This window comes from Lampetra fluviatilis, chromosome 28 (assembly GCF_964198595.1).
Source record: "Lampetra fluviatilis chromosome 28, kcLamFluv1.1, whole genome shotgun sequence".
In the NCBI taxonomy this organism is placed as follows: Eukaryota; Metazoa; Chordata; class Hyperoartia; order Petromyzontiformes; family Petromyzontidae; genus Lampetra; species Lampetra fluviatilis.
Window position 1 is genome coordinate 6,732,651 of NC_136302.1, and position 144,179 is coordinate 6,876,829.

Genomic DNA, 144,179 nt, shown 5'->3' on the forward strand with positions numbered 1-144,179 from the left:
CATTTCTTTGTCAGTGGGCAAACGTACAAAATCAGCAGGGGATCAAATACTTTTTTCTCTCACTGTGCCTGGTAAAAATATTTTTTTTATTTTCTTTGTTGATTGAATACGGAGCTTTCATGGTGAAATAGTAAGCACACCGGACTTGCAATGCAGAGGTTGCCGATTCGATTTCCCGGCGTGGCAGGTTGATAGACATTTCGTTACCCCTCCTCGTGCTGTACTGCTTAGCACAGCGGACTTGCAACCCAGAGGTTCGCCCGTTCGATTCGTACTCCCGGGCAAGGCAGTGGCAACAATGGGTCATTTTTATTGAAAACCCCCCCCATTGGATACAACCACAGTTAGTCCGTCAGCTTGCTCGTGTGTGGTAAGTCGAAGTGAGTGCACTGCCAGCTCTGGCAAGACGTCGCGACAATCCCGGGACTCCCTCTTGTGGAGGCTCTTCCGCCAGCAGTGGCGCGAGAAGGGAATTGCAGGGCTGCTCCTGTACCTTTTGATTAAACAGCGCTCGATGTTGAACATTCAAAAATGCACCCGTAAATAACACAGAATATGCACGAATCTTTATGCAGTGCATTTAATGACATTCTCTGGGAATATACAATGATTGTAATTGTAAAGGTTCACACACACACACTCAACGATCGATGATGTTTTATTCATTAGCAATTTACATTTTTTAAAATCAGTAGCACATGTCCAATAATTAACCGCATTTATTCATGATTTAAAACTATAATGGTGCTCAGTGAGATGAATGACATGTGGGGATTTTTCTATTCGCTCGTGGGCAAGTGAACCACTGCCTTCAACATCTGCCAGAGGAATGGTAGGAACCGTCCGTTTGCGAGAATAATGGCTGGAACGGTGAGTGTAATGAAATGCTCGATTGGTTCACACTAATAATACAAACGCTCATGATGAGTGCACGGTTACAGCCACCAACATCGATCATCTCTGGGGCATGGCCCGTGGCAATGCTGGAGCCGCCTGCTTGCCCATGAATGTGAACACCAGCTCGCCGCACATGCTGGAATATTTGAACTGAAATGCAACTGAATATTGTGAGGACGTAAAATGAAAGTCAATATGAACTGCATAGAGCAGTAACATAATTACACTATGAGCAGTCATGAAATAACCGATGCAATACTGTTCTATGTTTGGGCCTATTCAATTCACTTCGAAGTGACTGCTCGCTAGAGACGTCTATTGACGGATGACTGAATTACAATCCGGAATCTGTAAAAATCACCATCATCGTCATCGTCGTACTCATATTTACGCGTGGAAAGATGTGCGTTTGTCATTTCGTTTTATCTCAAGAAGCGCCAATAGGAGAACGAGACTCTGTGTACACGGTCGCCTTCCTGCAGTGGCAAGACGGTGCCATCGCAGTCGATGTAGAGTAGTCACATCACATGGACAATTCTATTCCAGCAAACAGTACGACGGACACAAAAAACGGATTACAGTTACCGCAGTTTTCACTTTGTGGCAGCACGTGCAACGCACACTTTAAATATTTTTTTTAAATTTGTTACAAGCGTCAAATCAACACGGCCGTGCGTTGGTGGAGTTTCCATCAGGCTACCTAGCTACGCCCGCCGCTTTCGACCCCAATTTCATGACCTTGGTGACCGGCGAGCCGATGCCAATCGGCACGGCGCTGCCACTGATGCTGCTGACTACCACGCGCCTGCCACTCTGCGGTTTCGACCGCCTGTTGCCGGGGTACACGGCCGAGGTGTGGAACGCGTGGTAGCTGTCGCAATGCTCCTCCAGACGGTGGCTCACGCACAACAACGCCAGGAGCATGGCGCCACACGACATCGCCGCTGTGGGCCACATCATCCACTGCAGCAGGGCCGTGGAGTCGATGGCCGTGCGGTTGAGGAGCGCGTCGTCCTGATGCACGCGGGCGTTGTAGAAGCATCGGAAGGGCGTGTGGTTGAGGGCCTTGAAGGACGACCTCAGCGGGTCGATCACGGCGTGAGCATCGACCTGGTCCCGGTAGCAACTGGGCAGGAAGTAGCACTGCGGGATGAGGAGGAGGAGGAGATGGTTTAGCGTGGGAAGAGAATGACACCGAAGGAGAGTACGCGTTGGACGTTTGATTTGTCCTCTTAATAATAATTGTAATAATTTTAATTTTATTTTTAGGTAATTAAAATTAATAATAATAAAAAAATGTTTAGGTAAAAATAAAATTAAAAATTTAAATGTTTAAATTAAAATTAATAATTGTAATTTTCTTTTTTGCCTACGTGACTTTACAGAAAAACCTAAGAGTATGAATCCTTGCAGTCACGAAAGCTTCAAATCTAGAATTAGTTTGATTTGTCCGTTTAAACGTTCGCGACGAAAGCACTGAGCCACGCCGTTCCATCTTAGAATAGGGTGGTGATAAAATGTTGCATCGCTGGTTTTGCTGAAAATCCCACGGAAAAAAAATCTTAACGGACGCTATACCGCTTTTAATCCTATTAAGACGATTTGCTCTAACACACTTCCATCCAATTCCAGTTGGAATGGATGTCGCTAAGGGGTTTCTTTGCGAATGTCAAACAGATTTTTCAAAACGTCCAAACAACTTTGCTTCGGTAGCGATAAAAGTGTCGGTTAGTCAGTAATCCGGCTGTTCATCATTGAGCTGTACCGATGTGTGTCCAGTATGGTGAACTTCTTTCGCACCGTACGTAGCCAATCGGAGGTGCGCTGCGCTTTCAGGTCGTCGCGCGTGTGAGTTTTTGGAATGATTTCCGACGTTTCGCCCCATGTGACGGGAAGCTATTTCAGGAACTGTGCTACTTACTGCCCAGGAACTGAAATAGCTTATTTGTGGCAGCTTCCCTCGTGAAATAAATGTTCTTGAAGCTCCCCCGGCGCTCGGGTAAAAAAATATTGGGGACATTGTGCCAAACAACACGTGGCAGCACAACCGGGAAATACATCCTGGTGGAGCCACCGCCATCAACACGGCACACTCAACACAAGCTCACAAATCGTGCATTGGTGAATAAAGCCTCAACACATTCATCAATACAGACTGCGTTCAGAGTAAAAGTACACGATGGCCGACGTTTCGGGGGCGATGGCACTTCTTCACAGCACACAGGCCAGAGAGGTAGAAAGGCCAGAGAGGTAAATCATATGGTTGGAGGAGGAAGGGGGGGGGGGGGAAGTAAAGTCGAATGAATATTTTTTTAAAGCATTCAAATATTACTACGTGACTTTACCGAAATAACCAAAGAGTATGGATTCCCGCAGTCACGAAAGCTTAAAATCAAGATTCAATCAAATATTGTTTTTTTTTTGTCGAGAAGGAGGCTAACCTGTTGGCGATGATGATTAACGAATCCACGCAGGCCTCCTTGGAACCTCAACCTTGAAAGTGTGTGTATTTGTGGTCGACTTAGCCTTAAAACGAGTACCTGCTGCGTTGTGTAAACATCGCCACGCGGGAGACAAAGGCGACCTGACGTGGTGCTGGCCACCCACCCACCCCCTCGTGTGCCGTACCGGCCATCATCGGTGCTCGCCAACAGCACTTGCCCCAACAGTTTGTTACGGTATTCTTGGTTATTTCGGTAAAGGCACGTAGATAGAAAAAACAATTAAAATTGAAAGTTTTTTTTCTCTCCGCCTGATGAAGACCGCTTGTGTTGCGATCAAAACATCGTGGGTTTTTTGCTTTTATTATTTTTAATTAATTGTAATTTCATTTTTATTTTCTATCTACGTGACTTTACCGAAAGAACCAAGAATATGAATTCCTGCAGTCACGAAAGTTTTAAGTCAAAATGTATGTTACGGCTATACGGAGGGGTTATTTGTCTTTTGTCTCTTTGAATTTCCATCCTGGGCTATTAAACGTCGTGAGTCGGTGTGGCCCTTTGGCAGCCCCCTTGCCATTTAGTCCGCTCCTCTTGAGCGAGGGTGGCGCGCGCACCTGCGAGCTGGAGGATATGGACTGCTCGTCGCGATGCAGCAGGACTTTGCGTCCCCACGGCGTCACGTTGACGTAGACCTGCAGGCACGGGTAGGTAGAACGGCCCTTGCAGTAGGGGCCGCACTCGAAGGCGCAGTCAATCCACTTAGAGATCTCGGCCGAGATCACCGTGCAGTTCGCCTCCTCGCTGCCCTGGCTGCGGAGGAAATCGGGAGCACAGCGTTGGCACGCAATGGTCCGACCGTGTCCGTCCATTATGAAGATCGCACTCGTTACGCACGCACAAGGTGCTTGCCACGAATGAAAAACCACAGTGACTTGCCGATCTCGTCAAAGGAGCACGAAACATCACGCGAACTCATCACTGCATCGTGCGCTTTCAGATGCGCTTCTGCGGCAGTCTGGAGCGCTCTTCCTTCCGATATTAGGAAGCCACTGGAGCAATGCACTTTTAAATCATCTAGAAATTGAAAGCTAATTTATTTAGAACTGCTTTTTGTGTGTGTTTAGTTTATTGTACTTCCCCCGCACCTCTTAATTAGCACCACCCCCGGTTAGTATCGCTCTCTCCCTCGGTGTCCTCTCCTGCCTGGGAGGGCAGCCCTTCTCCTGAACGGGCACGGGTGGCCAGCTTGGTGACCGGGGGCCTGGCTACGTCCAGTGCGAAAGAAGTTCAACATACGTCCATAACATACAAGGCTCCCTGTTGAATTTCCGGACCGCAACCAAGGCACGTGTCTCAAGTCGCTACGAAGGAGACACGTTCCGAACTGACCACGATGGGAAAATAAATTCAACACATTTGTCAATAATTGCCTCAAAAGGAGATAAATAAACGCATGTGACATTTAAGGCAAATGGTGCATCTTCAGTGCACGCTTGTGTGTGCTTCGTAAGAGGGGCAATTGCCTGAAATGTAAACTATTGATTTGAAGCTTGCGTGACTGCAGGAATCCATACTCTTTGGTTCTTTCGGTAAAGTCACGTAGGTAGAAAAATCATAGATCACGACGTTTCGATCGCAACACAAGCGGTCGTCATCAGGTGGGACAACCACAGCACGATTGCTTGTGTTGCGATCGAAACTTCGTGATCTATGATTTTTCTACCTACGTGACTTTACCGAAAGAACCAAAAAGTATGTCAACTATTCTATACATACTTATACATCTTCCCTCCCCTTTTATGGTAGCGTTGTTGACAAACGTGCCCGATTGTTGCTGTTTGTGCTTGTCCAGCACTAACCAATGCAGCTTTACCAAATAATTTGACCGAAATAGGTTCCATCTGCTTCTACGCATATACAGGTGTGTTAAGGCTCGTTGCCGCCGTGTTAATGGCCAGCACAGTGAGTGGGCTTGCAACCCAGAAGTCGCGCCTGTTCGATTCTTTCTCCCGGCATGGCAGTTGCAACAATTTTGGCACCTTTCATGAGTGACCTCCCGCCTCTGTCCGCCCACCCAGCAGTATAAATGGGAACAGCCCACAATGAAGTCCAGCAGCAACAGCAGCAGGGTCGTGTGTGGTGGGGGTGAAGTGTGGGCACCGCCACCTCTTCAAAAACGTCTGACCAGCGTGATAAAGTAGATCGACCCTACTCTCCCCAAGGGGCTCTCGAAAAGTTCCTTCTCGTGGGGGCGCCCTTCCGCCAGCAGTGGCGCGAGCAAGCAATTGCGGGGCTGCGCCATTACCTCCTCGCCGATTACGAGGAACGCACGGGTGACGTAATGGATTAAAAATGACACGGTTATAACCTTAATATGAATTTCAAGGGGCACTACATTCTCTGTTTAACCAGGGCCCACAATTTACGATAAGGACAGCCCCTCCCCCCTTAAATGCATGATTCAATGCACGTATCATGAGCGTAAAAATACGTTTTAATCAACAACTTGCTTAATTATTCACAGGATATAAAAAACACATTTTAGTTGTCTTCATGTGCAGGAATTTGGTGATTGGAGACACCTACGTGGTACACTTGAAACCCCAGTTTAACCATGGCCAACTGCCCAGATTTGAACACATGATCTCTCAACGGTGCTGATGGAATGCTTGGACATGGGCATGCAACATAGCAACGTCATCCTAGGACCCCAATGCGCAATGCATGGTAAGCAAGAAACAAAAAGAAAACCAGGACAACTGACCACTCTAAAGAGGTAAGGCCACTTTAAAGAGATGCTGCATCGTTATGAGCTACAGTTGTAATTGTTGTTGTAATATCTACATAGACTATGCATGTACATGCGTAAAGACAGTGCGTCAACTAGGAGACGAGTGGTGACAGCAGGATAGGGAGAGTGAAGGGATAATTGCAAGCTCCAGAAAGGTTCGGGAACTTGCCGGAGAGTTCGAGAAGGAAAGGCGACCACAAGGGCGGGGGTTGGTCACGCCGGAGATAAAAGAGGGGCGAGGAACGAGGTTCGGGGCTGTCTGGTGCGGACTTGGGACCGTCGTCGCTGTCTTCTCGTGCTGACTGTCTTCTCGTCCTGACTGTCTTATTGTCCTGACTGTCTTATTGTCCGGACTGTCTTCACCGTCTCCACATCGGCACTTTCGTGCTGCCGCCCTCCTAAGCCACGTTAAAGTTCCATAAAAATAACCCTCTACAGTTCGAGTCTGAAGTCTTTACACTTGCACAAGAGTGAGATGGATTGTGGCATCACGGGACAGTGAGCGATAGCGATTGGGTCAGAAGTATTTTCATCCAGTAGTGGCTAAACAATGGCTGACAATAATGATGATGATTATTATGTGAATGACCACAAGGGCGGGGGTTGGTCACGCCGGAGATAAAAGAGGGGCGAGGAACGAGGTTCGGGGCTGTCTGGTGCGGACTTGGGACCGTCGTCGCTGTCTTCTCGTGCTGACTGTCTTCTCGTCCTGACTGTCTTATTGTCCTGACTGTCTTATTGTCCGGACTGTCTTCACCGTCTCCACATCGGCACTTTCGTGCTGCCGCCCTCCTAAGCCACGTTAAAGTTCCATAAAAATAACCCTCTACAGTTCGAGTCTGAAGTCTTTACACTTGCACAAGAGTGAGATGGATTGTGGCATCACGGGACAGTGAGCGATAGCGATTGGGTCAGAAGTATTTTCATCCAGTAGTGGCTAAACAATGGCTGACAATAATGATGATGATTATTATGTGAATGTATTTGTATGATGTTGGAAATGTGTGTGCGTGATACGGTAAAATAAAACACACCCTGAAATAAGGTGACCGAATTTATTGAAGGGCTCGAATTTATCGAAGGACACCCGGTGAGCTGGCAGCCCCTCCCACTTTTACATAACCACGCCCAGGCAACCGCCTAGCACCTCCCACACAGTGAGCGGATTCGCTCCTTCTGCTGGCGGCCCCAAACACTACAGCTCGTCTCATAATAATAACAAAAAAATGTCAACTTGTAGCAACCCAGTTTTCACACTCAATCTTTCAAGACAGGGAACGTGACTCGGAGGCACGAAAAACTACAGACAAGCGGCAAGGCAGCCAGCCAGGCGGTGCCAACAATTGGGTCGAAGTCTGCGGGCCGGAATAATATGAAAGCGTTATCGGCCAATGAATGCGTGTTTACATGTGGGAGTAAACCGTAGCACCCGGAGGAAACGAACTGGAACAGGTGGAGCCCACATTTGCCGGTTCATAATCTCCTGGAAAACCAGGATATGGCACCTTCTCGATGCCCATTGGAAGAAAGTTTCACAGCATTTGTGCGATCCAACAAACCTCGCCTACACGGTGCTGAATTACAGATGTGCACCACCATCAGGTAGCCCCACCCACTACTCAGGTAGCCCCACCCACTACTCAGGTAGCCCCACCCACTACTCAGGTAGCCCCACCCACTACTCAGGTAGCTCCACCCACTACTTAGGTAGCCCCACCCACTACTCATGTAGCTCCACCCACTACTCAGGTAGCTCCACCCACTACTCAGGTAGCCCCACCCACTATTCAGGTAGCCCCACCCACTACTCATGTAGCTCCACCCACTACTCAGGTAGCTCCACCCACTACTCAGGTAGCCCCACCCACTACTCATGTAGCTCCACCCACTACTCATGAGTCGAGCATGAAGGCATACAAATACTGAACTCGGGACAACATCCCAATTCTCACAAATATTTCATGGGGACCAGGGACAACGTTTCTGAAACCACCGGGCCTGTCCCGACGAAAGCAAACAATTTAGAAGCATGAATCCCTGAAACGTTCCTGCTTATCGATCGACCAACATCGTAACAGACGCACCCGTTCATTATGGGCCGGAGTACCAAGGTCCCCACGATGAAGTACATGATAATTGAGATCGCCACCATGATGAGTCCCAGCAGCATGGTACGCATCTCAGCGGCGGTCATCTGCTCCTTGATGGGAGCCTTGACCCTGGGGGCGACTCTCTCCATCTGTTGCTCCTGTACCAGCTGATTGATCTTCATGCTGTGTGGAGAGCATCATAAGAAGAGACATGATATTCATCTTCTTGGTTCTTTCGGTAAAGTCACGTAGAAGGGAAGTAATAAAATAATACAAATAAAACATAATAAAATTATTCTCACGACGTTTCGGCCACAACGCAAGCAGCCGTCCGTTTTTTTTTCATGCTTCACCTGAGGACGGCTGCTTGCGTTGTGGCCGAAACGTCGTGAGAATTATTTTATTATGTTTTATTTTTATTATTTTATTACTTCCCTTCTACGTGACTTTACCAAAAGAACCAAGAAGATAAATCCCTGCAGTCACGAAAGCTTTAAATCGAAAAATACATGATATTGTTATTATGAATATAAAACACATGCGAACAGCCATTGGGCGAAAGCAACACGTCACGTATGGTGCTGGTCACATCACCCACTCGTACATCACGCCGACCTTAATACGTGCTCGCTAACAGCAATTTCCCCATGGCTATAGTGTGGATCTTCGTCTTTGGGTGAATGTGAACCCTTCGGTGATCCTCCTAGTGGCGTTTGGCTAAGCATCGAACAAAGACGGGCACTGCATCGGGCGCTTTCAGATGCGCTTCTGCGGCCGTCTGGAACGCTCTTCCTTCCGAAATTAGGAAGCTACTGGAGCTATGCTCTTTTAAATCATCTAAATTGAAAACTCGTTTCTTTACAACTGCTTTGTGTTTGGTTTGTTGTCCTTCCCCCACACACCCGATTAGCATGGTTGGCTGCGTACATTGCGAAAGTAGTTCAACATACATACATATATACATGAGAGTGCTTGTTTGTCTTTGTCGAGGCTTGCATCGTGTGTATGTTGAACTTCTTTACGTAGCCAACCATGCTAATAGGAGGTGCGGTAAGGTATGCCAGAAGACCCGAGTAGAGGGCGCTGTGAGAGAGAATAGCGACCTTGAACCTGATCCGGGCAGTGACCGGGACATAATTGAGTGATTTGAGTGCATATCACGTCAACACGCCCACTAACATCTGTTGCTGGAGGCACTTCAGTTTTCCACTTAGTATATCGGGAAGCCATTGAGTTGATCGTCAAACTGGTTGTCCCATTGTGAGCTTTCCCCGTCACATGACAGACGAGGTGAGTCGGCGTGTCCGTGCTCGCGACAGTGCACAACAAATGGTTCCGCAGTCGCTTAAAGTTTGTCGACTTTCTTTGTTGCTGTCCGCATGAGTATGGCGTTAAAGTAGGGTGCTACGGTGGCGAGATGTTAACTGGCTCACCCTGGTATGCAGGAGGTCGTGGGTTCTATCCCAACCCTGACACCTGCTGGGTGGAGAGGGGAGGGTGGGGAGGGGCTGGGTGGGGAGGGGAGGGTGGGGCTAGGTGGGGGGGGTGGGAGGGGTGGGGCTGGGTGGGGAGGGGCTGGTCACCCCGTGGTGCCCTTATAAAACTCATCGTTTAACCTACTCACGCCGGCTTGTGCCCGCCCTCACAGGCGGGCATATTTGCGAAATACACCACGCCGCCGTTGACCCTGGCCATTGACCGAGCAACCAAACGTTCCTACCTGCTCCCTCCGCAGGAATGTGTTTGTAAAACATGAATAAATGGTCCATCCCATGTGTTAGTGAATTTTTTAAATATTTTAGGCAGGAAATGAGTTTTCAAATTTTTATTTTTTTTCTGGGTTGGGACCCCCAGACCCCCTGGAAGATTTGGTCCCCCCCCCAATGTTTACTCCATGGCTATGGCCTTGGTAGAAGCCAGCGATGGACAACGCTTGGCTAAGTGTGGTGGAATTCAATCGTTGCCCAGTCGGAGTACTTTGGATGTACATGAGTTTAAAAGAAGATCATTGGACCAGAACCAGCGCTCCAGTTTAGAGGTGCAAACTTCCCGGGTTCTGTATATTTGGAGCAGCAATTATGACTGCGAAGAGCTGAGTATTACCGGAAATAGGTGCGGCATTGGACAGTGAAGCGGTCAATGCGGCGGTCGAATGGCAAAAGATACGCAGCAAAAGAGCATAGATATGACAGCGGTCAACGTGGAAACAGAAGATGAGGAGGTTCCAACCGATACAACAACTTCCACCTTTTTATATATATAAATATATCACACCAAACCAATATGCCGTGGTACTCCGCACTCCTAGTAAATGATAATTCTGCCCAATGTGTTTGAAGAACGTTACCAACAATGCATCATTGAGATAAAAAAAACACATTCCTGCGGAGGGAGCTGGTAGGAACGTTGGGTTGCTCAGTCAATGGCCAGGGTCAACGGCGGCGTGGTGTATTCCGCAAATATGCCCGACTGTGAGGGCGGGCACAAGCCGTCGTGAGTAGGTTAAACGTTGAGTTTTATCAGGGCACCACGGGGTGACCAGCCCCTCCCCTCCCCACCCAGCCCCACCCGTCCCACCCTCCACCTAGCCCCACCCTCACTTCCCTACCCAGCCCCTCCCCACCCTCTCCTCTCCACCCAGCCCCACCTCTCCCATTTTTGGATGCACGGACGGACACAACAATCCCCTGTGGGCTGGTGTAACCAGGAGGTTGCTACCAGTATAACCGCTCTTGTATACTCGTCTGCATTCTATGCCACTATCTTGCACACACATCCATCACTTGTTCAGACTGTGTTATGTCTACATAATGTATAGCACAATGTGCTATAAATTATTATACACAAATAATATTACACACACAAATACAATATTACATACAAATAATGTGAAACACAAATAATATCGATTAGTTGGTAATGGTGGTGCGTCGGCAGTGATGCAAAAGTACAATATTTCTTGCCACATGTACCTGCATAGTTTAACACGCAGGCTTTCGCGACCAAAATCATCCACAATAAGAGGTTTTTTTCGGTTAGATCGCGCAAAAATATAAATGTGTCGTTAAAACCCGCCACCACCCGACACAGCCAACTAGTAAGGGTTGTCACGTAAACAGAACGTGCCAATTCGTCACGAGTACAGCACGCCGGTGTGTTGGAGAGCCACATTTATATATTTACGCGCTCTAACCCAAACAAACTCTATTATACCTGCATAATTGATCATCTGCAGCATAGTTGTAACTGTCAACAACACATCATAGCACATATATTTAAGTGTAAAATAGCTAGAGTTCTATTCGTGCAAAAGCTTATTTGAGATTAGGCTGTGTTATACTCTCATATAATTGAATACAGTACAGTATTAACAAAGTAATATAATATATCTGTGATCACTCACACATAGACGTAGTGACGTACATTTAAATAATGTTGTCATTAATAGACGACACAATACCACAGAACTGAAAAAAATTATTTCACAACAAACAACTGCTGAAAATAACCCCCTATTAATTACAAACGTGTTCATATGTGAACTCTGCCGATTAGAATATATCCATTGCCTCGCATAAAAATACATCCCTTTGTCAATCCACTGCTGAAGCACTTAGCACACGATTACAATAAATTAATCAATATAAATGAGGACAAATACTTTGGTTCAACACGTAGGCTTTCGCGACCAATAGTATTAATAATTAAGGTTTTTGGGTGTGATCGCGTAAGTATAAATGTGCCGTAAACCTCCAACACCCGACACAGCCAGGAAGGTTTGTCACGTAAACAAACGTGGCAATTAGTTACTACTTCAGCCCACCGGCGTGTTGGAGAGTAAATCCACAACATTTACAATTTGAGTTAACGACGTTTTGCTGGAAATTACATCCAGCATCATCGGGCGATATGCAAATCGCCCGAAACACCGGTGGGCTGAAGTAGTAACTAATTATCGCGTTGTTTACGTGACAAACCTTACCGGCTCTGTCGGGTGGTGGAGGGTTACGACACATTTATACTTACACGATCTAACCCACACACACATTTATACGCGATCAAACCCAAAACCTTAATAATGGACAAATACTTTACCCGATTCCGAATGGCGCCGTTGGAATTGGCTGGATGTTTGTTTCCGACTCCATGGCTGCTGCATTCGTTGAGTAACAACAGAGGGCCCAGCACGGAATGGAACTGCACGGCGGTCTCCCGCTCACCGTCACCCTCCCACGGCGCATCCGAAATCATTATATCAAATAACCAGCGCAGTGGCACATTTTGATGCGATATAAAATATTCACGTGGAGGGCCACAGATTCCATAACACAGCGAGCATGTTGTTTCAGTCGCGTTTCATTCTCATTCCCCGTTGGTTTTGTTGTTGTTAAACAAGGCTATTCAGACGCTGTCTCCCCGACAGACCTGGTCTTCACCTGAGGACGGCTGCTTCCGTTTTGGCCGAAACGTCGTGAGAATTATTTTATTATGTTTAATTTTTAATATTATTTTATTATTTCCCTTCTACGTGACTTTACCGAAAGAACCAAGTAGAAGGCTAACCAGGCTCTGTGGATGTCGCCCGCGGGTGTGTAACATACACAACGTAAGAAAAGTTTTTTTTGGGGTTAGAGCGTGTAAATATAAATGTGTTGTTAAACCCGCCACCACCCGACACAGCCAATCAGTAAGGCTCGTCACGTCAACAGAACGCGCCAATTAGTTACTACTTCAGCACACCGGTGTGTAGAAGAGTGAAACTCACGACGTTTACCATTTGAGTAGTACGACGTTTCGCTGGTGATTACAACCAGCTTCATCAGCCGATGAGCCAGACTCGTGATGAAGTCTTCCTGTTTCGGTCTTAAATAGACTAAAGGTGATGTCACCACACAACGTGTAGCAAAACAGAGCTGCAATTAATGGCCTGGCTTGCAAGCTTGCTTCATTTGTATTTGAAATATTGTTTTCTGCATCACGTTTTCCTGCAATACACTACCGTCCGATGACAGGCAAGGTTCGATAATTGTACTTTTGCCCATGAATGCTGGCTACAAGGCGCTACATAATGCATACAATGCAATAATTAAAAAAATCGTAATTATTTACACCTCTTGATAAATTCACTGCCGGATGAAGGCATCCAGACACGGCCATGGGGGTCATTTGGCCAGTGCTGGTTAGCGAGGGCGGTGGGTGGCGGGGTCAGAAACCATTTCACGTACCACTTCGCACTGACGTGAGCCATGGCCTGGAATCAAACTCAGCTCTCCAGATCCATCGCGCAGTGCGAACACTCCGAACCACTGCACTCCGACTCCCACGCAAGACCGCGGTGTAAACTACTCACCTGGCTGAAGGAGGCATCGAAGACGCTTGGGTTTTCTTTGCCGTGCCAATGTCTCTTAAACTCCAAAACAATCTTCTTGGTTCTTTCGGTAAAGTCACGTAGAATGGAAATAATAAAATAATACAAATAAAACATAATAAAATAATTATCACGACGTTTCGGCCACAACGCAAGCAGCCGTCCTCAGGTGAAGAACAGGTCTGTCGAGAAGACAGAGTCATTCAGACTCTGTCTTCTCGACAGACCAGTCATTCAGACTCTGTCTTCTCGACAGACCTGTTCTTCACCTGATGACGGCTGCTTGCGTTGTGGCCGAAACGTCGTGAGAATTATTTTATTATTTTTATTTTTATCATTTTATTATTTCCATTCTACGTGACTTTACCGAAAGAACCAAGAAGATGACTCCCTGCAGTCACGAAAGCTTTAAATCGAAATCCAAAACAATCCTTAATCACGAGACAAAGTCATCATATCTGGAGTGGACCACCCGGTACCTACCACACTGCACCGGAGAGAACTCGACGTGAAGCAGTCAGGCGATTTGATGGTCCAGCACTTACTGATTCACTTCACTCACTCGCTCACCCGTGGTCATTCACCTCCTCGGCACTCTTCTCTCGCTACTATACCGTGGTAATTTACCGTTACCCCTGAACTTGGCTCGTTCATTTCCCCCCATCCATGTCGAGGACTCGGGTCTCCCACACTGACAGTTTCAGCTCGTCAACGCAGTGCAACCACCACACTTTGCAATTCTCTCCCATCACTTATTTTTCCAAACGCTTACAATAACCTTACTCCATTGCAGCAACGTGTTGACTCTCGCCTATTACAACTTTGACAGTGCTGATCGTCGCTGGCCGCTTTATATTTTTGGGGCTTTGTGCTTGCGCTCAACAACCGCGTGAAAAAAATATTTACACACAAAGCACTTCATCTTTGTTCATGCGTTGATGTTTGTGTAAGGAGCTGACTCGCCCAATTTGCGTGAGCACCTGTGAAACACGTGGGCCATTTTATTGACGCAATTGATCCGTTCATTGTTATTCTCCGTATGAAGTGTTGGCTATACGGCGTGCGTCGCTTGTCATCTTACTCTCTCCTACAAAAGAATCGCGCACATCCACAGCCCTCGTTGTCAACCCACTGCTGGATGGGGCCTCCCCACGCCAATCAAATCGTGCCGGATTGTTTGACTATATTCAACCCAGCTGGACTGCAATGTAGGTTGAAGGCAGGGAGGGGGGGGCATAAAAGTACAGTACAGTAATTAATTTTGCTGCACTGCCTTTCTGCTGCCCACAACGTAGTTCCGCAGCCTATATCAACTGTTATGCATGGTGGTTGCCCTTCCGAGCACGATCATGGCTCAAAATCCTGCTTAGCTTCCAAGATCTGATGAGATTGGGTGGATTCTGGGCAATTTCGGTTAAACGCCATATCATTATTTGGAAATATTGTCCACTTGTTTTCATCATCATCATGATACCGTTTGTCCCATTGACCATCACTACCTGTCGATCCAGGTCCATCTTGCAAATTAGACTATCGCGGTCTCTTGAGTTCTCACCTGGTTAAACGTAACAATATAAACTCTTAACTTGAGAGCCAAAATGAGCATGACGACGAGCCGCTGTGCACACCGTGGCAAGACTGCACCACCTGGCTGCATTGGGGGCCACAATCATCCGGAATTAATAATTTTGCTTGCACAAAATAATAATCTGCGTTACTCTTAGGGCTTTTCGGTAAAGTCACGTAGGTAAAAAATAAATAATAAAAATAAATAATAAAAATAATATAAGAAATAATAGAAATATAATAATTAATCACGACTTTTCAGAAGCAACACAAGCTTCCATCTTCAGGTGGAACAGTCACAGCACATTTGCTGTATCAAGTAATTGTGCTGTGACTGTTCCACCTGAAGACGGAAGCTTGTGTTGCCTCCGAAACGTCGTGATTTATTATTTTATTTCTATTATTTCTTATATTATTTTTATTATTTACGTACGTGACTTTACCGAAAAGACCTAATAGTATGAATTCTTGCGGTCACGAAAGCTTCAAATCTAGACATAATCTGCGTTGTTGTTGCGAATATGGGAATGCAATCACCAATAAGGAGAAAATACGCCTCCTTTCCATACGAAATGTTTTTGTTATGTAAGAATACTGTAACTTGCTTGAATTAAACTAATGCTGAAAACATCATTTCCAGAAGACTGTGTGGCCGATGTGATGTCTAAAGCCATGCTTTTATTTTTTTATATGCAGGGACAGATATATATGGGAAGCAGACGTAGTGTCTGTCGCTAGCAGACTTCCCAACCAATGATTGTGAATAAAATAAAATCTGTATATGGCGAGACAACCCATCTTAACAAAGAAGTCAGCGCAGGCTGAAAAAACTCGAGTTTCACACAACACAGAGAAACGTGTACAAAACGCACTCAGCCTTGTGCATTAAGAGGGCCACGATGCATTTCTTCGGGAACTGTTGATGGTTTTTTTGCACAATGCACAAGGCTAGCTGCTTCTTGCACACGTTGCGTTGAGACTGTGATCAGGGATTGAGGCAGGAATCCATCCCGTGTGTGCCGAGGCATGTCAGAGCATTTATTTCCTTCTTGACTCGGAGACTAGAATCCTGCGCAGGGCGCATTCGTGTGGGAATACAAGAACAACTTTCCATGCGATCTTCACAATATTCAGCAAAGGCATTACAATATTATGGTCTATTTTACACCAGTGGTTTTCTGTTGAACACGCCTAAGAGCTATTATCACGCATATTTCATTTTAGTTTTCGCTCATTAAACACTCGCTTATTATACACACGAGACACTAATTATGCTGCCTGTGGTGTAATGGTTAGCACACCGCAATTGCAACCCAGAGGACGCCGGTTCAATGCAGTTTTAACAATTGGCAAGTTTCTTAAATCCATCACCGCCACCGCTAACCCCACTTGCAATACTTATGGGGACACCACAGTTGATTTATCGGCAGGTCGCGTGTGGTGGCGTAAAGTTGTGGTCCTCTTACCGATCTCCAATCATGTGGCCACTGTGGAAGAGGAGGCTAAAATGCCCTTTCAAGGCGTTCTCTAGAGCTGCCTCTGGTGGAGGCTCTTCTGCCAGCACTGGCACGCGTACGCATGCACCTTTTACTTCGTATCTACACTTGCTTATTTGATTTAGTTGCCCAAGACCAAAGCAGTCTCTGAAGTTAAGCCGGATAAAGCCTGGATAGTGCTCTGATGGGAGACTGCCGGTGAGTGCCAGGTGTTGTTGGAGTGGGCTGCGAGGTGGCCAAGAGGTGGTGGCGTGGCGATGATCACAAAGAAGAGCTGTCGTTATTTTCCAATGCAGTAGAATCACTATTGACAACTCCCTGAGTGCTCGTTGAGATGACGACACCTTGAGTGCTCTCTGAGATAATGCGATGCAACGCGATGACAGTTCAAAGTGGAAATGTAATCTTTCTATGACATTGCGACACCGATAGCACAAGTGGAATAACATTGGGAATTACAAAGCATAAAATGCATAGATACGACCGAAGGAAAAAAAAACATTCAACTCTGCCCACAAGTGAAATTCATGCCTGAAAATGGACATTTCCTCCGAACATGATTTCGAACCGAATCTCTGGAAAACACAAACGGCGCATCACGGCAAATGCACGTGCTTTTCTCCCTTGAGGCTGTTTCCCACAGCGCGGAAAGACACAATGGCTATGCCAGCCGAGCGCAAAGAGGCCCGGCTTTTGGACCTGCCGCTGCCACCACCCCCGCCGCCTCCGGCCACGTCGCTCCTCCAGGGACGCCGAGCGACCGGACGCGCGGTGTCGGAGTGTGCCTTGCGGCGGTGCTGAATCGTTTGTTTGTTCTCGCACACGCCCGCCAGCGTGTGACTCAAGGCCAGGAGGAACAAGAGTGCGGCACCGATGGCCACGGCCAAGAGGGGCCACAGAAGCCACTGCAGCAGAGATTCGGAGTCGCTGGCCGATCGGCTAAACAGGGCGTCGTCGTGGTGCACGCGGGCGTTGTAGAAGCATCGGAAGGGCGTGCGGTTGAGGGCCCTGAAGGACGACTTCAGCGGCTCAATCACCGCGGTGGCATCCGCGTGGTCCCGGTAGCACTTGGTCAACTGGTAGCACTGTGGGGAAACGATCATCGGCGCTCCGTTTTCGTCACTGTCACTGTGCTTCTTTGCCCGGGAAAACCTCTCTCGATCTAAAAACGTCACTTCAGGAGGGGCCTAACAAAGGCTTTGCAGTAGGGGGCGATGTTGCGTTGTGTAATCTCAATTGAGTAATTTGCAGGTATTGTAATTTGTGAGCATTCGGATGCTTTGGCAAATACTAGTTACATTGTTTGTTTTTTTTAACTATCGGAGGAAACTGTAGACCCAGGAGGAAACCCGTGCAGAATAGGAAGAGAACATCCAAAACAATTCATGCAGAAAAGCACGAGGCACACGCGTTACCCCTGTGCCACCCTGCCACACAGGCTGGATACAGAGTAGGGATAGAAAGATTCCACCACTCCCCACACATCCACGCACCACCAAGAATTGTCATAAGTATTGGATTCTTGACCCTAGCTGTGTGGATTCTCCAATATCTCTGCATGGGGATGTGAGTGTTATATTTTCCGTTGAGTGAGTTTTTCTGGGTAATACGGTTTCCTACCACATGCTAAAGATGCATAAATAAAATGTTCCAAATATTCCGATGCAGGACCCTCCTGAAAAAGAGTCTTGAGACACATTTAGGTTTTCTTAGTTATATAAAGGGCATTATTTTTAATACTAAAAGTGCGCCTAATTTGGCACAAGTGGTATGGTGATATCACTGCCACTTAGCAGTGCATGACAGATGTTGTTGTCTGTGTGTGCATAGCTTAGAACTATGTTTTCTTTGTCTCTGTTCTAAAAAGGGCAATTGTCCACAATGTTAGCTTTCTGCGAACATATTTTTGGTCACAAATCAGTGTCAATAAAGATGATTCTGATACTTCTAGGAATGTGTGGAGACTGTGTGGAGTTACGACTTAAACCGTTGAATCCTTGCAGTGCAACGCCTGTGTCCGTATTGTTGAAGAGTAGATCATTGTGCCACCAGTGAGGTCACCCTCGGTCTTAACTTGAACACTTTGGCCTGCCACTTTGGAGGTCCTGACTTAAGCACAAGCATTCTACCAATGGCTCTTTGATTCCGAGTGAAGTGAGGATTTAGGCCATCGATCCTTGCAACGCAACGCCGCTTTGTCCTTCTTGTCCCAAAGAGAAGACTATTCACCCATCGACGAAGCTTAACCTTGGTATTAACCCCAGCACTTTAGGGTGTCACGCTCGACGGCTTTGACTTAAGCGCAGACATTCTACCGATGGCCCTTTGCCACTGGGCGTCAACGACCCCGCCAAGAAACCCTGACCCCTTTGAGTCTCGTTCTCGACCAAAACACCGATCAAGCACACCCCCCCTCCACCCGCTACCCGCCCCGTCTCTCGAGCGAGGCTGGCGCGCGCACCTGCGAGCTGGAGGATATGGACTGCTCGTCGCGATGCAGCAGGACTTTGCGTCCCCACGGCGTCACGTTGACGTAGACCTGCAGGCACGGGTAGCTGGAGACGCCCTTGCAGTAGGGGCCGCACTCGAAGGCGCAGTCAATCCACTTGGGGATCTCGGCCGAGATCACCGTGCAGTTCGCCTCCGTGCTGCCCCGGCTGCGGAAGAGAAAAAGGAAGGCGCAATCTAACTCCCCCCAAAAAAACCTGTATTATGAACCGTTGTCTTTGTTGACACTGATTTGTGAGCAAAGATGTGTTCCCAGCAGGCTAACGTTGTGGGCAAATTACCCTTTGAAGAACAGAGATTAGATTGTTTTTCTGATGAAGGAAGTGCAGACACAGACAACAACATCTGGCACGCACTGCTAATTATCTGTGATATAAATGTACCGCTTGTGCCAAGCTCGGTGCACTTTTAGGCGGCTAGGTAAGACATTCATCCTGCAGTGGATTGACCATGGGTCAAGATGATGATGATGGTGATGGTGGTGGTGCATGGCTGGGTGGGTGACGTGAACGTAGGCGGCTTGGTAAGACATTCATCCGGCAGTGGATTGACCATGGGTCAAGATGATGATGATGATGGTGGTGGTGGTGCATGGCTGGGTGGGTGACGTGAACGACGTTTGTGTCTAATGTTGACAAAAAAACACCACACGCCACAGCACACACACACGGTGGTGGTGGTGGGGGTGGTGGGGGCCTTTGGGCGCACACCGCACCCGTTGAGCAAGGGCTGCACGACGGTTATGGAGAGGATGAAGAACACGGCGATTCCCAGGCCGACCATCGCCAGCGCCAGGAGCACGACTCGTGCCTCCGCCGCCGACAGCTTCACGTTCTTGGGCTGGCGGCCCATTCTGGCCGGAGCCTCCTCCTCCTGCTGCCCGCCAGCATCGCCGAGGTCCTCGCGGATGAGGATTCTGCGTGTCCGTTGCGCGGCACGCAACGGGGAGAAACAAGGGCAGCCGTGGTTTTGTGTGCTCGTGGCGCTTGTTGTTGTTGTTGTGCAAGTTGTGGTCCAGTGTTTTTAAAAAGATAATTATGCATTTCATAATTTGCCTTCATTTTAGCACGGATGGCTACGTACGGTGCGAAAGAAGTTCAACATACATGCGTACACGAGTCATAATGGTGAAGTGTAATGGAAAAGCACCAGCGAGTGAGTTAGTGTCCCACGCAGGGGGTGAGTGTTATAAGTGGAAGAGACACAGAGGAGGGGTGATCCTACCTGGAGTGTTGTGGTTGTAGGAAAATGCTGGTTGTGAAGGTGTGGTGTGTGTGATGGACAACGTTCCTCCATAGAGCCTTAACAGACTGTTGGGGCAAGTTCCGTGAGCGAACACCTATGAAGGCCGGCACGAGGGGGAGTGTGGCCAACACCACGCCAGGCCGCCTTTGTCTCCCCAGTGGCAATGTTTACACACCACACCACGTGCTCATTTGAGGCTGGAGTTGACACAGGGAAGGTCCAGAACCGGTTCAGATAGAATCGTCACTGGTGGTGGTCATTAGTGGCATAAACCGCCACGTCACCGCTCCCCACACTACAGAAAACTTAGGCCGATATGCAGGCGCCGTTGAGTTATATCTATTGGCCACACATTGAGTATTTCGATCATTGCATGGCCAGGTTTTTTTCTGCAGGTTCACCGAGTAGTGTACACGTTTCTTGCATTGTCAATGGAGATAACCGCAGACGTAATTTGTTGAAATTTGGAATTTGAATGTCTCTCTTCCCGCTTCTCGCGTGGATTGTTCTCCGGATCCTGCGGGGTTTCCCTTCCACATTTAAAATCAACATGCGCCTATAGTATTTGTGGTTGCTATGAATTTACACTTGACAAGCCACTTCGTTGAACGATCATTCGTGGCCAGGTTGCTTCTGAGAAAGAGCTGCACGACTCCGTGGGCCTCACCTGTTACAATAAAAATAATATGATAGTTGAATACTTTCAAGTACAGAAGCCTTTTTTTTATAAAAGCATCATTCAATTATTTGTAACTCACTGCACCGACACCATCGAATTCACATTCGTTGAACACATTTGTTTAATGTATACGCCTTACGAGCAGAGTGGCTGTTGGAAGGGCGCAAAAAACATCGACGGTCTTAGATTCCACAACGTACGAACAGGGCACGTCAGCAGAGCCATTACTCACGGCTAAAAACCTGCCTCGCGCCTTCACGCTGCAATGAAACCAAGTTGACAGGCGTGTTCAACAGTCTCGTGCCGCCGCTTCTGTTGTGACGCTTTCAAAACGCATCGTCTAATAACGTACAAACTCGCAACGTTCACGAACATTTACATTCAACACGGTGCACCCGCCGCTATCGGTGGGTTTCATCAATGCATCCGTCAGTGTAGGGACGATGCATTTGCCAAAAGACAAAGCTCGTTAACCGAGGAGGTTACATGTCTGCATCTTTCGTTTGAACAGTTTGAAGAAAAATGTCTCACCCAATTCCCAAGCGATTAGCATCGATGCTCTGGAGTTCCACCGGTGGCTCCATAGCTGTGTCCATGTAGAAGAGCCACAGAGGATTTGACCACAGCCCTTTGCATCCACATCTAGACAGCAAGCAGTCCGAAAACACTACATTTCTGATATTTGATATCAAACTCCACGAGTGCTAAAATATTAACTCGATGCGGACAGTTTCCCGTATCGCGTGTACACTCATTTACACACACACGCACACACGGAATGTTGTTGCGTTTTTCAAACTCTTAACATCGTCATCGTCAGTGGCAGCTGTGATAAATCCACTGCTGGATTATGATCAAAAGTGTTTCTAATTTCTGTTGCCGGATTCATGCGTTTCTCATTCTGCCTCTTTCCAAGTATGCATCTCCACTTCCAAACATGCATCTCTCTATGTTTTAATCAGAATCGTCATGATCTATCTTCTGCTGCATGAATACCTATCCAAACCGTCGGCATCTCTGACGAATCTGCGAGCTGATTTCATCGCTCCATCTCTTTGAGGGATGCTCTGTCAGGTGTGTCTAACCCTTGGCTGCCACACCCTCATTATTTTTGTTACCATTGGCCCATGATTTAAAATACAACGTTTGCAAAATGTATAGGTGTAATTCTGCATAAGTTAATATCGATGTTTTTGTTTTCTAAACGACACATGCATCGCATTACGACCAGGAATCTATGTTTTTCGACGTTTAAAATCTTGAACGTCTTCATGGAATAACATGCCCCACCCAGCCACCAGAGGCCGCTACAATCAACACAATTATAAAAAAAAAATCAAGAATCGAAACGAGACAATCCATAAATGACAACATAGGAATATGTAATTTCCAAGGTGACTCATGGCTGTGGTTACCACAGTGTAAACAATGCATTTACTTGAGTGGTGTCTTCGTATTATCATTTCACAACTGACAAAAACAGGGACCTTTAATTTCCTGGAAAGACTTACAGATTTCCCGGGATAACTGCCTCAACAAGAGGACGATCCGGGGAAAACCAGTACAGGTGGCAACCCTACGCATGCCATATCAACGATCGTTAATTTGACGGGGTAACGTACCATTGGTGGACTATCAGAAGCTGTATAAATGCCCACTACTTACGTAGTCCAGTAGGACCTCCCCCCCAAAAAACCACCCAGAATACAGCGATTGAATTGGCTTTTTGCAGAGGACTATACTCGCAAACATCTGCAAGAACGGTGACAATCTCCATGACATACGCGACCTATGGCCCAAAAAGGTGGCCCACAAAACTGGCTTCTCACCAAACAGGTTTACGGATGTATGTGATAAATTGGAGTACGCATAAATAATAACTGAGCTAACTCAGAGTCAATTAATCAGCGTCATTTGATGGTGGGGGGAAACCTCTTGGCAGTTTGCCTCGGAGTTATTATTAAACGGTCAATTTTAAACAGCATGGCCATTTTGATTCTAAAATAGTTTCACGTCGCTTTGAAAAGAATTGAAATAATTTAGCACACTTGGCTACATACACTGCGAAAAAAGTTCACCATACGTGATGTATATTTACAGGGATATACATATTTTAATCTAACCATTGCAATTGAATGTGTAGTTATCTGTACAATGTCATCATCATTAACATGAACATTCGGTATTTATCCACTTCTGCAAGAACGCTTCTCAAAGCCCAAAGCCGATGTCATTCCTCATGGTCAAATGATGCCACAATCCATTTCATTCCAGAATGAACTGATCATCCTATCGCTCCATCTATGTGGTGGACATCTACTTTTATATTTGTTCTCTCCCTTTGGCTGCCATTCACCAGTTTCATATATCAGCCACCAACCCTTCTAACAATGTGTCCTGCCAGAACCAACTTTGCTTTTCCTAACAGGCAACTTGAGATCTCGAGCTTGCATTATATCTCTGAATCACGCTCTCTTGTCTCTGTATCTCGCTGGGCGCAGTGGTGAATGTCACGGTTACAGTGAAATTCATTTAAAAAAATTGGTTGAATTGGAGTTCAAATGAGTTACAAAACTAAATTTTCACAAAAATAATACGGTAGTGCATGTGTAAATTATTGAATTTACACCATATAGATCTTTATACGAGAACAATATAAATAATCGTTTATTGTATGAAATATTGAATTTTAAATCTATCGTGATCAAATAATGAAGTATGAATTCAGGATCTTCTGACAAAAAATTTTTATTTTGAGGAAATAATTTGACAATTTTCCATTTCATTTTATTTCAATTCCTTCTTCACAATTACATATTCGGGTTTTCTTTGAATTCCTTCACGACCATATGCTTAGAGGAATAAGCGTCAATTCAGACTGACATGGTGCTTATACACTCACGCCCCCTAACATTAACAGATTAAACGGATGCCCTACTTATATTCTTTTGGCTGCATTGCAGAGCTGCTGATATGACATTAAAGAAAGGAGAATGCAACTTGAAATACATTAACAAAAAATTGAAACTCGGCTTTCATGTGCCTCTGTGCATCATCTAAGTGAATGGTGTATGCCAAACGGCTAATGTAATTAGGTAAGAAAAGTTAAACGCAAGCTGAAACTTTTTTTATATTTATTTTAACGCGATAACGTTTTCACTTAAACCGTACCTCCGATATTTACAATGATTTCATTCGCAAGAGTAGGCCATCGTGCAATTGTGTCAAAACCAAAGTCTTAAATTTGAAAATCACTCGTGACTATATTGTATGCATATATGCCTCTTCCTTAAAAACATAGATAGTATAACTGTTTTTTCCAGGGACAACCTCATGTGTAAATCTGTAATGATTGCCACAAACGTACAATCACCATACATGACGATAATTGTATAGCTCCAAAAGCCTCAGAAGATATATATATTAAAATATCTTTGAGGAAAGAGCAGCATTATGTGATTTAACATGGTTTTAATATTTGATAATGGTTGAGTTAGGGGGAATGCTAAAGTGTGTAGAGGGCATTTAAAGGTTGTGTCGCATGGAGGACAGTGTTACATAATTACTGTATGTGCGTGATGAATTGCGAATGTAGCACTTTACCAATTCCCAGTGAATGCAAATTATTTTAGATTCATGACATACAGTAATTACATTTATTTCCAGAGCATGCGTTAATTATTCCTGGCAAGAGGCATACGTTATATATAAATTTGGTTTAAGGGGTAATGTCACAGCATATTGAGGCAAAATTTCGTCATATCTTACTTTCAGTGTGATAGTTTCAGGCGAGTCACGTGTTAAACACGAATATATATAACCGCCTAAGATAGTATGAAAATAAATATTCTATTTAAATATTAAAGATGGAAAGAATCACGTGCACTATGGTGGCTTGTAAGTTATTGTGGTACAAAGCATACGTGCCATTTATAGTAAGAGCAATTGCCTTATAACGACAATCTAACTTCATTACGATGATATATATTGCAGCTCCAAGGGATATATTCACAAAGGAAACATTATCACGACGTGATGATTCACAAAGGAAGCAGTTCACGTTACAGCGCTAAGCAATTCAAGTAAAATATGTGCATAGCCACCACCAGATCACCACAGCTATCAGATGTGGGAAGCTAAGTTCAGTTGAACCTGGGTAGTAGGTGGGTTTGTCACCACCAGGCCTTGCCAGGTGTTGTAGGGGTGAGGATGAGAGATGGCAGTAGTGAGTGCTACCAGAATGAGAAGATTTATACTGGTAGGAACTTCCTGGTTACACCAGCCCACAGGGGATTATTGTGTCAGTCGTGCAGGGAGGGGCTGCGTGGGGAGGGGAGGGTGGGGAGGGCTGGGTGGGGAGGGGCTGGTCACCCCGTGGTGCCCTTATAAAACTCAACGTTTAACCTACTCACGCCGGCTTGTGCCCGCCCTCACAGTCGGGCATATTTTCGGAATACACCACGCCGCCGTTGACCCTGGCCATTGACCGAGAAACCCAACGTTCCTACCAGCTCTCTCCGCAGGAATGTGTTTGTTATAGTGGAGGGATCCGATGAGCTATGAAGCTCTTTGTCACAGATGTCCTGTCGGGGCGGGTCAGAACGTTACAACAAGAAACAGTGCCAAAACACGATAGGAGTGCAACGTATAGGAAAGGTAAACACATTACTTAAACAAATATCCAATTAAAGCGACCTGGCCACAAATGATAGCTCAACGAAGTGGCTTGTCATCACGTGGAAATACATAGCAGCGAAATAAGGGGCCGTCCATAAATTACATCACGCACCTAAGGCGGGGGTGGGGAGTCAGACATTTGAGACGATGTGTGACGAGGGGGGGGGGGTTGAGAAATGTGACGTCACATCAAAATGCGCAACTTTAAATAAACGTAGACAACACGTTCTACTTAATTAAATATACTTTTTAATATATTTTTTTTTATCCTACAACATCAGAGTGCAGCGCCACATTAAATACGCACTACAATGACAATAGTTTAAAGCGATTTGAAGCATGTTTTTTTTGGGGGAAGGGCAGAGCTTTGTGACGTCATATTTGAGGAGGGGTCTGACTTTTTGTGACGCCGTGTGACGAAGGGGGGGGGGTTAAAAATCGTCCAAAATCGCGTGACGTCATTTATGGACGGCCCCTAAAATAAAAATCTAAACGCGTGTTTCTAAATGTGGAGGAAAGAACCGAAGAACCCGGATTTAAAAAATCGACGCGACCACGGGGAGAGAGACACCGCAAACTCCAAATATACATACTCTTAGGTTTTTTCGGTAAAGTCACGTAGGTAAAATTAAGTAAATAATAAAATAATAGATATAATAATTTTATAAAATAATAATTATTGTATTTCTATTATTATTTTTTACCTACGTGACTTTACCGAAAAAACCTAAGAGTATGAATCCTTGCAGTCACGAAAGCTTCAAATCTAGAATCCAAATATACAGCAGGCGTCGGGGTCGGGATCGAAGCCCCGACCTCCTGGACACCGGTCGTATCCCCAGATAGTTCTCTCTCACATGAAGTCAAACACATAAATGGCATTGGCATATTGTTGAGACTCATCAAAGCATTCATGGTTAAATAACCGGCATTTAAATTATTTTATATACAAGCTATGCACACATAGTATTTTTTTTATTCTCCCAAATAATGATAACTTTCATCCGTAAGTTGTCAAAATATGGCACAGTAATGGATAATTTCCGAAGGAGCGTTTTAAGCCACACGCTGCGAATTATAGTAATTATTGTTCAATTTCTGATGCGGCCGTTTGGGTTCAGACTCGCGACCAGCCTGGCGTGCATGCAGTCTCACTTCAGTTCGCAATTATGAGTTCAGATGAAGTCAGTGAGAGAACGTCATGAAATGCCATTGTGAATGTACTCAGCTGCAACATCACAATTCTGGCTTTCATAAAAGTAGCATTACAATGATTGATGCTAATACATTTAATTAAAACTCTACGCATTGAGTATCATTTACGTACAGCTGAAAACGTGTGTCAATTAAACATATACAATTTGATTATCAGCAATGATCAATCCACGGCTGAACGAAAGCCTCTCCCATTCGCTGCCACCTGCACAATCTTGCGACGCAGCGTTCCATCCAGCACCTGCGAACAAACTGATTTCATTGCTCCATCTCCTCGATGGAAGTCATTTGGGAAGCGTTCTATTCCCTGACATATAATATGGTAGTTTTTTTGTTAAAAGCTGGCATGGTAAAGAACAAACAGACATTGGTGGTGTAGCGTTTCGTGCACTGTGCTATGAACATGCTATGTATAACTTCTTTCCCACCGTATGTAGCCATCGGTGCTAATCGGAGGTGCGGTGGAAGGATACCAAACTAAGCACAAACCAATGTAGTTCTAAAGAAATGAGTTTGAATCTCGATTTAAAAGTGCATAAAACCTGAACTGAGTTGTTTCCCCAGGCATGACTGCCATCAGTGGCAAGTGACATCTGAGCGGGTCTAATGATACCGCCCTCTCCCAACCCCCCACCACGGGTTCACAGTGCAGTGGTGGATGGAATAGTGTTGCAATGGCTATGCACCGCATAATGAACCCTTCGACCAGAGTTCAATTTCCAGTCATAAATAATATAATTATAAATCAGTAATATTTTTTAAACTTATTTTAAAAACACGCTTTCATGAAATGTACTCGTAATGGCAGAACTCCACGACTCTAGGAAGTGGCCCCGAAGCTTGCCATAACGTGGGCAATTAGACCCAAGCCGAAACATAACATATACAAAATTACGTTTAATTTTTTTTATTTTCTTATTTTTATGATAGAATATGGTATTGTCATCAGAATGACTTAAGTATACCAAGTTTGCAGTCGATACCACATTGGGAAGTGGGTTAAATTGAGTTGCAAGATTTGAGGATACAACAACAACAGAGTGAGTTAATAAAAAGCGTGTAATAATAAACATCTTTGGGCACCCCGTCTCCTACCGTTCGCTAACTCACATGGTGAAGTATGGTCACTCAACCCTCATGATCGACGTAATGTGGGGAGGCCTTCATCCAGCAGTCGATTGACACAGGGCTGTAGATTTATTGTATGGTAACATCGTTGCTCCAGGTAAGATTATTGCTTCTGCAACATGCACTGGAAAATCATTGGCTTCAATAGGCTTACAATTTTTAATTAAGTTGGACCAAAAAATGATTCATTATACTAAATTTCATCGAATAAAATGGCCTTGTCATTATATATATGAAAAAAATTCAATTTAGTCTATCAGGAATTATTGCACCCAGTTAAAGAATGTTGATGTATGACTTTGCGTTGGTGCATTACTTATAATTTTTAATTTAATTAAATAGGTTTAACACTTACTTACAATTTTTTGAAAGTTGTAAATTAATCTTGATTGGTTCGCTAAAAATAAGTATAATTTTATACGGTAATCAATTATCCTTTGATTCTTTCGGTAAACTCACGTTAAAAAATAAAGTGAATAAAAAAATAATAAAATAAACACTACTAATGTAGACTGTAGCCTGCTTATAAATCGGAGTGAGTTTACTGGCAGTCTATAATGTCGACTATAGCCTGGTTATTAAGTTTGGTGAGTGTACTGGCAGTCTATAATGTAGACTGTAGCAATGGTTATTAAGCTGGGTGAGTATACTGACAGTCTAAAATGTAGACTGTAGCGTGGTTCTTAACCTCGGTGAGTGCACTGGCAGTCTAGAATGTAGACTGTAACCTGGTTCTGAACTTCGGTGAGTGCACTGGCAGTCTATAATGTAAGCTGGTGAGAATATTGGTAGTCTATGATGTAGACTGTAGGAATGGTTATTAAACTGAGTGAGCATACTGGCACACTATAATGTAGATTGTAGCCTGGTTCTTAACCTGAATAAAATTAAATAGGCTAAAGTCTACATTATAGACTGCCAGTACGCTCACCGAGGTCAATAACCAGGCTACAGTCTAAATTATAGACTGCCAGTCCACTCACTCCGATTAAGAACCAGGCTACAGTCTACATTAGTTTTTTTTTATTTCATGTTTATTATTTTGATTCACTTTATTTTTATCATTATTTTTTTCTATCCACGTGACTTTACCGAAAGAATCAAAGAACATTAATTCCTGCAGTCACGAAAGTTTTAAGTCAAAATGTAATCAATTACTCTGGGCGTCAAATGTGTAATTTGACACTTTTAAATTCATTCGCAGTCTTAGGCCGCATCTGGTCATCAGAAAGAAAACAGCTACTTTCCTGATTGGTGAAGCCACAAAGAATAGATACATCACTTAATAGACTCAGTTATTACAGAATTCACACTTTATTTTTTTACGAATAATTCCCCCTTTTACCGAACAAAATCCTCACTTAACAATCTCAAGACTTATTTTTCAAAATGATCTTGCATTGGGATATTTGAGGAATCCCATGAATGAGTGTCTGGCTTCACGTGGGAGAAAAACTGAGTGATTGGAGAAACCCACTCATAGTTCGTACAAGCAGTATGCTACACACTAACATTTTTTACCCAGAGGCAGTTGGGTATTTTCGAAGCTCGCTCAATCTGTGTTTGAATACTTATCAAACTCCTTGATATTCTGCACTCGACCTTTAAAACGTTTCATATTCTGTGGTCACCGAGAACTGCACAAACCCTGCACAGTATTATACTGACACCAAATGTCGCATTGGGTGGACTGCTATTGGCAAGAGCAAGAAATCTGTACGTGAACTATAATATTTTACTGCCTATGCATTTGTGTACATTGTTTTGCCCCTGAGAGCTTATAACAGTGTTTGTCCAATGGGTAAACTCACCCTTATAATAGGAATGTATAAATAGGGGGATAAGCGTTGCCCCACACTTCTTTTCGTGGAAAATTATTTTGGACGACAAAAACCTATAAACGTAACTAATTTTTTTATTTTAGCAGGTAAGGAGCTACCTGACCACGAATGATAGCTCAACGAAGTGGCTTATATTGTCGACATTTATAGCAACCAAATATTCTCAACGCAGGTTTCTAAATGTGGAGGAAAAAACCGGAGGAGCTGGGTTAAAATCCACACGACCACGGGGAGACATGCAAACTCCAATTTAGAAGTGTCAGCGTCGGGAATAAATCCACGACCTCCTGTATAACATCTCGCCACTGTTTGTCCTGACCTCATAAACTAGATATTCTTCAACCATATAAAATCCTATGTATAAATTTGCTGTGCTTAAACAATATATCTTAATTTTGGAGCTTTCGTGACTGCAGGAATTATTCTTTGGTTCTTTCGGTATACGTGACTTTACCGAAAGAACCAAAGAATTAAACAATATATATTTTTCACTTGATATTTTACCCGCCCCCTAGTGGCGTGGTTACACCTGTGTGGTCATGTAAGAGATGTCTCGTGTACTTAACCTATTGCATCTCTACTTCTCTATCTCCGTGTATCCCCGTGGTGTAGCCAAGTAGCACGTGTCGTGTCCTCAACTCCTTGTGATTATTCCATCTTGTTGGCGACTGCTCTCCTGATGTCCTGGTGCAGCGATTCCAGAGAGCACGTGTGCAGGATGAGATTCAGCACTTGGATTCAGCTTCTTTGCGTAAGCTCATCCTTTCTCACACCAGGCACTGGTGCAAGGAATGAAATGCCCCCCCCCCTTCACTCTTTGTAGCCCAGGGCAGAGGTCGCAATCGGGCACCCGATACCCGTACCCTACCCTATACCCGGCTACCCGTACCCGGCCGGGTACGAGTACCCGTTTGCTACCCTGGTTCGGCCAGGTACGGGTAAGGAATCAAAACCCGTTTGCGACCTCTGGCCCAGGGTCTGGGCTCCATTGCAATTGAACTGCCTGCGTACTCAATAGCTATTCCACCACTTTACCTGGTACAGTATTCAACATTTCCCGCCTCTATCTCAGCTGGAGAGCTCCCTCTGTCAATGAAAACGAATAAAGCACGTTAAGAAAAACATGTCCAGTGGCATTCAGTGGCGTTTCTGACCAAGTGTGAACGAAATGTGCCCCACTGACAACACTGTAACAATTTTTTTTTGTTCCTGGGTAGGAAGTGTTATTTCCTAATTGCTTATGCCTCAAAAGTACAGAACATGGCTATTTGTGACCAGGACAGTGATATTTTGAAATTTACATATTTTCCAGAACATTCCAGATAGATTCAGTGCTGAGTAAACTTGGGAGTAACTTGCAGAACATTCTAGTAATATAAATAGTCGTATAAATACAGGGGCCTTAAGCCCACCAGTTCAGTCTAGTTCCAGCTGCCAAAGTGGATACATATCTGCATTTTTCTGAGATGGCATAAAGAGGAATATCCATTTTCTATACTTTTTAGGCATAAACAATTACGAAATAACACTTACTACCCAGGAATAAAAATTGTGTTACATAGTGCAATCGGATATTTCTGAAAATGACAATTCTTTAGAGCCTTTTCTTTAAACAATGTGTACATAACAGGATGTGCAATGCACGTAAGAAAATGCACAGCATTGTTGAAGCAATACACATTTATTGACGTTAGGAAACATACAACAGAGTCTATATTCTTTGGTTCTTTCGGTAACGTTACGTAGATAGAAAATAAAAAAGTAATAAAAACCTATTTCTTTCTGAATCGATTTTATTATTTTCTATCTATGTAACTTTACCGAAAGAACCAAAGAATATGAATTCCTACAGTCACGAAAGTTTTAAGTCAAAATTTCATAGGAGTCTATTTATAGCCACAATGTCAATTCATTGCGTGGTACATAGTGCAGAATATAAGCACGCCGTTTTTTAAAATAATGTAAATACGAACATTACACTGCATGTAACCAACCAGATTCACACAACACAATGTTTGGTTCTTCTGTTTTGCTATCATACGAAAAAAAAAATCACAATTCTCTCTGTACATGGGGGTATCACAAGTTGCGTGTGTGTGTGTGTGTATATAGGTTTATGTATAGGTGTCCATATGCGCATTTGTATCGATATGCTGTTATAAACAAATATCCCTTTATAGCCTCCATATACTGTTCGCTTAGGTGCTGTAAGCACACACCTATTAAGCCCGGCGAGGAACACGAGGTAGTGTGGCCAGCACCACCCCTTGCTGCGTTTATGTCCCCAGCGTTGATGCTCACACACCACAACAGGTACTCATTTAAGGCCGAGATTGACCTAGTACAAGCTTGCTAACAGCACTTTCCCCAAACAGTACGTGTAGGTTACACAGGGTCTCCTTTGTCTTGGCGCATTCGTATGCATTTGTGTGGAAACGAGTCTGTGCATGTCTGCATGTGTGCGTGCCTGTGATGTGGGAGGTAGAGGGCCCGTGCCAGGCCGCTATTGGTGCCTATGTGCGATCGCAATGCACGACTCGTGAAAAAATCCCCGTGGGTTCCTTCCCGTCATCCAGCGCCGCCAGGAAGCCTTCCTCCCCGCGACGCTTCGACAGAGCCGCCAACGACTTGAACGTACGGGGCTCTGTGATCGCCAGGTCAGCGAGCATCTTGCGGTTCAGCATCACCTGTGTCTGCCCACGGAACATGAATGCGTTAGTCCCGTGCCAGATTCATGACCGAGCGGAGCACGTCGTTAATCGAGGGGTCCCTGTGCTGTGCTATGATGTTACTCACTCATCTACTGCTCACCTTCAGAAGGTTGGTTTTAAAATGGCTGTATTTCAGCCCGTGCTCCAAGATGCCAGCAGTGGCTCGTGTGATCCACAACTGAGAAAAACGACAACATATTACTCACGGCAACAATATGGGACACACCAGCCTTTTATTCTACGGTTGAGACATTCATATTGAAGCAATATTTTTGTAGTTACATAGGCTTATGTAGATCCACATCCCATTAGAGGTACAGATATATACGAAGTTAAATTTACAATATAACCACATATCCCAGATCCTGGTATAGATAAGCCCGTGATAAACATTAAAAAAATGTTCCCCCCGTGCTAGCCCCCTCCCGTCCCTGCACGCCACAAACCCACGCCCCTCTCTCCTGTGAACTCCTACAGGCAAACTCCTTCCCTCTCCCCTCCCGTGCATATATAAAGCCACAACAGCATATCATTTTTTCACACCTGAAGACGGACGCTTGTGTTGCGACCGAAACGTCGTGTTGTATTTAATTTTTTCTATCTACGTGACTTTACCGAAAGAACCAGCGAGTATTAAAATGTCTTGTAAAGGGGAGCAAAAGAGTAAGAGGCATGTGACTTGAGATTACATTTTTAATAATGGGTAACAGCATTTGCCCTAACAGTGTGTTAAGGCTACATAGGGGATCTTTCTATTTTATGCTTTCAAACCCATACAAGTATTCAAATAAGTTAACGGATTACTCATTTGATTTGTTAAATTATTAACAAGGTTGACATCTACTACGTATATTATTCAACATTATGACTTTCCCAATTATACTGCAACTATATTTAAAGACTATGTCTAAATGCAAAATATCGACATGGCATTGGATGATATCATATATCCTTTACTAAATCACTGCATTCTCATCTTAAACGTTTATTAGAAATGCAAGTCAAAGCAATGTATATCCTTGCTGAAACGAGCATGGGGAGCAGTCCTCAATTCTGTTCGTGACCCGAAGCCGATTGTGTAAATTCCACATTCCAAGGCGGTGCTCAGGCCTTCGGAAGCAAACCCGCAATGTGGCAGTACATGACAAACTACTGTCCGTACAATGAGCTTCACGCACGATTAGAAAACAAGTGAATCGGTAGATCGCGGGCTATGAGAGTCGCGTGCCGTTTGATGCGTAGCAGTTAATTGTTCAGTGGCTTTGCGAGCCCAGTTTGTGACTTCTATGTTGAACTTATTTCGCACCGTACGTAGCCAACCAACCCTGTTAATCGGAGGTAGGGGGAGAAAACAGACAGACTTACGGTGCGCATGTTTCGCCTTCGCAGATGGCGGGCCTTGGTGGCATAGACGAAAGAGCGCCGGACAGCGCGCACGGCCAGGCCATAGCATCGGTTCTTGCGTCCTCGGAAATGCTGTCAAGATGCACAATTATACAAAGATCCCCTGTATAGCCTTAACAGACTGTAGGGGCAAGTGCTGTTAGCGAGCACCTATGAAGGCCGAAACGGTACACGAGGGGGTGGGTGGCCAGCACCACGCCCGACCGCCTTTGTCTCCCTAGAGGCGATGATTACACACCGCACCAGGTACTCATTTGAGGCTGAGTCGACCTAGGGGAGGCCCGGGACCGTTCAGATAATCGTCACTGGTGTTGGCCGTGAGCGGGAATCGAACTCGCTTTGCCGGGTTCATAGCGCAGCGCGCTAACCGCTACACTACCGCTCCCCACAATTATACACACACACACTCGACAACGTGGAATCCATGAAACGTGGACAGTAAGACATGCACAAACTCACTGGCTATCCAATTGGAAGTCACAGACACATTACTCTACATACAGATGGAAACAGTATTTCTTCATCTTATTTCCTAAATATATTTATTTCTTAAATATATTTATTTCTTAAATATATTTATTTCCTAAATATATTTATTTTAAGTGAATAAGATGTAAAGTTTATTATCCCGGGTGAATATATTTTTTTCTTCCAATGATGGATTGTAATCCCTCTATTTGAATTTCCCAAACCAAATGAGGGCAACACTGACCCAACCGATTGTTCGATGTAAATACGTGTCAGCCTGTAAGAAAAGTACAGTCATTGCAGTTTTAACACATAGGCCGACTAAACATCAGATGCAAGCACTCTCGACGAATAGGCAAATCGCCAAGCATAGAATCAAATAGAAAAACCCAATAAGGAATCTCAGGAAGTGACCGAGCCACAGGCACCACTGACAACAGTAGGCCGCATAGTACTGAGTCAATAATAATGATATCGTAAGATCGGAAGTTCTCCAGTATTGTTTCAAGCAAGCCTGATCGCGTTCAATCAATCCTGCGGATACGATGTACTCCGAAAAGGCCGTGCGGCCGATTGCTTAATTACTACAGTACTCTGTGTGGCGAGACAGACGTAAGAAAGAGAGTCCGTCAATGATATTCTCCACACCTGCGAATACTTGAAGAGCTCCTTCGCCCTCCAGTAATGGTTATCACTCTTGACCCTGACCAAACGACTTAAGGACAGGAAGACCATTGCGAAGGCGACTCTTGATGGACACCCCCCCTCTCCAATTAAACCCTTTTGCCAATTAATTAGAGCCCTCCCCACCGCGATGTCAATAAGAACCCCTCAATTGAGCGTTCCACGTGCGTTCTGCCCTCCACGCCAATGACACATGATGTGGGTCCCCACTTCCTCCTTCAATACCCGGCAGCGCAAGTATTTCCGGCGAGGGAAATGATTCCGGGCCGAATAAAAGTTCCGGGGCTAAGAGAGGGGTGGGGGGTCAAACCTCCCGCATTGTCCTGGAATCTTTATCGATCTCGATTGAAAGCAATCCGCGAGGTTTAAATGCTGGGACAGGATGGTTTACTAATGTAAATTATGAATGAAATAAAAATCACTTAACAGTTTCCCGCCATGAATGAATTTGTCCACCCAACAAATTAAGCACACCAACGTTTAATCGATCGGCATGTCGCCTTTGGTGGGGTAAAGTGTGGGTACTTGAGGATGTCTCTCTCTGGCTCTCTCTAGTAGAGGCCCATCCGCTAGCAGGGGTGCGCTTAAGCAATTGCAGGGATTGTCCTTTTACATTTGCTTGATGTTTTTTCACTCCACATTTTCCAATCAAGTTGGCATCTATGCACAATTGAGCATGTCGGGCTCCAAGTTAAATTAAGTCTCTTTCAATAGTATTAAATAAAGTCTCTTTCAAATGTATAAAATGTATTTGCACGCAGCGTTGATAAACGGTGCATTTTTCTGGAATATTTTTGCTGGTTTTCTCCTGGATGTTTCCGTTGCGCGTCGTCATTATAAGATGTTCTTTGTTCATGTTTTTGTTTGTTGCGGTTGCACCCGAGTCAAGGGCCGCATGGCTCACAGGGCTACACCTAATTAAGTAAAATGAAAAACTGAAACTGGAAAAATGTTAAATGTTGCACCTCCACGTGCACGCCACGTGTACGCCCCCTGCCGACGTGTCCCACCACCTCCCAGCGCCAGAATGTTGCTGAAACAACAAAGGTTCCGGCCTGAATAAAGGTTCCGTTCCTTATATGCACCTTTTTTCTTTAAATTACTGTACAATTAAAAACAATGATTACCCCGAGAGATATTATTGGGTACACTCTAGACAATTTAACTTCGTCGCCGCTTGTTTAGTTCTCAAACGCATTTTAGAACGTTAACATTGGCCGAACGCGCGTTCCGTGTTGCGTTCCGGGTGAAACACGTGGGCCTCAACCCTGCAACGTCCGCATGGTCCGTGCGACAGCGCTACGCGAGTTTACTTTCTAACGTTTCTAACGCAACATTCTCAACGTCGCAGACGCAGCAGCAACAACAACCCCCCACACACACACACAGCTATGGGGAAGAAGAAGCAGGGTCCAAACTTGGGCCGATCTATAATCAAAGACAGGAACAATGCCAGCCGAACGCAGCGCAAGAACGACTCGTGGGTGAGTGCTTTGAGAATGGATGCTGTTGTCGGTGGCCACGTTAATTCCCTCACCCTTAAACTGGTATTTAAGAGCTTGTCTTTTGGGATTTTTCCTCACTTGATACGGTAAATTTAGCTGTGACGGTCCCACCTGATGACGGAGACTTGTGTTGCCTCCGAAACGTGATTTATTATTTTATTTCGATTATTATTATTTTTTTATTTTTTACCTACGTGACTTTACTGAAAAAACCTAAGAGCATGAATCCTTGCGGTCACGAAAGCTTCAAATCTAGAACGTTAATTCCACTCGGCTCTACTCCTGCACACAGTTTTTTACTCGCTTCACCGTACGCACGCTCTGCCTAGTGTTGTTGTGTTGCGAAAGGCACAATAATTATAATTATACTACTACTACTAACACCATTAGCTTGTGCATCACCGTGCGTGTGTCAGACCACGGGTTTAGGGCCGCTTGAACGTGGTGGTCGTGCCATCAACACCAAGTGATGATGATCTAAACCGGTAATGGGCATCCTCTAGGTCGACTCAGCCTCAAATGAGTACCTGGTGCGGTGTGTAAACATCGCCACTGGGGAGACAAAGGCAGTCGTGTACCGTTCCGACCTTAATAGGTGCTCGCTAACAGCACTTGCCCCTACAGTCTGGCAAGGCTACACGGGTTGGGGGGGTCCTAGGCTTTGCATAATCTGTTTTACACGTCTCTATAATATATAACACAATTATCACGAGCTTGTTGAGAATATTAATAATGCATTAGCTGACGATGTCTACTTTACGTATTCGTGTCTCCACATAACTACAAGTATTTTTTAAAATACGCAGCCCACCGGCCGCACGACCCTCTGGGAGTAATGATTTCTCCATAACGACGCTCATGATTGTTTTGAGTTCTGCATTACTTTACTGTAGAAGTTTGAGTCTAACTCGGACCCCATGTCGTCCATGCTTTGCAAGATTGACAGTTCACCAGAACTCATTCAAGCAAAGCCTGACTGCCGATTGTGGCACTGTCCATCGAAACCGACCCAGAGTCTTGAAACCAGTGCAGTTGACACTATGCAGTCCTATCATAAATCCGTGTTGCTGATGGGCTGTGTAAAATATATATACTCTTATTTATGTGGAGAAGGCGTCATCATCATCACCACCACCACGATCCATGGGCAGATAGCCCATAGGTGTCCACTGTACATTTGGTCATTTGTTTCCACTTTCCTCTGCCTTGTGCCACATGTGCTCAAGTAGGGCCACATCTTTCTGGCACCAATCTCTACTCTGATGTCGTCGTAAAGCCATTCTCTGTTCTCTTTTTCTGGCTCCTTCATCGGAGCCACGTTGTCTGCTAATTTACGTCGCTGCTTATATTTTCCACAACGCAGCTTGTGATGATGTCGTGCCATCGATGTGTCTGTCTGCATGGCCAGCACAGCGCCACGGTGTTGTCATTTATTCCCCTCCTCCCTACCGTCTCATCATAACAGCTGCACACGAGCGAGCTGAACGACGGCTATGACTGGGGCCGCCTGAACCTGCAGTCGGTGACCGAGCAGAGCGCGCTCGATGAGTTCCTCAGCACCGCCGAGCTCGCCGGCACGGAGTTCACGGCAGGCAAGGCTCCTCCGAGAAAACCAAACACACACGTCTCGCATCGTACACTACACCCGTGACCAAATCACTTCGGCGCAGGGTTGAGCGTGATCAGTGCTTGGGCGAGTGGCCACCGCACGTGCGTGCTTTGTCACAGGTGGCTGCTAGAATGGCGCCGTCACCGTTCTAGAATCTCACCTCGGATCCGGAGGAACTCTGCTGGCGAACAGAGTGGAACCAACGTGAACATCCTTCGGAACAAACGCCTCATTCGAGACCCAAATATCACACCTTGCTGGCTTTGACATTCCTCGAAAACACTTGTAACAGACTGCTGCGTTAGAGGTTGCAAACGGGTTTTGATTCTTTACCCGTACCCGGCCACACCAGGGTCGCAAACGGGTACCCTACCCGATACCCGGCCGGGTACGGGTAGGGTACGGGTATCGGGTACCCGATTGTGACCTCTGGGATGAAGCCATGTTGCAGGCGCGGGTGGGTTGATTCTAGGAACTTGAATTGTGAGAAGAGACAAGACGTTGGGAAATGAGTGACAAACGGTTACTCACCAGTGACTCACGGCCTACCCGTACCCGGCCGGGTACGGGTAGCTGGATATCGGGTAGGGTACGGGTATCGGGTACCCGATTGCGACCTCTGTGCTGCGCACATCTCCTTCATGAATGGAAAATTAAAGACAAGCCACGGAAGTGCGACTGTCGCCATGCAACCAAAACTCTGGGCCATGTAGTCAACCACTGTAGTCTGCGCTCCTTCAAAGGAGGAGGAACTGCAAAAAGACGCACTCTCTCTCCTGAAGCCCTATCGTTGCTACTAGACCTCGAAATTGGCATTTAGCTCCTGAACACATTGCCCATCATACACAAGGATAGAAATAGAAGAGGCGGCTACACAGGCTACGTGGTAGGGTAGTAGGAGGCAGTGCGGTGAAAGCCGCAGAATTCTTGAGTTGTGGTTCTGTGCTCCCATGTCCGTGGCTCCCCCTGGACTGACCAGCATGGTGTAGTTTGGTCTGACAACCTCCCCGTGACCACCACATCATGGGGATGCCTTCATGGATAATTGGGTTGACAAAGGGTTGTAAATTATTATTATGAATTCAAAACTCTCCTGTGTGCAACTGTCATAACCCAGAACAGACTGGAATGTCTTAACAGTTCACAAATACGGAGGGGGCATCACAGCGAAACACCACTCTGCCACTCCTGACACAATTATCTGGCTCATCCACCTCAATGTAAAATTATAGCAACATCAGCCGCCCGAAGAAGATTATTATAATAGACACTAACTCATCAGAATATTGAAGCCTTCTTTCTGCGCTGGCACAAACCATTTCTAAATGAAAGGGGGGTACATGTATTGCTTTTGTCGCGCACTTAAATAGCTAGTGTATAACACGGTGTTTTAATGTTATTTTCTAAATTCAGAGAAGCTGAACATCAAGGTGGTGTCTGAAGTCGCACGGACGGGCGTGCTTTCGGACGAGGAGAGTCAGAAGATGAAGCTGCTTCATGAAAGCAACAAGCACTTCCTGAACATCCCACGACGGTAGGGAGACACTCTTGTCAGGTTAATGCGAGCGCGTTGAGGTGTCATTATGGTCAGTGTGATTGCAGCCATCATCGCTTCCTTCCGCTCGGTCGAGTGGTTGTAAAGTTGACGACTGACCTTCAAGGTTTGCTCGTATAGTATCTCACCATTGGCTTTGGATCTTCTCCTGGGCTGCTGACATCTAAATGTTGCTACAATGGCTGTTGTTAGTGTCGGGGTTAATGTTAGCATTTCCATTGTGTTTACGGTGAAGGATTACACTTGGGTACGTGTTATCTTGACGTGAAAAGCCGAAGGCTAACGTGAGTATAGCGCCCATTGGAGTTAATGTTAGTGGAGAGGTCACTTTCAGCTATTGCTTGATTTTTCAACTGACCCAGGTTCAAACTAATGGTTTCAGCAGTGCCATCCCATTGCTCTGACAGTGTTAGCCCCATCAGCCAGTCGACCTAGAGGATGTCCACATATGCTCGGTTTATTAGAAATGAGAAAGCACTCTGACACCATCTATACGGATCCAGGGTCTCGCTCTCTATGCTGCAGGGCGGCCTTACTCGCTTAACGTGGCGTTGAGTTGACCGCTTGACCCTGTGTGTGCGTGCGTGTGGCCAGACCCCGCTGGGACGCGTCCACCACCACTGAGGCGTTGCAACTGAACGAGCGGGAGGACTTCCTGGCTTGGCGCCGCCAGCTCGCCATGTGAGTGCCGAAGCCTTTTCTCCTCCACAAATGCATTTGGAAGCTTTAATTGTGTTGCCGTGTTTTTGAACGGATGTGTTTGCTCAAGGTGCCCTGGGTAGTAGGAGTGTGAGTGTAAATGTGAGATGAGGATGCGGGATGGTTCATGGGTTAGGTGCCTGGCTCGCCATCGGAAGGATTCTAGTTTAAATCATGATCTGGGTGTAAGCATGTGTGAGTGTAAGGTGTGACATGCATCAGAATAACAAATTTGGCTCGTAATCAGAAAGTTACATTTTCAAATCTTGGTTGGGGATTTTAGTGAGTTTTAAGTGATTTCCTGCTTAAATGAGCATTGATGCAGTTCCCATCTCCTTATTATACCCCTTAGCCTGTCAGGGAAATTTCAGATTCGGGGGGGGGGAAGTAGTAAGTCCATGCATAGCACAATCACTGTTGACTATGAGTGTGTGCGTGAGCATTATTATTATTAGTCTGTGATAGTGTCACTGTTAGTCTGAAAAAGCATGTGTGTTTGTCACTGTTTGTGTATACGAGAAATTGTCTGAATATTTGGTCAACAGTTGCAGTAGTTTAGCGCACTGCACTATGAACCCTGTGAGCTGAGTTTGATTCCTGTCGGCAGCTATCATCGGTGGCGAGTGATCTCTCAACCAGTCCTGGGTCTTCTTTCACAAACTCAGACTGACCAGCATGGTGACGAATGATCAAACATTCGGTGGATTGATAATTGGGCTGTACCTTATTAATGATTATATAGGTCCATCACGAATGTACTCGTGAATGTATGTTTGATGCACCAGTGTTGAAGATGTATGAGGGATTCTCCCTGTGGAAGAGTGACGATGGTGTGTGTGCACTTCTTCCAGACTCCAGGAGAAAGAGGAGCTCATTCTCACTCCATTTGAGCGGAACCTTGACTTCTGGAGGCAGCTGTGGAGAGTCATCGAACGGAGGTGACCGTCTCCTCTTGACGAGTGACTGACCACTTGTTAAAACTTTCTTCATTGAAGTATTCCTCATGTGCACCAGGCCTGTGACCAAACCCCCCTAAATGTGCCGGGGAAGCTAAGCATTGTTGAGCCTGGATAGAGCTGTGATGCAGTGTTTGAATGTCAATGGTAGTAGAGTATAGTGTTAATTCTAGATTTGAAGCTTTCATGACGGAGGCAACACAAGACGGCTTGTGTTGCCTCAGAAACGTCGTGATTTAATTTATTTGTTTTCTTTTAACCTACGTGACTTTACCGAAAAAAACAAAGAGTTTAAAATATAGTGTTCCTAAATAATAATACGAAATTGAATATGAATGTTTAACACGCAGGTTTTTGCGACGAATATCAAAATACAGTTTTATATATAAAGGTGGCAGGTTTAACGACACATATATATTTACGCGATCTAACCCAAAAAAAACGCATTCTGGATGAATAATATTGAACGTGAGATGTGAATGAATTAACTTTCTTCTTAAAATCTCTTACCACGTTGTCTTCTTTTTATCATATTTTGCTGTCGCCCTCCCTCTATTCCCTCTCCATCTGTTGCTCCACATCACCTTCCCCCTTCAACTCCATCCCTCGCAGTGACGTTGTTGTTCAGATTGTGGATGCAAGAAATCCACTCCTGTTCAGGTGTGAAGATCTGGTACGTTTTACCCAAGCTGTTGCTGTGATTGCTTCAAAGTGCAGGTTCTGTGTGCCTCAATTCACTGAAGAGGTTTTTGGTCAGGAACGACTATACGGTTGCATGAAATACCGCCGCTTTGAATAGTACTGCTGCAGACAATTGATGGTCCTAACTATCCCGTAATCCTAACTCGGTATCTCCTTATACATGATTATCATCATGTACCCACGAACACTCCTGTTGCCAAAGCCAATGCGGATATGGCAGTTGCGGTACTCTTTAGAGCATGAGTATTTTTAACTGGAGTGAACGTTTGTAACACATTCATCAATAACACTACACATAAGCACGTGTGCTATGCACTATGAAGAGGGGTACTTTCCCAAATAGTCGCCTGTTATATACTCTTGAAGGCAGTGTTAGTGATAAATACAAGTGCTTGAGTTTTTTTACATCAACATCCGTGTCCTTGTCATTGGCTCCACTGATGCTTGACGGACATTTTCACTTTGTCTTGGATGACGCCGGGCAGGAGAGGTACGTCACGGAGGTGTCTCCGCACAAGGACAACCTCATCCTGGTGAACAAGGCCGACCTGCTCTCCGAGGGCCAGCGCCAGGCGTGGGCCGACTTCTTTGAGGCGCAGGACGTCCGCGTCGTCTTCTGGTCTGCGCTGCACGAGGCCAAGCGGCTGGAGGCCGAGGCGCAGGTGTGGGGGCGGTGGTGGCGGCGATACGCGTTCATTCATTAATTCTTCACGCATAGTCAGCGAAGGACCGTTGCGGCAAAAGTGTGACCTCATGCGACAGCATTTGCGTTGACTGCTCTTGCTGCCATACACCGGTGTCTCGAGTGATTTGTTTGATCCACGTATCACGGTGGGGAGGGGTGGGGGCGACCATGGGGGCGGCACCATTAATTTTATGGTGGCAGTTCTCACTTCCAACTTCAAACGCCAACTGAAATGCGTCCCCGAGTGTCAGAATCAGAATATTTATTTACGCTGGAGGAGGAATCCCATGGAGCTATTATGAAGCTCTTTTTCACAGATGTCCAGTAGAGGCAGGGCAGAACGTTACAACAACAAATAATGTAACAACACTTTAGGAGTGCAAATTATATGCAAGGTTAAACAAATCACTTAAAAATATAAACAAATAAAACCAAACCAGTTTTTTTTATCTTACTAGGTGGGGAAAGTCCGCAAGTTGCAATCATTTAGTCAGGTTGATTTTCGCGACCAATATCCATGATAAAAACAATGTTGAGATCGCTTAAATATAAATGTGTTGTTAAACCCGCCATGGCCAATTAGTATGGTGTGTCACGTAATCAAAACGTATCGGTTAGCACACTGGTGTGTTGGAGACTAAACCCACTGTAAATGGGTTTACTCCATTGTAAATATTGCTAATTTCAAGACGCGTATATTAACTCTTTCCTATTAAACTTTCCATTGTGCTGTTTGTTGCTGGCAACTTGGATAGTTTGGCCTTTGGGCCTGTGCTCAGACACTCGAATACAAGCAGAGACTGCTGCTCGATTCCGCGTTACCTTTGGAGCCTTCCCGTTACAACGATGCTGTCCATGGACCATGGACCATAGATAAATTGCAATCCCCTCTCTTTTAGACAGGCAAATCAATTTTCACAAGTGAAAACGTAACTGTAAAACACCGAATGGATTTTATACGTTGTTGTCCATCAACTTATCCTTTCCTTTTGATGATGGTTGTGAAGTTGCGGGACTAGCATCTGGGCAAGGGAATAAATATTGGACCGGTTTGTTAATTTTAACACGTAGGCTTTCGCGACCAATATTTTTCATAATAACTTTTTTGGGTTCGATCGCGTAAGTATAAATGTGTCGAAACCCTCCACCACCTAACAGCCAATTAAAAAGGGATTAGTCACTTAAACAAACGCCAATTAGTTACTACTTCAGCGTGTTGGAGAGTAAATCCACAACATTTACAATTTGAGTTCGACGTTTCGCTGGTAATTACATCCAGCATCATCGGGCGATTTCCCAGAATAGTGAAGCCATCCACCTGCTTCCGTTCTTAAATAGAGCAGTAGGATGACGTCATCACAGAACCCAATCAGATGCAGAGATCAAAGGCGGATGGGGGGTTATTGTAATTATATAATAGATTAGTGATCAGTGAATTAGTATGTTTCCTCTATAAGGTTTAGTAGCACAAGGCAGCTGGGAAACACGTAACCTCGTATTTCCGTGGGAACCGCAAGAGGTCATCGTTTGTCCAATGCAGTGCTCTGTAGTCCCATGCCTTTCTGTATTTATACATATGTCCAGAAGGTGGTGCTCTTGAGCGGATGTTACTCAAGCTGACCTGTCAATATCCAGGACAAATATTTATTTTGATAAGCAGTGCGTGGAAGAATAGGCCAAATACCCGCTAGAGCTCCCTCTACTGGAGGCTCCTCCGCCCATCCCCACTCTCTTTGCCTTGCCCACACACACTCTTATACACTGATATTTTCTCAGTATCTATTGCTTTGGTAGTTGTTGCTAAGCTTTTCCTTTTTTTTTGCTTTAGATTTATTTTATGCATTGCTCATCATTGTGCTACTTTTGGTCTTTGCTTTGTAAGTGGTATGACAGACAAACTTCTTTCATTTAGTCAGTAGTATTTTCAAGGTGAGGATTATTAGTCGGCAAATGACCGTTAAGATTGAAAATGGTATAGTTTAGTTGGAGACGTCGCCAATTTGTCAATAAATTGCGGTCGCTGAAATATGGCGATTTCACACGAAAAGCGAATGGAAGCTTCGGTGCAAATAATGCACTTGTAAATCTGGATTGAAAATTCATTTCTAGAGAACGGCTTTTTGTGTTTAGTTTGTTGTCCTTCCCCCGTGCTTCTGATTTAGCATAGTTGGCTACGTAACAGTGCAAAATAAGTTCAACATGCATACACTCACCCACTCACGGTTGGCTACGTACGGTGCAAAAGAAGTTCGACAAACATAAATGCATACAGTACATACGAGGGCTCCAATCAGTCAATGCCGACGTGATCCACGTTGTGGTCACAACCCAAAGCTGGTGCCGATCTCCCACCTCTCCCGGACGTGAGAACGTCACTTTGAACAGGTGGCAAAGAGTGCAAAGCAGACAGCGAGAAAAGCCAATCGTGGCCCGTGATTTCGAGTCACCGAGGGTCACGACGCGCGCGACGCTTTCTCTCGCCACATCGCCCGTCGGCTCTCGTCACTCGCGTGTCAATAGTCACCTCGCTTGAGCGATGGCTTGCAGTGGGATAGGCGTGTACGCATTTCACGGCGTAGTTTGTTTTCGTCAAGGAGGGAAAAAAACCCTGGGAAATTGACAGTTTCACCCGCAGAGTGGTTCCCCGCGGGCTTGTTTTTTCGCCAGCTGATTTGTGTCTCTATTTAAAAGAGCCCGTGCCGCATTGTGCGATGAAATCGATGACGACGTCGTGAGTCTTTCTGCATTGCACTCGATGCTGTGCTTGTGCCAGATTGCGTCGCGGTTAATAGTGGGTGAAGGTGTGTGGAGTTCCACGCGCACTGTGTTGCATGCATATTAACAAGAAATACATAGGGAAATGCGACAATGAGAATGTGTACAGAAGGAAAAAAAAGGAGGATTAAATAGTCGAGTGAGTGTGGGGATGGTTTGGATCAATAAGTGGAATGACAAAGAACTTCGCTTAAAAATAATGTAAGTACTTGTAAATGGTGCTCTTGGGCTTGACCATCAAAAGTGAATCGGAAGTGGTTTTAGTAGTAAACACATCAACTATAAATTAGCTTTTTGAATGTATTCAGATGGTGTGTAATTACCATGGTGTCATGGTTAGTGCACTGGACTTGCAATTTAAAGGTCGCCCGTTCAGAACGTTTTCAAAACTTCCTCGTAGATTTTCACAGCCAATATTCTTAAACCTCTGTCTGCCCAGAAATATTAATGTGTACACTACAGTTTTGTCGATTGGCAGGTTGCCAGTGTGGAAGAGTAGGCCAATACCATCTAGAGTTCGCATTGGAGGAGCCCCTTTTGTTAGCAGTGGCGTAATCAAGAAATTGCAGGGCTGCACCTTTACCGTAAATTACCCTTCATCATCTTGATCTAGTTAATATCGGAAGCAGGAACACTTTTTCACAATTCTGGCAAATTGCCCAATGAAGCTGGTTGTAATCACCAGCGAAATGTCGTACTCAATTGTAAATGTTTGTGGGTTTACTCGCAATCACACCGACGTCCTGATGTTATAGCTAATTGCCACGTTTTGTTTACGTGACAAACATTACTAATTGGCTGTGTCGGGTGGTGGTGGTGGGTTAACGACACATTTATATTCACGCGATCTAACCCAGAAAACATTTATAATGAATATTGTGAATTACATGATGACGACTGCTCTTGTCTGCTCCGCAGGGCTTGGACGAGTATGAACAACAAGAGACAGAGGGAGATGGCTCCGACCTCAGCGAGGAGGACACCGAGCCGGAAGATGGCACGAGGGAAGAGGAGGAGAAGGACGACCGAGGACAGGACGAGGCCAGAACAGCCGAAAAAGATGGCGAAGATCTCACGGATGGCTGGGAGACGTGCGATGAAGATGAAGATGACAGTGATTTCAAGTCGGTGACCGACGGCGAGGAATCGTGGCAGGACCTGGGCATGGAGGAGAGCGCCAGCGCGCCGAGGGCACGTTCGCCCGTCAAGAACTCGAGTCGCTTGCTCCACCAGGACGAGCTGCTGCTCGTCTTCAGGAACTTCCACGTGGGACCTAAAGTGAAGCGAGGGCAGACGACTATCGGACTGGTAGGTGCTGCACGTTTTTATTGACAACCGAGCGAAAGCTGTTTGGTGGCTGTTATGGCAATTCCACCTCACACGTCGCTGGTCCTGCTTTGTCTCTCATTGAGTGGGAAAAAGTTTGTTCATGTCGACGTTCTTGATCTGGTAAACAGTGACCCCATGAAAATGATTGCTGTGCGATGGACTTGTGTGTAGCGGGGTCCATGGGAAAGTGCAGCAGTGGATGAGAAGTCACGAGTAGGAATTTTCAGAAGTCGCCCTGTGATACCGTCTTATGTGGGTCATTGTTGATCACGGGGTCAAGAGCTACTCTGCGAAAGTTCCACGTGAACGGGATGCCGATAGTAAAATCGGAACAGTATTGAAATTGGGGATAAAAGACAAAAGCATTAACTAAAATGTTTTGTTGCTACATTTGGCCTATTCCAGCCGTTCATTAAAACTTGTGATTTAATTTTCTTGTGATGAGAACTTTTTGCAGGGCGTATATAAAAATGTACACTCCGCAGTGTGGATAGCGGACTTTTGAAGCTCCATTACTTGAGGAATTATTTATGACAGCCTCTTCCGAGATCATTCACATGCTGCAAGGCTGGTCGCTTTGAGGGTTCCAAATGGAAATGTATTTGTCTCATGATAGGACACAGATAGTAGAATTGGTATGATACTTCGGAGAAAAAAAATAAAATATTGTAAAAAAAAAGAGGGAAAATTATACACGGAGCTTCAATGTTGGAAAAAAAACACTTTGCAATGTTTCATCTTTTCCAATATAAATTCTACACCTGTTGCTTTCTGGACAATAATAATTATAAAATGAATAATTTAAAAGATTTCAAAGTAGGAAACCAGACTATGACAGATCCACATTTATAGAGAATATAAAAAGTAATTCCGAAATTCATCCCTTCCCGTGCCCTCTTCCCCTCCGTAAAAAGAAATAGTAAAGTATCCGACAGAACATTTTTTTATTCCATTGTGTTTTATTGAACGGACCGTTTTGGCTGCCAGTCCTCGGTGATGACATTTAGAAGATGGCTACGCTGTCCTCGGCAATTGATGCACTTGAAAACTTCCCACATTGATTCATTATCATGCCCCTTCATCCATGGGACAACAATCATTGGTTTATCTACAATATCTGGGGATACTTTTGTTTCCAGTGAAAGCACAAACACACGTTCCTGTATAATCCTAGGGAGTGCTGCTGCAGCGGTTAGCGCATCGAACTACGAACCTGAAAATCTGTGTTCAATTCTCACCCCCTTGCTCGTTCGTGGTGAACGATAATCCTTCACCAACTTACATGGACGAGCATCGTGAAGTAGGGTCCAACTATCCCCGTAATGGACACAGCATTGGTAGGCTTTCATCCAGCAGTGCATTGAGAAGGTCTGTAAATTATTATTATTATTATTTATTCTGCTACTTTCTGGGAGTTGGACTGAAAGTCACGTGTTCTATACTCACACTGGGCTTGCATTTGCTGGTGGTTGTTATAGACCGAATCCTGACCTACCACCGACATATTTAATATAATTTGCATTCAGCCAGCAATTGCCTATCACCGTTACGTCAGCAATTGCATACTGGACTCAACTCTCCTTTTCTGCCTTGATGTCGTTTTGAGGGATTTTGCGATCTCTGGCTTGCGGCTTACAACACACCGAACGGTGCGTACAGTGGTCGGCCGTTTCTTTCATTGTGCTTAGGCAACGCAGGGTTGTGCTAAACACTGACGAAAAGGTAAACGTGAAAGGTACAGATACAGCCCTCAAATTACTGGCAGAAGAGCCTCTACCAGACAGAGCTCAAGATGGGTCCTTCTTGAGAGTATTTGGCCTACTCTTATACGCTGGTTAGATGTCTGGAAAGAGGAGTGAATACCTCCACTTTACCCCACGACAATTGACTAACTGGTTCACTCATTTCTAGAGTTGTGCTAGGAGATCAAACTGGAAGCCTATGGATTGCAAGGCCGGTGTGCTCAACATTTCGCAGCAGCAACAACCTAAAATTTGTTCTACAAAACTACATTTTGTGCCGCAGTGGTGAGATGTTAACCTCCTCGCCTGGTATACAGGAGCAAGTGGGTTCGATCCCGATGCTGACGCCTATATATTTGGAGTTCTCCCCATGGTCGCTTGTATTTTTCTCCGAGTATTCCTGTTTTCCCCTCCATATTTAGAAACGTGCGTTTAGAGTATTTGGCTGCAATACATTTCCACATGATAAGCCACTTTGCTGTTGGGTTATCATTTGTGACCAGGTCGCTTCTGAAAAAAAAAGCTATATAGCTCAGCGGGCCTTACCTGGTAAAATAAAAACGTTTTTTATTTTAAAAAATTCAAGATAAAATTTGCATTTAAATTCCTGTTTCCATCGCGTTCCTTGTGCATTGTGTGCTGGCGCTGTGAGTGGCAGTCGCTACTTAGAGTAGATGCTACCCGTCACAGTGATTTGCCACCGCACTTCATTATAGGTGGCATTTGTCAAGCACCACGCGTGCGTGGAATTTCATTTAAAATGTAAATTGGCCGGGCATAGGGGTGCCACGTCTGTAATCTGGGATTGGTGGCTCACGACTGCTTCATACTACACTGCTGGGTGGATACGAGGTGCCCAGCAGGGTGCAGTTAAAAAAGTATTTTGCAAATGTATTTTTTTGTATCGTGGGTTTTATTTAATCCCCTCTTGGTTTGCTTTCATGCATTGAAATGCTCGCTAAGAATTTGGTGAAACGTTCGTTCGAGTCGGTCAGGTTTTTCTGTGTAAATTGAATTGTTATTGTGAGGGGTTTAGCAGATGCATTACATCCCATATATGGCTCATGGTAGAGAGAGAACCTTTGCTTGTAAAATCGGCAGTTCACCATCATTGGTTCAAGCAAGTGTGGCTCTGCTGATGAGAAATGATGCACTCCCAGAAGGCTGTGCGGTTATCTATTTAATTGTATGACAGGATCTTGAGATATGGTGGCATCTTGAGGGAGGCTTTCATTCAGCAGTGGATTGACCATGGCTGAGAACGATGATGAAGATTAATGATGCATTGATTCTTAAATGTTGTAGGTGAAGAGAAACTGTGACCCCACAGCTGCTAGAGGTCACTACATTCACCCTGATGTTATACAATAAAATATTAAAATACAAAATCAAATTGCAAACCTGAATGGCAACAATTCTGATGAGGGGAGGGGTGGGTGGGTGGGTGAATCATTCCACCCGTAATAATTATAGTCATAATGACACAATTCTATAATATTGCTCGTAAATAATAGTCGAATACAAAGGCAAACACAATCTTTGCTCAGTGCGGAATTGAATGCGTTTGGGCAGCAATAAACAATAGCTTTGTTCTCTGTGGTGCCTTTCTGTAGTTTGTATCTCTTGGGTGGAAACAAAAAAATATATAGTGTTCACTTGGAAGAATTGAGAACATCACACGGAATCGACAATCGCGCCGGCTCAACCATGCGATGAGACGGGTTTCCCCTCCCTCCGCCACTGGCAATGCCGACATGAAACGACATCTGGAGGAAATAAAAAAACAGTTTTTTTGTATCGTGCGGCTTTTCTGTTGCCCACATTCAAAGTTTCATTTTGTGAAGTAACGAGTTGCATGCTGCGAGGCCGAAATCTATTCGGAGTGAAAAGAAAATCATCACGAGGCACGACGAGTGAATTTCGTGGCGCCTTTGCGCTCGTGTTCCCGCAACACACTGGAAATTGGCTTTTCGTTACAGGTGGAGACAGACAATTATTGGGAACAAAAGGTGTCCATGAGATGGGTCCCATATGCTGCTCTCGTGGTCCGCTCTGGCCCGCGGTTTCCATGACAGCCGGAGGCCCGCGAACCATCCACGATGTTGACGGCCGGCGTGTGTTCTTGGGGCGTAACCTCGATCGCTTGCCTGTGACGGGGCTGCACACACATCCAGCCGGGTCGCCCCCCCGGAAACGATTGTGTGATGTCAACGGGGTCAGCGCGGTCGTCTTCTTAGCAGTCGTCGCCCAACGTGTCGGTGAACCCGGCGACCTGAGTTCGATCCCCAACGCCTCCTTTACCAATCCGCACCGACCAGCATGGTGATGGATGGTCAGACAACCTTCTTACACGGCGTGGGGAGGCATCCATCCACTAGTGGTTGGGCACACGGCTGTGTTTTATATATATACCACGTTGCAATTATATTTATCAACGATAGACAAGAAGGCAGCGAGTTATAAACCGATTGTTAATGAGAAGCAGAACGGATTTTTGCAAACCCCAATGTCATCTTGAATTTCATGATAAGGTTACGTTTAAATTATAGACTGTCAATCCACTGCTTGTTGGAAGATCTCCCCATGATGCGACGTTCATGCGAGTTATTTAACTATGCTTAGCTCCACTGGTCTGGTCAGTACAGGTTGCTGAAGGATTGTCCCGGGAGTAGTTCAGACATCACTCGCCTCTGATTGTAAGCCCGTGGCCGGGAAATCGAACCTGGGTCACTGCACACCGGTGCAGTGCGATGCACAGTACAGTGTAATTCACCACCGCCCATCACCCCTGTCCACGCGCGCGCGACTTATCCTCGGGTGGGCAACGCGCCGAGCCGGCGTGGCACGGGAACAACAAAGGCCTGGGCCCTGGGATCGCACCAGCTGCGGCGTCTGGTGGCATGTGCCGCGTCATTGACGGAAATGCGACTTGACGCCCTTCCAACCGGACCGTCGCGAAGCAATTACAGTTGAAGCCGTCTCCGCTTGGGCGCTCTGCCGCGTATCGGGGAGTGCGATGGGGCCTGCCGAGCTGGCGATAGTCACCTTGGCAGTAAATCATTGTGGGAGCTGACGGCCGGTTAAACGTGTCACGAGCCACTGCACGGATGTCACTGCAGTGACTGTTAATTGCACTGGTAATTATTTTTCCCTGGCGTTTTTTTGAACGATGTGTATTATTTTCCGTGGAGGATATTGACCCTGTGTTTTTTTTTTGCTTGGGCTGTCTATCATGCCGACCACCTGCACTTAAAAACGAAATTGAACTAAACTGGCTGATTATTATTATTAATATTTTTCTTGAGGATGGGCACATTTAACAATTTCCAGGTCGAACATGAAACTGCTTCTCTAACTTTACAATTGGGTAACCTACACATCGGAGAATGCGCTTCCAACATGGTCAAAGTCCTTAACTTGAACACTTTAGACACTCGACTGTAAGGTTTGTTGCTAAATTTTATATTAATGAGGAGAAAAATAAAAGAACCCCTAAAACTTCAAATGTGAACTCAAAACTGTTCATTTGTCAACTTAATATTTTTCAAGGGGCCATAAACTGCGAGTCTAAACATGTCTGCACATTGTCTGGAACGTTAGCCTGTTATTTATATTCTGTTATAAATGCAAGGTTAATGATGCAATTATCCACGCAAACTCCTATTATCTACGCGATGACAGCATCGTGCCATTTCTGCTGCTGATGGTGATTGATTATGGTCATCACGCTGTTGCTGCCTCTACTGATGATTAGCGCCATGCTGCTGATGTTGGTTATCATATTATAGGAGTTTTGATCAATTAATTGATCGATGATGACGATCACTGACCATCATTGTGGCTGTTAGCGCAGCACCTCCGATTAGCGTGGTTGGCTACGTACGATGCGAAATTAATTTGACATAAATAATAGTGATTTTATTAATTATATTATCCGTGTATCTTCACAGATAAGAGGAGAGAACCGGCAGTGGTTGCAAATTCACGTTATTAGCATTTGTCTCCACTTTACTGCGGGGTTCACGATATTTTATTTGCTCAGATCGTAAGTAATCGATTCTCTGGATTTCCCGCACATTATGAACGTGTAAGAACTAATTCCAATCGATGAATCAACGGTGCCTCATCATTACTTGCCCTGCTCTAGGGGTTTGAACCGAGGTTCTTGTAAGTCGCTTACTCGGTACCTCAAAGCGCGCGGGCACATTGATTTATATTCCTAACCACTGGCATTCTCCCATCGGTTGTGTTTGCCCACTGTGGTTTTTCGACTTTTCCTTTGTTCCTTGTTTCGCCCACGCATTGGTCCTTTGTGCAATTTCGTTGTCAGAGGAATTTTCGGCTTTGCCCATTAAACCTCCTTCTTGAACTGCGTCCCAATCGTTGGGCAACGGGGTGATGTTTTCTTATCTGCTGGTGACCGTTTAATTAGACTTGTCAAAGAGACGCGCTCATCACGTGGCTCGGCCACAGCCAAGGGTGTCTTGTCATCCTAGCCAAATGAAAACCTCCTTTCTCTGCAGCCATTGACCTCACCTGGCCGCATCAACGCAATATTACTTTGGGGCTGGGCATTCTTTATCGTCTACGGATAGTATTCATCATCGTCGTCATCAGCCATGATCAACCCGCTGCTGGATGAATGAGTCCCCAAGCTGCCGCCATCTCTCGCCATCCTGCGATGCTCGGTGATATTCCGCCAAAGACAAAGATCCCCGTATAGCCTTAACGGAATGTTGGGGCAAGTGCGGTCAGCGAACGCCCATGATAATCCGCTAAGCACATACACACGAGCTTATTTCATCGCTGCGGGTGTTTATTGTCCGTCGAGATTGGACTTGTCTATAGGTGTATTCTTGTATGCGCTCGGGAAGGATGTGATTAGTTGTTGGTTAACACCTGGGATTTCGGGCAATGTGGCTTTGCGTCCTTTTAAAAGGACAGTGCACTTCACAACCTCGGTGACTCAACATAGCAGTGAGGTTATAATTGAGGCTCCAGTCGGCTGCTGTTCGGGTCACGAATTCCACAGTCTCAGATGTTTATTTTGTTGCTGTGTCAACAACCCTCACAACCCAGCACCTTCAGTTTTTCCTCCACATCACCACCATCCACTCGCTCTAGACACATGCCCCAACCATTCAGAATTCACATTCAGCTGCCGTAAACCCAGCGCTTGGGAGCTGGACGATCAGGCTCCGGACAGCAGCGCTGTATCCCTACGCGTGGCGTGAATTTCTCTCGGCAGATTGTGACCGGACAATTTTAATCAATTTGTTTTAATTCCTTCTCAAGCTTGAGCTCCGTCGTGAAAAAGCCACGGTCCTGACTGACGCCGGTTAATTACGATTAATTTATTTTGCAATCCCTTGCCACCTTCAATTTTCCCTGCTTGTTGTGCCAGCAGAGAGCGTTTCGACGGCTGTGATTCCGCAGAGACTGACATTGTTCGTGGTGTTTGCAGTAAGGGTGGTGGTGGGTGGTGGTATCTCTGGGATCTTGTGCCTTGGTGCTCTCCCAAGCCCCGGCTGCCTCAATTCGCTGGAGCTCCCTCTAGGCAATGGCAAACAATTATTGGTGGGCACCACTGAGGTGCAGGGAGAAGGTCAAGGGGGGTCAGTCTAAAAAAATATTAAACTATTTTTTATTTTACAAGGTCAAGGGGGGTCAGTCTAAATTTTTTTTGACTATTTTTTTATTTTACAAGGTAAGGCCCACTGAGCTGTATCGCTGTTTTTTTTCCAGAAGGCACCTGGCCACAAATGATAGCCCAACGAAGTGGCTTATCGCGTGGAAATGTAACGCTGTAGCCATATACCCTTACTCTAAATGCATGTTGATTCTAAATGTGGAGGGAAAAACTGGAGGACCTGGAGGAAAATCCACGTGACGGGGGGTAGGGGGGTAGAAGGGGGATGAGGGGGATTTAGAGGTCAAATTAATTTAGGGTGGAGAATCAGCTCCATCCATCTGGGGTTGATGAAATGAGTGCCAGTGTGTGGGAACTTCGCCAGTGGTTGTCCTATGGGTAAACTTGCTCCCTGTTATAGGAATGTGGAGTTTATACCATCGGCTGAGAGCCGTAAACAGGAGATGACCAGCGCCTCGATACTTATTGGAGCAGGGAATCATTTAGACGTTTGTTAATTGAGCATGATTCTTAAACTCACGATGCATGAATAAAATCGCGTGTGCAAAAATCCCTGCTTTTCCATTTGTATGTTGTATGTTCATGGTTGCTGTGACCCTTGCAGCCAATTGTGCCTGCTAAATTCACCACTATCCTTAAACAGAATTTATCATTGAACCGAATCATGACCCTGAATCGTGATGATTCCCCAAATCCCCAGTGGCATTAAATCCTGCCAAAGTGTATATGCAGCATAGGTAGACATGCGCATTAGTCTCTGCGTGCAAACGAGCAATATAACGCATTGCTAAATAATAGTCTATTCTAAATTGTGACTCTGGGTAAGTGTTGGATTATTGCTTTGAAATAATTCAGCGTGCTTTTTATGTACATTTTCTCTAAATTTCACGTCATTTAAACCTGACCGGCAAGAATAAAATTGCAATATCAGAGTGGGCCCTTCGGCGTTGTTCTCTGTTGAGGTACAAGGGCAAAAACTCACCGCTGGGACGACACGGCGAGATCGCGAGTAATGAATTAGAGCGAGCTCCCTGCTGGGCAAATGCATATATGTGGCCACGTGAACTCTCCCAACCAGATGAAACAAACATCCATCCAAACGATTACGGTTTCAAGAGTTGCTGCAGCTTGGTGTGAATGCTAAATGACTCGGTTGCATGGCGAGTTAATATCAGAATCTGAATATTTATACTGGAGGAATCCCATGAGCTATAAAGCTTTTTTTCACGTTATTTTATCGTGTCTGTGCCACTCTTGTTTGTGACTCTCTTTGAGTCTCGCGCATTTTTACACTGAAGCCGGATTATTCTATAGATGCCTTAGTCTGACTATGAGCTTTGTGCAATAATATGGGAGCCTAAGAATCCTAAAGTTGCCTTTGAGACTGAGTCTAAGGCATTATTATCATTGAACCATGAGAATCATGAAGGTGCCCTAATCTCACTGTATGAGCCTTGCTCAATAACATGGGGCCCTAAGCATCCTTTTACCTAGAGTAAATGCCAGTACAAGCTTCACCCTCCACCACTCGTTCACTTAAAATTAAGGAAGTGGGAAGATAGATTTTCTCAAACCCTATAAGGTTAGCATGATGAATATAATTCTTATATATTTTTGATCGAGGTCAAAGGTCATAGATCATACTTAAATATCATGAATTATTGTACTTAGGTCTCTGGTTCCGTCCAATCGTAATGAGCCTCCACTCGAATCTCTACGAGTTGTATGATTAAAGCAACCGCTGAAACTCCTTTTCAACGGAGCACTGCTGCCTTGCTGTGTTGAAGGGGCTTGCCTGTTCCTTGCAGATCTTAGTGGTTCTACTGGATAGGGGCACCTATAACCAGTCGGGTACTCGGCCACAGGTGGCACAAAACGTGTTCCCTGTACGGACTGGCACTGACCGGCGTGGGGAAGTATGGACAATCCACCCCACTGACACACTAAAGCCGCGGTCCTCAGTCTCCAAGTGGCTTTGGATCCAACAGCCATGGCTTAGGCTGGGTCGGTGAAGTAGCAGGGGGTTCTAGGAATCACAGGACGCCTTCTGTATGTGACTGTTGTTACAAGGGGCGCCGTGGTGGCGGGATATTCACTACCTCGTCCGGTATGCAGGAGGTAATGGGTTCGATCCCGACCGTGACACGTGTATATTTGGAGTTTGTATGTTCTCACCGTGGTCGCGTGGATTTTTCCCCGAGTCCTCCGGTTATTCCCTCCACATTTAGATCCATGCGTATAAAGTATATTTGGATAAAATAATTTCCACATGATAAGCCACTAAGTTGAGCTTTCATTTGTGGCCAGGTCGCTTCTGAAAAAGAGCTAGATAGCTCAATGGGGTTTACCCGGTAAAATAAAAATAGTTTATACTTTAATAGTATGGTGATGATGATGATGGTTATTAAATACTGTGACTGACAATGACTGGTAGACAAAGTTGCTTATGATGTAGATTTACTCGAATGTGAATTCCACACTATGTTACACAAAGCACACTCTCCTGACATTGGCTTCGCAAAACATGCGGCCTCTTTGGTACCACGATTTACGGCTTGGAGTCGTTCCGTCCGATCTCGCAGCCACAGATCTCAGATCTCCGTTACACTTTTCCTCCCGAGTTTGTAAATCACAAGTGCATACCACTTGTGATTTATAAACTCGGGGGTTCACTATGGCGTGTGAAGGCATCGTTTGTCATTAATTTAAGATTAATGAACATTTCCACGAATAATTTTACGATTTAAAACATTGATTATAAAAAAAAGTTTAACTCTCATTAAAATATGCTGCCCAATAATACAAAGGGGAGCCGTGGTGCTTAAGTTGATGCAGTGAACTATAAACCCGCTTGCCTGAGTTTTATTCCTAGCCACTGTTCACATCAGTGACGAGTGACATCTGAAACAGTACACCAACCCGAACTGATTGTCAAACAGCCTCCATGACTTACCTGTCATCGATTGTCAACGGAGCTGTAATATAAACTGACCACAAAATTAATGCTTTTGCAGTGAATATTCTGAAGTATAACTGCCTAAACGTCCAAAGCATTGACCCCCCCATCTGAAGGAATGTAAGGCTGTTCGGGTAAAATTAAGAATGATGACGTAATAATGAAGCCTCAATAATTGTTCTTGTATGACATGTGATGCCAGATGCATAGTTTTCATCTTAAAGTTGTGGTCATGCCAGTCACATCCATTCTCCTCCCTCCCCCTCCTCAAAGATCAATGTTCCCAGTTCTCATTACCCCTGCTGTAGTCTTGCATTACGCGTGTCGGATGAGATTAACGACTCCAGTTTAACCCTTCCATCGAGAGCGTTTTCTCTCCGCATTCCCCAAAACTGCCGTGACACCAGGGGAGATGTTTTTTCTCGCCGCTTAGATTTTCGCGGCGCCCCCGGTTTGCCGATCTCAATCAACGTGGGCCAAAAACGCCGCTGCTTTGTCCGCTGCGGTTTAACTTTCAGTCACAGCGCCGCGTGGAAAAATGGAAGCTCCCCCGTTAGGAGACGCTCTGTGGCGAATAGGCTTATGAGGTCAGTCATCCCTGCAAGGCATCGATTGGACAGTTTAGTAGACTCTCCTGAAGTTTTGCTTGTGAGCAGAAGATCCCCGTTGCTCTCGACAACAGCAGCAACAATAACAACACCAATTTGGATTTGTAGAGCGTTTAAATGAACGGCTTCGACTTTGGAAAAACACTCTCATCGTCTTTTTTCTCAGGTTGCTTACAACCTCGCTCGGTTCAACAAAAGTATTGACTTATTGATTTCACCTTCAGCAGTGATATTTGTTGCTGGCCGCTTGGTGCTTTGGGCCTCAGGGCCTATGCTGAGCAACTCTGAATTAAAATAAAAAGAACCACATCTCAAGATGATGTGCAACACTACGGGGACGTGTGCCATGGAGAGCAAAAAGGCTCTTGGTTACAACGTCACTTTAAGGTGTGCAAATGTCACTGCAGTGCCTGAGAGTCCATTGAAAATAAAATCTAACTCCTGTTGAAAATCTTGGGTTACAATGTCACTTTAAGGTGTGAAAATGTCATTGCAGTGCCTGAGAGTCCATTGAAAATAAAATCTAACTCCTGTTGAAAATCTTGGGTTACAACGTCACTTTAAGGTGTGAAAATGTCACTGCAGTGCCTGAGAGTCCATTGAAAATAAAATAAAATCTAACTCCTGTTGAAAATCTTGGGACACATGGCCTGGGATCACACAGGTCATGATTCGAGTCAGGAATTGATTATGTCTGTTTTGTCTTTACCATCTTGTTTGCATTATTCCTTGTTCTGTCTTGTTAATATGGTTATGTCCGCTCCTTTGACCTTCATGTAACATTTGCATATGATTTAGCATTAATTGTCAATGATTCTCACTCGTATTAATCAGTATTAGTGTCGTATCGGGAGATGTGGTTGCAATTGAATGCTATCTAAATCTAAATTTTTATATGTAACTGAATCCAGCGACCTGAGTTCGATTGCCAGCCATAGCTAACGTCATTGGCGAGTGATACCAAAACCAGTCCTGGGCGTCGCCATTCTTCACTAACTGGCACTGACCACCGTGGTGAAGTATGGTCAAATCATCTTCTTGATACCCACAGCATGTGGTTGGGGGGGAGGAGGAGGCCTTTGTCCAGCAGTGGATTGACAAATGGCTCTGAATAAAATCATAAATGGTAATTTTTGTTAATTTTGGAAATGGATGGTGATTGCTATATTGTGTGTTGGCATGCAACAAATTCTGCTAAGAAGCACACTGTGTGCAGAAATATAACAAACTGGCAGGAGCCCCCGGAACTGCCGTAGTAAAACGATGGCGAATATGTAGAGACTGATGATTTCCTAAACTGATGTCACGTGGAAATATAGATTTTTATTTCATTTTTTGAGGGCATGATGGGTTTCATTTTTGATTCCTGTTTTTGTATGCCGCCTGTACCATTCCCGTTACCGTCATAATGTGCACTGACGCCTACTTTATTAGGGTGGGCGATATTGCACGTGACATAAATATTGATTGATTGACTATATATATGCCGAAAAGAAATTACAATTATTCACCCCCTCTCTTCTCTGCTTCACCCAAATCCCGCGTGATGTCATCACCCCCGTGTCTCGTGACATGACGTCATCACCCCTCAGCTCCAACTAAGCAGTGGTCTCGTGAGGTCATTGCCTGTCTTCTCGACCTAACCACCCCAGGTCTTGTGACATCATCAACCTCCCCCCCCCCCCAATCTCGCCTGACGTCGTGGGTTACAGAGGCACACACACCCGCACACAAATGCGTATTAATATATAGATGATACCAGGTGGGTTTTCCCGGAGATCGCTTGCAGGCTCCCGGGTCTAATGATCTGTGTCGGGGCCACTGAGCCTTGCTATCTCCCAGGTCAGTCAGGTGGAAAATGGGCCATCTTTCTTTTTGTCTCTGTCAAGCCCAAGGGGCCTTATCAGCTCTCCAGAGTGAAATCTGATGGGGTTTTCAAGCTGAATACATGATGACTGCACGAACAAATGGAATTGAGATTTTATATTAGGGTGTAGGAAATTGAAACGACATTCGTCAAACATTGTTGGCTAGATGAATAGCAGACGAGGCAAAATATTTCCATATTTGGTGCAATGCTGCGTTGTGCCCAATTCACCTTCGCGAAATAAAATGACAATTTCCGTTGTTTGCCCTGCGAAAAAATATAATATGAAAAATGTTTTTCCATTTAATTCATGAAAGCAGCAGGAATTTGTATTTTATTACGTCAGTTCTCGGTTCCTTCCTGATAGGGTCTTTTTACTTGGAACATTATTAGTCAGTAGATTACCAGACCAGCGTCATTACCTTCAAGGTACACATCAGTCTCGCCGAGTGTTGCCTGCCCTGTATCCATGATGGCTCGTTAGGGGTCCATGGCAGGGTTGATCCCAGCTGGAGGGACGCTGCACGTATGTAAGTTGAACTTCTTTCGCCCTGTATGTAGCCAACTGTGCCAATCGGAGGTGCTGTGCTGAAACACCAGTTCTAGATTTGAAGTTTTCGTGACTGCAAGGATCCATACTATTTGGTTTTTTCGGTAAAGTCACGTAGGTTAAAAGAAAACAAATAAATTAAATCACGACGTTTCGGAAGCAACACAAGCTTAAGCAACACAAGCTTAAGCTTGTATTGCCTCCGAAATGTCGTGATTTAGTTTATTTGTTTTCTTTTAACCTACGTGACTTTACCAAAAAAAAACAAAGAGTATGAAACACCATTGTTTGGTGCCTGCGGGTAGAGGAACAATAATTCACCCACCCTGCCAATTCCAAGGGGTTGTCAGTTTTTACGGCTGCTACGATTCAATTCAATGATAGTGCCTCTAGTGTCTGCGTGGGTGATGTGAACCCCCATTACATGATGTTCGAATCGAAAATCTTAATTTTTTCAAAAATGGTTTGATGAATCAACTTAAGATGAGCTTAAGAATCAATGTTGATCGGAAGTACCTTGGTCTCGGAAAAAAACTATATCGTGCGAGATCAAGGTACTCTGCAAACCTTCGGGCTACTATCAAAGATTTGTCCATGAAGCCATCCAGATATATAAACACGGAGACAATTTCAACCGAGAAGATGGGTATAAGCTGAGCAATCATTGGGAGGACGTTATTAACCAAGCAAAGTCATAACTTGCTGTGGGGCTTCCATTCTTCCCTGCCGTTTGGCTGTTATCGCCGACTCTCTGAGTTGCATTGCCCTGTTAGGTACCTCTGCATGAACGAGCTGGGGTCTCACTAACATGACCACCTCTGTTCCCTTAGCCTCGATGTACCGATGGTTCTGGCTGTGTGATGGGCTTTGTGCCTCACTGGCGCGACCACCGTTGCGGTGGTTCCCTTGCGTGGATGTGCTTGCCTCAGCGCAGTTGGCAAGGCTGCAGCTTGTGTTACACATAGACTTGACATTAACTTGCTAATCCCCCCAATCCCCCTGCCTAATCTCTCCCATCAACATAGTGCTAATCTCCCATGAACATTCCCATTGTTCGAATATGCGGGGATGATACTCTTATGCGGTGCCGGAAGCTCATATCATGCTAATCTCTCTCCTTAATCTCTCTCTCCCTAATCTCTCCGATTAACACAACTGACATGCTTGCGTCCGGGGATGGAATTCCTTTCCAGCTCAGACCCCGCTTGCTTGCCCATTGCCACATATATAACCTCTTGTTATAACAGCTCTCTCGCTGGTTCAGCAGTTCCACTGCTGGATTATTTTTTCCGCCTGAGGACGACCGCTTGTGTTGCGATCGAAACGTCGTGATATATTATTTTTTGTTTTATTTTTGTACCTACGTGACTTTACCGAAAGAACCAAAGCGTATGAATTGCTGCAGTCACGAAAGCTTCAAATCAAGTTTATAATTGAACTTACTTTATCTCATAACTTTATTTCATCACTTTCTTTCTCTCTCTCTCTCGATGCAGTCGTGTAGCTTTCCGGATGCGATTTGCGGATAGCCAAAAGCGCGGATAGCAAGTTCGTGAATGACAATGAATACTGTACATGAGCCTCGAGTCAAGGCGGAGTGTCGCTCCTTCTCTGTTGATGTCCCCCTCCGTATCTGGAGTGCTGACTCCCTCCTGTTCAAAAGCAGGCTCAAGTCTTTCCTCTTCTCCTGTTCCCATGCCTCCAGTATCCTCATTTGTACCGTGATGTGGTCGAGCAAAGCCACGTGGCAGATGCGGCTATCTCCTGCGCCAGAGGAGCCCACAGTGCGACTGCGGTCACAGGTCTCAAAGCATGGACCAAATAGGGACGCCACTGCTCGCTTCGGTCATTCGTCGGTGGCGTCTAAGATATTCACCGTGAGGCTACTTGTGAAGAAGCTATCCAGAATCAGACTGTTTGTGTATACTGGAGGAATCCGATGAGTTTCGATTTAAAGCTTTCGTGACTGCAGGGATTCATCTTCTTGGTTCTTTCGGTAAAGTAACGTAGAAGAGAAATAATAAAATAATAAAAATTAAACATCATAAAATAATTCTCACGACGACGCAAGCAGCCGTCCTCAGGTGAAGAACAGGTCTGTCGGAAAGATGCTGTCTTCAGGTGAAGACCAGGTCTGTCGGGGAGACAGCGTCTCAGCTTCAGACACTGTCTCCCCGACAGACCTGGTCTTCACCTGAGGACGGCTGCTTGCGTTGTGGCCGAAACGTCGTGAGAATTATTTTATTATGTTTTATTTTTATTATTTTATTATTTCCTTTCTACGTGACTTTACCGAAAGAACCAAGAAGATGAATCCGATGAGCTAAAGCTCTTTTTCACAGATATCCAGTCGTGGCGGGTCAGAACGTTACAACAACAAAAAATATCCACTGGCTCACTCGCCGCCCTTCGACGTAACCATAGAAACACTGCTTATTTACTACCTACCTATATCGCTTGAAAGGAGATTTGCCTTCTGGCATTCTTCCATCTTCTTTCCCTCCCCTCTGCCTCTGTACCGTCTAGTTTACTAGCCCTCGCACCTGTCCCTCTGAAAAAAATGCTTAAAAACGTTGTCTCCCCTTAAACTGCTCTTAATTTGCACATCTTCCCCCCTCTGTTTGAGACGAGGCCGCAATCAGATGCTATATAAATCCAGACCACATCGCGTTGTTTGCCTCCCGTCAGCATTTTCAAGAACGCCGCCAGTAATCATGCTGCGATCTTCGCTCTTCCTACGCCACTCTGCTCTCAATATTTGCAGCTCGAGAGCAAGGGACTTAATTTCACACGGCGCTGATCAGGGTCCTGCAATCATTTCTCATTCGGCGCTGAACAATCGGCGTCCTCGAAGCCGACTCGCGTGATCTGAAACCGATGTACACATTCGACGTTGGACGTTGGACGTTGGACGTTCTTTTGTTGAGTTTAGGCCATGGGTCGGCAACCTACGGCTCCGGAGCCGCATGCGGCTCTTTACGGGCTGCTTCTTGACGATATGTACGTATGTACAGTATGTACTCAGATGCATTGCGGCTCTTGAAATACTGAATTTTGTACCGAATTGGAATGAAATGGCTCTTTTTGTTATTTTGGTTGCCGACCCCTGGTTTAGGCGCTGCTTCTTGCAATCCTATCCCTGGCTCTGCGGCGGTTTGAAACTGATGGGCAGTTTTAAGAAAGCGGCGTGTTTTTGTCTTTGTAGCGGAAAAGAGCGCATTCTTATTTTGTGATCTGTGGGATTGCACTTTGTTCGAGTGTAACATATAATTTGAAATGATTGTTAGTAATTTTGAGAAAATTGCTGGGCAGCGCGCTTGCTGTCCTGCAAAATTCCCATTATAAATCTGCAATTTCCGTTGCTTTGGACACAGCGTAATTAAGCTCACAGCCTTGGCTTGATTATGAAATATTCGTATCTGTTGAACTTTCAGTTGGCAGAGCAGTGAGTTCAAGTTTTCATCTTTGAAGATATTGTAATTGTGTGTTTATTGTTTTATCATTGTAATTATTTATACTATTTGCTTATATTCTGGCTATAAATAAATCGTGGAGTGTTTGTTCCCCTTTTATCTGTCCACACATTAAGGAAAACAATTTTTTTTCCTCTTTCAAATAAAATTACAGGGATCTAATGAACTTTTACTGGACAGGCAAAGCACTGTGAAAAATAGCCACCCGAGTGCCTGATGATTTATCATCGCTCCAACGATCATGAAATGTTCCTTTTCTTTCTCTCTACAGCTTGCTTTGCTATTCATGAGGGGTAGAATAATCCACACATCCCCATATCTGGCTCAGTCGATTCCTGTTTCTAACATTGCGGTGACTGGCAGCGCCTATAGTTGCTGCAGGGTTAACGTAAACCCATCAAATACAAAACATATACGAATTGTAAAAAAATGAAAAATCGATTCTTACATATGTGATTCGGTGCATGCATCATGAACTTGGATGGAATGACATCGTGGGGGATGGCAACAACGTATGTAAGCCTTCAATCCGTCAGTGGGTAGAATATGGTAATTTCCTGTCCTTGCATTGCACCTTCGATTTTCCTTCCCGTGCATCTCCGATGAGCACGGTTGGGTATAAAGTAAAACCTTGGATTGCGAGCATAATTCGTTCCGGAAACGTGTTTGTAATCCAAAGCACTCGTATATCAGTTGTGATCACGTGACACTCGGCAGACAAAGCGTATACGTACTACTCGTATTGCAAGACAACGCCCGTTTTATCAAATTAATATTTATTTACATTTTTTGATCGTCTTGCAAAACACTCGCAGATCAAGTTACTCGCAATCCAAGGTTTTACTGTACACAGTGCGGAAGGAATTCAACATACATACAACGCGGTAGATGCGTTCCTGAAAAGTGCCTCGTTAAGCTTAAACGCTTTCCCCGTAAAAAATAATGTGAAAGGTGGCGGTTGCAAGACATGATGTACGCACACACAGTGAGAGATTGCGTGACAAAGTACTGAGATGAGGGTATGCCACCAAGCACCCTATCATTCCACGTGCGTACCCAGAATTCCCGTACCGCTTGGCCACGCACGTCTAGAAAGTAGTTAGTTGTCGACCGATCGGAAACCGCATTGTAATGGAAACGTTTTGCGTTGTGTAAAAAGTGTTCTCAAATAGAAGAACTGCGTTACCGCGAAAACGCGTCGTGCGGAGACGCGTACAAATACTGGAGGAAGGGCCTTGGCTATTGAGGCCCCCAGGGTCTGGAATGCTATTGCCAATAAACTGCAACTTGAATCACTACCTATGAGATCTTCACTCAAAACTGCTCTCGATGAGTTTTACACCCCTAGCTGCCACTGCTATTCAGTGGCCTAAAATCAAATGTTTTTGTTCCGGATGACCGCTGCAACGTATGATCTTGTGTTTTGATTTAGTGTGCTGATTTTTAAAGGTGCATTTGAAAAATTTTGATGCTGATGCTCCTGCTGTTGTGGAGTGACTCATGCAAACAGCTATGGCTACAGGGTTTGTCGTTTATTGTTAAATTTCGGTCACAGTTCCTATGATGACTGTTATTTTGCTTATGGCTTTATTTTGGTGATTTCGAAACGTTTTTTGGTTTGGCCATGTTTTTTGTAGTACGGAGTTAGAATGATGGCTTTAATCTAAGTTGTCTTGTGGTTGTTGTTGTTGTTTGACTTGCATCCCACTGGGATTTTGCACAGCGTTGGTGTACGGTGCTTTTTTCTGGAAGACTTTGCAGTTTTTTTCCTGGATTTTTCTGTTTGTGCATAGTCACTTTAAGATATTTTCTTGTTCATGTTTTAGTTTTTTGTTTGTTGCGGTTGCACCCGATTCAAGAGCCGAATGGCTCACAGGGCTATACCAAATAAGCCCAAGCTCTAATTGGAATTGCTATTCATGATTTGGGGCAACCAGGATTGATTGTCACGTTGCACCAAACTGCACACCGGCGCACTCTCCTACGAACATACACTTGTGTAATTTAACGTTACCGCATGTTTAATTTCTATTTTAGCAAGTGAGATTGTGAGGCTTTCGTAAACACAACGCCTATTTATTTATGTGTCAGGTGCTTGGTGTTCAAATGTTTTGAGAAGGAGATGTTACAGCATGTCTGTAAACTGAATGCAATGAGATAGGGCCTCCAGATAACCCACGTAATGTTCTAATGCTGAAGTCCTTTAGACTTAGATGTTATGCGGTGATTTATTGTGTTTATGGTAAGGAACGTTACTTCTTTTAGCATTACATCTTCAATCACTTAGACGGCTGCTTGCGCATTCTATACATCGTGATTAAGTTTATACTTTAACTCGTGCCGTGACTAAAACATCGGATGGATGGCTGGTGATTGTTCGTGCCTATAGGCTGATATGGCAGTCCTCATATCTTCATGCTTAGAAAAACATAAAAAAACCTAACCAGGACAATTATGGAGATTTCCATCAGCTTGCTGCTTGCATAAGTGTGCTTGTGGGAAATTATGACTCCATTACCCCGGTGAAATTGGTAATTACGTACTTGCAATTGTGACCCCTTTTGTTTGTGTGTGTGTGCGCGTGTGCTCTGTAACTCTAGGTTGGCTACCCCAACGTTGGCAAGAGTTCCACCATAAACACGATCCTGCAAAACAAGAAGGTCCCAGTGTCGGCAACACCGGGGCGGACCAAACACTTCCAGGTATTTTGTCAACCCTGGCCTTTGTGTGCGTGTGTTGGTTCATTGCAGTTTTGGGTAGTGGTAGTGGTGGGAGTATGGGGAGCGGCTGGCGCGTTTTTCTGCGAACCCGGTGAGCATGGTTCGATTCCTGCTCACAGCCAACACCGGTGATGATTATCTGAGCTGGTACTAGGCCTCCCCCTAGATTGACTCAGCCTCAAATGAATACCTGGTGCGCTGTGTGAACATCGCCACTCGCGAGACAAAGGCGGCTGGGCGTGGTGCTGGCCACCAACCCCCTCTATGTGCCGTGCCGGCCTTCATAGGTGTTCGCTAATGGTGGCACTCGCTCTGACAGTCTGTTATGGCTATACGGTTGATCTTTGTCTTTGGTGGTAGGAGTCAAGACGATAAAGAACAGAGCTGTTTTACCAATGAAAGCCTCACGAATGCTGCATACCCATGTGCCATTAAAATACACATTATTTATTTATTAACCTGTTTACATATCATACGAATCTTTTAATACAAATTTGACACGCTAAATGTACAGTGGGTTGGTCAAACACACCAAATCAGAATCCACGGACCGTCTTGCAACTCGACGAGACTTTGTTTAGAAACAAGAAAAAAGCAATTTATGTGCTGAAGAAGCTTTGAGTTTTGTATAAACCTCGTCTCCTATGAGACATTGTTAGGTCCACTCGTGTGCCCCACAGTGACGCTGTGCAATTAGCGTCTTCCTTCCCACTCTGACGCAAACTGCTTTCTAAACAACGCCCTTTACAACAATATACAATAACTTCACCCCGAGGTCATTGGTATTTTTAAGATTACTGTTATTCAATTGACCTGGACCTCGTATTCATAACCAACATTCTTTTTGCTGTTCTTGCATATGGATTTGTGTAGCAACTCATGCTTTGTACTAACGTCTACTGAAGGCCAGTTTACATAACTTTTTTGTTGTTAAACTTGTTCTCTTAGCATGGGTGGGGAACCTTTTTTCTGCCAAGGGCCATTTGGACATTAATAACATCATTCGCGGGCCATACAAAAGTATCAACTTAAAGATTAGCCTGTTATATTTGGTCGAATATTTAATTAACTCACCCCCAATGTGATGGCTGGAACTGCCAAATGATTTCGCGGGCTTTATACGGCCCGCGGGCCGGACTTTCACCACCCCTGTCTTAGAGGGTGAAAAACGCAAGTACTTTCTTTGCAAGTATAACATACGATAATGACAATTAAATGTACATCCCTCTGTTTACCTCCACATATATATTAACTCTGTTTTACCTTTCAATATACATTGGTTTTCCAGACCAATATTGTCCAGCAGCATTTGTTCAAACAAGTAAACGCTCAACATTAGTCAGGGTTGTTGAACAAATGCCGCTGATGACGGGCAAATGTGTTGCGGCCTGAAACGTCGTGATTTAATTTCATTTATTTTATACCTACGTGACTTTACCGAAAGAACCAAAGAGTATGCCGCTAAACTGCCATATGTTATTTGGAAGAGCACTCCCATTGTGTAATATTTTCATTATGTAATATTTTCATTATGTAATATTTTAATTCGTCTGCCATGTGCCAAACAATTGTGCATGGGAAGTGCAGCAGCCCTTGTGTGGATAACTAATTGTCACTTGAAGGAATCCCCAAGGTAATTCTGTGACAGCTCCTTCAGCGGGCTTCTCTCTAACACTTGGGTGACACTGCTTTTGTGCAAGTTTCCGAATGGATAGTTCTTCTCGTTCAGACCCAACGCCGGTAGGACAATGTGATATTAATATTGAGATACAGTAAAACCTTGGATTGCGAGCATAATTCGTTCCGGAAACGTGTTTGTAATCCAAAGCACTCGTATATCAGTTGTGATCACGTGACGCTCGGCAGACAAAGCGTATACACGTACTACTCGTATTGCAAGACCTCGCTCGTTTATCAAATGAATATTTATTTAAACTTTTTTCTCGTCTTGCAAAACACTCGCAGACCAAGTTACTCGCAATCCAAGGTTTTACTGTACAGACAAAAAAAGATGTAGGCATTCCCTTTCCAAGAACCTTATTCAGTAGGTCTTGTTTATATTCTAATGAGATGGGACTGTTCGAGTCTCAAAATTAGTAGTATACATTTCACTAAAACCTCAAATCTCTTCAACCCCCTTAGGTGGGTGTGGCTGAGTTAAGCACAGCCACTGATTTAATACAACTAAATACTTTTATTTTGCTGTTATTTGTAAATCGGCTCAGGCTGGAAAAAGCTCCAACACGAGAACACCTTCTCCCCCAAGATGTTAACTTCATGGTTTGAATCAACGCTGAAGGTGTTTGCTCACGAATCTTTGCACACAAACCGCTCTGTGGATTCCTGGGGAGCCCCAGTGCATTACAAGCGACATGCAAGCTGGCTCAATATACTAAGATAGTTTTCTTCTTAAAGATTTATACCCGGGGATAGATTTTAATCCATTGTGGCAATCCTTTACAGAAGGCGGGCGCTCAATCAACAATGGGAACATTGATTCGGGTCTGATTTAGAGGAAAGCACAGTTTGCCTTTCTCTTGATTTTAAGCATTCACTATTAGCTGAATTTCAGTTTGTTTTCTTTTGTCAACCCATCTCTGCCTACTGGTGGATTAAGTCCTAATTATAATATTGCCTCTGTCTGCAGTTGCATGCCGTTGATTTCATGATTTCTCGCCTTTGGTTGTACACGAGCTACATGCTATCTTGATTTGAAGCTTTCGTGACTGCAGGAATCCATACTCTTTGGTTCTTTCGGTAAAGTCACGTAGGTATAAAATAAAATAGATCACGATGCTCGTGTTGCACCCGAAACGTCATGATCTATTTTATTTTATACCTACGTGACTTTACCGAAAGAACTAAAGAGTAGAGCTACGTGCGTTTGCTTTTTTTGCTGTTCCACACTGTTTTTAGAAAGAAGAATCCTGCGGGAGCTGCCGCCATTATTAAAGGGGCCAGAGTAATTGGCCATTAAAAAACCCAGTTGAAATTGTGAGTCATTTAATTCACCTCATTGAGGGAACCGTCCCAGCTGCCGTGCTTTGTATGCACAGTGATGTATATGAGCAACGCAACTTTTTACCCATGACACACCATGGGAAGGGGAGTAGAGTCAAGGATAACGTGTTAATGTTGGGGATGAGAGGCCAGTGATAAGAGGGGCAGGGAAGAGAGAGAGAGAGAGAGAAAGAATTCATTTTTTTTTCGATTTAAAGCTTTCGTGACTGAAGACGGCTGCTTGCGTTGTAGCCGAAACGTCGTGAGAATTATTTTATTATGTTTTATTTTATTATTTTTATTGTTTCCATTCTACGTGACTTTACCGAAAGAACCAAGAAGAGAAGGAATGAGCGAGCAGAAGTGAGCCGCACGGAAGAGCAGCGTCTGTTTTCACAGGGGGCGGGGAAAGGGGAAGGACTCAGAGTGGGGGTGGCCACAGAGACCTCACGTGATTTGCTGATCTCATCAAGGAGCATAAAATATCACGCGAACTCCGGTCATCCTCGCAGCAGCGGCTTTTGGTTCGTCATTGAGCAAAGACGGTCACTGCTTAGCGCGCTTTAATTTGCATTTCTGCCACCGTCTGGAACACTATTCCTTCTCTTTGGTTCTTTCGGTAAAGTCACGTAGGTATGAAATAAATTAAATCACGACGTTTCGATTGCAACACAAGCAATCATCATCAGGTGGGAAAACCACAGCAGGAAAATGTTTTGTTGAAGTGGGAGGAATCCACCGGAGCTATGCACTTTTAAATCTAGATTGAGAACTCATTTCTTTAGAACTCCTTTTTGTGTTTAGTTTGTTGTCCTTTCCCCGCACCTCTGATTAGCACGGTTGGCTACGTACAGTTCGAAATAAGTTCAACATACATACGTACATTTACGGGAGACTTGAGCTGATTTAGATATAGAGATGAGTTGAGAAAGTATTTTTTTTTATCTTTATTTATACAGAAAATAAAAAAATGTATTGGAAGGATCAACTGTAATGTTTTTCTAAACCTCCCTTAGCTCTCTATCCTCGACACGGAGTGAAGTTATGTCTTGCATAGACTCAAACATGCCGTGAATACAGACTTGTGGTGGTATGTAGGTTATGGCACATGCTATCGCACTGGGCAATGTTTTACCATAAACAGAAGATATTGGTGAAATAAAGTGCTCTCCGCAAAAATATGAAACGGAATCTTGTGACGTCCAACTGACAGTTTTATCAGCCACAGGCAATGATATTTTAATAATATTTTTCAAAGCCATTACACTACAAATGTGCATAATGTCAGCCTTCCTGTACTGACATGTTTTGCATATGTTGCATATATAAACTTGCATAGAGACCCACGTAGAGACCTTTAGACTTGCATAGAGACTCGAACACCCGAATCCTTTGTATCTAAGAACCTTTAGTTTGACAAATCCTGTAATGTTTTACGGTATGGGTTAGACACTGGGTCACTTAACACACGTAACTAGTGTAATGGCAACCTCGGCCTCACTTCAAGTGAACTTCCGGGCATTTAAAATAGTAAATGTGCAGCCCTGCAATTTCTTCCTCCTACTACTGTTGGCAGAATGACCTCCAATGGAGGGTGCCCTGGAGTGCCCTTCTTGATGATAGTTTGGCCCACTGCCATGCTGGCCAGATGTCTTGGAAGAGGTGGGAGGACCCATAAGATACCCCACCGCACACGACCTGCCAAAACCGGCTTCATGCTGCTGGCTGGAATATGTACGTCATCAGTTTTTTTCCCCCCGATTCCGTTCCGATGATGCAGCTGTACATGATGCACCAGTGCATCGTCGATTCAGGATGAATGGGAAGAAAAACTGAAACAAAGGGTTAAATGAACCCGGTAGCCAGCAAAACCAAGGGGCTCTGAAACGTTTCTGGTACCATTCATGTGACGTTAAGCAATCTACACTCCCCATGTGACACACCACTTGTGGTGGCGTGCAGTTGTTTCACGTAATTGAGAGCGTGTGGCAATTTCTTATCCGGAGTCTAGAACAGAGTGCGAACCCACCTTTAAAGGGTTGTGATTTTAAGTGTCGGGCTTAAGTTTGCATTTTAACACGTAGGCTTTCGCGACCAATATTGTTCATTGATTTGTAGACAGAATGGCTACAATAATGCTCAAGTTAACAGAGCACTAAATGCCAAATCACGATCGCAAAGCAACACTGCTGAAAGCGATCAGATTATTAAAACAATAAAAATACCATTTATCTCAGGAGTAACTGACAAATTAGCCCGTGTTTTGCAAAAGCAAAACATTACAGTAAGATTTGGTACAGTACACAAAATTCAACAACTAGTAACGTGCACTAAAGACGAATTACCTAAATTATCAACAGAAGGTGTATATCGGATTAATTGTGTATGTGGCAGATGCTATATTGGACAGACAGGGCGTAACGTTAGTGTAAGACTAAAAGAACACCAGAGAAATATTAAACTATCGCAAACACAACTGTCGGCAGTGGCAGAACATGCTTGCCAACAGGGACACTCAATTGATTTTGACAACGTTGAAGTGTTGTGTAAAACTAGTTACTACTGGCAAAGACTAATTAGAGAATCCATTGAGATTGAGAGAAACAGAAATAACTTTAATCGCTCAGACAGCTACAGGCTTAGTGCGGCCTGGAAGCGTATTATTAAATAAGATGCATTACAATTCCTTATAAGGGAAACAAGCACTAACTGATTATTAATGTAGCATAATCACAATAGAACACATTCCAAATGATTACTAATCTACAACTCGCATCGTAACAATAGCCTTATTACTAATCAAGTATATAATTACAATAACCCCCCCCCCTCAAATCTTTGCACCTGATGAGTTAATGATGACGTCACCCTGCTGCTGCTCTATATAAGAACGGGAGACACAGCAGAGCCTCACCATTCTGGCGAATTGCCCGATGATGCTGGATGCAATTACCAGCGAAACGTCGTACTCAAATTGTAAATGTTGTGGTTTCACGCTTCAACACACCGGTGGGCTAAAGCAGTGAACTATTTGTCTTTTGTCAACGTGACACTTTTTTTACTGATTGGCCGTGTCGGGTGGTGGAGGGTTACGACACATTTATAAATAACGCGATCTAAACCCAAAAATCGTTGATTATTAAGTTTGCATATTGGTGGTATGGATTAAGATATGGGTCATGGGTCAGGTTAAGTTTTGAGGATTGGGGTCAGGGATTATGGGAGGCTGTGGTGAATGGAGAAGGCATGTGCTCGTGTTAACTTGTGGATTATTGCACGTTATTTTGTTTTGAGTGAGTTTTTAGTAGAACTGGTGAGCGAAGTGTTTTAAATACGATTTCCCCACGATAGAGATTTCTGAGAGAGAACAGGATATATGAGGCTTTCCGAATGCTTTTAGTTCAGAGTAGAGTGGGAGAAGGTGACCCAGGCTACGCAGTACTCGCGCTTGTTAATATTCGGTACTTTTTTTGTACAAATATAAGCCTACATCGACAGACAAAACAAGTATTAATGATGTCCTTTTTGCATCCAGGAAAGCCTTGCTGAGTCTGAACACTTTTGAGTGGGTCCTGCATTGGGATGTTTGGACAATTCTATGAATAAGTATTTGGCTTGTAGGAGTAAACTATAATACGTGGAGGAAGACTATTATTGATTTGTAGCTTTCGTGACTGCAGGAATCCATACTCTTTGGTTCTTTCGGTAAAGTCACGTAGGTAGAAAAAATAATAGATCACGACGTTTCGATCGCAACACAAGCAACCGTCATCAGGTGAGAAACACCAAAGTGTAAAGACTTATTATGAGAGTGTTGCACTTTGCACAGATGGATACAAAAAAAATTGTACCACATTTTTGCCAAAGTCTACAACACCTGGTATTCGAAACCAAGTATTAACGAGGTTGAATTCAGCGTGGCTTCTGAGATATGATTCAGAGTGATTTTGTCTCAGGTCAGGTTGGAGCCCAGATTCATTGATGGCCATTTTTCTGTTCCCTGACCTGAGTTTGATTTCTGGCCATTTGCTGAAATCATGTGGTGAGTAGTAGTAGTACAGTTAATGAACCTGCCCTGACCAGGGTGGTGAAGTATGTTAAAACGACCCCCCACGACCAATGCGGCATGGGGTGGGGGTGGGGGGGGGCTTAATCCAGAAGCGGATTTCATCCTCGCAGTGGCTTTTGGCTAACCATTGAACAAAGACGGTCACTACATCGCACACTTTCAGATGCGCTACTGTGGCCGTCTGGAACGCTCCCGATATTAGGAAGCCATTGGAGCTATGCACTTTCAATCTTAACTGAAAACGTATTTCTTTAGAATTGCTTTTTGTGTTTAGTTTGTTGTCCTTCCCCCGCACCTTTGGCTAGCACGGTTGACAACGTACGGTGTGCGAAAGAAGTTCATCATACAAGGGCTCTATTCCTTTTAAGACACACAAACCATTTTCTAACCCTTTTCATGGCACTAATGCAGCTAAATTACGGGATATTTAAATATGCATGCCCATAGCTTATACATGACAAAGGGCTCTACGAACACGCACATCCTCTTTCCCGATACAGAGTACTTGACGCGTGTGTGCTGCGACGTGGCGACGTGCGCGCGTGTGTCCGCGTGTCTCCTCTCTAGACGCTGTTTGTCGACTCCGACCTGTGCCTGTGCGACTGCCCGGGGCTCGTCATGCCCTCGTTCGTGTCCACCAAGGCGGAGATGGCCTGCAGCGGCATTCTTCCCATCGACCAGATGAGGGACCACGTGCCTCCCGTCTCCCTCATATCCTTCTCAATACACGGGCGATCGTGTGGCAAATGCGTACAGCTTCCACCCTGCCGAAGGGGCGGACAAAACGGTCGGTTTGCCCCCGGGGCCTCACACAAAAAGAGGAGACCCACAGCGGTCCTGTTGTGTTACAAATATTATTATTGTAATTTCCCTAATTTAAGCGTATTGTGATAAATGTCTCATTTTTAAAAGCGCTTTTGAGATGCCTTCGTGTGAAGGGAACACTATCGTAAGCAAGCAAAGTATTATAATTATTTTTAATTATTCGAGCAAATACGCGCTCTTTTGTCACAAGCAATAGGGATGTAATTTTTAACACGTGGTGGCATAAGGTGGCTTCACGTGGCATTCTGTCACAGAAACGTATGTGCAGCTTTTACGTAGGTCCGCTGGTTGGTGAGGGTCTCATTGCAGCTTTTGGGGATTATCCGAGATAGGAGAGGCAGACCGACATCAGAATAAGAATATTTATTTATTTTGGAGGAATCCATTGAGCTATAAAGCTCTTTTTCCACAGATGTCCGGTCGGGGCGGGTAAGAACGCTGCAGCAACAAACAGTACAAAATTATGACGTGGATCGGTCAACCACAACGTGGGGGGAATCGGGCGCTGTGGAGTGCCTGTGTATGTTTTATGGGACGATAGGCAGAGACACGGAGGTCATTTGAAGGGCCTGTGGAAGGCGCGATATGTAGGCGTGAGCGTGTAAATGTTCACCACGGCCATGCGCCGAATGCTATATTTAAATCGAAATGTAATTGCATGCAAAATGAAAATGGGAATGAATGAATAAATGAAATAAATAAAATGCCCCAGCCGGCCCAGAGCCCGTTGCACTGCCGATCGAAAATGTCAGCTGAGAATCGAGTTTGGGAGTTTTCTTAACCACCACGTAGTAAGGTTTGAGTGATGTTTCTTGCCATATCATTGACTTTTTACGGCACACCATTACGTACGACTGTCAAGGCTGGAGATTAGTTATTATAGTGTATGTGGGAAAAACGCATTCTCCCCGTGACTTAGAACCTTGCCGCTGGTTTTTTTCAGGTATAGAAAATGTATACGATTCACATGGGCATACATATGAACACTCATTCACGGATGAACATGATACAAAGACACAGTGGCATACTGCAATGGCCAGGTTGTCTCCATTATCCTAATCGTACTTTAGGCTTCAATTGGAATGTCTTTTCGTGGGAGATCAAGATCAATTTGCATGTTGTTTATATTCCGATTTTGTTTTTATTATGACGCGGAACAAAATAATTCAGCTAATCTTAATATACACCATTTAAAAGGCTTTTAGCTACACTTCGCAGCAATAAGCTGTCTTAATATTAATCTTCTTTTAATCTCTAAATGGCTGTATTTTATCGTAACTATAGATGATGGCTGTTTTTTGTTACTGATTTGAAAGGTCATCGTACTGGAAGGCGTTGTAGATATGTAACGATCTTGTACCCGATAACCCATTCTCTTTAAGTGTACACACACGTGAGTGGTGAAGCATGATATAGGTGCAGGGTTTTGAGAAATCCAGTATCAGTAGTACGGAAGGTTGCTTACACACCGTTCTGTGCAGAGTTTGAGGGTTGTTCCCTGCTATATATTACCCAGTCACTTGTTTCTCACAAATTGGCGTACATTTACCAGGAAAAGTCTCGGCGAGTCTCGGGGATCTTTTTTAGGAGGGTCCTGCATTGCGATGTTTGGCAAAATTCCACTTTATGTTCAATTTAGCATGTGGCAGGAAACCAGAGTATCTGGAGAAAATGCCAACAAACACACATACAAGTGAATATCATGTAACGATCTGCACAGATAGATGCAATCCATTGCTGTAGCGTTTTCTCCTCGCCACTCCGCACCATAGATATAAAGTTACTTGTGGTTGTCCTGTGTATAGATGAGTCTCCACCATAGGAATGTTTCCTCCACTTGCTCTGGGTAATCAGTGGAGATGTATGTACTTTCGCACCGTACTTAGCCAACCGTGCTAATCGGAGGTGCGGGAAATGAGGACCAGCCTTGGCCTCAGCCTGGGTCAGCCAGGCTGAGATTGATGAGGCAAGTTTCTTGGTCCGGGCTCAGTGTGGGACACCTCGCAAGATCTGCCGAAGACAGAGAGCCCTGTGCCTCGGGAGACTCCGTCTCATGGCCAGCCTTCAGATCGAGGAAAGCGAGAAACGAAACGAATTCTGTTGCTAGCACGTTACCGCAGCTATCAAATGTATTTTCACAAAGCGATTTCAATGTAATCTTCAGGCCTTTTTTTGGCGTAACAATATCAGGAAAGAAGCACACGTTAAACCAAAAAAATGCGATTTGTGGGTCACTTGTGTGGGATGGAGGAGGGCAGGTTATCGAGACAGGAACTGGAGTGGCACTCGGCACTTGTCAACTTAGGTGAAGACCCTACGGCCAGATGATGGTGGTGATGATGAGTTTAACAGACGACCCTTGTAGGTCACGTGTCAAATTTGCTACAGTTGCAAGGTCTAGCAGAAGGAGTAAAACAACGGCCAAGCGTGGGTGGCACAAACGGCCTCGATACCACACGACCTCTCGACCTTGACCTTTTTATTTCTTAATTGGCCGCGCCACGTGTGTCAGCATATCCCCCGGGCCGTGTTGGAAGCCACCTACGGCATCAACATTGTGCGGCCACGGGAGGACGAGGACCCGGACCGCCCCCCGACTTCGGAGGAGCTGCTCTCCGCCTACGGATGTGAGTCTCGCGCTGCCTCTGGTGTCGCCTTGCCGCGATATTCCATTTTTCGTGAAACGCTACCTCTCTAACGTTCACGATACGACACCGATCGCGATGTCAGTTTCCCCTCACGTTATGATCGTATCTAGCAATTTTATTGCATTGTTGTGTGTACGCTAACCTCTTCCGAGACTTCTGGCCAGTGTGGAAGAGTAGGCCAATGTCACCCTCCGGAGGACCTCTCTCGAGTTCTCCGCAGTGGTGCGAGTAAGCCATTGCGATTCTCCGCCATCCGTGCTTCCTGCATTGACCAAACTGTACTGACCGGCACGGCTGGAGTGGGGAGGCCCTTCATCCAGCAGTGGATTTGACACAAGCCCTGCACTTCTTAAATCATGGCCATGACGGCCGCGGCCGGGTTTCCCTGCCGACCGCCGGGCTTTGGCCTGCGACTTCGCAAGACGACACCGCTGCCTCCCCGCGCCGTCGTCAGAATGCGCGCATGGCAAGGTGTCCCCCGCCGCCTGTGCATTCATGCGTGCGCACAGTGGCGGTGGTGAATTTACGGTGGCGTGTCGAGCCAACGTACAATGATCAATCGTAACGAAAACCAGATGAGACCACGCCAGTGAACGAGGGATATATTCGTTTATAAAAAATAATGCGCAACCCATGAATAGCGAATTTACTGTAAGGCTTTGTTTGAAAGTGTTATGCAATGTTTTAGTTGTTTGTGCATGCAAACTGCTGATCAGACGCGGTTAATCTTAGAGCACATCCTGAGTGGTTGTTAAATAGGTCTGTTGATTTTTTTTTTCGTTTAAAAGCGCATTGTCAGATACATTAAGGCTGAAGTTGTTTATATCAACATGTGAAATGCGTGTCCGCTTGTAAAATCCGTGGCTTAATATAAATGTTCTATTAACGCTGATAAGTCAGGACCTATTGTTTTGCCACTGACTAGAAGTTGGGCATGTAAACGCCCACGGAGATTCGATGAATCATCACAATTCGCAGTCGTGATTTATTTTGTGAATTGATTCTTTTTTTTATTTCCGATGTTCACAGTGGTTGTATTTTTTTTTTATTTCGTTTATACAGTTTAGTCTATGTTATGAGCATAAATATATAATTCGCATTAACAACACGAAAATTTAAAAGTGTGTTGTTTCGGGGAAAAATGGAATGAACCGGAAAGAGATGAAGACCTAACAAGAGAGTGGCTTGACAAAGACATCACAAGAGATTGGTGCCCGACAGATATGGCCACCACTTGAGCACATTGGCACAAGACAGAGGAAAGTGGAAACAAATGACGACACGTGCAGTGGACACCTCTACGGGTTATCTGCCCATGGATTGTGATGGTGATGATGGTAGTTTGTGTATAATGTACACACACGTAAAAAAACAGAATCATGCACACCGATTCGGTGCTTATATCTTAAGCTTAAAAAATCCTATTTGATCTGTGAATCGCTTTATACCTGATCGAACTAAAATTATTGTTCACAAAAGCGCAAATGCCTATCGGATTAATGACAACACATGCCCCCGCTACATTGCGGAATGTAATCCGCAAGCTTCAAATCGCTGATGAATAGCAAAGCAAAGTGGTGCCTGCTGTTATTGCTTTAGAGTTAACGCGTAGCAGTCAATAATATTGGCGGCGCTGTGCGACCACTGACCATGACCGACTTAAGAAAGCAAAGACGGCGCACGTGAACTTCACCGATGAAAAATTAAACGTACGTTGCCAAACATCTGGCGCGGATTTTTTTTTTCTTTCTACCGAGTGACATAATTCTGCACTCGTGTGGCGTCACGTGCTTCAACATTAACATATAAATAGACCGATGCTCCTTCTAATGCATTCACTTGCAGGCCAACTGAGCTGTCCATGTGTCTTTTTTTCCCCCTGCAAATAACTGCACCGTGTGCATATTTGCATGAGCGCTCTCGCGGGTTGTTAATAATCTGCCTCTGCAACGCATGCCTGGCTTGGAAAACGTGTTAGAGCGCGCTTGACCGAGTACAGAAAACGGTGCTGGTGCGATTTTTGTAATTTTTATGCCGCTCTTGCAGTTCTTCCACTCGGTTCATATATTTCTTTATTTGTGATAAACTGTTTTTTCCTCCTTTATCTCTCTCCCGCAGACATGAGAGGTTACATGACGGCACACGGACAGCCTGACCAGCCCAGATCTGCCCGCTACATCTTGAAAGATTACGTTAATGTGAGCCGTTCGTGTAATTACGGATTATGAAAGGAAAAAAAACAAACAATGAGCAAAGAGGGTTGTGCTGGATTTAAACTAAAGGAGCCCCCCCCCTTCCCTCCCCACCCCTCTTTTTGAACATCGTGTAACAAACACCAGCGCCAGTGCGGTTTCTTTTTGATCTTTCGTTTCGGTGAAGGTCATCGACTAAAATGCAGGCAATACTCCGTCAAGCTCTACGGCAGAGCATTGCGACGCACATATTCATAGACGCTAAATACATCCAAATCATTATTGTTACTGTCGGCAGCGTGCCACCCAGCCAAATAAAAATGTTCTACACATACTTCGCTTAAAAAAAGGACCTATGTATGTACGTATGTTCAACTTCTTTTGCACCGTACATAGCCAACTGTGCTAATTGGAGGTGCCTTGTTCAGATAATGTCCGCCACTGATGTTCACTGGCCTGGCATAAAACGTGGTAGTGGTTCGTAAGTGGCGAGTGATATCTGATCCAGTCTTGACCCACAGCTTTCACTTACCCACTCTAACCAGTGAGGTGAAGTATGTTCAAACAACCCCCCATGACTAAAATAGAATGGTGCAGGCCTTCATCCAGCAGTAAATTGACAAATAAGCTGTAAATTAAATTATCTTTTCTGCATGGAATTATCATGAATTCTAAATGATTGCTTCTCGCACATGCATGTTCTGTTGCATTTATCGTGAGCGTGAGGTTCGATTTTGATCGATAAATCTGTGCGCTGATTTGTGCCTAGAAAATTATTCGATTGCATCATCCTGATCTTGCTTCATCATAATCTCCGTCTGTAAACACCGAAGAATAGTGTTGATGGGTTTTTGAACAGCCCCACGTGTTCCTCAAAATTGGAGGAAGGTTATCTGGCTGGGTGACTCAGCGTTAGAGCATCCGACATTGAAATCTGGTCAGAGGTTGATGTAGCCCGTTGTACCTCTGGAATGGATGGATAATATGAGCCACTGCCATGAAAATTTAGAATTTATACCACTGCCTCAGGAGCTCTAAACCACTTTTTAAATGAAAACTTTTATTCGTTCCATTGAGTTTATTCTAAAATACGGACCTAATTTCCACAACAGACTCCAGGTACAATTCCCCACTTGCACATAATGATGTGCCCAGTGTTTTTATTCTTTCTGACTTACTGTGCCCTTGGGATTTTGCAGCAGCCTTGTGTAATCTCGGGACATGACCAGCTCAACCAAGCACCCCGCCACTGTGAATGATGTTTTCGAGTTGGGTTGTGTGCCCGGCTGTGTTCCAGGGGGTTCATTATTTTATTCACTTGACACCCTCCCGCTCAATATCACATGATAGTTCCAGCGAGTCTTGAATTAACCGACTTGAGCATTTGGCAAAAGGCCGTTATTCACTTACAATGCATGTAAGTGTACACATAGATCTGTGCTCTCACCGTGATTTAAACATTGATAACAGGTGCTCTGTCCTTAACGGCTTGCACATGTTTTCTTAATTGAACACCCATTCCAAATATTTACATTCCAATGTGTGGCATAGCCAGCGGCTGTCAATGTCCTAATTTTGCACGTGATTTGCTGCTATTTGTTAGGAATGCTCTGAATTTCATATTAAAAACGGTGCTAGGCACTTGAATTTCTGCAAGGGACAACCTTTAATGCGTGAGATAAGATTGATGTGCACATAATGTGCCGCGGTAGTGAGATGTTAACTTCCTCGCCTGGTATACAGGGGGTCGTGGGTTCGATCCCGACCCTCACAATGCCTGTATATATGGGAGTTTGCATGATCTTCTCGTGGTTGCGTGGATTTTTCTCCGAGTCCTCTGGAGTTTCCCTCCACATTTATAAACATGCGATTTTCGTATTGGGCTCCTATAAATGTCCACATGATAAGCCATTTCGTTGACCAGTCATTTGTGGCCATTACGCTTCTGAAAAATAGCGATATAGCTCTGGGCCTTACCTGGTAAAATAAAACGTGCCATAGTTTTAGTTTTAATGCACATAACCGGTAATCGGAGCTTGGGGGGGTTCCTGCAGGATAATTTTCCATTCTTACGATGCCACCCTATATGGCTCCCACAGCTATTTGACCATATTTCACATGTGGTGGTGTACAGAGTAGGTACTCTCACCTCTTCAAAGATGCATGGTCAGCGTGTAAATAGTAGGCCAAAATATCCACTTAATTGGATGCCCTCCCCCCAACAGTGGCTTCAGCAAGCAGTTGCAGTGCTGAAATGATTCCCACTCATGGGGCATACAACTTTTTGGTCCTCTGGTCCACTCGTTCCTGTCCTGGGCCATCTTCATGTCCACTCCGCAGTCATTCACACTGCATTGAACCTCTTTGCTGTAGGCGTAGCAATGATCAAATAAATGAAACAAACAAAAACATCACACGCAGACTAAGCAGTTCCCAATGCTGTAGGCATTGACTGTTCCAACACTGCTTTTGAGTGTAATAACGATGAACGATTGAATGCGTCAGATGTTAATTGCATGTTTTTGTGTCGGTGGCAGGGTAAGCTGTTGTTTTGTTACCCTCCACCTGGCTTCGATGTCAAAGCCTTCCAGCACCAGCACATGGCCATTTTGAGTCCGGATCAACCAACAACAGCTTCTGGTTCCCAGGGCTCCAAGCCCAAAGTTTCCAAAGCCAAGTGCATTGTCAACGAAGTGGACAAAAGCTTCTTCCATCAGGTGAGAGAGAGCCCCGTGTCTACGCCAGATCGCGTTGAGGCAATGCCTCTGCTGTTCGATGCCCCTCTTATCCGATGGATGTTTATCTCTGAATTTTAAACAGAAATACACTGAAAATTGCTCCATCGGAATCTACATAGCAATATTTGCCTCCCCCCCCACTGCAAAAACTTTGCAGGATCCTCCTGCGAAAAACAGTTGTGAGACTCGGTGAGGCGGTCCTGGGTAAACAAGGGTAACAGATAAATAAATAAAACCTCTTTCTCTGTAAAAAGTACAGTATTTTTTTTATTAATCCACTAAAAAATTCTCAACTGGCCTTTGAGACGTGATTTTTTTTCAGGGGAATCCGGGCGGCTTTTCTGGATTAATTTCTAAAGATGCCTCTGAACAAACCACCTGACATTGCTACTGTGTGCGCTGTAAATATCAGTAGTGTGCCAGTCCGTCAATATGCTTTGGCTTTTTAGTCCCGACTAGCATGGTTGGCTACGTGCAGTGTGAAAGAAGTTCAACATGTATCCATAACGGATTTCTATAACATTATTTGAGTGCAGTTGTTGGTCACTGCGAGGAGCGGTTGCGCGGTGATAGTAGTGTTGTGTTATGACTCTGCGTCTTGAGTCACGCGCACATGGGTAAGATCGGTGGTAAAGTCACATCTGAACCGGTCATATCCTCCCCCATCGCTAGGCCATCATATGAGACCATCACATTTCCAATATTTAATCCTTCCCCGTTCCAATGATGTAACGTGTACGTCATCAGTTTTTCTTCAGATTCCATTCCGATGCCGTAAGTATATGTAATCTGAACCGAACCGGAATGAAAAATAAAATTAAGTAACTTTATCGTTACCGAGGCTCCCACAAGGCCAAGCGGGAGGGCGTGTGGCACAGTTTTGTATCAGCTATCATAGAGTGCGGTCGTGTCGCTACGGTTTTCTGCGGTGAGTGCAATGTCTTTAAAAACAACGAAGCTATGCCTCTCTAAATAAAATTGATGCTGAACCACTTGCACATTCCGAGATTCAGCGGTGAACGGAACCCCACCCTGCAACTTGTAGTCGTCTCGGAACGGGAAAGGCTTCAGGGACTTGAACACGTTAAGAGTTGTACTCTTGAAACTAAGCGTTATAGCCGAATCGTGCAAATAAATTGAATAGGTGAGTGAATCGTTACTACGTGCAGATCCCATGATCTTCGTTCGGTTTGCTCATTGCTCTGACGTGGATATTATCATCCCCGCTGGTTTAAGTGTTCGCCCTATGGAGAGGCTGGCCTTGACCACACAAAGGTGGAATTTCCACCAGTGGTTCAGGGTTACCAATCGAGATGAGCATCGTCCAGTACACATTGGAACAAGGGGGAGACGCTTGACTTTTATTTCTTTCGAGTGATGCCACCACCACCACCACATCCTCTTTTCCTATTTTTCTGCTCCTGAGCGTTGTTATTGTGCCCGTGCGCTTTTCACAGGACAACGTCCGGGCATTCACCAAGGGCGTGCGGGGCTTGATGGGTCCACATCCGGGCGGAGCGGTGCCGCACGCTGCCAACGCCACCCCGGCTGCCCCTGCCGCCGAGGGGAAGCCCTGGAAGAAGCATGGCAACCGCAACAAGAAGGAGAAAGTGCGACGTCTGTGCAAACACCTGGACAACTGAGAGATGCGATGCTGCTCCTCCCACTGGTGACGACACAAAGGGAACTCAAAGAAGCTACCCGCTCGCTGGATCCGCTTGTCCACAACCCAACGTGTGACGTGCTTGCTTGTTAGATTGAACGAGTGTGTGGATGTATGTTGAACTTTGTTCGCACCGTACGTAGCCAACTGTGCTAATTGGGGGGCGGGGGAAGGACAACAAACTAAACACAAAAAGCAGTTCTAAAGAAATGATTTGTTGCATAATTTGTGGATTGTTGAGTGAATGTATGCGCCTTTGTTGATCCACTGCTGGATGAAGGTAGGTCTCCCTACGCCGTGTCGGTAACATGGGTTATATGACCATACTTCACCACATTGGTCGTCGTGGAGACTTATGGGCAATGAGAGAAAACAGGCTTTCGTTCCTCTATCCAAATAACGGTAGAATACTTTTGAGCCCATCGTTCAGCCAGCCCAATTGCTTTCCAAACTTGTATTATCCGGCAAGGCAAACATAAGTATATCGCTGTGTGACTGAATAGAGTCCCGGTTTATCAAAGCTAGCTGTGAGCAATTGTTTCACACTTGTCTAACATGTACGTTTTTATTTTCTGTATTTAGTGAGAACCTTAATTTGGATTTTTTTTGTTAATATGCACAGTGTTTTGTTCGCCCTCGGAGGTACGCGAAACCTCAGACAAGGGGGGAGGCAGCCAAAACCGGCGTCAACAATTGCCCAAGCTCTGTGGCCCTATATTGGGATGTTTGGCCAACTCCATTTGAGTTTTTATACACGTGGAAGGAAACCGGAGCATCTCGTGAAAACTACAGCATGGGAGAGTAGCCGGGGGGTGGTGGGGCGGTTTGTCGGGGGAGTCAGGGGGGAGGGGGGAGTCAGGGGGGAGGGGGGAGCCAGGGGGGCAGAGGTCGCAACCGGGTACCCGATACCCGTACCCTACCCGATACCCGGCTACCCGTACCCGGCCGGGTATGGGTACCCGTTTGCGACCCTGGTGCGGCCAGGTACGGGTAGACCGTGAGTCACTGGTGAGTAACCGTTTGTCACTCATTTCCCAACGTCTTGTCTCTTCTCACAATTCAAGTTCCTAGAATCAACCCACCCGCGCCTGCAACATGGCTTCATCCCAGAGGTCGCAATCAGGTACCCGATACCCGTACCCTACCCGTACCCGGCCGGGTACGGGTACCCGTTTGCGACCCTGGTGCGGCCGGGTACGGGTAAGGAATCAAAACCCGTTTGCGACCTCTGCAGGGGGTGGGGGGGGGTGTTAGTGGGGGAGCCAGGGGGGGGGGAGGGGTAACACTCAACAACCCCGTTGAGATGGACATTAATTAACTTGCTGTACTTCCATACCCTGGCAAGCCAGAAGATTGCGACCTTGATGCCCATCGCGGTAAGTCGGGAGTTGACCGATTTTTCTGAGATCCACCAACCCTAGTGTCTGTCACGTGTGCACCACCACAATGCAGGTGCCATGAGCAAAGATGCGAATTGCTATTTGTCTTGTTCACAGTTGCTGTGTTGGTCACGTGGTTCACTCGTGATCATATACATCATTTATAAAGGAAATAAGATAAATATTAGTAAAGCAGTGCTGTAGACATGTGACGTTTCATTAATAATTTAAATAAATTCTGATGGTCATGCAAAATTGTGTATGTGAGAATGACTTACACGATGTGTAAAATAATAACGGATGGTTACATTGAGGTTAGCGGAGTGAACAAAAGTCTACAAATAAGCAAGAAAAAAACCCCGATGCAGACGAGACGGTAAGAATGAGTCGTCAAAAAGGAATTGATTCTTGAATTGAATTGCAACCACAAATTGTAGCAATCATCACACTGCCAAGGTAAAATAGTGTGCTTCAGTCAGCTGTGAGTGCATGCATGCATTTTGTGTCGTAAAGCTTTTTTTTGTGGAGATGGAATTACAGGGAGAAATAAGTGCCACAACCATTGTCATCTCTTCAATTTAGCTAATTCTGCTCTTCGTATTATACCCTGCACACCTATAACCACAATGCATGGTCCTACGTGTTCGGAGTGATGGTAATCTTCCCTGATAGCCTTTCCTAAAATCCATAGCCATCAATGTGAAAATAAATTACACTGATGTAAGTGTTGAATATTGGTTCAAGGTAGTTTATAATAATTATGCAGTGCAAAAGTGTTATGGATCGGTTATATTAGGTAACAGTAGGGGCTTGGAGTGGCGGGGCAGTGGTTATTACACTGCGCTATGAGGCCAGCAACGTGAATTTGATTTGGTGATTTATATCTGAACCGAGTCTGGCTTTTCCTCCACCACCTAACTTTACGGACCAACACTGGCCAGCCTGGTTGAAGTATGGTCAATCAATTCACAGTACTGACATGGCATGGGGAACCCTTCACCGAGTAATGGAACGACAAGTCGGTGACTTCCTGTTCAAATGAGCATTGAAGCGGTGCTCATTTACCGCCCTGAGCCAATGGTGGGAATTCCACATTGATATGCCGGGGATGAGTATATCCAGAGGACAACCGCTGTTGACTTCCGCAGAAAGCGGTTACTCCTTTTATCTTTTCTCCACCTCGGATGATGGGCTTCGTTGAACCCCGAACACGATTTGATCTTCCAATTGCGAGCCAACCGCTCTGGACGCTGTGCACACCTGGCCGGCTTGGCGAGTCGTGTGGTACGGAAGCTCGTGGAAAAGGGCTTTTGAAGCCAGTGATCAAGTGCATTTTCGTGCGCTTGGCGACAGAGCATCATCCTTGACCTCCTCTACGTTAAATTGGCTGTGGCGTCACCGATAATAAATACGCCTTCAATTACCTGAACCCAAAAATCAAAGACGGCCCGAGGCACATATGAAGTGTTCATTTCATCACCGGCGAAGCAATTCTTTTGACAGCGGCTGATAAACATTTCTGACCGGTGAGTTAGGGAGGACCCTGGGAAGTTACATCAGCACCGGTTTCCCGTCGCTCCCAGGTTCTCCCTCGTTATAAACAAGTCCTCGTTAGCGTCGATTGTGTGGACAGGAGAGGCATTTTACTCGCTAGTCGCGGTGGGAATGATCGCCCGGTGGAATAAAATTTATGATTTGCATGTGTTTTATTTACGGGCTTCAATACAAACGGCTCCAAGTGCATTACATGCTCGTGCCGGCGATACAATATCACCGGGGAGAGGAGAAGGGAAGACGAAGACGTGCTGGAACATTGTCAACGGGACAACACAAAACGCACGCGTCACGATACGAAGCAGCCTCGTGCGCATAGGTGGGCCAATCGTCACCGTCGGCCTTGGTCTATCCACTGCTGGATAAAGGGTCCCCCCCCCCAAGTTGCAGCCTATCTCTCCCATTACTCTTTGTTTTTTTCGGTAAAGTCACGTAGGTAAAACAATAAATAAAATAAATGAAAAGAACTAAATTTATTTATTGTTTCGATTTAAAGCTTTCGTGACTGCAGGGATTCATCTTCTTGGTTCTTTCGGTAAAGTCACGTAGAAGGGAAGTAATAAAATAATATTATTTTTTTTTATTTGTATTCTTTTATTACTTCCCTTCTACGTGACTTTACCGAAAGATCCAAGAAGATTATTTATTGTTTCAACTAAATTTAGTTGTTTTCATTTATTGTATTTATTGTTTTACCTACGTGACTTTACCGAAAAAAACAAAGTATGAATCCTTGCAGTCACGAAAGCTTCAAATCTAGAATATCTCTCACAATCTCGAGATGTAACAATCAATCTAACTCCTGCAACACGAGCTGATATCGTCGATTCGTTTGAATGTTGTGGACGTGCTCTGGGATGTCCAGGGAATGTTGAGCCAGAATCGAGGCCAGTCCAGTCCACATCCAAAGCTGCACATGAAATCCACCATCCCACCCAAACCAGCATCAATCTCCCTCGAAAGCCACAGACCGAATTAATTCTACCATCGATTTGGCGCAGTTCATTTGGCTTGATTTTTTTTACCGTTGACTATATGAAGTCGTAGTCACATTCTCATCAAAGTCCTTTAATTATAGCAAGGCGAGAGTCCAATGAGATTGCAGTATTTCCTTAAGGGCTGAATTTAAATTATGAGCACACCACGAAAATGAAAATGAAGGCAGAAAGCCAGACAACACAGGAATAAAGACGCGCAATTAACACAATGTTGTAATCTAACCTATAAATACTGCACTTTAGAAAGGTACAAAAATGTAGGCAGTTAACATTTGTTTTGTCTAATAATACCATGTAATCCACTGTGGTGGATTGACTAGAGATTGCATTGTGGCCATTATCGGTGCAACGTTTTGTTGTATTTGATTGTTCATCTAAATCTGCGGCAGTGTGCTGCACTGTGGTTACGTCTTGGTTGAATGACTTTGGATTACATTACGGACCAAGGAGGGAAAGGGCATGGAAACCTGGCTCACCAAATAGTCGTGAAAAACATCCTGCCTGGAAATTATTATTTTGACTTATCTATCCACTAAAGTCGCACTGAGTTCAAATGGCTTTTTTCAGAAGGGTCCTGCAAACATGCAGTGGTTCTGGCCAACGGTTTTTTTTTACGAGAGGAAACTGGAGAATCCAGAAGAAATTCATTTGGAACAGGGGAAGAACACAAGCAACTCTATACAGAAAGATACCAGAGTCAGAAATCGAACCTAGGTCCTTGCTGCGAGCATTGAAATCTGCGATGCGATAATCTGGTTGATGTACCTATTTTGACGGCGAAATTAATTACCCAGCGCTATTTGCGACTGGTGAAAATGTCTCTCCTGCAGAAGCACATTATTCCACATTTTATTTTATTTTACAGAGAACAGGACCTACTCTGATAATTTATGATTTGCATCGTAACTTTATTTGTCCTTCTTGATGTAACAAATCATACCTTGACTATACTACGTGATGAATTGTCACGATTCGAGATCATGTTGATGAATGAATAATGCTTTGTTGCCTCTGGTGCATGTACTGAACTAAAGCATCAGAAGTAATATGATTTTACATGCACGATTGATGTGTGTACATTCCGACCTTCTAACGGCACAGCGCATATGTGTAGACACATATAAAGGTGCAGCCCTGCAATTCCTTTCTCACGCCACTGCTGGTGGAAGGGTCTCCACTCGAGAGGGTTCTCGAGGCAGCCCCTGTACAATGTATTTGGCCTACTCTTCCACACTGCCCAGATGCCTTGGAAGAGGTGGGAGTACACACACACTTAACGCCACCATAGGTGACCTTACTGATTGACGAAATGTGGTGTACCCGGTTCGTACTGCTGGGTGGGCAGAGGAGTCTTTAAGACATGTGCACCAGCGTCTCACGTGTGCTGACCATCGCACCACTGCAGCATCCTTATTCCAGGTGCAAGCTGCCCAAAGTCCGCTTAGCTTTTAAAAAGTGTTTCAAACAAGGCCTCAAGGCTGCCTGCATATGTACGGTAGCAAAATCACGGCGTGTTTTAATAGCGGTGTTTTTTTTTCTGTGCGTAATTCTGACGCGCTTTCTGGCATACACAAGACGTTGGTAAATGGGTTACTAGTGTATTGCGCAATGCTGACAAAAGTAATCGCCTTTATGATACATGTAAGAGCCCTGCTGGATGAGAGCCTCCGCCACGCTCTGCAGGTCATTGGGGTTATTTGGCCATACTGTACCATGCTGGTGAGTGCGGGTTGGTGAAGGCAACGAGCATAGATGCGGAAGCATAGAATTACGATACAACAATGGATGCTTTCTCTTCTGCCCTCTGCGAACCACCACGTAGCCACAAAACTAAAGTGATCACTACGTTTTAATATTGAGCGGATTTTTTTTTATTCCAGCAGTGGACACGAAACTCATTCCACGCGAGGTGATGGGCCCTGCAGCATTTCCCTACCTCGCATTTCGCTTCCTCTGCACTCGGGGGTTTGCGTGCAGCGTGGTCCAGCGTACCGAGGGCAAATCGATGTCCGTGCGACTCGCCTGTGTAATTGACGTGAATGCAAAGAACCGTGATGAATGAGCAATTAAACATGCCGAGTGATTACTTTCTTTTCATAGCATCTACCGTCGTATTTGTTAATTGAGATAGTTGTGCCCTTGCATCCTCCGTGGCCTGACTAATTTGAGAATTTAAAAGGGCTGCAAAAATGCACTCGACGCTTAACAGTGGCACAGCGGTTATTGCGCTCCTGGACTCGATTTCTCGCCCACGAGTCTCATCAGCGGCGAGTAAGATCTGACACATTCTGTCAACCTTTTCCCTTCACAAACCCGCGCTGATATAGCGTGATGAAGTGTGTGGTCAAGTGGCCACCACGACAATCACAGGACGCGTTGTCTTTCATCCTACGGTCGATTGACAAAGGGCCCTAACTTATATATTTCTATTAGTATATCTCACACAAACTCAAAAGTGGGGTGTTTCAAGTTTCAAGTTTCATTTTTTTGGTATAGCCCTGTGAGCCATTCGGCTCTTGATTCGGGTGCAACCGCAACAAACAAAAGACAAAAACATGAACAAGAAAACATCTTAAAGTGACTATGTGCCTATGTGCAAACAGAAAATTCAGGAAAAAACAGCAAAAAAATATACCACCAACGCTGTGTGCAAAAATCCTAGTGGGATGCAAGTCAAACAACAACAACAACAACCACAAGACAACTTAAATTAAGGCCATCATTCTAACTCCGTACTACAACAAACAAACATGGCCAAACCAAAAAACTTTTTGATATCAAAATAAAGCCATAAAAGCAATGTAACAGTGATCATAGGAACTGTGACATGGCTTACGCAGTGGGCGATTGTACATATTGCAGATTGTTCTGTTTTTTTACAACTACCATAAAAAAGTTAAACGTGGAAATAACCCCATCGGGATATTCCGCTTATGAGCTAAATTGGCCCCTGTTCGCTGGAGCTCATTCCTCATTTAATGAGGGCCTGTCACCCGCACCATTGTTCCAATGGCATTATTCTTCTCCTGGTGTCAAGCGGCGCATCTTAACACGTGATTCGGCTCTGTCGAGGCGTGTCCCTATAGCTCGTGTTTGATTATGCCTTGTCCGCCCAATTTGACGAAACCAAGGAGACCCTGCGCTTCGAATCTTAATGAGACGAAGATATTTAATTTCCATCGAGTGTTCCTGTTAAAGTAATTAAATGAATGTAGGTGCAAATGTCTTCCTGTACATTTCATTCACTCACTCAATCTGTGAATGTTTATATCAAGGCTTAAGAAATGATAAGTGGTTAAGTCTTTTGAAAATGTAATTGTGGCATGGAATGATGATGATTGCAATTACGATATTTTTATGTTAATGTTAATAAGGAGTTGGAAGTGGATAATTACAATTACACTGGAAAAAATTAACCCGTAAAAACAAAGTTTTTCACTATACATCCTTTATATGCGTGGCGGCTAGAGTCCTTTCGTCATCTGGCTTGAGATGGCTGCCACCTATGGGTCAGATGATTTCCTGCCACCATTAAGCAATTGGTAATTAAATATAATTTATTTTTTCCTAAATAGTGTAAAATTTTGGAAAAAATTTTTCACGAAAATAAATTGTCACGCACAACGAGTCTGTGTGCAAAATGTCAGCTCGATTGGATCACGGGAAGTGGGTTAAAAAACGACCTCAAGATTTGCACGGTCGTAAGCGCGCAAGCTAGCAAGCAAGTGAACTTAATATAAAGGATTTTAAAAGTCAGTGCCCCGTGCTCAATTGAATGTTGTCTGGGGCTCATCGCCATTGGTAGTCTGTCGCCAGTCGGAATTTCCACATTCCTGTGACGAGAACTAGTCTTCCAAAATAACAAGCATTATAATACAAACTACAGCAGTTCAAAAGAGCACGCCGAAAATGAATATTTATGATAATATTGAAACTTTACGGAAAGAAAAGAATATTAACGTTTACCCAACGAATGCAAGGTTAAACCCTACGAAAAGTTCATTATTTCAAGCCATTTCTTATTTTTATCTTTATATCACACACACGTGTACATTACAGCCCTCGTCAAGCATCTGCAGTCGCTTGCTTTGCGGTCGCAGTGCAAGCCACTATGTCAGTGTAGCCAGAGTGTCATATCTTATAGCGTTTAATAACCGTAAATCCCTCCCCGTGCAGACGTAGCCTGAAAAGCAGACTTCTCTGCAGGAGTTTATTATATATATTTTTTAACAAGGATCCGCGCGTTACCGTTTGGGTTTGGGAGAGAAGGGGGGGGTAGCGGCTCTTCGCTGTTTGATTTTTTTCCGGGCTACATTCAATTCGATCACCCGACGCGCGCATTTTTTTTTTAGTGGAACGCAGCGGGTGACTTTTTTCACGGTTTGACATCGCTCAGTGGCTTGTCTGGGTGCATTTTGTTTGTTGTTCAGGTGCTGATAAATTGTCGCCCGAGTCAATGTGCACGTCATCGTGCTTCGAAGGCATTCGTTTTGACGCGTGTGGCTGAGCCGAGTCACCGTTACCTTCATTTGCTCAAGTTTGCCCCATGTCAAACAAGTAGCGGAGAGGAAAATGCCTCCTTTTCTGTCCTGTATGTCATCTTCTCTTGCTCTTATTTGCAACTCCGCATCGATCAGCAGAATGTAGCCTCCGTCACCTGGTGTTATGGGATAGAGTCCTTCATGAACATCATGGGGCCCATCCACCGCAGTAACCCAAGAAGTAAACGTAACCTTTGTCAAGATGATCAAACATAAGTTATACATCTATATTACAAGGCATCGAGTCTGTATTAACACGAATACTGGTAGTAATAACGTGCAAATAATTATGCTTTGATAATGTATTCATTGGACTTGGAACTGATTGGCCTACACGAGAGAAACAGTCTCCTTTCATGGCATTGTCTCACCGGTGCTATAGAGCACATAACCCCAAAAGGCGAAGAACACAAGGACGATGCAAACGACAAAGGATTTATCTATGTTAATACTTTGGTTCTTTCGGTAAAGTCACGTAAGTAAAAATAATAAAATAAATATAAATACATTAAAATCTATAAATATATATTTTTTATTTTTATTTAATTATTATTTTCACCTACGTGACTTTACCGAAAGAACCAAAGAGTATGGATCCTTGCAGTCACGAAAACTTTAAATCTAGAATTATGTTAATACTGGCACAAAAAGGTCCCATAGACACACAACATGCGTTAAGGTTTGCTTTATTATTGCTGAAACTGCAACCAAAATGTAACATGTAATTTGTGTTGTTCTTTATGCATCTTGTAAACTAATATGTTATACTAATAAATCGTGTACACGTGTGAATATTTTTTTTCAGAAGACTATTATATCACAAATATTCTTGAAGCAGGGCTCCAATCCAGAATCCAGTGTGCGATGATCGAGAGCCCAGTGTGCGGTGATCCAGAACCCAGTGTGCGATGATCTAGAACCCAGTGTTTGGTGATCCAGAATCCAGTGTGCGGTGATCCAGTATCCAGTGTGCGGTGATCCAGTATCCAGTGTGCGGTGATCCAGAACCCAGTGTTTGGTGATCCAGAATCCAGTTTGTGGTGATCCAGAATCCAGTGTGCGGTGATCCAGAATCCAGTTTGTGGTGATCCAGAATCCAGTGTGTGATGATCCAGAATCCAGTGTGTGGTGATCCATAATCCAGTGTGTGGTGATCCAAAATCCAGTGTGCGATGATCCAGAACCCAGTGTGTGATGATCCAGAATCCAGTGTGCGATGATCCAGAAGCCAGTTTGTGGTGATCCAAAATCCAGTGTGCGATGATCCAGAACCCAGTGTGTGATGATCCAGAACCCAGTGTTTGGTGATCCAGAATCCAGTTTGTGGTGATCCAGAATCCAGTGTGTGATGATCCAGAATCCAGTGTGTGGTGATCCAGAATCCAGTGTGTGGTGATCCAAAATCCAGTGTGCGATGATCCAGAACCCAGTGTGTGATGATCCAGAATCCAGTGTGTGGTGATCCATAATCCAGTGTACGATGATCCAGAACCCAGTGTGTGATGATCCAGAATCCAGTGTGCGATGATCCAGAAGCCAGTGTTTGATTATCCAGAATCCAGTGTGCGATGATCCAGAATCCAGTGTGCGATGATCCAGAATCCAGTGTGCGGTGATCCAGAATCCAGTTTGTGATCATCCAGAATCCAGAACTTCTGTCGTACGAAAAAAACATTTACAAGGGCAGATCTAATTCAGATATCCAGCCAGGAACAACAAAGGATGCGGAATGGACGTTTCCTCTTCCCGTCGGGAAGACGCGAATGCAAGGGGCGACCGTTCCGTTGTGTGCAGATCACCCGCACGGCCGAAACGCGCCTCGTCCTGAATTCATCATCATCATCGTCGTCGCTCGCGCAACAGATGTGATCCACATCGCCCGTGAGACGTGGTTTACGATCGCTCGCTGGTCGTCGTGATTGCGGGAAGCGGTACGAGGTTCGGACCTGGGATCTCCACGAAGATTGTTCGACGCCAAAGCAATCCACCAGCGAACTACCCCGATGCCGATTATCCCAGACATCGATTTAAAAAAAAATGCCGTTCCAAAAATCAGTTTGCGTATTTCCGCAACACGCCATATGAAAGAAGATTTACTCATTTTGCTTTCCGTATCTCCGATACCTTCATTAATCTTGTCACGTTGTCCATGTTTGCATTGCCAGATTCATTTTTCTCCTTTGTGGTCCGTGTTTTTTTCTAGTTTCGTATTAAATGAGATTGCAGGCTTCAGAAAGGAATGCAACGTCTTGTTACCTGCCATAATAAGCATGAAATGAAAATGTACATCAGTAAGAATATTATTGTCCGCAGTGGACCATAGCCCCTGGCTTTAATTTGTGAGCATATTATTCGTTGTTATTTTTGTGTTTTAATATCGGCTGTCGTTGTGGCTTGCACATGATAATTGCCCCAAGCCTAATAATCTGGCTACATAATCTAGCACATTATGGATGGACATTTAGGTGTGTTCACGCTAATTGCATCGTTACGCTGCCAAGCGCTTGTTTCCCTTCATGTCACCCTTTGGGGACTAGTCATTGTCAACATACGAAAAACAAATTAAACACAAATGGATAAAAAAAATATGTTTACAAAATTCTTGAAAAGAATCGCAATCCCGAGATTTTAAAAAAATCCTCTGGTTTTTACCCACTGCTCTCTCTCGCGTTGTTTCTTGTTTGTTCCGCCTCGTTTGTAGTTTGGTTCCCACCGTGAGCCTCATTGCAACACGAGCGAATTTTATTGATAATTCTTTGCGTAAATCGAAAGCGTCGATTCGCACGCGATGCAATGCACGTGAAGTCCCCGAAGGCTCCGCGTTAATCGATGGCTTGATGATGTATCATTAAACCCCGATTTAAAACAGCACCACACTTGCCCCTCCCCCCGTTTGAAACAATCAGAATGTATTCGTTCATGGCCCTCTCTTGTGCTTTGTGTGGTTATTGTTTGTCTGTGTGTGTGTAAACGGGCTCCAAGCGGCATCCCCTGTGGAATACCAAAAAGGGCCTCCGTTACTCAGGCACTCAAGCAGGAATGGAAATCTTTTAATCTACCACTGCCTACGATACCCCCCCCCCCAACTGCTGCATTTTTCTAAACAGATTTCGCGCGATGTAAGCTTCCAAATTGGTGTTCAAATGCTCAATGTGGCATCACTTTGGCTTTGAGTCTTTGTTTTGATATTCATTCCGAGGCCAAAATTTGTCTTTTGTACGAGCGCGGTCACACGCTGAGCGTCACTGTTAAGCCCTACTTTTAATTTAGTAGAACGTTTGGCACTATTATATCTTGATAACATTTCATTTTAATAAATATATGGCGACATTGTCATAGCTTATTACACCAAATGGTTGAACAGCACGAGTGAGAAAAATAGTCGCTTTATGAATGCCGGTGATTGTTCTCAGATGTTATCATGAATCTTTGGTTCACGGTTATGCATAATGGTTCTACGTTTTTATGTTTTACTTTGTGAGTATAACCAGGGTAGGCTGCAAACGAAGTTGGCTGTGGTTACACCGAGCAACCATCATACTGGACATCTGTGAAAATGAGCTTTATGACTCATCGGATTCGTCCAGTATGAATGCATATTCTGATTCTGATCATAACGATTTAGATTTTTGCTCTGATCGCACCCAATCTCCTACCCCTTAGCTGACCGTTAGGCTGTGTTTCACTCACAGAGGAGATCGCAAATCCAAAGTGTGTAGAACTGAGTGTCTTGTTGATTTTTCCGGCACGGGGTTTTCTATACCAGAACCGTTTTGCCGCTCCTTTCCAAGCAACGAGACTCCTCACCCGCACGCCTAACGAGACCACATCGCCCCTCCACTCGCTCCCAAATCCACTCTCTGCTCCAGCATTCAAGGCTGCTCCATCTCGCTTGCTCCTCCCGTCCTATGAAACTGCCCCCCTCTCCTTCCCAGTCATCCATGCTTTTGACTACATGCCCCCCCCCCTCCCCCCCATATTCAGGATCAAAACTTCCCTCTCCTCCTCTGCCTGTGACTGACATTCCCCCGTGTATTAAGGTGATTCCATTCCCGCCTTACTTAAGATTAAAACACCACCCTTTTAACTCCGTGAGTAGCACTGTGAAACGCAGTCACATGGAGACGCTCCGTAAATGAACACGTTGGAATCCTGCATTGTAGTTGTAAATGCGGTCCGTTGTGCACGGCGAGGTGCTGTTGTCGGGCGAACACGGAGACAGGAGGGCAGTGTGACAACCCTGCAGAATGACCTTTTTAAAACGGGGATGTCGTACAAAACAAACCTCATACTTGACTCGGCGATAAGAATTTTAAATGGGGTGCTAAGCTTTCATTCGGCAGGCCGTACCGTGAATGTGACCCCTCGTCCCTGTTGTGTTTGCTCTCCAGCAGCCAGAGGTACTGATGACCATAGGTGGGACAAAGTCATTGTTATGCAAGTCCAAGTCGAGTCGCAAGTCATCAAATTCATGACTCGAGTCTGACTCGAGTCCAAGTCACATGACTCGAGTCCACATCTCATAGGTGGGACAAAGTCATTGTTATGCAAGTCCAAGTCGAGTCGCAAGTCATCAAATTCATGACTCGAGTCTGACTCGAGTCCAAGTCACATGACTCGAGTCCACACCTCTGCTGATGACCCACGCAGTGTGGACCTTTGTTGCACGAAGGCAAGCGCGTGGGGTGGTAGAGGTGGAGAGAATGCACCCTCGTGAAACATTCACTCTCGACCAGATATGTTTCTCTTTCCTCCGCCAAACACTGCTCGCCTCAACCTTGCCACTTTCCTTGCGTCGAATTCATCTCGGGTGACCCAGGGTCCGGGTCTGGCCTCCAAGCCTCCGAGTCCTCGAGGGTAGCAAGTCGATGGTCTCTGCTCGGTCACCATGAACTGACAATTAAAATTAGTTTGACTGCCACGCGACGAAGACTCTTTGCAGGGCGTATACAAAAAAAAACAACGTGTGCCTCCAATAAAGAGGAACGTGTGATGCAATCGTAAAGGACTGCTCGCTGACACAGGGCGATGCACTGCTTACTGCGAGAACTTCAAGCATATAGTGCGTATAACCGTATTGTCTGGCGGAAATATTGTCCGCACTTACGATTAGCCACGCACAGTGCGAACGAAGTTCAACATACATACCTACACACAATAATAGCACGATTGCAATTCAATCGGGCAGAGGGGGGGGGATGGTTTTATTTATTTGATTTAACATAAAAGGAAGCCACCGTCTACATACAGGGTTACAAGGCTGCAGGACCATAACTCTTGGCACAGCTCTGCAAAGCCATTACGGTTGTGGCATAGTTGCGAGAGCCATCTGGCACTCATCACGGAGCGGTGCCTCCCTCTCCCGTGCGACCCGGCGCTCCGCCTTACCACCACCACTCCCGTCGCTCGCTCTCTTTAAGTGGGTGGGAGAGGCCCCCCCCCACCATCCCTCTCCCCCCCCCCCCCAAAAAGCGAGGTTAAGATTCGACAAAGATAAGGCAGATAAATAAATAAGTGGGACATGCTGGAGCCCACCCTCGTGCCCTGGAATACGGGGCACGGGAGTCCGCACACACCACCACCTCCTCCTGCTCCTCCACCGCGCGCGCGCGCACGCTCACACACGCGGACCGTTCATCGCCCCTAAGGCAGCGGCTGCTGCTGCTGCTGCTCAGACGAGCGGTCCCGTTTCTGCGGTGGTTTGGTGCCGTGGGTTTTTTTTTGTTATTGTGGTTTGGTTATCCGCCTTAAGAAAAAAAATATCTTCCCCCCCCCACCCCTACTTTTTGTGCGCCGGCTAGAGCGCGGTGGTTCACGGTGCAGAGCGATCGGAGGACTGCAAGCGAGGCCGAGTTTGTAAATTGTGCCTGGGACACGGACTCCCGGGGGGGGGGAGGTCCTGGGATACTACCCATCCTGGAGGTGCGTGAGTCGTCTCTGTCTCTCTGCACTGCGCTCCGTCGCGTGATGCCCGGGTGTCGATGATGATGATCATGGTGGTGCGGCTGTGAATTTTGATCATTTGTTTTTGTAAGGAGTTAAAGTGTTGGTAGCATTGGAGGCGCGTCTATTGGTTGCTATAGTGGAAATTAATTAAATTAATTGACTGTCTTTTATCATGATTTTTTTGCGCTATATGGCATAAAATTGCATAAGAAGCTTGGCTCTTATAATTGTTCAATCGACATTTGACCCCTACAGTAACATAATGTCAAGGCTTCAAGTATATTGCACAGCAGAACACCTACGGTTACGATGTAGTAAATTTATAATATTAATTAACTGTTCTTGGGCAAAATTTCGTTTATCGCTTTATGACAACAGTTGCATATAACGCGTGAACGCTTATAATACGCTCAGCTACTTCACTGTAAAGCCAAATGCATCAATGTGCAATACGCTTATATATCTAAAGTGCACACAACAAGCACAATAAATCGTTTCAGATTAAAGCTTAATTTGCTCTCAACCTTTAATTAACGCGCCTCGGTGCATATTTACAAACAGGGTAGATGCGTAACGCAGGGCTGCTACTGCCACTACCGCAGTCGTGTACGACATTGGGGGCCGGCTCTGATATATTAGCGCACATTATCACCTCCAAGTGTAATAAATTGCCTGGCTTCTTGTGTTCAAGCTTCGCTGGTTCGCAGGCGCCCGCGCGCGGCTCTCCTTCGTCAGTGATGGAACATTATCGATAAGCGCCGCTGCGTGCGTTTGGGGAACGCAACGGGCTCGCTCTCCTTTTGTCTCGAGCAAAATCCACGGCTTTTGTTCTCAGGCGTGAGCCGCTTGCAACGTAATGGAATTGGTCAAACGGTTTCAAAGGCAATGTGTGTATTATCAGAGCATCGTGGGATCGTATTTTGCCAGTATCAAAGTATGGAAAAATAAGAATAGGTTGTACCCTTTATTTCTTTATTGTCAGAAAGGGTAAAATGCATTTTTATTTTTGCATTATCAAATCGTGTTTGTTTTGCATGGTCACCGCACGCACGCGTGGTCAATGCACACTTGATTCCTTTGCAAAAATATATCTATTTGGTGTTTGAACATCTTAACACCTGTTTTATTGCCAGAAAGGGTGAAGCCTATTCCTATTCTTATGTTTCGTACTTTGATACTGGCGAAAAAAGGTTCCATGATACATCCCTTTTATCAGCGTTGTGTGAGCCTATGCGATCACATTTCAACCACACTGGTCAGTGCGGTTTGGTGAACGCGGGGAGCATAGACGTGGGTAACGTAGTGCAGTACAACGACGGGTGCTTCTGCAGTGCTCTCTGTGCTGACAACATAGCCATGCAGGAAAGTCCACAGGACCTGCTTCATATGTCCATGGCGGCGGCCCACGAAACCATCATCCCTAGTGAAGCGATCTCACGAGATCAGGAAAATTCCGGGTGACTTGGATTTGATCGTCGACGGTTTACAAAGCGGTCCCACAAAATAAAACGATTTATAGGAGGGAATCCTCATTGCTCGCGACACACCAACTGCCCGTTAAGCTGAGCCCTTTGACGTCAAATTCATTCGCGCGCGCGATAAAAAAAAAACCCTAGTGGAAAGGCCTCCATGTTCTCGTGTGTATTGGGTGGTGGTCATCTCCCGGGGCGGTCCCGTGCCCCCCTGGTTTGAATTTCAAATTCACGTGCCGAGGTCCAGTGTTTGTATAGGGCAACTGCTGTTGACTTTCAACAAGGATTTGCGCATGTTATTCACCCGTGGGAAATGATGTGCCGAAGTTGAATCCCACCCCCCCCCCCACCCCCCACCTCCATCCACACTGTGACAATTCGTAACAATGCAAATCGTACGTTGCACCTTGCAGACCCTTTGACTTTGTATTTATGAAGCTGTAACTTTGAAAGTGGGTGGCACGGTGGTTGGCGTACGACACTACGAACGTGCCATGGTGCTGAACTGTTTCTTCACCATCCTGTACTGGTCAGCATGGCGATGTATGGCCAAAGAGCGCCCATGACCGCTGCATTGTGAGAACACCTTCATCCATCATTGGGTGGATAGAGTGGCCTGTAAGCTATTGTATTGTATACTGTTAATATGGGGAGTAGTTCAGTTATTTCGGATCATCCAGTCCATTTGGTGTTTGGCTGTGATACCAACCCAAGTGCCCTCTTTCGTTTCGGTCTGTGCCAGTTGTGCATTCAATTTCATGGCTGTACTTGGGCCGCACATCTTTCCAGATGACGTTTCGCTGCCAGCACGTGGCGGTCCTGTCTAACGCTGTCCAATTTCTCCTCGTCTCATGCGTAACATTGAACGTTTTCGGGAATTAAGTGGCTCAGCAGTAGAGCGAGCGGTTCGTTAACAGAAAGTTGCGAGTTAATATCCTGGTTGTGGGATGGCTATTCTATGGGTCTTTCGGTAAAGCCACGTAGATAGAAAATTTATGCAAATATCACGACGTTTCGTTCGCCAACACAAGCAATTGTCTTTACCGAAAGACCCATAGAATATACACTATACTGCTTTATGTATTACTCATTCAATTTAAAAGAATGTAGGCATAAAACATTAAATAAATAAAATGTGCTTTGTACCTTCTTTAAGCAGTGGATTGATAATGGACTGAAAGCTATTATTTTTATGCAATTATTTTGTTGAACCCGCTGCTGCAAGGCACCTTACAAGATAAGCAGGTACAACGTGTACAACATGTCCTAAACAATTACATTCGCTTAAACGGGACACGTCCAAGAGGATGTCGTACAAGGAGATGGAGCAATTAAATAAATGAATGTGCAGGTGCTGCGCGGATTATTACATTGCATGATCATGAGAGGTGGCAGTGGCTTGGGGAGGCCTTCATCCAACAGTGGATTGACCATGGATGATGATGGTGGTCTGGCATGTACTGTAGGGTGCATGGAATAATTCTTAGTCAATCTGTGAATTCTCGTTTTTACTCTGCTTGGGTCCTAATATCAAATGTGTTCTTGTGCATCTTGGTATACTTGCGAACGTGAACATTGCAAAATTAATGAACTAACCATTAACGCCGTGTAAGAAATGCAGCTGGTAGTGTTAACTTATTTAGCACGATGGGCCATCTTCGTGAAAGGTCGCTTTTTAACTTGGTGGATTCTGGGATCTGCTTTGAAGATATTTATATTGGCATCTATCTGGATGAGCAAAATACGAGATAATCCGAGCTGCTTAATAAGTGGTGACGTATGGCACGTAAGGGACGAACTCCATTCAGCGAAGCTTGGATTGCAATTATTTGTCATTTAGAAGTGGCTTCTTTGTAAATATATCTTCCAATTATTTCTCAGGATCTTATATACAGCATCGATAAGTCTTAGTTAGCAGACACTCTTAATGTGGAAGAAGCAAGTGAGGCTACACGTCCCCTGAAAGAGAGATCTGGGACGAACAATGGGAACACATGTTAAAACATTCCAACGCAAACTCTCCGATTAACACGGTTGGCTACGTACGGTGCGAAAAAAGTTCAACAATCATGCAAAACAAGAGCAAAAATCCTATCAAAATGTTATAACAAATTCTTACCTTGATAATTAGAACTTTTACAAAATAGAAGTTTTAAAACACATATATGTCTAATCATTGGATATTAATGTTGAACATGTGAACAGTGTAAAAATGACCATTTAAATATATGATTAAAGTGGCCTTAGTAGTTGTTTGCATTATCAACCTTCAAGATCACGTAAACCTTGTCAAAATCTCAAAGTTTGTGCGTGGGCCTCATGGTTCATTTAAAAATGCCTTCTGTTCATCTCTATCCATTTTCCCAAGTCAATGATAGACATTCCACATTCCTGTGACCATAAAACGGCTGAATATTGCAGTGTAACGCGACACGTTTACTTTCAGCAAGGTGGAATTATTATTTGTATTAACCACCGAGAGATGATAATATGCTGGGCTAATTTGACCTCGCAATGTTCCAACTGCAAACGTAGCTTTTATTTTGCTCCGCATCACGCGCTTTCAGGTGTGCTTCTACGGCCGTCTGGAATGATCTCCCTTCCGATAGTAGGAAGCCAATGGATCTATATTTAATCACCAGATTTAATCTGTATGGAAAACGAATAGATTTTTATAACTGCTTTTTCTGCTCAGTTTGTTGTCCTTCCCCCGCACCTCCGATTAACATGGTTGGCTACGTACGGTGCAAAAGAAGTCCAACATACATACTTACACCCCCCCCCCCCCCTCGGGCCCTCCGCAGACGCGTTCGCTATCCCGGCAGCCGCCACCTCCTCCCAGGATGACGCTCGACAGCCTGGAGAAGGTGAGCGTGTGCGAGGGGCACGTGCCGGGAGACGGGGGCAACGCCGGCGGGGAGGCGAAGCCCCCCAGCTCGGCGGGGACGTCGACCATCGGCGGCCACCACCACCACCACCACGCCCCCCACAAAGGCACGCTGACCGTGCCGCCACCCTACTCGGCCGACGAGCGAGCGGCGCCGCTGGAGGCGAGGGAGCCGCTGGATTGCTGGGCGTGCGCCATCCTGCTCACGGCGCACAACACGTGCGTGGCGGCGCTTAACCTGCTACTGCTGGCACTCGTCTTCGGCCTGCTGCTGCTGCCCGCCATCGTCATGGTGTGGTTCGGATTCTCGTGCCACTCCAGGGTAAGCGGCGCGCGCGCGCAACGCACGGGGTGCGGTGACCTTTTGAACTTTCATCTTCCTTGGTTCTATCGGTAAAGTCACGTAGAATGGAAATAATAAACTAATAAAAATAAAACATAATAAAATAATTCTCATGACGTTTCGGCCACAACGCAAGCAGCCGTCCTCAGGTGGAGAACAGGTCTGTCGAGAAGACAGCGTTCTCCACCTGAGGACGGCTGCTTGCATTGTGGCCGAAACGTCGTGAGAATTATTTTATAATGTTTTATTTTTATTAGTTTATTATTTCCATTCTACGTAACTTTACCGAAAGAACCAAGAAGATGAATCCCTGCAGTCACGAAAGCTTTAAATCGAAACTTTTGAACTTTTTAAATTGCGAGGTTTCTCAGTTTCATTTATTTGGTGCAGCCCTGTGAGCCATTCGGCTCTTGAATCGGGTGCAACCGCAACAAACAAAAAACAAAAACATGAAACAAAACATGAACAAGAAAACATCTTAAAGTGACTATGTGACTATGTGCAAACAGAAAATCCAGGAAAAGACAGCTAAATATTCCACAAAAAGAGAGGGGGGGAGGCGAGGTTTGGACGCTTGGTGTGGGGAGTGGCCGATGAAGTTTGATCAAATAATCCCCATTACCGGCACGGCATGTGGAGGCCCTCATCCAGCAGTGGAGTGACAATACTAGCTGTATCTGTACAGGTACAAGACGGCTTTTATTTGATTGTCAGTTGACCAGATGATGGCTGAATCCACCGGTGCTACCTTTGAGCGTTATCAGCTTGCATGCATGGTGCTATGTCTGCAGTTTCCTACCAGATGAGGCCAAACTGTAATTTCGTGGAAATTGAATTATTTTATTTGGGCTAAACATCTCAATGTAGAACCCTCCTTAAAACAAAGAAGTCTCAGGTCTCGGCGAGGCTTTTCTGGGTGAAAGGAATGGCATTGCCATTACTCTTAGCGAGGGAAAACAATAAGGGTGGCATCCTGCTGTTTACCACATCATATCCTTGATTGGGAGGAAGGGTCTAGATGCAATGTGCATCATGTATCGCGTGCAGCGTGGCTTTTGGCAACTGGATTAAAATGATCAAGTCACAAATTCTCAGTCAAGTGGAAACCCTATGGGTTGCAGGCAAAGACAAAGATCATCCGTGTACACTATGAGACCTCCTTTACCAGTGGCAAAATATAGTAGTAGGTTTTTACCCTTTAAACTGGTACAAAAACTGACACCTTTATATAAAGGTGTCAAAAACTGACACCTTTATATACCTTTATATAAAGGTGTCAAAAACTGACACCTTTATATAAAGGTGTCAGTTTTTGTACCAGTTTAAAGGGTTTATATAAAGGTGTCAGTTTTTGTACCAGTTTAAAGGGTAAAAACCTTTATATAAAGGTGTCAGTTTTTGTACTAGTTTAAAGGGTAAACACCTTTATATAAAGGTGTCAGTTTTTGTACCAGTTTAAAGGGTAAAACCTTTATATAAAGGTGTCAGTTTTTGTACCAGTTTAAAGGGTAAAAACCTTTATATAAAGGTGTCAGTTTTTGTACCAGTTTAAAGGTAAAAACCTACTACTATATCATCCGTATAGCCTTTAGAGACTGTTGGGGCAAGTGCTGTTAGAAAGCACCTTTGAACGCCGGCACGGCAAACTAGGGGATGGGTGGCCAACACCACGCCCGACCGCCATTGTCTCCCCATTGGCGATGTTTAAACACCACACAGGTACTAATTTGAGACTGAGTCGACCTAGGGGAGGCCCATGACCGGTTCAGACAATCGTCACTGGTGTTGACCGTGAGCAGGAATCGAACTCGGGTCACTGGATTCACAGCACAGCAGCGCGCTAACCGCTACCCTACCGCTCCCCTCTGTGTAGCAGGCTCACACGCACTCACACAATTTCCACTGCTGGCTTCATAGGAAGCTTTGAGCCCTCGATTGAAATCGTTCGCACAAACCCAAGGTTTTTTAGAGAAAGCTTCTTTCGTCTAGACAGTTATTTATTGTGCAGTCTCCGTGGTTACTCAGGGTCTCATTTGTACAATCTGTCCGTTCTCGTTCAATTAAATTCACATGAGTGTAACCACTTTCATATCATGCGCATGCGTTGTAAAATAAACGATGAGCACGTACACGATCCGATTACGTGTGGTCAGATTAAGAATCGTTATTCAACGATGAACCGATCCATCGTTGTATTGCTTCGACTAGTATTAGCGTATGGACTGATTTGTTTTAACAAGCATGTTTTTAATGTTAGCTGCCATTGAACGACTTTATTAACATTGACTACTTTTATGAGAAATGTGCCTTGAATTGGATGTTTAGGTGAGCTGTAACAAAAGTGTGCCTCTAGATAGTGTATATTTTGGTTTGTATCAATGTAAACGGTGCAATTTTGCTCAATATTAACATCCTTATATTTTTTATCCATCTAAATATTATATTTCCTGAATTTTTAAACTTACAATTAATACACGGTTGGCCACAACAATAATGACATAATGTTAGTTTTGTTCTATTTGCAAGCAGTTTGAGAAGGCACATATTTGATACAATGTAAAGAAAAAACCTATTTGAAAGGTTAAAAGTAGGGCAACATGGTTTGCCATTGTTTATGAAACTGCATCAAAGGTTAGGCTCACGAAAAAAATATTTGTTTTCATTTTCAACTTTTAAAGAAAATATACTGCAAGGGCAGCGACTCATTAAGAATTCCCAGAGCGTGCGTGAACACGGGGACCTAAGAAGACATTTAGAAAAGCGACTGTGAGCTGCGCAGAAACGAGTCGAAGCGATTTCCTGAACAAATGACGATGATTGAAGGCGGTGGTCATCTCCTGTTTACAGCCCTGAGAGTTCGTAGTGGAATTTCCACATCCCTGTGGCAGCGAAAAGATTATATCCATAGGAGGCAACCAATGTTGACTTCCCCCACAAAGTGGTCCCTAATTTATCGACCGCAGTGGGATGATGGGCTTAGTCAAACCCAAACCTGGATTTTAACTCGAAATATTTCGATTGCGAGATGCTCTCTATCTACCGCTGAGCAATCTGGCCGGTTAGAAACAAGATAGAACACATTTATCATCTATATTTATTTGTATATACACACACAGGGCTAAGGCATTCTGCCGTGCTGCTTTCTTGAAGAACTCTGAACTGTAACCAGTTTTATTGACTTTTAAAAAATTGCTTTTGAGATACAAGTCCTACAGATTTGAACGTTGGTAAAAGCCATTGTGTAAATAAATCTAAAGCCAGTGTTCCTTTTGATGCCCAAAACACACACACATTGAGATCCCAAACCGTTATATTTGTTTGAGTTTAGTGGAGCCTACTACTTTACGAATTCCAAAAATAAATAAATAAAATTTAAAGGGGTCGGATGTCGCATATCATTATAGCTTGTAACACTCCAAAAAGATTATGTAAAATAAAGTCTAGAATATAATGTAAAAGCATAATGGAGACTGTAATTGTGAAGCGAAAAAGTCAGATGTCCTTGTTAAGCTATTATATCAAAAGTGCTAACCCTTTGGGAAATGCCATTTCCTCTGGGAGCTTTATGTTTAAAATTTCCCTTCTCTTCAAGTCGAGTTCCAAGATGGAATCTTCCTTATCTACGAGTTATTTAAGGTTATTTGCTCAGACTCTGGGTGGCTCCTGAACCTTCCCTCCCACTACTTTGGGGGGGGATGAAGTTGTTTACTCTCAGAAAATAACTGTCACTTTACAGACATTTTAAATCTTCCCCAACTGTTTTCTACATAGAAGAAAAACTAATAAGAGATAGAAGTGTCTTTTTTTTTTAAACACCGTCAAGCCCAGTGATAAATAGCAGACCTAATGGACTGTGTTTCACCCCAGTGTAACGGGGTTACCCCTCTCGAAGCCCTGCGCACGTCACGGCACATAGCGCCGTGTGATTTGTGTTGGCACAGAATGATTCATCTCTCCCCCAGCGATTTGTGGCCACAATTCGACTTAATAATAATCCTACAAAAAAAATATTGTCTCATTGTATTTGAACATCTCGTGATGCATTTGACGCTGCCGTCGTGTGAGGGTTAGCGGCACGCCGGACTTGCAATCCAGAAGTTGACGGTTCAATTTGATCTTCCGGCACGGCAGTTGAAACAGTGGGCACATTTTGATTTGAAGCTTTCGTTACTGCAGGGATTCATATTCTTGGTTCTTTCGGTAAAGTCACGTAGAAGGGAAATAATAAAATAATACAAATATAATCATCAGGGCTGATAACGATTGCTTCAGGGCTGATGACGATTGCTTGTGTTGCAGTCGAAACGTCGTGAGAATTTTATTGTTTAATATGTGTATTATTTTATTATTTCCCTTCTACGCAACTTTACCGAAAGAACCAAGAATATAGTGGGCACATTTTTAACCCCCCCCCCCGCCTCCATCTCTCTCTCTCAGTATGTGCCGTGTCCTTGCCAAATATGTAGAAAATCATGGCCTTCCATTGAGCTCTGTCCATGATATTACACAAGAACTTTGCATGCGATAGATACTACTCCCATGTATGTACTTCTTTTGCACCGTACATAGCCAACCAGTGCGAAACGGAGGTGCATCTGATTGTTCAATTAGCTCACGTTAGTCGATTGGCAGGTCACGTGTGGTGGGGTAAAGTATGGGCATTTCCACCTCTTCCCACACAACATCTGGCCAGCATGGAAGAGTAGGCCAAATTTTCCTGAGAGAGGCTCTCTCTAAAGTTCACTGTAGTTGAGGCCTTTCTGCCAGCAGTGACGTGAATTAGCAAATGCAAGGGCAGCACCTTTACCTTTTATTATTACCACGTCGTGTGTATTGTTCACACATTTTATATCTCGTTTGTGCAGTTGCGTTTGCTCCGTTAGCCTAAATGTAACATTGGCTTGTCATTTTTATTTAATTTGTATAAATTGTTATATTTTGACAATTCAATTAAGGTGTTTTGAGAATAAGAATAGGGGCTGTGCGTTAATGAATCAATAGATCGTTACCTGCCTTCCTCTTTGGGTTTTCAAAATCCAGGTTGGTAAAAACTGAGTGGGGTAAAATGCACATGTAGGGGGAAAAGCCACAGGTCTTGTAATATGGTGGCTTAATATCAGTTTTAGTCTGATAATTAATAGTTTTAGGAACGTTACCAGTGACTGGGTTTCCATTAAGAAATTGGAGAAATAGCTCCTGTGGTTGAAAAAAATATATATACCGTTTTAACACAATAAGTTGAGTGGCTTACTCTCTTACAATACAGATTTGCTCATTTTTATCGGCCACTATTTGCATTATGTGCTGGTATTTTCACGTGTTATTTTCATTCTGACATGATTATAATCCATGACTTGTAGCTTGATAAAAAACTGGACTCATTCAGTATAGCCGTCAATGTATTTGCTGAACAAATACAAAGAAGGCCTTAGACATTTCAATCCTGTTCAGGAGTAGATTGGTTTTACTGGAAGGACTCACGCATTTTAATCTATCTTCTTTATTTTTCCAAACGAATTTCATTCAAATAAACGACTTATTCGACAACAAATGAAAAATGGGAAAAACCATTAAGTGACTATGGATTTGAAATGTTTATTGGGCCAACCAAAATGTATACAGATATAATTTGTGTGTTTATACCGTATGTATATTGTACATTCCTGTACATATTTACGTTTAAGTCCTGATCTAATGAGGACAATTAGGAGGACCATTTTGTAAAAAGGGGATATTTTGAAAATTCTCAGTGTGTTGGTTCCGTTTCTAATCACTGCAATTTGCGATGGCTTTGCTCACCAGCCTTGTGTGAACATGTGGATAAGAGGTTTATCTTTCACATTAGACATACATTTATTGAAAGTGAATCGGTAATAGAATAAATAAGAATGTAGAATAAAGCCACAATAGTGGTAAAGGTAGAACGATCCATCTATTCATCTATTAATATAAATGCTTGAGCTCTCAATACATTCATATAAGCATGTGTTAGAATACATATTTTTTAAAATCAAATAATGTGGTTATGTAATGGGTTCCCCTCACCCCTGCAGCTATTGGAGGTTCTACCATTCACTCATTAAACACATTTCCTTCAGATCCACATTACCTTCAGATGCTGCAGCAAACATCTACGTTGTCACACATATGTTAATACAGTATTAGGGCCAGGTGTATTAGTATTGTCATTTGAAAAATATGTAGACTCGTGGCCTAAAGCCCTTGCGTTTTGATGATTTTCAGTATCATTATCTTGGCTTGAAACTGAGCAAGACTGATAGGCCCATTGAATACACGAGGGCCAGAGGAAAGGAATTCCACATTAAAGTTGATAGGAACGTCGGGTGCTCAATGTGGAATCAGGTGGCTCAGAGGTCACAGCACTGAGCCGGAACCACTGAAACCCTGGGATTGAATGTTGGGTTTCAGCCACGCGGTCCAAGATGGAAGTGGAATCCGCAGTGCCGGGTCGGCTTCCTTCTCCTTTCTGTTTTTGGAGTCTCGAAGTGCGCCACGGTCTGGTGGCTGATTTTTCCGTGCTTCAGGGAGGACTTGAGTCGCTTCCTTTGGTCTCCCCTCGCCCGCTGCCCATTGGAGAACTGGGAGATGATGCACCGTTCGCTGCAAACTTTGCACCTGGAAATGTACGGTATTTTTCGACATTCCAAAAGCAGCAAAATTGGAATATAATTGAGGGGGGGGGGGGATCAAACCAAAAATGTCGGGTGCTCTGAAAAAACGTAAGGTTACAAATATGGGTATGAGGGAGTAGCGAGGCAGTGGTTAGCGTGCTGTTCTATGAACCTTGCCCCCTGAGTAAAATTCCTGGACCATGGCTAGCATCAGTGGCAAGTGATATCTGAACCAGTTCTGGATATCTCCCTTACCAAAGCCGCGCTGACAAGTGTGGCCACACAACCCTCATGACCAACACGAGTGTGGGGAGGCCTTCTTCTAGTAGTAAATGTATTATGATTATTATTGATATATTTTTAAGTATAATAATAGATGCTCCTATATGATTCAAGTAAATTCTTGGGCCCTCAAATTGTTTTTGTAAATATATTCCTAGGTCCTCAAAAGCATTGTGTTGAACAAGACACAAATCTCAATATCATGCCACCACCATACCTCACCAGTGCTTTCCGCCCTTTACCAGATCCAGGCAGCTGCTGCACAGTCGTCACGCGACCTCCAAGGTCTGCTCTGACAGCATCAGCAGCCACCAATTGGACTTAGGTCTTCTTCCCCTTCCTTTGTGACCAGATTCGTGGAGACGACTCCAACGGTCGTCTCAGCAAACGGGCATCCCACCCAGCGCAACCATTTTCGCCTAATCACTTCTACTCACCTGTCACGTTCTCTTCCGGACTTGTTTATCCTGCATTGCCTATCCTGTCTTGACACGGCATTCCAAGTTGAGTGATCGCAAAGGCTTCTTAATGTCAGACTGGACATTTTACCTCCCACCAAGCGCTAAGATCAACATTAATAACTCAACCCTAGAAAATGTAAATGGATGTGCACGGCGAAGCCATTTGCTCATCTTGCTTAATAGGGGACGTTTTTTGGTCATTTACAAATCGCCCCCCTCAATGTGTGGCCATGTGTGGGAGGGACACTCTGGTGTCCCCTGGCACGTCAACCACAAAAGCAGCTGCTGGGCATCAGAGAGAGTTCAAATTCCTCCCTTGACATCAGATAGCCGAGATAACCTCGCGGATCAGGATTCATAATTTAAACGCGTTCCAAATACAAGTCGACATTTGTTTTAGTCTGCGGGCAGCATTAGTTACGCTTTGTAAATCTCTCCGCTCATGACCGCTCCCCTCCAACTTGCTCCTCTTACTCTCCACCCAAACCCATCCCACCCGTGCCACGTGCCTTCATTTTCTCAGAGCTAGCAAGACTAATTGTAGCACCTCTCAACCCGTATGGCTAAGTAAGTATATACATGCTTTTGGAGGAGGAATTCTGACGCAGTATGCCGTGGTAAAAAAAAAAAACACGTGCGTGCCTAATGTTAAGGAGCGTGAGCATATTGCCTGCATTATTTAATTTTGTAGATTCGTTGATGTGGGAACCAGGTCCTTCTATAGCTCAGTAACGGATGCTGTCGTATAAATCCTCACATTTGACACGGGGCTCTCAGATTTATCCCTCAGCAACGATCACCTGCTTGGCCGCCAATGTGCCAAACACATTGTATTGAGTTGTGTCGCTGATACATTTCAATAATTAAAACGAGTTTGTTTCACTGGTCTCTTGGTATCACTGTCTCGGCTGCTACATTTGATAATATTAATGTCCTCCATTCACCCGTGAAACCTTGCCGAATTTCAGTAGAGTTTTGCATGGGGATGTTTGGCCAGTTCTCTCAATGCATGTTTGACAATGTTTGTGGAAACCAGAGTACCTGGAGAAACGCCATGCATATGAATGGACAACACTCAATGCCCTGCACAGATAGATTAAATAATCCATTGCTGTACTGGCAACTCCTGGCCAGCTCCATTCCTACGGGTCAATTCTACAAATCTCGGTATTCCCAGGCAGTCTCCAAGTACTAACCAGGCTCAAACATGATGAGCTTCCAAGAAATCAGGCACATTCAGGGTTATCTGTTCATGGGCACATCCTTCCATAGTAGTGGCTTCCATTCATTACGAATGTTTGTAAGTCACTACAAAGGTTCAGTCAAGGAGTGATTATGGGAAAAAGTGTTACGTGCTAAGCTGGCTCCATCTCAAGGATACAGGTTTCCCTCGCTTCATGCCGGTTCGATTTGTGCAATTTCCATTATACATGCGGCTAATGTATTTCTACCCAAAATGTGTTATATGCGTTTAGAATTCACTCACATGCGGCTATGCGCTCGGACGTGGCACGACATTGTGTAGTGTGAATGTACTGTGTGTGTACTCTGTCTGCTGCTACTCGTCAGGAAGATGTCCCGTTTGGTTTCACTTTGCGCGCCTTTGTCTACTACCGCATAATTGATAATTGCATCTAATTACCAATCATCAAAGAGAGGTGAGGGTGAATCTGTGTGCGTACATGTACAACCCTTTTCTCAATCCACTGCTGGATGAGCGCCTCCCCACGCCGTACGGGTTGAGGGCTTATTTAGACATACTTCACCATGCTCGTTTAGTGCGGTTTGGTTTGGTGACCGTGGAGAGCATAGTTGTGGAAGCATAGAAGTACAGCACTGCCCTCTGGTTTCCATCATGCATCTCGACAGCCAATAGCATACAACACCTGCCATGCGTGGTGGTCGCCCATTCAATAACGATCCAGGCTCCACCCTTCGAAGCTTCTGAGCAATGACAGGACCGGGCACATTCCAGATGATTCAGTCACAGGCAAACTAAAACTATTTGAACATTTATTTTTATTTTACCAGGTAAGGCCCCAGTGAGAAATATAGAAGCGATCTGGCCACTAATGATAGTTCAACGAAGCAGGATTATCATGTGGAAATGTAAAGCAGCCCACATACTCTAAGCACTCGTTTCTAAATATGGAGGGAAAAAGCGGAGGACACGGAGATAAATCCACACAACCACGGGATCGAACCCACGACCTCCTACATGCCATGCAGAGCAATCATTCGCGGTTGTGCTGTAGAGCTATCTCTGGCGACGTGTTTTCGTGTTGTACCACGAGCTGTCCGGTACAGTGTCAGACGTTTCAGGAACTGACCTGCATTCACTTCCTGAAGAAAGCTCCCAGCACGTGCAGCGGACCACAGCGCCACGGCAACTGCAAGCCCGCCACGGCACACCACAAACAAAAACGCAGCTGACAGAGAGGCGACGCCGTCGTTCATTTCGTTCCAAAGCATCGCATCTCTCCGAGCGATTTGCTCCGGCGCAGCGGTGGATTTCAAACGGCGTGTGATCGTGCATGCGTGCCGAACTCAAACAAACGTGTTGCGCGTTAGCCCCCCCCCCCGCCCCCGCCCCCCCATAGGTTCCTTCTCACCCCTTCGCCCCCCACCCCATGCCCCTTCTTGCCCCGAGCAGATGGTTCGCATCCGCCTGCCGCTGTGCCAGGGCGTGCTCAACGACAACAGCTCCACGGCGCTCATCATCGTCGGCTTCGTGCTCATGTCGCCCCTGCTCGTGCTCGCTCTCGCAGCCTACTGCCGCATGGCCCGGCGCCTCCAGCTGGGCTTCTGCTTCCTGCCGTACAGCCGCGCCGTCTACAAACCGCCGCTGCCCGCTGGTCTCGCTGCCCCGCGCTGCCCGCGGCTGCTGGCGCCTTGCTGCTGCTGCTACTACACGCGCGGCTCGCTGTCGGGTGGCAGCACCACCCCGCATGGCACGCGCTCCGTCTGGGTTTGAAGTCACCAAGCGGTCTCCGGGGCGTTCCTCGGCTTATTCACCCCCCACCCCCCTGCCTTGCTCAACCCCTGCTGCCACCCTCTCTCTCTCTCCCCGTCTCTCATCTTCGTGCCACCCCACCCTCTCGTACCTTTTTTCCACAGTATGACCGCGCCACGCCGAGGCCGTGCCGTGCCAGCCCGGTGTGGCTCAGGAGGCATCTGGTTGGGTTTTTTTCCACTGCGGAGGCCGAGCCGTGCCGCTGATTTCACGCGCAATGAATGCATTGTTAACACCAGCACTGAGCGTGATTGGCCCAGACCCAGATGTCTCGTGAGGCCTGGATATCACAGTTATGGTTTTGGCTTGGCACAGCAAATAGCCAGTGGATTAAAACCTACACCGGGAGGCCCTCCCGCTGGCTCGGCTCAGATGTGCCAGTGGAAAATGGGTATGAGCAGCTGCATATGCTCGTGTTGAGTGATTGGCGGGTGTAATTGGCATTCATTTTTGTTGTTGTTGAGATGGTTGGATGATTGTGTTGAGGTCATCGTTACTGTGGTTGCTTTGTGGGGTTGGCCACGGGCCCGTGTGGAATTAATGAAACGGGCCCAACCCCCCTGTTCAGTTTTCCAATCTTCTTTTGGTAGCTCGACACCTGGGCCCCTCCAGCCTGTGAGTTACGGTGCAGTTGCGCTGCCTGTACCCTCGAAAGCTACGCAACTGCTTTAGGAAGTGTGCTTTCCTTGGGGTTTTTCATTTTGTTATAATGTCCCCCCTCCCTTTGTGGTTAATTTCTAGAGAAGCACTGGTCAAGAGGCTGTTGAATTTGTGGGCCGCTACTTGAGATTCTGTCACCTGGCTATGGTGGAGTGGAGTTTGATGGTTTCAGCACCCTCACCGATAACGGCGCACAATTATACCACAAACGAATTGTGTTGAATTATATTTGGCTGAGTTAATCTCTCCGAATGCTTACCGCGCTTATCTATCTGTACACTTGCAGACAGCACAGTTTGGAGATCTTGGTAGGATAAGTCCTTGAGGGATGCCAGGGAACGGTCTGCAATGTATAGTTTGGTTCATTCTACAAAGTAACGTATGGCTTTGCTGTCTTTGGTCAATCTATTCAATCTGGAAATTAATTTGCTTTGTGGCTACATACGAAATCAGAGGTGGGATATAGTGATTACTTTTTTTTGTTCAACATAATTAAATGCAGGTGGGATACCAAGCCGAAACTGGTCAATTGTGTCTGGATTATAGCGAGTGCCAATGTTTCTTTGCGGGAGCAGCCACCACATGATGATCGTGGTACCAGCCTGGGTGCCATAGTTGTGAGATTAAAAAAAAATACCCACAGAGCTTAAAGGCATAATAGCTTGTAGGCTGCTCATGTACAATGTAGGCTTATCAATTATTTTGCAAACAAAAAAGTATATAGCGAGCAGTCTTTGATAGTTTTGGCCAAGTCGGCTAAAAATGTAATTCAATTTGATTGCTTCCAAAACACACATAAAAACGTGTATTTGCTAACCACTCAGAAATAATTGCCCAAATCGAGTACAGACATTCTCATATACACACAGATTGTCACGATTTGGAATTGTATATCAACTAAATAATCTTTTGTTTTTATATTGGAGTAAATTGGAGTGTAAGGGTTACGCAGATTCATTACATGCAGCATCAATAGAATATTATCGATTTTCAACATTCTCCATTGTGGTTGGACGAATAACAGTAAAGTTGCATTCATAACCAGGTGAGAGCCCATCGAGGCCAAAAGTCTCTTTTTCAGGGATGACCTGGCTTCAAACAGAGTCCTGAATCACAAAAAACCCCACAAAGTAAAACACAAGAAAAAAAAGTAGAGCGCTATAAAAATTATTTTGAAAATAATTAACGTTATCGATAAAGATGAAGAGAAAATAAATGCAACGGTTAAACATAAGACTTTTATGTAACAAAATAAAATCTGTGCAGAAAAACTGGTGGCTAATTTGCCCACTTCATCTGTCCACGGTTTTTAAAGGAAGTCTTAGGGTCATTGAGGCTCACTGGCGGATGGAATGGCAGGCAATTTGTAAAAATGGGATATGGTTATTTCCCCAGGTCTGAACTGCTGGCCCTTGTTAAAGCGTCCATGCATAGCCAGTGGCCTCTCATGATAACCTTAGCCCAGGGGTCATTGTGAAGGCATTGTGCTTGGGTTTAGGGAGAAGAACAGTGGTGACAGCTGTACGGATTCACGCGCACACTCGTTCTGACACTGATGAAATAGCGGACGGATTGCTTGTCCCGGGCAATTGGCAATCGGCCAGCCGTTAGAAGAAAACTGGAAGAAGTGAGTGTACATACGTCAATCATTCTTACTGTGAACTTGCAGCATCTTGGGCAATCTCCGTTGACGGAGGACTAAACGAGAATGACAACACGGGCAACAGAAACTGACTATAGCGATCGCAATTCGTTACCGAGTGCTGATGATGTCCCAGATGGACACACAAACAGAAACCACCTGACCAAACCTCACACATGGCCCTTTACATTTCACAGTCCTCTCCATGTTGTTTGGACTGCATATTGTCAAATTAATTAGTGATGTTGGCCTTGACTGAGATGAGCAAGTGTGTGACACTCTTTCTGAGATTATGCATCATTCGGGGAGACTGATGTTGAGCGTGCGATGTTCGGCACGATGTCCGACGTTCTGCTGCACGTGCTGGGAGCCCCCCTCAAGAAACTTCCTGAAGAAGCTCCCAGCACGTGGAGAGAAACGTCGGACATCGTTGCCGAACAACGCGCGGCACAACCATAAAACACGCCTGAGAGCTCCTTGGTTTCTTATAGCCGCTGGACGTCAGAATCTCAAGCAGCGGTGCCCTAAATGTGTTTCAACTTAACTTCATTTCCGAGATATGTTTTGGAGCGTGCGAGGAAAAAGCAGTTTTGTAACGAGGTGCGGGAAAGAGAAACCAATGCCCTTGAGCTCAACTTCCATTCAGAATTTGTGTCGTTGTTGTTGTTGTAAAATAGAGGCGCTGAATCAAAAGAACTGCTGCTCTTTGCGAAACGGCAAACAGAGGCCACGTTCAAGGAGGGGCCGTTAAAAGCCACCGACACCGTGAAGGATTGCACGAGATTCTACGTCGGTTATGTCCATGGCAACGGGTTGGCGAAATTACGTCCATGTATTTCCGGCGTGTGCTTTTAACAATAGAAGTATTCGCTTTCGTACAATTGATAAACGCTTGCAGTGTTTCTGCTGACGTGACGTGCGGCTGTCATTCTAGGAAATATCGCATTACGCAATGTTGTTTTTATACTCCATTTAGTTTGTTAACATCACGGAAAGTCGCAGCGCATGAATGCAAAATGGTCGTTGCTGCCAACTCGATGATTGTGCGCGGCTGTAGCTGTATTAAGAATTCCACAGAGGCTTCGCAGACCTGAAGGGAGACGCAACCTGAAAAATATACTGACTTTATTGTTCACGCTTTCCAATTAAGGTTCATTTGGGCATTTGCTCTGTCCAATCTACCTTGTCTACCTGTCTGTCACATGGGGGACAGTATATGGCTTGCAAGAAAGTGCCAATGTTGTGTAAAGACCACACAGGCCACTTGAACGGGTTTTTCATCCATTGTTTTATGTCTCACAACATGATACTGCAGGGCACCACGGTGGCGAGATATTAACTACCTCGCCTGGTATACAGGAGGTCATGGGTCGTGGGCTCGATTCTGACCCTGACGGTGCCTGTATATTTTTGGTTCTTTCGGTAAAGGCACGTAGAAGGGACTTTACCGAAAGAACCAAGAATATGAATCCCTGCAGTCACGAACGCTTTAAATCGGTGCCTGTATATTTGGAGTTTTGCATGTTCTCCCCGTGGTCACGTGGATTTTTCTCCGGGCGTTCCGGTTATTCCCTCCACATTTAGAAACGTGCGTCTAGACTATTTTGCCGCAACTAAATGTCCACATGATAAGCCACTTCGTTGAGCTATCATTTGTGGCCAGGTGGATTCTGAAAAAGAGCTTTATAGCTCAATAGGGCCTTATCTGTTAATATAAAAAGTAGTTTAAATAGTTTCAATGATACTGATAGAGCACAGGGAATATAAAACATTTTTTGGAATAGTTACAGTATCCATACCGTGCTCGAGTGCACAATAGCAGCTCTTTCGAATGTCACGAGACTGTAAATTTCACCTCTTTTTTTCCTCACCTGCAAACCTCGGGATGCTTAGATATGAGTCATTTTTTTAGGTTGCGTCTTCCTACAATGGAATGAAGCCATGCCATGGTAAAGTCTGCTTCAGCTTTCCCATATCTTTACAGGCGACACCAAGGCATGCACTGACCAGTAAAAATTGATCCCCAGTTTAATGTGAGCACTGGGAAGACACGGTTGTGAGATTGTGTTTGATCAAGTTTATGCTTGCATTGGCATAGGCTACGTTGAGTGGGACAGAGGGTAAATGGGGTTACAACGGCGCGCATGCCGAAGCCCTTTTATAAAGTCCAGTGGGGTCTGGAGTGTTTCAGTGCTCTCCCAATGCACTAATGCACTTTCCAGAGCTTCATTTTACCAGATAACAGACATCAAGATATATATTTTTTCTGTACCATGTTCACCTTTGAAATAAAATTGCCAAAAGCACTTAAAAGTGACACCGGTAATAATTTTAGGAATGTTATTCGTGCTTAATCACTAACTTAAAAAAAAGTCGAATACTTTCATACTTGTTTGAGCTTTGTGACTAGTTTTTTTGTGATAGCCTACTAAATTGAACATATACAAATGAGCTAATGTATTTTGTTTGCACTGAGAGGACTTTTTCGACCAATGATAGTGGCATAAGAAAGTAGAAGCAACCCAGACATTAACATTCGCCAATGACCAAACCGTCTTAAATACTTGATTTAAAGCTTTCGTGACTGCAGGAATTCATATTCTTTGGGTCTTTTGGTAAAGTCACGTAGATAGGTTCAAAGACAAATTCAACCTATCTACGTGACTTTTACCGAAAGACCCAAAGAATATGTCTTAAATACGCCTGATCGAGATGGGTATTCGAAGCCAATACGAAAGTTGAGCCTACTTTAAAGTACTTAGATGGTTGACCAGCATGGCTTGCCAGGTGTTGTAGGCGCAGGGCTGCCAGGAGATGGCAGCATTGAGTATTATCCCCTCATATGTTGTTGATTTTCTCCCGGTACTTCCGTTGTTACCTTCAACAGGCCTAACACTCCCAATGCAGGATCGTTTAAAGATTGGCGCCACACCAATATACATGGGCCACTTTATAAGCATACTTTGATGACCGGTAAACGTGCCATCAAGCACGGCCCTGCTTGGTAATGTTTTATTTTCCTCAATCTTAATTCGAAGCATATTTTGTTGGTTCAGTTTTACTTAAAATTATACCAGATTGGTAATGAAAAAAGATATATTTGAAGGATTTACAATTTTTATTTTAATGATCGCTGTGGATTAAACATAAAGTTTTCCTTTGAACCTTGTGTCTCTTTCACGTAATAGCGGAAAGGCAGTTTTTACCGTTTTGATAGAAATGTTTCGGCGATTTGGCTAATTTCTCTACCAAAAATTTGGTTTTATGACAACTCAAACCTTGCATTGAGCAGATTGGAGGCCCTTTCTGAGCCCATTTCTCCCACTTAATCTTGCGCCGTTATGTCACCTATTACATTTTTGGCAGTCAACACAGGTGAGACAGTTTTATATCATGTACGTTTCACTGGAGGCTATTGGTAAGCATGTCACCCATAGGGATGTGCACGTGGGAGATTTGCGAACTGAGAACATACCTTAAATACCGTAATCCTAAAAAAATACTTTGGATTATGATGTGGATGATTATTATGCATGTACCAATTAACGTTCCCTCTAGTATCGATTAACTATCATGATTCAGGGTCACGATTCAATTCAAGAATCGCTTATGTGTTTTTTATCGTTAGTTGAAAAAAAAGTTAGTTTTCTTCATTACCTTAAATGTAACATTAACATAAGATGTCCATATATTTTGCATAGATAATACAAAATCAAATCTTACACGCACGGTATGATGAACGTATCGGGAGCTTAATAATCAATTTGAAGTTATGAATCGATAACAGTGTTACATGCCAAATTATTACAATGATGATAATCTATGTATGAAGTGTGATGTATGCTGCCAGCCAAAGGGTAATGTAAAGACTGAACATCTGCATTATATATTCTTCCCCTGCTTGTCCTCAGTGATCCTTACTCATAAATTCCCATCTATATATATTTTGTTTCATATATCTTTTTTTAGTTTCATTTGCAGCCTGTGCATTATACAGTTCGAGCCAGCACCACAACCCAGCAAAAAAAACCCATTTAAGTGTCAAATTTGTTTTTTTTATTATTATTTTGACTGGAGAATGTTGGCACGTTTGAGGCAGCCTTGCACATGCACATATAACTCCACCAGTGTCTGGCATTATTCATGGCTTCAACACGTGACTATTTACTGCATTGACATCGCTAAGTCATAGTGAACGTGCATGTTGCAATGCTTTGGGACCAAGTTTAGAAATTTGCTAATTATGAACGGATGTTATGATTATATGATGTGCGTGTTTGGCATTGGAGCAACAACTTTTATTTTGAAGAAAATAAAGATTGAAAATTTCACTCGTAAAAAAAAAAAGTTTACTTTAGCTTTGCGTAGCTTTTTTTCTGTTTGTGCCCTTGGAAATGTGACTCGGTGTGTGGCGAGCAGCGCTGAATTAACGGTTCACTTGTTACACGGAAAGTCCCGTGTAGCCAGTTACCCAGCTGGTTCATGAGGGAGAGCCGTGGTGCATCAGCACAGAACAAGAATAGCAAGATTTCGATTTAAAGCTTTCGTGACTGCATGGATTCATATTCTTGGTTCTTTCGGTAAAGTCACGTAGAAGGGAAATAATAAACTAATAAAAATAAAACATAATAAGATAAAATTCTCACGACGTTTCGGCCACGACGCAAGCAGCCGTCCTCCTAATGAGGACGCTGTCTTTCCGACAGCTCTGTTCTTCACCTGAGGACGGCTTCTTGCGTTGTGGCCGAAACGTCGTGAGAATTTTATCTTATTGTTTTAGTTGTATTATGGTATTATTTCCCTTCTACGTGATTTTACCGAAAGAACCAAGAACTAGAAGAGCAAGACTTTAAAGTATGGAGGAACTGACTGCGCAGAGGTGCGTGCAAACATCGTGCTTGAAGAAAGATTTTCGTTGCAGAAGATTGTTTGCCAATAAACAAACTAAACATTAGGAATATAGCACCAAACACAAGGACGAGGTCGTGAATGGTTGGAGAGGAGATGTCCGCAAGGCGAAACGAAAACGATCAACACCTCAATGTACAGCAATCACCGTCGACGACACCGCATGCAGGGTGATCCATTCACGGATACTCCAATCACAAAAAATTAACCCGTAAAACAAAGTTTTTCACTATAAATCCTTTATATGCGTGGCATCGGTTTTATTTTATTATTCATTTATGTTTTTCTTGAGTAAGAGTTTCATTTTTATCACATTGGTATTTTAAATAAAATATGAAATTTTTTTTTCCTAAAAAGTGGAAAATTTAGGAATTTTTTTCACGAAAATAAATTGTCACGCACAACGAGTCTGTGTGCAAAATGTCAGCTCGATTGGATCACGGGAAGTGGGTTAAAAAACGACCGAAAGATTTGCACGGTCGTAAGCGCGCAAGCAAGCAAGCAAGTGAACTTAATATAAAGGATTTTAAAAAGAGAGACGTCATCACAGAGAGAACAGCATTTTATTCCCAAGGCACCACACGCCTCCCACCAATCTCAATACACTTATTACATCGTGAATATTCCCCGGATACACTTTTCCTAACATTGCCAGTGTCATTTTATTACAACATTCAATGATGACGCGCAACTTTAGGTAATTCACATCTCATGGTTGTTGTTGTTTTTTTGTGTGCAAAAAATAAAGATCCCCCGTATAGTATTACCACACTGCTGGGGCAAGTGCTGTTAGCATACAACAACAACCGCCATTCGCCACTAAGTGGCGGTGACGTCACCACGGCGCTTGTGCCAGGCTATGTGCACGTTAAGGGCACGTAAATTGTCGAACTACCGCTGGCAGGAGGTCACGGGACAGACCCAGGTGCCATGGGTTGACTGAGATGACTGGCCGATGCACCATCTGTGCCTCCTACTGTGCCAACTTGCTGTGTTTTAGCTACCCGGCACTCTGCTCGTTGTTGTGAGCGTCGCTCCTCTGCCCTCCGTTGTTGCTGGAGGGCGACTGCCTCCAACTGCCAAACAGTGTCCTTCACGAGCCTCCTCCTATGTTAGCACACACAGACATACACACATATACACATACACACATACACACATCTGCGCAGTTTTTGACGTGACCTGGCCAGAAAAACATACAGTTGGGGTCATGACAGGTGAATTCAAGGGCCACACACAGTTGTTCCACCTCGGCCAATCTAAAGCAACAAATGTCTCGTGTAACTACTCAACGGTGCTGCAGTAGAACAACATTATTAGAGATCAGTGGTGTATCTATACATGGATCGCTCTGTGCTTTGATTGCTTAATAGCTATTTAAGAGTGTGGTAAAAGATGGGTCTGGCAGGGGCATGAAGGGGCAGAGCCGACGGTGGAAGGGGCCACCGGGGAATGGAGGTCACGGTTGATGGAGAGAGAAGAGGAGCCAGGCTAATGGGGAATATTCACCCCGTCCTCAGGATGGGCTGCCCTAAAGCATTATGCAAACACAATTCTTATTATTAGAGCTCCCAGAGTAGACGTCCTTGATACAAGGTGTCTGAAAATGTAGAACTGTTCGGAAATAAATGTTATATTGTTGACATATCCTGTCCGTGTATTTTAATGATGCAATTTTGCTGCATATTATTTTGCCCAAGGCTTAATAATAATAACAGTGCAATGCATTCCTCTGTAAACGTGTTCCTGCTTTCCCGCATCATGTGGGCAGTCATGCTTTAATACCGTGTCCTCTAAAAATTGTTCAATTGCCCTGGATGAACTCAATTATGCTCTAATCACCAGATTCACTCACCTGTGATAAATGTACCCTGCAAAACAGAAACGTAACCATTACTCATGGGAAAGATAGGCACTCCGGGTTTGATCATGCTGCAATGTGCATGAGGTTGATTATGAAATCATTACTATAATTACCGTACTTTCGCTGGACTCTGCAAAAGGTCTGGGTTGCCCAATCGAGTACTTTTGTTCTGCTTATCTGTGCGTGAATAAATGCAGTGCGTGCTGAATGTTTCCCATCTATTCGAGGCATTCATTGCCACAAGTTTGCCTGCTCTGCCCGGAGCAATGTTCCACCAACAAATTGGGCACACATGAAAGGTGCACTGGGCCCTAAGCCAACGCAAAGCCTGGCTTCAGCACAGGCCTTGTTTACTTGGAGACTGTGACCCACACTCACTTAGTAATGCATAGCATTTGAAACTCAAAGTTCCAAAGGCTTGAGTTCATGGATCTCTTAAGATGATGCATTATTGGCAAGGCATATCAACCAAAAGTAGCTATCAGAACTAAAGGTCATCATATCGATGATCACTTGGTCGGTGTTTTCAACTCTCTCCTCGACTAGATCAGCAACTCTCTCATTTACAAACTCCAAATTGCTGCTCGGATCCCGCACCGCCGATTATTAGGCTTGCTAAGTACGGTGAGAAAGAAGTTCAACATACGTGCATACATACACTTGCATCTACAGGCGTGACAACATTACAAAGATACATCGATGCCTGCACTGATTCTCAATCCAGTCTTGGATCAACTCTAATAATGCCCTCCATGAAGTATCCCCTGCAAACCTCTGCCCTCTCATATCACCACCCAAGTCCCCCTTATGCGCTCACCACACCAGAAAGCAAGGCCTTCTGTCAAAGGCCCAGTTCCACCTACACTAAGCAGGAAGTCGTTCATTTTCCTCTGCTGGCCCAGTGGTTTGTAACTTTCTCCCTCCAGCCGTCCTGTCCGTCCACGTCCAGGTTCAATACCTTTCATCTTCTCCTCTGTCAGGGGGGTGCTCCCCCCCCCCCCGTGGCCAAAGCTACGAGTTGGGGCCCACTTTGAAAACCAGCATGAGATATGTTTTGAACAACAGTGTGAAAGAACACACACTTTTGTAAAACGCGGTTTAAATACATTTTTTATGGAAATTCTTCAATTTACGTTCCAAGAGGAGCCACGATATTTCATAGCTTAGTTGCGACCGTCAGAGACAAATAAAATATTGGGGCCCCACCTGACCATGTGCCACAACCCCTGAGCTGATAATGTAGTCACTACGCCACTGGCGTAGATACACCTCATTGTTTTCCATGATACACACGACCCATGGTTTGGTACAGCATCTTGAGATGCAGTTGCATTTAAATGTTACATTCTTCCAAATTGCACCGCACTGTCACACTGGTGGATAAAGCGACAGTGTTCCCATCATTGTGTGGCATCAACAGCGTGCCAAGAATAAAACAAAAAAGGCCTCTTTGGTCATCCCTTAAAGTCATTATACTCTTGCTCTTAACATTTACCTCGCAATTTGTCAACTCTTACAACAAGGAATGCCACCATAGTTCATGTCGCAAAAAGAGTGATTTATTAAAAATTGTGCTATTTAAAAGAATGTTATTGAACGACGTTAGAGAAAGGCTAAGATTGTGTAGAAATAATTGTATTCACGAGATAGCCAGGTGGCTGAGGGGATTAATAGCATGCCAAAGTCTGCCTATATGTACATTATATATACAAAATCAGATACATAAATATATATTTTAAAGCACCAATTGCTTAAGCAGACACACTCTGGACTGGTTTGAACTTTCTTTATCTCATCAGCAGAGTCAGACCTATTAAACAAATGCTGTTATGTTGCCAGATGTTGTCAGCAATGTATACGGTGTAAAAACAATACAATATAAAACATCAATGCACTCTCATAGATATTTTGGGCAAAAAATCGTGTAAAGCATACTACTCGTCTATCAGCCATTGGGCCTTTCAGATGAGTGTTATATACTATACATTGCAAGGCGTTCAAGTATCAAAACCCTGGGCCAGTTTTGACTTTTTAATGCACTAAAATGCAAAGAACACTGCAGGGCATATATGTAATAAAGGTCGTTGAGGCGACTTCTGGAATCCGGTCTTTTATTCAACTTGCATTACACTTTCCCTTCACGCTGCTGACAGGCAGCGTGAGAGGGATAGAGACGCACTGCCACGTTCCCGTTCTGACCACGTGTCGTTCGTCTCCACCCCTATTTAATACCCGGGTCACGTGGTACGTTTCCACCAATCCTGGTTAGCCTCCATGGAATATTCCAGGCTCCCTCGTAGGCTCCCGGAACCACGCCCCTGACTTATCTCCCCATTGGCTGTGGCCAAAGCCAGCAGAACCAATCCTCTCCTTACAGCTGTCACCTTTCCATTACGTCAGGGCCACGCCCCTAGGCTTCCCCCCATTGGCTATAAACCAGGAACGGCAGAGCCAATCATCATGACGAGTTGTGATACGTCAGTGAGCCGGATATATCCTCACATTACATATACAAGATATGCTCAGTATTTATAATTAGGCCTCCAGAAGTGGCTTGTGATGTGGTACTGTGATGCCATCTTTGAGGACTGTTCAGACACAGGGTGGTACACGAGAGCTGCGAGAATTCCACGTGGAACATTCATAAATCTCAAGACTTGATGCTGACCAGACAATGGAAGGACATTTGGGGGTGAAATTAAAGCAATAATAATATAATAAAATTTAGAATGACCGTTTTTTCTCAGAATTCAACGATTTTGAGGCTTTAAAATGTCTCATGAAAATACATCTCAAGATATGAATAGAATAATTAATGTGTTGTTTATATAATTAATATTTTTTTTGTCGTCCACACACATACATAGAACAGACCTGCATCTGGAATAATGAATAGCATTTACGGGTAAAAAAGCTTTACTTACGTATCATTTTTTCAAAGAGGTAATGCTCACCGCCATCTGTTTTGATCATTGTTCCTGTTCGTCTCCATAACTGCCTGTCATTATTTGGCCTCGTTTTAATGCACATTTTTACGATTTGTGCTGTGTAAACCTGGCAGCTCAGCTCACAATACCTTTCCCGGGTGCTGCTCCACACTGTTGTTGACAGCTGTTCATGAGAAATGGGTCTCAGTCATTAAAGCACAATTGAGATGATTGAGCCTGATGACGGTGCCACTGCTCGGGAGGCACTTTACTGAAGCGTGATTGACAGCTTCAAAGCATTGTAGCATTAAAGCGTTGTGACCTTTACTTGAGAGAGAGAGTCTGTGCCCGCGCGTTTTATTGCTCAAGGTGTTTGGGCCAGCTCGGAAGGCAGATTATGAAACGGGAAGAGTGGCATTTGTGGCTACTGTGAATGCACTCAGCACAGCACAGCTGCATCGCTAATTAGCATATCAGGTGAAGACTTTGGATATATATCCAGGACCTTTTTGTTTGCCAGTATCAACCCGAGCTACGAATGCTTCGCTTTTCGCATTGTCTTTGTGCTGCTCGCCTTTTGGCATGCTCTGGTCTAACGCTGGTGAGACAAGGCTATAAAGAACGAGGCTGTATCTGGTGTAAGCCAATCCGTTTCAGAGACAATGCATATATTATCAGAGCATCCATAATCGAGGTTTTTGGGTTAGATCGGGTACATACTTACGCGATCTAACCCAAAAAAACCTCTATTATGGATAATATTGGTCGCGAAAGCCTATGGGTTAAGTTATGAGAGCATATTTGTTTGTATGTATGTTTTACCACAAGCACGTGTGGTTAATGCAGACTTGATGCCGTGCAATCGGAGTCTATTTGTTGTTTGAACATCTTAACACCTGTGTAGAGGAGTAGAGGAGAGTGGTGGCGTCGCGTGCGCTGTCCGGTTCGGGTTGACGAGATTGAGTTGGCCGGGCCTATTTTGGTCTCCAGGACCTTGGCAGTGCCATGCCTCTTGGGGACCGACTTTTTGTCTAGGATGCCCATCCGAATTCTCGTAGACCAGGGCTGTGTGGAAATGTCATCAGGGAGGCGGCTGCAATTCCTACAATCGCCTACCGTCCTGTCTCCCTTGGTCGCCGGTGTACGGGCCTTGTATAAAGCACCGGTGACCGTACCACCGGCGTCACAAATCCTGATACCCCTTAGGTTGCGCAAACCACTCGAAATGGGCTCCACGGAGACGGGTATCCTCCTGTCCCCGTCAAGCTACTTTTCAAGGACGAAGGGGTTGGTGGGCGCCTTGACAGCCGTGTCGGGGGGCCAGGACCTTTTTTTGCAGGTCCTCAATTCGGGATCCTTGCCGGTCGTAGTCCCGGCCGGCGCCGTCCTGGCACACGCGACCCCAGCTCCTCCACCCGAGAGCGCTGCCCCGGATGGAGGGGTCGTGGCGGGCGTGATGCGCACGGGGGACCCCGACGCATCATGCATCGCCACGTTGCGCGACGAGAATGCCTCGTTGTCCTCCGGGGAACGTCGGCAACTCCGCGACCTCATCGAGCGGTTCACCGATGTGTTCAGCCAAAGTAAGTTTGATCTGGGTCGCACTACTCTTTTGGACCACCACATAGACACGGGCGACGCGGCCCCTATTCGACTTAATTCCCACCGATTTAGCCCAGCGGAAAAAGATCATGTCCGCTCGGCTGTCGACGAAATGTTGGCGGCGGACATCATCTCCCCATCTACTAGCCCTTGGGGTGCCCCCATTGTGCTAGTCAAGAAACGGGACGGGAGTCTCCGGTTCTGCGTCGATTTCCGTAGATTAAACAAGATCTTGGTGGCTGATGCATATCCATTGCCTCGCATGGATGATTCCCTCGACGCCCTCTCGGGCGCGCGGTTCTTTTCGACTTTAGATTTGCTCTCCGGCTTCTGGCAATTGCCACTGGATGAGGCCTCTAGACCCAAGACAGCGTTCCGCACGCCCCAGGGGTTGTTCGAGTTCAATCGGCTTCCTATGGGTCTCCATTCGGCCCCGGCCACCTTCCAGCGTCTCATGGAGATGGTCTTGGCGGGGCTGCAGTGGGAGTCTTGTCTAATCTACTTGGATGACGTTATTGTTTTTGGCCGTACGTTTGGCGAGCACTTGCAACGCCTTGAGGCGGTGTTCGTCAAAGTGCGTGCTGCTGGCTTGAAATTCAAACCCCAGAAATGCCACTTGCTACAACCATCGGTGAAGTATTTGGGACACATTGTTAGCACGTCAGGTGTCGCCACGGACCCGGATAAAACGGCTTGTGTCCGGACGTGGCCGACTCCCACATCTGTCGCGGAGGTGTGTAGCTTCGTTGGCTTCGCATCGTACTATCGCCGGTTTGTCCGCGATTTTGTGACAATTGCGAAGCCACTGCACGCCCTTTCCGCCAAAGGCCAAAGGTTTCACTGGGGCGCGGAGGAGGAGGCTGCTTTTGCGGCGCTTCGCACGCCTTGGCAGATGCGCCGCCCTTGGGGTACCCGGATTTTTCTAAACCCTTCCTGCTCGATACCGATGCCAGCGACACGGGAATTGGGGCTGTCCTGGCCCAGGTGGTCGACGGGGTTGAGAGGGTGGTAGCCTATGGCAGTCGCGTTCTGTCCCCAACGGAACAGCGATATTGTGTGACCCGGAGGAAGCTTTTGGCCATAGTTTATTTTGTTCAGTTGTATAGACCATATTTGTACGGTAGACTGAACCGACCACGCGGCCCTGCAATATTCGCTGAAGATTAGTCAGCCCTCGGGTCAGCTGTCTCGCTGGCTCGAAGTGCTCCAGGATTACCCCTTTGATGTAATCCACAGGAAGGGGACACAGCATGGAAATGCGGACGGTTTATCCCGATTGCCGGCAGGTGGCGGGTGTGCTTGCGCCCTGGGCTCTAGCCGTTGCAAGGCCCCAGGGGACGCCGCGGCCCAGTTGGTCGCATCGGCCGAGGCGGACACCCCTCCAAGTGCAGCGGCGCACGTGGATTTCGGCCTTGGACTTCCCCGGGAGGTATGGTCCAGCTTGCAGATGGAGGATTCCTCTCTGCTGAAGCTACGGCGCCGTGTCGGACATAAGGCTCAGCTTCGTCGGCTGCCCCGGCGATCGCCGTGCATGACGGACTCCTCATGCGTTGGGATGCCCAATTGGAACGCTATTGCGTGGTTGTGCCCACTAGCCTGCGTGGTAAATTAACCCGAGCCATTCACGAGAAGCTTATGCACCTTGGCTACCACAAGACCTTATTGACCCTTAAGCGGGACTATTATTGGCCGGGTGTTGAGGATGACGTGGCACTGATTTTGAAGGGTTGCCACGACTGCGCGCGGAGGAAGGCCCCAGTTGTCTGGGACCAGGCCCCGCTGCAGTCCATCCGGGTTTCTCGCGTTAATGAGCTCGTGGCGCTCGACATTTTGGGGCCATTCCCTGCATCCCAACGGGGCCACAAATACCTATTGGTGGGCGTTGAGTACCTCACACGTTGGCCCATGGCATGGCCTTTGGTCGATCAGTCGGCCTCTTCTATCACCGAGGCCTTCGTCCAGGGGTACGTGTTTGACAAGGGCGCGCCGGAACAATTGTTGACTGACCAGGGGCGGAATTTCTCATCTAGGTTGCTCAAGGAGGTGTGTGACCTCCTTGGCACCAAGAAAATCCGCACCTCTCCCTACCACCCCCAGTCAGACGGGATGGTAGAGCGCTTGAACCGCACCCTTACATCCATGCTGTGCCACCAGGTGAACACGTCCCAGTCAGACTGGGACCTGTTCGTCCCGGGGGTCTTGGCGGCGTATCGGTTGGCCCCTCATGCCTCCACGGGATTTTCGCCTTTTTATTTGATGTACGGTAGGGAACCGGAGCCCCCGGTGCACGTCCAGATGGACGTTGGCTCCTCCAAGAAGGGGTCGGCGGTGCCGACCCCTTTGAAGGTCGCGCTTGACCGGCTGCGCGAGGTGCGACAGGCCGCTGCCGAGAATTCCGCAAGCCGGCAGGCGGCTAATGAGCGGCTGCCCAAACACCAGGCAGCTGGCCTCCCGTGGGTAGCGGGTCAAAAAGCGTGGCTGCATTGTCCCCAGGTCCCCGTTGGCACATCGGCCAAATTTCATCGCCCTTGGCAGGGCCCCATGGAGGTTGTGGAGGTCCGCCGACCGCAATGCGTCCGGATTCGGTTCGGTCGCCGGCAGTGGATAGTGCACCCGTCCCGGCTCAAACGTTATGTTCCATCTACCCTGGGGGATCCACCCCCAATTCCGGAGCGGCCGGCTGATGATGTATCCGGCGTGCCTGACCGGCCGGGTCTCGTTGATGGAGGTGACGTCCGACCTGTGTGTGTGCCCCCAGGCCCCTCCCGAGTGAGGCCGACAGAGACCCCCCGGTCACCGGAGGCCACGGCGGTGGGCCTGTTGCCCACTGACGGGCCACCTGCACGGGAGGCGGACATCGCACGGGGGAGCGGGCCAGCAGCGCATACCCGCTCGAGGGGGATGCGGCTCTGGTGACAGCCCTGATGGCCGTTCAGCGGGCCCAGCCCCTGGCGCCCGTTCGGCGCTATCCGGCGGATGAGGCCTTCGGGCTCTATTTGCTTTGTTTTGTTGTTGTTGTGGTTGTTGTTGCTGTTCTGCTTGAGGGGCCGTGCTGCCCTAAGGTTGAGTTTGAGTTTTCTAGCAGCCGGTTTTACCTTCAGGCACAAGAACTGATGATTATTAGGTCTTCGGTCCGGTGTGGGGCCTCACTTGCGGGGTGCTTGCAGCCGGGTCGGCTGTTTTTTTTTCACGGGGGGGGGGTGATGTAGAGGAGTAGAGGAGAGTGGTGGCGTCGCGTGCGCTGTCCGGTGCGGTGACATCACGGGACGTGGGGTCGCACGCGCTGGGCAGTGCACGTGACGTCACGCCTCAGAGGGTATTTAAGGGAGACCCCGTGACGTAAGCGGGGTCACTGGAGGAACGGGGATAGTGGAAGGGGTGAAGCGGGAACCCTTTATAGTGATACTTGTTAATAAACCCTGGCGGAAGCCCCTAACTCACCTCCGTCTCCGAGTACCTCCATCTACTACTCAACACCTGTATTATTGCCGGAAAGGGTAAACGCCTATTTTCTTTTTTGTCATCATTTTGATATAGCCTGTGATTGCTCTGTCAGCCGAGGTTAGGGCTTGGATCATTTTTGCAAGCCGACTACGGGAAGCTGTACCCATATTCGCTCGGGGTGGAACGATGGCATCGATAGCCCGAGTGGTGGTGGCTATGCACGTGGCATGTAATCCAGCACTGTGGGGGCAGCGAGAGTTGGTGGATTATTGCACACATGTTGTGAAAATACCTTCCCGTGGACGTTGAGATGCCATGCCTTGGCTTGCCAGGAGAAGGCGGTCCAGCAACCGGACTGATCACCATCTGTTTCCATCTGTATAGGGATAGTGTTGCTCCCTTGTGCAAGTGGGTTTTCTACGGGTCCTCTGGTTTCCTTCCATGTGTATAAAAACGCATTAATTGGATGAAAACATCTGAAAAAAAATGTAGTAGGACCTTTTGTTGAAATTTGACTACTCAGTGTGCCTCTCCTCGATCAATAGTCAATATTACTATATTATATCGAGTATTAAGCACATGGGTGATACCGTGGTGTCGTGGTTATCAACTTAGCACGGTGAACTTACAATACAGGGGTCGATACATTCTCCCCGCATGCCTGTTTATTAACGACGAGCAAGTTAGTACGTATGTTGAACTTCTTTCGCACAATACGTAGCCAACCGTGCTAATGAGAGGCGCACGTTTCTACCATCTCCCTACCTCTGTATAGCCAGCAGTGTAAACGGATACAGCTCAGCTAGTTGATTAGCAGTTTGCGTGCGCGGGGCTAAAGTGTATTATAAGACGTCTTACCAGTCTGAAAAAGGAGGCCAAAAATAGCTGCAACAGGGGCCCTCTAGATCTCGTAGCTCTCTAGAGCTCCCTCTATTGGAGGCGTTTATCACCAACAGTGGCAGGAGCAAGACATTGCAGGGCTGCATCTTTACCTTAGGTTCCTGATGGATGCATCGCGTGACATGTGTAGGAATCGCTGTTTGGTATACTGTATTGGCACGCAATGCCAATATTAGCATGCGACGTTAATGCACCTCCAACGCAATGCTAATGAACCCCCACACCTCGAATTAGCACGGTTGGCTGCACACGGTGCGAAAGAAGTTCAACATACGTTTATAGTTCAACATACGTTCATAGTTCAACATACATACGCAATGGGTTCATTACACAGCTGCAGCCAATAGATGTGCTACGGTTCATCACAATATAAAAAATAATTATCTGGGGTGATACCCAGGCGTACATGCTCCTTCATCGACAATTGATTTTGGTGGAAAGCAATGCATGACTATTGAATTGTGCTTCCCTCTAGAGTCATACGACCGTATGTATGTTCGTTGTGAACAAGGTGTGAGCCTGTTGGGGCGAAAGCGAAAATTCAGGTGTAATAAAGAAATGTTGCGACCATACAAATCAACAAAAGGGGGAAACATTTACTTCATCAAAAATGAATAATACGTGCAATGATAAATGTAAAAGAAATCCCTTATAGCTCTTCAAAATGTAATAAAAAATACTATTGACTGGATTTTAAATCTGCTTCTTTTAGGATTGTCTCAAACTGCAAGGTTTTGTCTGTGAACCTCAAACGCATTTCCGTTTTTTTTTTTTTACAAATGTAACACATGAAGCTTGTGTGTGTGTGTGTGCAAGGTGAGCCCTCACAACTTTTCCCAAAAAAATCTTCCACTGCTGCACATGGCTTTTCATAGGTTATGGGAGGCTTATCAACAAACTTACTGTGCGTCAAGGAGCATAATCCATTACGCGAACTGTGGTCAACCTCGCAGCGGCTTTTGGTTAGCCATTTCAAACAAAGATGGTCACTGCATCGCGTGCTTTTAGAGACGGTCCTGCGCCCCCCTGGAACACTCTTCCTTCAAATATTAGGAAGCCACTTGAGCTGTGCACTTTTAAACCATCTAGATTGACAACTTATTTACTTTTGCGTTTAAATTGTTGTCCTTCCCCCGCACCTCCGGTTAGCACGGGTGACTAAGCACAGTACGAAATAAGTTCAACATACTTACATCCAATCACCCACTGACTGACCCACTCACTCACTCACGGTTGGCTACGTACGGTGGGAAAGAAGTTCAACATACGTGCATCCACTCACCCACTGACTGACCCACTCACTCACCCACCCACTCACAGGGGGCTACGTACGGTGCGAAAGAAGTTCAACATACATGCATGTGTAGTGATATTAAATGAAACAGGCGCAGAGGCGAACACACCATGCAGTACCATCCAGTGAACCACTAGGGGCATGGTACTGGGTGCTAGCAGAAGGAAGTCTGATGAGCCCTACCGACAGAGTAGGGGATTGCAGTTTCCACCAGCGCCTCAGGGAATCGCCACAGAGGGCGCCACTGGAAGAGTGCGGTGGGGGGCGGCTGGTGGTAAGAGCCATGTGAGGACGAGTCACCCCGGCACCGGGTTAAGCACGTGATGGGCCGGAGTGAGTAATGTGGGCCAAAGGTGAACGAGGGGGCACGGAGGGAGTAGCTGAGAACGTCCGGAGAGTTCCCGGAAGAGGCGTGGTTAAGGGCGGAGCCAGAAAGGGAACAGGTGCGGTGTAGCCTGGAACCGTCGGGAATATTCTGGACGTCGGGCGCGGCCGAGGGTGGAGCCAGGCCGCGCCGAGAGAGATTAAAGGGAAGCCCTGATCACAGATCCGGGCTGTCTGCAGGTGAAGTGGAACCCAAGTGCTACGTCTTCGTCCCCGTCTTCGACATCGTGGGTCAAGCAGCACGTGGCTGCTCTGACCCGATTACAGTTATCCCGTATGCAAGATAAATAGGTATATTGTGGTCCTATGCGTAATAGGGGTATTTAATCCCGTGTGTAACGGTGTTGCGTAAAGTGAAGAATAAACGTTGTTGCCACCTAAATAGTGCCTCTGAATGATTCACTACATATACCTAAGGCTGTGAGTTTGTTGGAAGCATTTCACAATGTGTTGGTGGCTTCAGAGCCGAGATCAGACTGACTGCAAGTAAGGTATCGCGCTCAAGGGGCGCTAAAGCAGAAAACACTTTAAATATTGTATTGGCCGCAGCTAAATTGAAAGGAGCATAAAGAACGTGGCCTTCTCCGGTGGCGGCGTACAACTGTGATACACTTTTATTGCTCTGCATTTTTTGTTTGAGGCAAAATCCATTATTTTGGTCCGACAATAATTTGAAATCTTATTTGCAATGAAAATGTCAACTTGCAGCCCTGCCGCGCTTTACTGCTGCTGTTTATTGTCGCCGCGAGAGATGTTAACTATAGCTCTGTGGTCCAGCGTGCTTACACCTTTAATTAAAGTATGAATTTTACCGTGAAGTTTTTTTTTTATATAAAGGAAAACAAACAAGTTTATTGAAACAGTAAAGTGTGGGTTTATGTTCGCGGAGAATGAGTAGCTGTGTTTGTGTGTGCCAAAGGCAGCCTCAGTAGGTACTTGCTCAATATTTCAGCTCCTTAGGGCTTTTTAATAATTGCAAGAATTAGCAAAACAGGATTTTTGCTTTCATCCCTGAGAGCTGTGAGAGATGGAATATTTTATCTAGTTTGAAGTTTGGTCAAGTTGTCCCCAATGAAAAGAACATCCTTAATGGAGATAATTACATTTCTTGGTCTTGTGTTTAGGTTTTATCTCAATTGCTTTGTGTTGCTTTTTGAATTATGCTTTCTATTCAGATGCTTTTATGAACTCCAGTGGTTATTGTTTAAGTATTATTGTTACAAACAACAATTGGTCGATGAAAAGTAAGTCTGCATGCACATATTCCCTAAACGTTGCAGCATGTGTTTGCTATTGTATAGCCGTTCAAATTTTGTTTTATTAAACTGAACAGTCCTCATAGTAGACATCAATAGGCACGACTCTCAAAGGCTCCCACAATGCTTTGTGTTGATTCCATCTTCTTGTCCCTTAGGATGTGCAGGCACCCGTACGGTTGAGTCGTTTGCTTTTTGTAGATCGGCATCACGATATGAAACGTTAAAGTGATTTCCTGCTGAGATGAGCATTGAGGCGGTGCTAATCTCCTGGTTACAGCCCTAAGACAGTGGTGGAAATTCTACATTCATATGGCAAGGATGGATCTCTCCATAGGACAACCATATTGATATAAAACTTTTAGATCATAATCGCGGTCTTTTATGTTATTTTATTGTCTGACTCTCCCATTGTTCTCCTCTTGTCCTATTGTTCCTATGTGACTTGCCTTGCCCTCGAATCGATCTGCATTAACTCTTATTAGCTAAATTTCGATTTAAAGCTTTCGTGACTGCAGGGATTTATCTTCTTGGTTCTTTCGGTAAAGTCATGTAGAAGGGAAATAATAAAATAATAAAAATAAAACAATAATCTTATTAGCTACTTGATGTTTCTTGCTATTACACATGTTAAAATGCGGGTAAGATGAAGAATTAATTATCATAATGATGCTCAGAGGGAGGTCGCTCATTCTCTGCTGCTTCCATTGTCTGCAGCTCTCTTCCCCCATTGATCTGTGGTGTTGACCTGCTCCTGTTCAAGTCCAGGTTCTAAACCTTCCTTTTCCCACTCCCTATAATTGACTGCCCCTCTCTCTATATTCTTAAATATCCACACTATTTCTATAGAGCATCTTTAGATGTGGTCACATTTAGATTCTATATACGTCTAAATTATATTGCACTAATTACATATTTGTTATATTTAATGGTCATGAAATGGTCAGTCTGCAATAATAACTACTGAGAGTGCAACAGTCTCTTGATTAATATTGATTCTTAGGCTCACAGTACTTGCATAGAATCACACGTGGAAGAGTCCATGTTTCCGATTCTAAAATGCTCAATGTAATTAATTAATATCTCCCTGCAGCCACTAGAGGCGCTACCATTCACCACAATGTTGAAGAATTGCATCGTGACAACCGCACCACACCGATGTTTAAAATAGTCTTTGCAGCAGTAAATATGAAGTACGCTTATCTAAAATGCTGTTAAAACATGAAAGCATTCAACTCTATTGCTGGCATAAAATCATTCTGTCCTGCCATTTTCACCTCTGGAACGCTGTCACCATTTGATGCGGAACATTTAATGAGCGTAAATCTTCCATGACAAAAGCGTTTTGGAAATTAATTAACCTTCCTTCCTTATATAAGCCCGTCATTTTGTTCAAATGCTTTGATTGATACCGACAACCTTGACTCAGAATTTGGTTGAGGTTGGCTTTTTATCTATTCACGTGCCAAACTCTCCTCAATTAATTTACACAGTTAAGTGCAATTCTGTGAATTCGTGCATAGCAATAATTAAATACTAATTTCCAGCCTCCTGTCAAGCCACTGCCGGTTGAAGTTCTCCCCACACCATGTCGGTCATGGAGGTTGTTTCTACTATACTTCAAGCTGGTCACTGCATATCGGTGGTGTGGTTTCGCATGGCTGGTTCAGATATCACTCACCGCTGATGTTAGCCATGGCCGGGAATCCAACTGAGGTCTCTCTGGGTTCTTGGCGCAGTGTGCAAAACACTACGCCCCACCGCTACCCTCATTCCCTCCCACGGTCATCACTCTAATAAAAGGAGAATGATGCACAGATACACAGAGATAACTGGATCTGCCCAAACTATATTCACAATGGATAATTTATAATTCTAGATTATTCATGGGATTCAATTGCACGTGTAGCTAGGCAAACTGCCCGAGTTGGATTATGGTGTACACAAAGGAAGATGTTTATTTGCCAAATACGCCACTGCGCTTTGCCCACGTAATTGGCAATGTAATTGATGCAGTAATGTGGGTCCTAATGTAGCTTCGAAAGCAGTGCAACCAATGATATTGCTGCCCAGATGGGGCCGAAATGGTCAAAAATGTGTCATCTTGCCTCATTAGGGTGCTGTTATTGGGAATTTAATTAGTGGTCATTTGGAAAAGTGCATTGCGAATTAATGGCATATTGCCTTCTCTGCAATGCAGTCAGGGTGATGTGTATGCTAAGTGGTAATGTCACGTGACCAAAGTTTTACTTGAATAATTTCTCTGTCATTATATTTGTAAAAAAATATGTTTTGATTTATTTTAATGTTGTTGTTGTAATTATGATTATTTATATGAATGATAATTTATCCAGAGGTGGCCGGTTTGTGCTTCCGGTGCGGCAGTTGAAACAAGGAGCACTTAAAAAAAAAACTCCCTCTTGCTTCTGTCTATCCAGCAGTGTCAGTGGATAAACCACAGATGATGATCTGCAGGTATGCATGTGGTGGAAGAGTAGGCCAAATACCCTCTATAGGGGCTCTCTAGGGCTTCCTCTAGTGGAGGCCCTTTTATTTCAGGGCTGCACCTTTACTTTTTTATGACATGATCTTAATTTGCTTTGCATAGAGTTGACTGTGCTTTGTTCTCCCTGGAAATTGGTTTTAGAGGGCAAGAAAAGGTTGCGCTTATAATAAAAGGCTCTGAGGAAGGCACTTATTGCCCAGTCTGCACCTTGCAGTTTGAATGAGCCGCAGCTAAAGCGGATAGAACGATTCTCGTGGAACCGTTGATTAAGCAAAGATTGTATCACGCTAATCTTTTCTGTGTGCATAATCTTTCACTTTCAATGGATAAAATCCAACCTTGTGCACCTTCACTGATGGAATTTGTTAACACACTTATTGATTTTGCTCTGGGCCATACATTCACTAAGTTTTTTTAGATACTGGATTGAGGGTAATCATTGTATGCGGGTGGTGGACGGGTAAGAGTCAGCGTTGGCTCAAACATATTTTTTATTGTTGTTTAAGATTTACAGAATATAGATCAATCTTAAATATTACGTCTTCTATTAGAGCAAACCTGATATACATATGTCTTACGAAATATTTCGTGGCACTGTGAAAATATTAAAACATAAAGCGATGCTTTTGTCGAGGTAATTATTAGGCGTGTAAGGCTTCAGATTACATAGCGAGAGATGGTTGCGGCTTCCTGAAGCTTTCATCAGCAGTGGATTGACCATGGCTGCTGATGACTAACTAACTATTAATCTACCCAGCAGTTAAAACAAATTCACGATTGGGGTCACATTATATTCAAGAATGGGCTATTTTTGTCTTATCTTTGCTATCTTGTTTCTCATTTTTTCGGTCTCCTTTGCATTTGCTTCATTAGCCTGAATGGAGCATGAGCATATCATTCACGTGTAGTTAGCATACTTCATAAGCAATTCTCACAGGCATGACCTAAAGTAAGTATCATGAACGCAAATACAGATTTTCATCCACGACTCAATGTTTCATTAGACGCCTATAAATTAACCTCAATGTGCCACGTGGTCACCGCAAAGGACATCTGTTTGTACGTTATCATTCATAACGGCTTTTCTTTAGACCGTGGAAATCAACGTTATCAATTATGTCCAGGACGCTGCGATGTTGGGATCCAAATCTCCACAGCAACAATGCCTGAAGGCTCCACCATTGTCAGAGCCAGAGTGAAATCCCAATGAGTCATAGCCTTGGGGCCTGATTATCCAGTACCCACGCCACAATGTTGCTGTTTGGCCCACGGGGTTCAGACTAAGTTTAGCAGTCGGAAATCCAAAGCCAGGGGATCGAAAAACACACCATCAAAAGGAAATAAAACAATTGCGATACTGCAGAGAGATAGAGAGGCATAATAGTTGAAGGCTGCACTTTACACCACGGGGCCCTGATATCAATGTACAGTGGTACCCCGGAGATCGAACTTAATTCGTTCCAGAAGGCCATTCGAACACCGATTTGTTCGAACACCGAATACATTTTCCCCATAAGAATTAATGTAAATTACATTAATTGGTTCCAGACACAAGACATCTCTCATTATAAAGCATTTTTACACGAAGTTTACAGTAATTACATGCATAAAGCATACAAAAAAACAAGAAACACAATAAATAAATTGAATAAATGAATAAATATATGGAACAAATGAAATAAATGAACATTCAACTTCATATTACCTGTAGTAAGGAGAGTTGATGGCTTAAGTGGAAGGTGGTGAGGAGGAGGAGGAGGTGGTGGTGTTATTGTTTGGAAGGGGAGTCCCCTTCCATAATAACGTCGGGTTAACTGCCCTTCTGGGGTTCTTTCACTTTTGTGCCTCTTTTCTGCCACTAACTGTGAGTCACTTGAGCTCTTTCTGACTAAAAACTTATCTAAAGAGGTTATCATACGGGAAAACCTTTGTCTGGGCAAGCGTCATACACGCTGGCCATACGCGTCTCAGCCGTACAGATTTTTTCAAGTCGCGATTGGCCATTCGACCTCCGAATTTCGTTCGGTTTCCGGGGCAAAAAATGTTCGGAAATATCGTTCGAACACCGATTTGTTCGAGTTCTGGTGCGTTCGATCTCCGAGGTTCTACTGTATTTTAAATAATCTTTGTATATGAACGCTCTTGAATTAGAATATAATATGGTCATGGTGAGTCGGACATAAGCTGTGATACTTAAACATGATTGTAAGATATTGGTTTGGAGGCTAATATCTTTTTACCGTTAGCAATTCACAATAATCTCGTGCCATTGTTACTTCAAACTTACTAATTTTAAACATATTTTAACTAACTCTTTGGTTCTTTCGGTAAAGTCACGTAGGTATAAAATACAATAAATCACGACGTTTCAGGCGCAACACAAGCGTAGTCTGCTGCAGCAGACCATGCTTTCCCACCTGATGACGGACGCTTGTGTTGCGCCCGAAACGTCGTGATTTATTTTATTTTATACCTACGTGACTTTACCGAAAGAACCAAAGAGTATGGATTCCTGCAGTCACGAAAGCTTCAAATCAAGATATTTTAACTTACTCTTTGGTTCTTTCAGTCACGAAAGCTTCAAATCAATATTTTAACTTAAGGTATTATATATATAAATGCTTCCCTCCAACAATGATCACCTTTTATTGCGGAAACTTGTTGGACGTGACTTTTTGTTGTTGCTCATATTTATCATTGGTGTAACTTACGATGTGGCCTTCTTGGTTAAGTTCTGAAACCATGTTCTGTAGCTCATTCCCATTGGCTGTAATAATGAATTGTCATCAGCAAATCTGAAATGGTTAAATACCTTCTACATTTATGTTTGCGTCTTAAGTTTACCCATAACATTTTCGTAAAATATCATCTGTCACTGTGCATAGCGTTGCTAATGGCGCAATGACTTTGCTTAACTCTTCCTCTGTTGAGTGTGTTCTTACTCCATGCAATCTCCAATGTAGCTGTTCCATTTCAATGCATGTTTTATTATTGTTATTTCTACGTAGTTTTTTTTTATTTATTAAGGTCTTGGTTAGTCAAAGCTTGGATGAGTGTATCAGTTTCCAAGTTATCAGATGCCTTTTCATCTACAAAAGCCAGGCATATGTTATGTCATGTTCAATTGTTATTTTCCTGAATCTGATACGTGGTCAATAGTAAAGAATATGGGCTTCATATTCTCAGGTTTTTTCGGTAAAGTCACGTAGGTAAAACATTAAAAGTAATGAAAGTAAAATAAAACAAAACAAAAATAAAAATAAAATTCACGACGTTTCGGAGGCAACACAAGTCTCCGTCATCAGGTGGGACCGTCACAGCCAGATTAGCTGCATCAAGTGAAGCAATGATTCAAGATGTAATCCCTTATAAGCAAGTTGAAGGGGGGAGGAGAGGGGGGGAGAGTTCATCAGAATGTGGTAGCCAATGAATGGAACGTATCGGGAGGGGGGGGGTGGGAGGGGGAGGGAGCCAACAAAACATTTGGCGACGGCTTGGACGCGGCTGCTGCGCACGCCAACACAATGGGCAGAAAGGGGGGAGGGGAGGTCTGATACACATGATAGAACAAAGGAACGAAAATGCCCATGTTTATACCAATGCAGGCTGAAAAATGAAGAGAGTACTGTTAAAAATAACTGGGGATGTTAACACTCAGTGAAGTAAATTAAAATAGTGCCTGTCAGATAAGATGGTCCAAAAAGTGTAATTAAGTCTTTTTTGCGTGGTTAATAACATCTTTCCAGTGATTACTGAGTTTGTACCCATCATCACGGTTGAAATTATGTCTGTGTTTGTATATTTGTATGGCTTCGTGTACAAACCTTTGATGGTAGCCAGGAGGCTTGCAGAGAACCTTGGTCTCGGAAACATTATATTGGGATGGAGTCATTCATACAAGATCCGTGTGATTGGTGACACATGCAGTTGCTGTGTACATTAATTGTATACAGTATTCCCTCGATATTCGCGAGGGATACATTCCGGAGATGCTCATGAATATCACATGTCGCGGATAATATTGACGTCAAATAAATACATAAATAATAAAATAAGCTATTAAATATATAAAAAATATCATAACACAAAAATACAAATTCGTTTTCATGAACATGAAGTAAATAAACATTAATATAAAGTATTCAATAACAATGTATAAATGAAATTACCTTAAATTACGATGATCCTGCGCATTCTCTCTCATCACTATATCTCATTACTTTATCTCTCACCGTTTTATCTAATCACTTTCCTCCGCTCTCTCTCTCTCTCTCTCGATGCAGTTGAGTAGAGTTCAGGATTCGATTAGCAGATAGCCAAATATCACGGACAGCAATGAGAAAATAACGAGGAAATCCTGGAATAACATTTTTGTGGGAACCCAAGAATTGTCTCTTGGTGGAAGCCGCATTCTCCCTTCATGGAGCACTATGCAACTGAAATGTGTTGGGCTGAAATTAGTGACGTCAGAGTCCGTTATTCCTACTTCTGTTGAACCTGAGCCTGAATTTGTGACCGCACCTAAAACTTTGTTTGAATATAAAGTCGCCCGAAAGTCGTGAGAGACACTGCTTGAGCGACCGCGGAACGCAGAGAAACGTAACACGTTCCAATCATGTTGAACTCCTGAAACGATCACCTTTGCATAAACATACATAACAAAAATATAAATCGACACATTCATTAATAACACCACCTTAATAGGATTTTTTAAAATTATGATATGCAATGTTTTTGGACATGGTGTAAAGTGGAGTCTCCAACTTTTATCCACCTTATCTATGAATAAGAGCCATTGCTCAAAACGTCACATATTGTTTTTGTTTCAAGGCTAAAGTGTTATTGACGAATGTGTTAAGGGCTTTGCGTAAATTTTTTTTTACTGGGAATTTGATGAGGAAGCTACGTTGTTATTTAAAGCGTACATAGTTGATGATGGTTTTTAAAGCAATACTGATATTAATGAGGTGAGTATAGGCAATGTTCGTTGCACGTGTATATATAATTCTCTACGACTTAATGTATTTTTAGTGAGGTTTATTTTAAAACAGAAATGTATTTAAAACAGAATAACAAGAAAAAATTTCCACGTCAATTAAACAAGACATTTGGAGCACCCTGTAGATTGACCGGGTAGAAAGTGGCTTCACGACGCACCGTTACTACCCAGGAATGACCGTTCGGCTTCAAGTGTTCTGCCGCAAATGTAGTGCCATGATAACCATGTTCCCTGTAGGCGCATACACACCGGCACGTGCGGCGCGCAAATCTATAGTGAGTTTGTACCCAATTATGAAACACAATAGTGATGTGGCACATAGGTGCCAAGTCAAATCGTTTGCTTACATAAGTGTCAGCAATATTATTACAGCACTGCCGCCCCCCCCCCCAACGGAAAAGCTCCCAGTGGCTTTAGTACAAGGGTACATATTGAAAAATGTGGCTTCGTCATGGAAATACTTGGACATTTTGGGTGGCTTTAAAATAATAATGGTTTAATGTCATTAAACGTGAATATCTTGAATGGCACAGTAGCTTATCGACTTTTAATTTCATAATAGCAACAACGCATGTGTAAAGCAAATGAATTTGTTGATAATATTGTTCATTCGAGTATTTCATGAAATATACTGTATATTCAGTTCTGTACATTTGAACACGGCAAGTGAAGTTGGTGGTAATCTTTTTGTTAGATATTTTGCCACGATAAAAGTGGCGTTGATTCTTGGCAAACAACTTCGTGTGGGATGAAGCATGGATTTGATAAAAGCACGATGTACCATGCTTGACATTCATTTTTACATCAGCTTGATTTCATACTGAATTCAAACCATTTCCCCGAACCTGAGTTTAATACCCGGTAATGGCTAACGTCATCGGCGAGTGATAGTTGAACATGCCCAGAGTACTGCCTTCACCAACTCACCTTGACCAGTAAGGTGAAGTATGGTCAAACAACTCTTGAATTACATGGCGTGGAGAGGTCTTCATCCAGTAGTTGATTTACAAAGGGCTGGAAGCTATTATTTTGGTAAAGTAGGACAAATGTCCTCGTTAGGAGATTTCTCGAACCCTATCTTGTGGAAGTCCTACCGCCAGCAGCGATTCAACAATGGAAGGGTTGCATCTTTATCCTTCTCATTGTCAGTATAATCGAGCAGCTTGCTTATGCTGCATGCAATCCACGTTCTATGGTGCCTTATGGGACATCTGAAAAATGGCATGGGAAATTGCGGCTTCAATTTGACGACCGTATTAGAATCTAAATCGGAGAAAATTAACTGAGATTACCTCTGTGAATAGACGAATGATAGGCCGCATCCGTCTTTGTTGGTAAGATGAAGACATTTGAAAAGACCATTTTACTTCTCCAAATGTCTCCGTAATGTTCACTAAGCTCTGATAGAAAACAGACAATATGTCCGCACCACATTTGACCTTTAAGAAATAAAATCAGCAGAGAGGTTTTTAAAATAATAAACTTAACAAAAATATTAAAACAGAGATAAGCGACTTATGCAAAAAGTGATTACGTGAAATTACTTCTCTATTTTGTGTTAATTACTTCATTTGGGATTTTACTAGTGGGGTTAGTTGCATTTAAATGTGTGTATAATTTGGCAATTTTCTCTGAACATAAAAACTTATTTTAGGAACTAGTTTCATGCCCAGCAAGTATGACTAGGGATAAATATATATTTTACAAAAAATGGTCCTACTTGTATATACTTACTTAACTTCCTCTGTCATTTATTTGGCTTATTCTTCCAAACTAGATACACTGCGTAATACTGGTAGGAACCTCCTGGTTACACCAGCCCACAGGGGATTATTGTGTCCGTCGTGCAGGGAGGGGCTGGGTGGGGAGGGAGGGGCTGGGTGGGGAGGGTGGGGCTGGGTGGGGAGGGGAGGGTGGGGAGGGGCTGGGTGGGAAGGGTTGGCGCTGGGTGGGGAGGGGCTGGTCACCCCGTGGCTTGTGCCCGCCCTCACATTCGGGCATATTTGCGGAATACACCACGCCGCCGTTGACCCTGGCCATTGACCGAGCAACCCAACGTTCCTATCAGCTCCCTCCGCAGGAATGTGTTTTTAACACGGTCACTTTCTTCCGTTGCATTTTATTTATGTTACCCTCACAGACATGGCTCGTGACCTACGGGCATAATGAGCAACGATCCCGCGTTTTTAATGTGCTCGGTGAATTTGTGTCGGACACGCTTCATTATTATGATGGAAAGTCACAGAATACCAATGTCCGAGACACAACGCCTTCCATAATTTACGAAATCTATTTTTTTTTTAAAACACTAAAAAGTATCCACAATGACATTTAACTAAAATTCACAATTGAATTGAAAAATTTTTCTTCATAATTTTGCATCGAGTACATCCGCTGAAATATCACAACAGCAGGAAGGCAATAATACACCTTCACACTCATTTTCGCAAAATGTGCTGCGAAGTTTTGTATGTGGCTGGAGCGATGGCGCAGTGGTTTGAGCAGGTCACTGCGTTGTGACCTCAACTGACCTGTTGTTCAACTTTGTTTTGGAGTT

The 144,179-nt window shown here is 44.8% G+C and overlaps 5 protein-coding genes and 1 long non-coding RNA gene across 6 annotated transcripts; 2 read left to right on the top strand and 4 right to left on the bottom strand.

The window, feature by feature from the left end:
• Positions 1 to 1,593: 1,593 nt before the first annotated feature.
• On the bottom strand, positions 1,594 to 8,326 carry LOC144942660 (calcium-activated potassium channel subunit beta-3-like). Its single transcript, XM_078869458.1, has 3 exons — positions 8,217 to 8,326; positions 3,956 to 4,151; positions 1,594 to 2,040 (listed from the first exon to the last, which is right to left on the bottom strand). The coding sequence occupies exons 1-3, from the start codon at positions 8,324 to 8,326 to the stop codon at positions 1,594 to 1,596; spliced, it is 753 nt and encodes a 250-aa protein (XP_078725584.1).
• An 8,922-nt stretch (positions 8,327 to 17,248) lies between these two features.
• Positions 17,249 to 21,680, bottom strand: LOC144942846 (calcium-activated potassium channel subunit beta-2-like). The gene is made up of 4 exons (XM_078869852.1): positions 21,616 to 21,680; positions 19,876 to 20,076; positions 19,114 to 19,309; positions 17,249 to 17,737 (listed from the first exon to the last, which is right to left on the bottom strand). The coding sequence occupies exons 1-4, from the start codon at positions 21,678 to 21,680 to the stop codon at positions 17,249 to 17,251; spliced, it is 951 nt and encodes a 316-aa protein (XP_078725978.1).
• A 9,955-nt stretch (positions 21,681 to 31,635) lies between these two features.
• Positions 31,636 to 35,466, bottom strand: MRPL20 (mitochondrial ribosomal protein L20). Its single transcript, XM_078869853.1, has 4 exons — positions 35,177 to 35,466; positions 34,022 to 34,132; positions 32,757 to 32,834; positions 31,636 to 32,638 (listed from the first exon to the last, which is right to left on the bottom strand). The coding sequence occupies exons 1-4, from the start codon at positions 35,261 to 35,263 to the stop codon at positions 32,459 to 32,461; spliced, it is 456 nt and encodes a 151-aa protein (XP_078725979.1). The 5' UTR covers positions 35,264 to 35,466; the 3' UTR covers positions 31,636 to 32,458.
• An 889-nt stretch (positions 35,467 to 36,355) lies between these two features.
• On the top strand, positions 36,356 to 84,553 carry LSG1 (large 60S subunit nuclear export GTPase 1). The gene is made up of 14 exons (XM_078869606.1): positions 36,356 to 36,696; positions 38,183 to 38,309; positions 39,740 to 39,860; positions 40,476 to 40,562; positions 41,432 to 41,518; positions 42,149 to 42,209; positions 42,724 to 42,900; positions 46,617 to 47,006; positions 66,474 to 66,575; positions 74,230 to 74,373; positions 76,991 to 77,114; positions 79,254 to 79,333; positions 81,865 to 82,044; positions 83,523 to 84,553. The coding sequence occupies exons 1-14, from the start codon at positions 36,604 to 36,606 to the stop codon at positions 83,706 to 83,708; spliced, it is 1,959 nt and encodes a 652-aa protein (XP_078725732.1). The 5' UTR covers positions 36,356 to 36,603; the 3' UTR covers positions 83,709 to 84,553.
• A 13,190-nt stretch (positions 84,554 to 97,743) lies between these two features.
• LOC144942735 (transmembrane protein 88-like) lies at positions 97,744 to 116,205 on the top strand. The gene is made up of 3 exons (XM_078869608.1): positions 97,744 to 98,122; positions 102,423 to 102,827; positions 112,877 to 116,205. The coding sequence occupies exons 2-3, from the start codon at positions 102,462 to 102,464 to the stop codon at positions 113,195 to 113,197; spliced, it is 687 nt and encodes a 228-aa protein (XP_078725734.1). The 5' UTR covers positions 97,744 to 98,122; positions 102,423 to 102,461; the 3' UTR covers positions 113,198 to 116,205.
• On the bottom strand, positions 108,772 to 112,932 carry LOC144942736 (uncharacterized). The gene is made up of 3 exons (XR_013639411.1): positions 112,868 to 112,932; positions 112,554 to 112,613; positions 108,772 to 109,484 (listed from the first exon to the last, which is right to left on the bottom strand). It is a non-coding gene; the product is annotated as an uncharacterized LOC144942736 (long non-coding RNA).
• Positions 116,206 to 144,179: the final 27,974 nt, after the last annotated feature.

Excerpts from the sequence above, each read along its gene's own strand:
- LOC144942660 (XM_078869458.1), bottom strand. The coding sequence starts at position 8,326 with ATGACCGCCGCTGAGATGCGTACCATGCTGCTGGGACTCATCATGGTG. Across the intron at positions 4,152-8,216 it reads CTCCGGCCCATAATGAACGG|CCAGGGCAGCGAGGAGGCGA; the intron begins GTGCGTCTGTTA and ends TTTCCTCCGCAG. Across the intron at positions 2,041-3,955 it reads CCATATCCTCCAGCTCGCAG|TGCTACTTCCTGCCCAGTTG; the intron begins GTGCGCGCGCCA and ends CTCATCCCGCAG.
- LOC144942846 (XM_078869852.1), bottom strand. The coding sequence starts at position 21,680 with ATGGACACAGCTATGGAGCCACCGGTGGAACTCCAGAGCATCGATGCT. Across the intron at positions 19,310-19,875 it reads GTGCAGCCCTTGCTCAACGG|CCGGGGCAGCACGGAGGCGA; the intron begins GTGCGGTGTGCG and ends TCTCTTCCGCAG. Across the intron at positions 17,738-19,113 it reads CCATATCCTCCAGCTCGCAG|TGCTACCAGTTGACCAAGTG; the intron begins GTGCGCGCGCCA and ends GTTTCCCCACAG.
- MRPL20 (XM_078869853.1), bottom strand. The coding sequence starts at position 35,263 with ATGGTCTTCCTGTCCTTAAGTCGTTTGGTCAGGGTCAAGAGTGATAAC. Across the intron at positions 34,133-35,176 it reads AGCTCTTCAAGTATTCGCAG|CATTTCCGAGGACGCAAGAA; the intron begins GTGTGGAGAATA and ends GCATCTTGACAG. Across the intron at positions 32,639-32,756 it reads TTAAAACCAACCTTCTGAAG|ACACAGGTGATGCTGAACCG; the intron begins GTGAGCAGTAGA and ends TTCCGTGGGCAG.
- LSG1 (XM_078869606.1), top strand. The coding sequence starts at position 36,604 with ATGGGGAAGAAGAAGCAGGGTCCAAACTTGGGCCGATCTATAATCAAA. Across the intron at positions 42,901-46,616 it reads GGCTGGAGGCCGAGGCGCAG|GGCTTGGACGAGTATGAACA; the intron begins GTGTGGGGGCGG and ends TCTGCTCCGCAG. Across the intron at positions 74,374-76,990 it reads ACGTGCCTCCCGTCTCCCTC|GTGTGTCAGCATATCCCCCG; the intron begins ATATCCTTCTCA and ends TGGCCGCGCCAC.
- LOC144942735 (XM_078869608.1), top strand. The coding sequence starts at position 102,462 with ATGACGCTCGACAGCCTGGAGAAGGTGAGCGTGTGCGAGGGGCACGTG. Across the intron at positions 102,828-112,876 it reads GATTCTCGTGCCACTCCAGG|ATGGTTCGCATCCGCCTGCC; the intron begins GTAAGCGGCGCG and ends TGCCCCGAGCAG.